This window comes from Xenopus laevis, chromosome 4S, assembly GCF_017654675.1.
Source record: "Xenopus laevis strain J_2021 chromosome 4S, Xenopus_laevis_v10.1, whole genome shotgun sequence".
Taxonomy (NCBI): domain Eukaryota; kingdom Metazoa; phylum Chordata; class Amphibia; order Anura; family Pipidae; genus Xenopus; species Xenopus laevis.
The window spans coordinates 60,531,854-60,676,032 of record NC_054378.1 but is presented as its reverse complement, the minus strand read 5'-3'; the positions used below and the strand labels follow the sequence as shown (position 1 = coordinate 60,676,032).

At 36.3% G+C, this 144,179-nt stretch overlaps 1 protein-coding gene across 1 annotated transcript; it reads right to left on the bottom strand.

The window, feature by feature from the left end:
• Nucleotides 1–43,264: 43,264 nt before the first annotated feature.
• On the bottom strand, nt 43,265–140,957 carry adgrl4.S (adhesion G protein-coupled receptor L4 S homeolog). The gene is made up of 16 exons (XM_018260717.2): nt 140,879–140,957; nt 140,343–140,486; nt 110,881–111,030; nt 102,494–102,640; nt 101,088–101,158; nt 99,460–99,630; nt 99,197–99,380; nt 97,862–97,978; nt 92,972–93,171; nt 69,075–69,254; nt 66,379–66,582; nt 52,729–52,949; nt 52,561–52,627; nt 48,939–49,030; nt 45,312–45,480; nt 43,265–44,728 (listed from the first exon to the last, which is right to left on the bottom strand). Exons 1-16 carry the CDS (start codon nt 140,898–140,900, stop codon nt 44,666–44,668), a joined length of 2,202 nt encoding a protein of 733 aa, XP_018116206.1. The 5' UTR covers nt 140,901–140,957; the 3' UTR covers nt 43,265–44,665.
• Between the last annotated feature and the right edge of the window lie 3,222 nt (nt 140,958–144,179).

Genomic DNA, 144,179 nt, shown 5'->3' with positions numbered 1-144,179 from the left:
CATGGTGCATTTCAGCTAATCAGCCACATTTAAATTCACAAAATAGTATATTGGCATAGAAATAGCTCAGGATTCAAAGAATGTACTATTCTGTTTTTCAGATTGATTCCAATCATATGAGTCACAATGATTCATAAGGAATTCAGTTTTTGACAGAATAATACAGACCCAATATACATCCCCGTGACACTGTACATTGCTTACAAAAGCCAGGAATGGAATGCATCCTCTAGTAGGCTTTTGTTATTCCTTTCAGTTTTGTTTCCCAGAATTAATATTTATTTTGAGAACAAGATAACAACAAGCTCAACAACTATTGCACCCTGTGGATATATGTATGTATGTATGTATATTTTTATTTGTAAAGTGCTCCTTGAGGGCAAAGCACTGTACAACAAAACAATAAATTAGTAGTAACAAACAGGAATAAAAAGTAACAATAAGTGGATTATTAGAATACAATTCACAAAAATATAAAATATAATTACAATGCAGATTAAGTGCTCAGTGTCAAGGAAACAAAAGGCTAGAGGACCCTACCCCGTAGGGCTTACAGTCTAAATGGGAGGGTAACATACAGACACAATTCAGAGGGGTATTAAGGTGCTGTGGGTTACAGTTTGTTACACTGTTCTATAAGTGCCAGTTCAGGTGATATATAAGAAAGGTTCAGATCATCATAATGCTAAAAAAGTGATTACACCAAGCCAAGCCCAAATTTAAATCCTTTTTAAATTCCTTATTTAAAATGATTATAGTTGTCACCCACACTTGAAGTTTATCCTGGACCTTTCTAACAATATACTTTTGGTTTTTGTTCAAGTTGGAAAATGCTAGTATATATAATATAGTTTGTCATTTCCTCTGGAGAAGAGGTTTCTACGGTAGTGAGCTGTTAAGTCAGGACAGGATCTAGGAGGTATATATATATATATATATATATATATATATATATATATATATATATATATATATATATATATATATATATATATATATATATATATATAGATTCAAGATGGACCAGCACTCCAAGTTTTTCAATCAAACAAGTGTTTATTTTAACATCACTCAAGTGTCCAACGTTTCGGCCCACATTAGGGCCTTGATAAAGGCCCTAATGTGGGCCGAAACGTTGGACACTTGAGTGATGTTAAAATAAACACTTGTTTGATTGAAAAACTTGGAGTGCTGGTCCATCTTGAATCTACATACCCTGACTGACCAGGCACCCACCCATACCGAAAGGAAGGAGTGCAGGTACTTTATGAACATTTATATATATATATATATATATATATATATATATATATATATATATATATATATATACATACACATTTCAATTTGCCGTGAGGCAATTTTTTATGTAGTATTAATTGATTTGATTCTGCCCTGTGGGTCTGTACCTAGTTGGCTGGACACTGACAATGGTGCTGAACACAGGAAAACAATAGATCAAGGCCATTTTTTTAGCATTAGTGTTCATTCAGACCCATAGGGGAGAATCATATAATTTAACACTTACTGTAGTGTGTAGCAGAAAACCTAAAAATAGACAGCACAGCAAACTCAAATTGAAATGCCTGTTGGTACATGACCTTAGGTAATGCAACGCACAGAAATGGGGCAGTTGCAGGAGGTCAGAGGTCTAAAAAGGTGTCAAAATTAAAGATCGGCATCCAGGAACAAAATATCAGCCACTGGAGGTGTTGTTACTGGAGGAACAATTACTGTATTTGTTTTGCTGGTGATGCAACAACCATGCCCACTTCATCTATGTTTCTGTACATTAAATATGATCACGTTTCACGGGTCGTATGATGTGAGTTGATTATGGATTGATTCATATGGTGAACTGTTCCCTTTGCTGCTACTCATGCAGAGCATGTCTGTGCATCAACTACATAAATATTTTATTTGCACACAGGAGCAGATGAAGCGGTTCATAGTGCATCCCTAACATTATCATACATGAGTAAACTAGCAGACTGAACTAGGTTTGTTTGTCTTAAACTCTGCCAAAAATTACATAACAGCTTGATGCATGATATTATACCCCAGCCTACTCTTTTAAAGTGATCCTAACAGTTGAAATAAACATGCATCATTTAACACACCTTCATGTCATGTTAACATGGTCCCTGTTAAATGTTCCTAAAAATGATTATCAGGCAAATAATGAACCAATACAGCACAGAAGCAGGGAGAAAACCATTCACTCCTCTTAAAGTACAAACATTGTGCTACCAATAAAAAACTGCTTTTAAAAAATAGATGGAAATTGTTTACTGAGCCTTGTTTTTAAGATTAATGACAGTTTTAGTTTAAAGACATAGATTTCATACCCTAGGCACCACAAAATCCTCTTCAATTCATTAGCAGAGTGTAGGCAATGCCTTTTCTTCAAGAGGGCTAAAGCTTTTATCAAGTAACTAGAAGTTATTTTTATAGCAGTGAATTCTCAGACCCCCTCATCCCAAAACTGGCTGACTTAGAGAGTGTGATTCTCCAGCTACCAACCTATCCAGCTGTTCCTACGCTTCAGTATATTAGAGACTGCAGTTAGGAATAAATACCAGGGATACAGTTAATATAATGGCAGTTTGTAATTTTAAATAGTAAAGTGTTATTTCAGCTATTTCCCTGTGGAAAAGATTGCCAAGTAGGAATTACAACAGAGACCATATCAGGAAGGAATGAATGACATCCAGAACCAGTTTATTGTTGAATTCTAAAGACTCCCATTTGGACAAAATCAAAAAGGGACAAAGACGCAGACTTAATATTCTTTATAACTACCTGAAGTAGACAATTAGTCAACATTACGAAAACAATTCAAAAGAGGGAAAGGGAGCACAATAGTTAGTTAAAAATAAAAGTTATAAGTGTGAGAAATATAGCTGTACAGTGTACAACTACAGTAAATGTCACACATACACAGGGCAGATTTATCAAGGGTCGAAGTGAATTCAAGGGAATTTTTGAAGTAAAAAAATTTGAAATTTGAAGTAATTTTTTTGGATACTTCGAATAGGATACTACGACTTCGAATTTACTTCGGATTAGATTTGAGGTAAAAATAGTTTGAATATTCGACCATTCAATAATCGAAGTACTTTGCTTTAAAAAAACTTCGACTTCAATACTTTGCCAAATTAAACCTGCCTAATTGCTATGTTAGCCTATGGGTACCTTCTGCAAACTTTTTCCAAGTCTTTACACATCGAATTAAAATCTTTCGATCGATCGCTGAAATCCTTCGAATCGTACAATTCGAAGGATTTATTTGTTCGATCAAACTATTTTAATTAGATCGAACGATTGCCAAATTCGCTGAAAAATCTTCGAATTCGATATTCAAATTCAAAGTATTTAAATTTGATGGTCGAATTTCGAAGTATTTTCAACTTTGAAATTCGACCCTTGATAAATCTGCCCCTAAATGTGTCAGCAGTGGGCAAACACAATATGCAAAAACATGTTGGCAACTATAATCAAGTTAGATTTCAGGGCATTAAAGTCATAAGATTGAGGCCCAGGTGAGGAGACATTCATCATAGGCTTAGAGATTGGCTGGACCACTTTAATAACCCAATCTCCCCAAGGGTTTAATAATGATTTGGAGGTGTACTATTTTGAAATATCACTATTTAGGAGGCTATATGATGTTTCAAATTATTTGTATAGAAAGCCATTATTTATCTTTTATGCTATAAAGTTGTGTGGTGAATTAGCATTTTATATCGATGCCTTTCATGTCTTCATGCTTCATGTTGGACTATAAAAGGTAAACGGTTACAAATGACTCCATCTCTGATGAAATGCCTAAGATAGTCATGAAATGTGTTATAGTGATCATGTAATGTTTTTCTATATGGTGTTTACTGCTGTGATCCTGAGGAGCTCTCCTTTTCTTTTATTTTGTACATACTGTGGATGGGCTGGAGTGGAAAACCTCCCTGAATGTGGGTACCCAGAGAACAATCAGTGGGGAGAGCATGGGAAGTGACATGTTTTATTTCTCCATGGTCAGATGTATACATTGTTACATAGTTACATAGTTAAATTGGGTGGAAAAAAGACATTGGGTGGAAAAAAGACAAAGTCCATCAAGTTCAACCCCTCCAAATGAAAACCCAGCATCTATACACACACCCCTCCCTACTTTTAATTAAATTCTATATACCCATATCTATACTAACTATAAAGCTTATTATCACAATAGCCATTTTCAGTTTGTCCCACAAAAACTGGTCTCTTTTCACCATATGAATAAAATGCCACAAAGTTTACCAAAGTTCAGAACTTTGATTTAAGCAGTAACCGGTATATGCTACCTGAAGATTTGCAGCAATAGACCTGTGGCAAACTTTGCTCCTTTTTTATTACATAAACCAATGTTTGCCTTGTTCTCCCTCAACTAGCATTTGCCCCTTATGTGTCTGCTGTTGTTTAAGTTTTCATGCAATTATATGTATGGGTGTGTTAAGTAAACAATCCAGACAGATAACATTGTGCCATGGATCATTTGGTCATTTATGAAAATGGACAGGAAGTTCCTTTATTATAGTGCGGGATACTGCAGAGATGGACATCCCCTTCCAATCTCCCCTGCCTAACATGATATCAGCAGTTAAGTATGTAGGGGTGTGGTGATGTGGATATAAAATAGAGAGAGAGGGGGAGAGAGAGAGAGAGTGAGAGAGAGAGAGAGAGAGAGAGAGAGAGAGAGAGAGAGAGAGAGAGGTGGCTTCTTTAAAGGGGCTAAATCACACGCTATTTTTTGATAGAAGTCATTATATAAAGTAGAACAAATCTTAGGTACTTGTAGAACTCACCAGTTATGAAGGGAGGTCCAGGTGCTGAACCCTAAGCTTTGGGAGCAGACCACTGTACAAAGAAAGGAATGCTCCTATGCAGAGAAGTAAAAGACTTTTTATACTATGACCAGAGGTAAACAAATTAGGGACCACTGCATGGGGTTTACCTTGACGTGGTATGGTGGCTTATCAACTTTATGATCATTACTTTGTAACTAAAAACCTCTGTTTTGTAAACACATGCACTTGCATTTATACTGAATTACTTATGAGAGAGGGGACCAGGGAATGTGCATTGAAAAGTAGCACTTCCATTATACTTAAATATACTTTTACTCAGCCTTTTGGGTGCTCCCACAACCTCCCTTTTTGTACTCAAAAAAAGGTGCCCAAAGAATACAGGATTTAAAGATTTTAAAGGAGAAGGAAAGGCTAAAACTAAGTAAGCTTTATCAGAAAGGTCTATATAAATACACCAGTAAACCCTCAGAGTAATGCTGCTCTGAGTTCTTCCTGTTTTAAGCTGAAACCTGCAGGGCAGAGCTTGAGCATGCTCAGTTTGCTCCTCTCCCCCTCCCTCCTCCCATCCCTGCTGTAATCTGAGCTCAGAGCTGTAAGTGAGCAGGGAGACACTCAGGCAGGAAGTGATGTCACACCAAGGTTATATGGCAGCTTCTATCCTAAACAAACAGAGACAGTGTCTATAGCTATTTACTCAGGTATGGTAAAGCATTCTGCAGAATAAATATAGCATTCTAGCTTGCACTATTGTGGCTAATATGTTGGCAATAAACTGTCTTTGAGCTTCCCTTCTCCTTTAAAGACAGTGCAAAAATAGCTTGATCTTAAAAATTTAGGATTGAAAAGCTGGTGAAATGGTAAAGAGGTCAATGGGATTTGTGATAAATTTAAGTGTTTCTAACGTTTCACATTTTTTAAAGTTGGTAGAGCCATTGAAAATGCTAAGTAGAATACTAGATTGCTGTTTTCAGTTTTTGTTTAACATTTTTACATTTTTAATCATGTTTTTTATATTTTATTTTTAATAAATAAGCACAAATTTGTGTTTGGTAATCTTTGAAAACTCTAAAATTGACAAATTCCAATTTTGATAAATAAGCACCTAGTTAGAAGAGTACAGTACCTATGTTCATGATATTGAATATTTCCACTGAGGTTCCTTCATTTTTCAAAACAAGCCACATGACTGAAATGACCAAAAGCCATGTAGTTATAGTGAAACAACTTTGTTTACCCTGCTGTGCCAGCTCTGTGTTTTTTCCAATATATTAACACTTATTAAAAAAGGTTTCACTGGCCCCACTATGCCTGACACTAGAGCAATCTCTCCTGCAATAAAACACTGATAGTTAATTACAATGTTCTCTTGGGCCTTTTAGGAACAAATGCTTCAGCTTATATATAATGCCCTTGTCACCTTCCAGTAGGAGACTCCTGAACATACCTCATAAGTTTTACTTATGGTACCAGTGAACATATTTGTTACACAAGGCAGCACTGTAATTCACTCGGCCAGAAATCTCCTGCTGAATATAACTGTACATCACAAGATATAGGCTTACAGGAACATTATTATTACAAGACATTATTGCTTTTAGAATTTTCTCTTTGTTGCCTTTTCTTTTTCTTTTTTTTCTTTTTTTATAATGTAACTATTTTTTTTATTCTGTAGATCGAGATGTGAAATATTGGCTAATCTATTGTCCTTAGAACTGAGTCTTGCAAAAGGCAATGTTTATTATGACATGATAAATGGAATATGCAAATGAATGCATATAGTGCCTGCGAAGCATCTCTTTAAGACACTGCATGACAATATGTATGGTGGCATTGATCTGTTGCAATTTTTGTTCAAAATTGTTATTGCTTTTGTACACTTTGTCTTGCCTAGTTTATTTACATACTTGCAGCAGTAAAAAAAAGAGTGTGGGGGGTTTTACAATTTAATACAGGGACTGTACTGAAATCAATTATTCATTTCTGGCAACAGGTTATATTTGAGTTATATATGGCTGGCATTTTTTACAGGCATGCATTAGCTTTTATTCCTTCCTTATAGCATTAAAACAGGGATCCCCAACCTTTTGAACCAGTGAGCAACATTCAGAAGAAAAAGGAGTTGGGGAGCAACACAAGCTTGAAAAATGTTCTTGGGGTGGCAAATAAGTGCTGTAATTGACCATTTGGTAGCCCCTATGTGGATGGTCAGCCTACACAGAGGCTCTGTTTGGCAGTACACCTGGTTTTTATACAACCAAAACTTGCCTCCAAGTCAGGAATTCAAAAATAATCACCTGCTTTGAAGCCACTGGGAGCAACATCCAAGGGGTTGGAGAGCAACATGTTGCTCACGAGCTACTGGTTGGGGATCGCTGCATTAAAACAACAAAAGATGAGTGCTCCAAGTGTAATTTTAAATTGCACTCAAAGTGAATAAATAAAAGACTCTGAAATCATCTGAAAAATCCCCTTCAGCCTCAACATGTTTCGAGCTCAAACTTGATTCCATAGGAGGTCAAGGGGAACTACACATATACAACACTTTGAATAGCAATCCATTTAGTTCTTAAAGGGGTGGTTCACCTTCAAGTTCACTTTTAGAGACAATTGCTCTTCATTATTTATTTTGTGTAGTTTTTAAATTATTTGCCATCTTCTTCTGACTCTTTCCAGCTTTCAAATGGGGGTCAATGACCACCATCTAAAAACAAATGCTCTGTAAGGCTACACATTTAGGGGCAGATATATCAAGGGTCGAAGTGAATTCGAGGGAATTTTCGAAGTTAAAAAATTCGAAAATCAAAGTAATTTTTTGAATACTTCGACCATCGAATAGGATACAACGACTTCAAATTTACTTCGATTCGAAGTAAAAATCGTTCGACTATTCGACCATTCAGTAATCGAAGTACTGTCTCTTTCAAAAAACTTTGATTTCAATACATCGCCAACTTAAACCTGCTGAAGTGCTATGTTAGCCTAAGGGGACCTGCCAGAGCAATTTTCAAAGTTTTTTATATTCGAAGAAAAATCGCACGATCGTACAATAAAATCGTTCGAAGTATGATCGTAGAATCGTAATACGATCGTAATATGATCGCACAATGAATAAAATCCTCAGACTTTGAATACAAATGTCGGAGGATTCTATTCGATGGTCGAATTTCAAAGTATTTTCCACTTCGAAATTCGACCCTTGATAAATCTGCCCCTTATTGTTATTGCTACTTTTTATTACTCAGCTTTCTATTCACACCCTCCCCTATTCATATTCCATATTCTCATTCAAATCAATGCATAGTCGATGGTAATCTGGATGCTAGCAACCAGTTTGCTGACATTGCAAACTGAAGAGCCGCTGAAAAAAAGCTAAATAACTCAAAAACCACAAATAATAAAAAATGAAAATCAATTGCAAATTGTCACAGAACATCAGTCTCTACATCATGCTAAAAGTTAACTCAAAGGTGAACAACCCCTTTGAAGGTGAGCAATTAACTCTTTCCCTATTGAAAGATTTTAACACACATCTTAAATAAATACAAAATTATAAAAATTGATTTCTCAATTTATAAAACATTTATTTGACTACACTTCTTTAAAAAAGTGCTAGTTCTATGGTTACAATAACCCCATAGGAAACTTTGTACCACCCTCGAAAATGCAATGCTCTTCCTTTGTAAAATTCTCAAATCTTGAGTTGCCTGGATGTACGTGGGTCAGTGGCCTAACACAAGCAGCATAGTCTACACATTATAATCCACACTGCTAAAGCACACTCAAGGTTGGGCTACATAAGAACCATCTAAAAAGGTTAAAGGGTTGCAGGTAAATCACCAAGACAACACCTATTGTATATTCTATTAAAATTTCTTATTTTGTCAAATTCATTTTTGGCTAATTGGGAGCAATAAATTTTGTATTTTTTTCTATTCAGGTTATACAAATTGTGACTTAAGTTGTAAAAGTATCATTAGTAGACTGTAATAACTGCAGCATACTAGTGATGGGCGAATTTGCGCCGTTTCAATTCACCAAGAAATTTGCGAAACGTCGAAAAATTTGCAAAACGACATTTTTTTTGCCTGCGAATTTTCACATCCATTTTGCGAATTTATTAGTCGGCGGCGAATCGTGAAAATTCACAGCGAATTCGCACCTACCCAATAAATTTGCCCATCACTACAGCATATATGTTAAACATTAATATATGTAACTGCTTTATAGTATGGAACATGTGCTGAGGAAAGTGGTCTACAGAAATTCTTGAATAGCAGTAAAACAAAACATTTTTCGATAAAGGTCACCTAAATAATAATTTTCCTTTTTTTTTTACAGAGGCTGTTTGGACAAGTCAGTGGGTACTCAGTACAGAAAATAATGGATTGCTAGTGCCACATCATTCAATTTTGTGCTTGGAAATGGAAGTTAAATTATATGTTATAAGTACAGACATACAAACTGTCATAAATGCATTGCTCAAAAATCACACCCAATGTCCTATAAGAGTTAAGATTAATTTTCTTCTTTGTCATAGACTTTATATTTGTAACTCCATTTCGTGCTGAAACATGTGACCTCATGATTCACTCAATTTAAATTCAATTCCTTAAACAGAGTTATATGAAAATCAAATGAACAGTTGCCTTATGCACAGAAAGAAAATCTTTATTATACCTGCTTTTCAAACTATTTTTCTTACATGCACTACAAATACAGAACTAGGTATAACAAATGATCAAGTACCTAGGTATTAGCAGCAAAAATATCTTCTATACCGTCCTGTAAGGATAACAAAGACTAATTTAATACTTTGTTTTTACTTTATGAATAATAGTTGATGACGTTCAGTAAAGGGAGTTTGTTATTTAAATGCAAATCTTTATTATTAGCCTCTATATCAGCATAGTGAGTATGTGTTATGATAAAGTGAAATTGTGACTATTTTGGCTTACACTTAGGGGGTTATTTACTAAACTCAGAATGCAAAAATCACGAAAACATTTTCAGAATTTATTAAACCCCAAGGATGGAAAAGTCTGAATCTGAAAATCCAGCATCTGAGACCTGTCGAGGTTGCATATAATTCAATGGGAGAAGTCTTAATGATTTTTTGATGTGTGCTGGGTTTCGTGCAATACCCCGAAGTTTTCAGGTGAAAATTCTGAAAAAATCTTGAAACTTTAAAAACAACTGGTCATTCTTTATGGTATGATGATGTGTGATCAATCACCCTTCATAAGACAGGCTTCTCTAAACAAGCAGGTCTTGTTTGGGACAAGTAGGGACCAGGGAATGTTAGAAGATTTTGGTGAGGCTTCACACATATAATTAATAACTACACTTGGATAGTTTTATTTTGGAATTTTTATAGTTTTAGGGGTCCATTTACTTAGTTCGAGTGAAGGAATAGAGGAAAAAAAGTTAAAATTTCGAATGGTCGAATATGGCTACTTCGACCATCGAATGGGCTACTTCGACCTTCGACTATGACCTTCGACTTCGAATCGAATGATTCAAACTAAAAATCGTTCGACTATTCGACCATTCGATAGTCGAAGTACTGTCTCTTTAAAAAATTATTCGACCCCCCTAGTTTGCCACCTAAAACCTACCGAGGCCAATGTTAGCCTATGGGGAAGGTCCCCATAGGCTTCCTAACAATTTCCTGATCAAAGGAATATCCTTCGATCGATGGATTAAAATCCTTTGAATCGTTCGATTCTAAGGATTTAATTGTTCGATCGAACGATTATTCCTTCGATCATTCGATCGTAGGAATAGCGGTAAATCCTTCGACTTCGATATTCGAAGTCGAAGGATTTTACTTCGACCCTAGGTAAATGTGCCCCTTAATATTAAGTTGCTCTTTGTACTAGATCTCATATGTGTTTGCTTGGTGGGTATAGGAATACTCTCCTTTAAAGAATCCTCAATGTCGTTATCAAAGAACAAAGAAGAATAAGGTCTCTAAAAATCCCCAAATGAATTGTATTCATTTAAATAACCAACATTTTTATTTTTAAGGGTATCCATACAAGAGATGACTTCAACTTCCTCTGGGAATCATGGCCTTATATGAGCCCAGAATGATCATATTACAAATGGATATCTGTAAAGTTCACACACCTGATTTGATTGTTGGCCAGATTTGGTCCACCAATTGAGTGGCCAAATGTTAAAACAATTTAAGCAAGTCGCTTGTTTATCTACATTAACATATTTGCTTTATACGTTTTAATCCCTGTCAACTTTATTGTTCTGAAATTCTAGCTTTGAATAGTAATAATTAGTATATTATTTAAGATGTATTCACCACTTGAGTGGCCAGTGGAAAGAACATGCTCATATATAAGCCTTCCAAATTTGCTATGGATTTCATAAGAAATCAGAGTTTTAGGGTGAAAAATCCGAAAAAATCGTGAAAATCTGTTTTTTTTCCGCAAACCAAATTTTTGGGAAAAAGTAATTATAAATAAGTGTAAAAAAACCCCGAGCGGATTTGATCAGAGTTTGTAGCAGAAAATGTTGAGCTAAAATCAGACTTTATTAAATAACCCCCTAAATATGTGTGTATGTTTGAACACTCTGGTGCATTTACATTTCCTTATTTAAAGGTTTACTGGGTACAATTGAATATTCGAGCTTTGACACTCGCCTCTTGTTTTATCTAACTTACATGTTTGCACTATTAGGCTGTATGCTCTTCCTTCTTAGATTATTTGTTCATTTGATCAGCAGTGAAGACCTCTTTTGGGGAAGCATCAAATAACATTCAAAATATCCTTGAATTGTTTTTTCAATAACATCTTTATAATACTTTTGTTAATCTTATCTCATGCAATTTAATTTTTTCATTTTAATTTTGCATTTCATTTTAAAGTTTCTAAAGAAAAAAATTGTATATTCTTATAGACAGGATGTAGTATAATTTATAACTGTATTATATAACTGGGTATAATAATAAAATTGCCATATACAATTTGCTTAACATTTAGGATGAATAGCATGATATGATAAAACAAACAAGAAAAAAAACATTAAATCCTTAAGACAATTACTTTAAACCGCAAAATAGACAGTTGTTGGAAACTCTAAAATTCTTCTACTTAAATTCTAAATACTTATCTCAAGTATCTTCAAGCATAATATTAAAACATATAAAAGATTGTTCATGATGTTTTATTTTTTCTCTTATCTGGTATGCAGTTTGATTCTCTATGTCAGCATATCTGAACAAATATGGTAGGAAAAAATCAAACTTCCATTTTCAGGTTAAGGTACTTGGGGCACTGGGAGTTTCTTACTAGCCAGGGATTTCAGGTGGCTCCCTAGTCTTTAAAGATCAGATACCTCATGGTTATTTCTCTTCAGAATCCACTTGTTGAAGGGGTGAAAGATGGGGCTAACAATCTAGGGGCAGGAAAACCCAGTAATATGAGAATCTCCAGCAAGTTGGATTAGCTAGTTGATGGTACATTTCTGTCACAGGTCTTTATTAAAGTCTTTATATAAATGAATGACAGAATGTCAGACTGCCGTCAGGTTATTATACTAGGTGTTTCTAGAACCACTGGTGCCCCAGTGTAGAAATCTAGAAAATGGGTCTTCATGCCTTAAGTCTACTAGAAATTCATTTAAACATTAAATAACCCCAATAGTTTGGTTTTGCTTCCAACAAGGATTAATTATATCTTAGTTGGGATCAAGTACAATGTACTGTTTTATTATTACAGAGAAAAAGGAAATCCTTTTTAAAAATTTGGATTATTTGGATAAAATGGAGTCTATAGGAGACAGACATTCCTTAATTCGGAGCTTTCTGGATATCGGGTTTCCGGATAAGGGATCCTATACCTGTACTGTGTAATATGCTCTACTGGGAAGTGCAGCAAGTTGTAACTTCCTAGACTGTAATAAGTAACAATTCAGCTGTGGGTTACATTTGAAGAAAAAGGCTGGTTCCTACATAATAACAATGGATAAATGAGGCTGACAAAGAGACACATGCATCAAATTCACCACTACTCTTATACTAATGATATTACTACACAGAAATTCAGGAGACATTCGGGCTTTCCAGCAGTCGTTTATCAAGTCTCGATAAAGGGCTGGTTTTGGCACCATAAAACCAAATTTTTTCGGTAACTCAGTTTGCATTTACTACACTGAATCATTTCCCTGGCAGTGGAATTTCAGCAATCATTTCCCTGCAACAACTGTGAAGTGCTTGCTGTGTAGCACTTTCTGCATTGCAGAGGCCGGAATAGAATCCATGAATAGGGATGTAGCGAACGTCGGAAAAAAAGTTCGCGAACATATTCGCGAACTTGCGCAAAAATGCGAGCGGTTCGCGAACGGTTCGCGAACCCCATAGACTTCAATGGGAAGGCGAACTTTAACATCTAGAAAAGACATTTCTGGCCAGAAAAATGATTTTAAAGTTGTTTAAAGGGTGCAACGACCTGGACAGTGGCATGCCAGAGGGGGATCAAGGGCAAAAATGTATCTGAAAAATCTGCCTGTGTGTGCTTGGAAGAGATAGTGTAGGGGGAGAGCTGTTAGTGATTTCAGGGACAGATGATAGTAAGCTTGCTGGCTAGTAATCTGCTTGATACTGCTCTGTATTGGAGGGACAGAAGTCTGCAGGGATTTGAGGGACATTTTAGCTTAGGTAGCTTTGCTGGCTAGTAATCTACTGTTCTCTTTAAACAACTGCCATACGTTGACCTTGTAGGCATTGTTTGCCCAGTTTTTTTGGACGCAGCCACTGAAGCACAGTTGCCAGAAAAAATATGCCATATAAATGCTGAAAATAGTAATTTTTCGCCATACGTTGACCTTGTAGACATTGTTTGCCCAGTTTTTTTGGACGCAGCCACTGAAGCACAGTTGCCAGAAAAATTATGCCATATAAATGCTGAAAATATAAATTTTTTTGGTTGCAGCCACTGAAGCACAGAGGCCAGAAAAATTATGCCATATAAATGCAGAAAATATGCATTTTTTTGGTCGCAGCCACTGAAGCACAGTTGCCAGAATAATTATGCCATATAAATGCTGAAAATATAAATTTTTTTGGTTGCAGCCACTGAAGCACAGAGGCCAGAAAAATTATGCCATATAAATGCAGAAAATATGCATTTTTTTGGTCGCAGCCACTGAAGCACAGTTGCCAGAAAAAATATGCCATATAAATGCTGAAAATAGTCATTTTTTGCCATATACGTTGAGTCAACGTATGGCAAAAAATTACTATTTTCAGCATTTATATGGCATATTTTTTTCTGGCCTCTGTGCTTCAGTGGCTGCGGCCAAAAAAACTGGGCAAACAATGCCTACAAGGTCAACGTCGTTGACCTTGTAGGCATTGTTTGCCCAGTTTTTTTGGCCGCAGCCACTGAAGCACAGAGGCCAGAAAAAATATGCCATATAAATGCTGAAAATAGTAATTTTTTTGGTCGCAGCCACTGAAGCACAGTTGCCAGAAAAATTATGCCATATAAATGCTGAAAATATAAATTTTTTTGGTTGCAGCCACTGAAGCACAGAGGCCAGAAAAATTATGCCATATAAATGCTGAAAATATAAATTTTTTTGGTTGCAGCCACTGAAGCACAGAGGCCAGAAAAATTATGCCATATAAATGCAGAAAATATGCATTTTTTTGGTCGCAGCCACTGAAGCACAGTTGCCAGAAAAATTATGCCATATAAATGCAGAAAATATGCATTTTTTTGGACGCAGCCACTGAAGCACAGTTGCCAGAAAAAATATGCCATATAAATGCTGAAAATAGTCATTTTTTGCCATACGTTGACCTTGTAGACATTGTTTGCCCAGTTTTTTTGGTTGCAGCCACTGAAGCACAGAGGCCAGAAAAAATTAAACCAGTAGGGTTTGCACCCTAGTTTGTAACGGTGGCGGAGGGAGGAGGAGGACGCTAAAGGACAGCTGTGTGTGGAGTCATGAGGCTTGAAGAGAAGGACAGCTGCATAGAAGTCAGAACAAGTCTTCCGGCGTGCAGTAACCCTCCGAGATCCACCCCTCATTCATTTTAATAAAGGTCAGGTAATCGACACTTTTGTGACCTAGGCGAGTTCTCTTCTCAGTTACAATCCCTCCTGCTGCACTGAAGGTCCTTTCTGAGAGCACACTTGAGGCTGGGCAAGACAAGAGGTTCATGGCAAATTGTGACAGCTCTGGCCACAGATCAAGCCTGCGCACCCAGTAGTCCAGGGGTTCATCGCTCCTCAGAGTGTCGATATCTGCAGTTAATGCCAGGTAGTCCGCTACCTGCCGGTCGAGGCGTTCTTTGAGGGTGGATCCAGAAGGGTTGTGGCGCTGCCTTGGACAGAAAAACATTTGCATGTCTGACGTTACAGACTGGCCAAAGGGCTTTGTCCTTGCAGGTGTGCTCGTGGCAGGATTACTGGCACCTCTGCCCCTGGAATGTTGATGAGTTCCTGAAGTGACATCACCCTTAAAAGCATTGTACAACATGTTTTGCAGGCTGGTTTGTAAATGCCGCATCTTTTCGGACTTGTGGTATGTTGGTAACATTTCTGACACTTTATGCTTGTACCGAGGGTCTAGTAGCGTTGCGACCCAGTACAGGTCCTTCTCCTTAAGCCTCTTGATACGGGGGTCCTTCAACAGGCATGACAGCATGAAAGACCCCATTCTCACAAGGTTGGATGCAGAGCTATCCATCTCCGCTTCCTCATTATCAAGGACTGCATCATCCACGGTCTCCTCCCCCCAGCCACGTACAAGACCAGGGGTCCCCAAAAGGTCACCACTAGCCCCCTGGGAAGCCTGCTCCTGTTGGTCCTCCTCCTCCTCCTCCACAAAGCCACCTTCCTCCTCTGACTCCACTTCTGGCACCTCTCCCTGCGTTGCAGCAGGTGCCTGGGTTCGTTCTGGTGATTCCGACCAGAAATCGTGCGCTTCCAGCTCCTCGTCACGCTGGTCTACAGCCTCATCTGTCACTCGTCGCACGGCACGCTCCAGGAAGAAAGCGAAGGGTATTAGGTCGCTGATGGTGCCTTCGGTGCGACTGACCATATTTGTCACCTCTTCAAAAGGTCGCATGAGCCTGCAGGCATCGCGCATAAGCACCCAGTAACGGGGGAAAAAAATCCCCAGCTGTGCAGATCCAGTCCTACCACCCAGTTCAAAAAGGTACTCGTTGACGGCCCTTTGTTGTTGCAGCAGACGTTCCAACATAAGGAGCGTTGAATTCCAGCGAGTCTGGCTGTCAGAAATCAAACGCCTGACTGGCATGTTGTAGCGCTGCTGAATGTCAGCAAGGCGTGCCATGGCTGTGTAGGAACGTCTGAAATGGGCCGACACCTTTCTGGACTGGGTGAGAACGTCCTGGAATCCTGGGTACTTGGAGACAAAACGTTGGACTATTAAATTTAACACATGTGCCATGCAGGGCACATGTGTTAAATTGCCTAGTCTCAACGCTGCCAACAGATTGCTTCCATTGTCACACACCACTTTTCCGATCTGCAGTTGGTGTGGGGTCAGCCACCGATCGGCCTGTGACTGCAGAGATGACAGGAGTACAGATCCGGTATGGTTTTTGCTTTCCAGGCACGTCATCCCCAAGACAGCGTGACAACGGCGTACCTGGCACGTCGAATAGCCTAGGGGGAGCTGGGGGTGCACAGGTGTGGAGGAGGAGAAGGAGGACCCAGCAGCAGAGTAAGAAGAAGAAGAAGACGAGGTAGAGAGCGATGGAGGAGTAGAGGTGGTGGCAGAACCGCGTGCAATCCGTGGCGGTGACACCAACTCCACTGTTGTTGTTGAGCTACCCATTCCCTGCTTCCCAGCCATTACCAAGTTCACCCAGTGGGCAGTGTAGGTGACATACCTGCCCTGACCATGCTTGGAGGACCATGCGTCAGTAGTCATATGGACCTTTGGCCCAACACTAAGTGACAGAGATGCGGTAACTTGGCTCTGCACATGTTGGTACAGGTGTGGTATTCCCTTTTTAGAAAAAAATTGCGGCTGGGTACCTTCCACTGCGGTGTCCCAATTGCTACAAATTTGCGGAAGGCCTCAGAGTCCACCAGCTGGTATGGTAAAAGCTGGCGGGCTAAGAGTGCAGACAAGCCAGCTGTCAGACGCCGGGCAAGGGGGTGACAGTCAGACATTGGCTTCTTACGCTCAAACATGGCCTTCACAGAAACTTGGCTGGTGGCAGATGACTGGGAATGGGAACAGGTGGTCAAGGTGGAAGGCGGAGTGGAGGGTGGTTCAGACGGGTCAAGGAGAGCAGAGGTAGAGCAGTAAGATGCTGGACCAGAAGGAGTGTGGCTTTTAGTTTGCCTGTTGCCTTTGAGGTGTTGCTCCCAAAGTGCTTTGTGCTTGCCGCTCATGTGCCTTCGCATAGAAGTTGTACCTATGTGGCTGTTGGGCTTACCAAGGCTCAGTTTCTGACTGCACTCATTGCAAATTACAATGCTTTTGTCAGAGGCACACACATTAAAAAAATCCCACACTGCTGACTTTTTGGAAGTGTGCGATCTGGCGGTAACAGTAGAAGTTGGCGGAGTTGGCGGTATTGGCGGCAATGGCGGGTGCGTTGGCCGGCTGAACACAGGTGCCGATACATGTTGTTGCCCTGCTGATCCCTGCGGGCTGTCCTCCCTGCTTCTTCTAAGTCTTATTCTCCTACTGCCTCTCTGACTCTCCGTCTCTCCATCTGAACTACCCTCCTCTTGCTCTCTTCTACTAGGCACCCACAAAACATCAATCTCCTCATCATCATTCTCCTCAGATGCATCAATTTCTTCTGACACATCACAGAAGGAAGCAGCAGCGGGGACCTCCTCCTCATCACTCATTATGTCCATCTCTATCGTGTTCTCTGCCAGAATTAAATCTGGTGTAAGGTCCTCATCTCCTTCATCTTCTTCTGGCAATAATGGTTGCGCATTACTCAGTTCAAGAAACTCATTGGAAAATAACTCCTCTGACCCCAGTGAAGAAGGGGCACCGGTGGTGGAGGAAGTGTTACGTGGGGTGGCCATAGCAGTGGAGGATGAGGAGGATGTTGTGGTAAAGTTAGAAACGGTAGAGGATGGGGTGTGCTGTGTAAGCCAGTCAACTACCTCTTCAGCATTTTGGGAGTTCAGGGTCATTGGCTTTTTAAAACTGGGAAATTTGCTAGGGCCACAGGATTGCATAGCAGCACGGCCCCTAGCACGGCCTCTGCGTGGCGGCCTGCCTTTGCCTGGCATTATTTTTAAAAAAACAACAACAACAACAAAAACTCAGTTGGTTTTTCTGGAAACGATAATACACACAGCTAGATGGCGGGTTGAAGAAAACACTGTGCAAATAATGCCTACAAAGTCAACGTATACACTACTACAGCGGTGGATACGGATTACGTAAAATATATGAATGCTGCTTGAAAAAAAGTAACTCAAGTGGTTTTTCTAGAGACGATAATATTATCAATATTTAGACAAAATGTGAACAAGCTCACACAGCTCGATGGCGGGTTGAAGAAAACAGTGTGCAAATAATGCCTACAAGGTCAACGTATACACTACTACAGCGGTGGATACGGATTACGTAAAATATATGAATGCTGCTTGAAAAAAAGTAACTCAAGTGGTTTTTCTAGAGACGATAATATTATCAATATTTAGACAAAATGTGAACAAGCTCACACAGCTCGATGGCGGGTTGAAGAAAACAGTGTGCAAATAATGCCTACAAGGTCAACGTATACACTACTACAGCGGTGGATACGGATTACGTAAAATATATGAATGCTGCTTGAAAAAAGTAACTCAAGTGGTTTTTCTAGAGACGATAATATTATCAATATTTAGACAAAATGTGAACAAGCTCACACAGCTCGATGGCGGGTTGAAGAAAACAGTGTGCAAATAATGCCTACAAGGTCAACGTATACACTACTACAGCGGTGGATACGGATTACGTAAAATATATTGAATGCTGCTTGAAAAAAGTAACTCAAGTGGTTTTTCTAGAGACGATAATATTATCAATATTTAGACAAAATGTGAACAAGCTCACACAGCTCGATGGCGGGTTGAAGAAAACACTGTGCAAATAATGCCTACAAGGCCAACGTATACACTACTACAGCGGTGGATACGGATTACGTAAAATATATGAATGCTGCTTGAAAAAAGTGACTCCGGTGTTTTTCTGGAGACGGTAATATTATGGATATTTAGACAGAATGGGAACAAGGTCACACAGCTCGATGGCGGGTTGAAGAAAACAGTGTGCAAATAATGCCTACAAGGCCAACGTATACACTACTACAGCGGTGGATACGGATTACGTAAAATATATGAATGCTGCTTGAAAAAAGTGACTCCGGTGTTTTTTCTGGAGACGGTAATATTATGGATATTTAGACAGAATGGGAACAAGGTCACACAGCTCGATGGCGGGTTGAAGAAAACAGTGTGCAAATAATGCCTACAAGGCCAACGTATACACTACTACAGCGGTGGATACGGATTACGTAAAATATATGAATGCTGCTTGAAAAAAGTGACTCCGGTGTTTTTTCTGGAGACGGTAATATTATGGATATTTAGACAGAATGGGAACAAGGTCACACAGCTCGATGGCGGGTTGAAGAAAACAGTGTGCAAATAATGCCTACAAGGCCAACGTATACACTACTACAGCGGTGGATACGGATTACGTAAAATATATTATGGCTGCTTGAAAAAAGTGACTCCGGTGTTTTTTCTGGAGACGGTAATATTATGGATATTTAGACAGAATGTGAACAAGGTCACACAGCTCGATGGCGGGTTGAAGAAAACAGTGTGCAAATAATGCCTACAGGGCAAATAATGCCTAAAAGGTCAACTTATACACTACTACAGCGGTAGTAAAATAAAAAAAGTAAAATAAAAAAAAAAAGAATATTAAAAAAAAAAAATTAAAGTTGGTGCTGCTGAACTACTAGGAGCAGCAGATTAGCACACCAGTCCCACTCCCCAACACTGCTAGACTAATAGCACTGGGCTCTTATAGTAGTAGTAGTAGTAGTAGTAGTAAAACAACAAAAAAATAAATAAAAGCAGTCCTTACAAGGACTACTGTTATTGCAGCAGTCAGCAGATGAGATCAGAAGCAGGACAGCTGCCCACTGCAGCTACATACAGAGCACTGCAGTAGAAGGTAGATTACTAGCCAGCAAAGCTACCTAAGCTTAAATGTCCCTCAAACCCCTGCAGACTTCTGTCCCTCCAATAACAGAGCAGTATCAAAACGATTACTAGCCAGCAAACTTTCAACTGTCCCTGAAATCACTAACAGGCAGCAGCTCTCTCCCTACACTATCTCTTCAGCACACACAGGCAGAGTGAAAAAACGCTGCAGGGCTTCGGTTTTTATAGGGAAGGGGAGTGGTCCAGGGGAGAGCTTCCTGATTGGCTGCCATGTACCTGCTGGTCTGGGGTGAGAGGGCAAAAAAAAGCGCCAACAATGGCGAACCCAAAATGGCGAACGTCGCGCGACGTTCGCGAACTTCCGGCGAGCGCGAACACCCGATGTTCGCGCGAACAAGTTCGCCGGCGAACAGTTCGCGACATCTCTATCCATGAAAAAACATTCTTACTCCCCTTGATAAATGAGCAATGGTTAGAGGGGCCTGCAACCTTTGAGGTATTTAAAAATCCTTTCTTTAGTTATATAATTTCTGAATGTTGATTTGAAGCAAATCCTTGTAAGGTTTCTGCCATCTAGAAATATCCTCTTGCCACCAGGGCTTCAATTAAGTTTGTTATCACCCATAGGGGGTTATTTATCAAAGTCCGATTTTATCTCAACATTTTCTGCCACAAACTCTGATCAAATCTGCTCAGGTCTTTTACACTTATTATTACATTTTCACATTTTTTTCAGGGTTTTAACCCGAAAACTCTGATTTCTTATGCTTTTTTGCCAAATCTCCAAAAACTTTGGGGTATGGTGCGAAACCCAGCGCACATCAAAAAATCATTGGGACTTTTTCCATTGGGGCACATTTACTTACCTCCGAAGTTGCGCCAGTGTTGACTTCGCCGCACTTCTCCAGGCGTAGATTCGCCAGGGCTGCGCAAATTCTCGAAGATCCGAAGTTGCACACAATTTACCGATCGTTTGTAAAGTTGCGCTAGCAATGTTATGATCAGGGGTTCAAAGTTATGATAGCGATCAAATGTAGGGGGGAAGGAGGGTATCCTAAAAAAAATTCGATCTTTTTCAGCCTATCACCCTATAAAAGTAAAAGACGCAAGGGTTTTTTTGGGACCATCCCTATCTACTCTATTGCACTTCGTCTGGTCTGAGGCTGCGAAGTAAGTCTAGCACAAGAGGTAACATTCATGAAAATCTGCAAGTTAGTGAATTAGCGTAGTTAAGTGGCTATTCGTCTTATGATATAAATATGACTATGAAGATTTTCATTCATTCAGGTCATGGTATATCTGATATAAATAATTCTAAAACAACTGGACTTGCTGAGTAATCATTGAAGATGTTTCACTACTCATCTGAGCAGCTTATTCAGTTCAATAACAGTTGAACTGAAGAAGCTGCTCGGATGAGTACGCAAACGTCTTCAATGATTACTCAGCAAGTCCAGTTGTTTTAGAATTACTTATATCAAATTCCATCCTGGATCCCAAAATTACCTTTCTTTTTAATAATAATGGGGTGCAGGTCAGCCTGCCCACTCACGTACATGTCTGGCTCAGAGGATAAGGTCAACCAACCACTTATACTTCTACAGTAGCCGCTCATCCACTCTGTAGAGTCCTCCCTCCAGCCGTACATGCCTGACTCAGCAGGTAAGGATGACCACCCACTTTGCCATGCTGTTCCTGTAGCCGCCACTTCTCTCTGTAGAGATCTCCCTCCAGCAGTACGTGCCTGGTTCAGAGGGTAACCATCCACTTTGCCATGTTGCTTCCTTTGCAGCCCATCCACCCTGTAGCAACACCCTCCAGCTGTACATGCCAAGCCCAGAGGGCGCAGATGAGTGGGTAGGGTTAACCAACCATTTTGCCATGCTGCTTCTGTAGCAGCCCATCCACTTTGTAGAGTGTATCCCTCCAGCCATACATGCCTGGCTCAGAAGGTAAGGTAAACCAATCACTTTGCCATGCTTTTCCCATAGTCACTCATCCAGCCTGTAGAGACCCCCTTCAGCCATACATGCCTGGCTCAGAGTGTAAGATCAACCAATTGCTTTGCCATGCTGCTCCCATAGCCATTCATCCACTCTGTAGAGACCTTCTCAGCTGTACATGCCTGGCTCAGAGGGTAAGGTCAACCAACCACTTTTCCTTAAGCTTAGATATCATAGATATCATGGTCACTGTAGTGACATCTATCTAGAGAAAGAAATAACTGATAATTTTTTCATGACTGGGATGGGGCTATTAGTTTCTCGCTTGCTAGTACCCTAACTCATTTTTCCCCCGCCCCCCTCTGTAACCCAAGCTTTCCCAGTAAACTATGAACTAAAAAACTATCTAGGATTCCATAACCAGAGTAGTAGTGACCCTAAATTCAAAAGCATTCCTGCTAGTTAGATGATAAGCTTAACAAGTTACACCTATGCATTAGCTGTACCTAAGGTGCAGTCCCTAAATGTGTTAAAGGAAAACTATAAGCCCGAACAATTTAGGTCTCTATAAAAATACAATGCATATGCATGCATGCAATGCAAAACAGCTCATATGTAAAACCCTGCTTCATGTAAATAAAACATTTTTGTAATAATATGCTTTTTTAGTAGTATGTGCCATTGGGATCCTATGATTCATGGTGCACACAAACAAACCATACATGTTAGGTCACCATACATGTTAATGCAGCTTGTAACCAGGATGGAAAGTTTAACTTTTTTTCTTCTCTTAAAGCAACAAAATTGATTAAAGACTCATAACCCTGGGTAATACACGTATCAGCAGGTGAGTGGTGACTGACAGTGTTTTTAGTTCACTGCTTAAAAGATGTCTCTGTATAAGCTAATTTTGCCAACAAAAATTAGGCAGTTTGCAAACAGAAAAATGCCCAAACCACAGAACCGTATGCTAGGCTGACTGACACCATTTATGCCCCAACTGCACCCAAAGTGTTTATTACTGTCAACTGACAGAAATACTTTATTACATAGATCGAGTTGCCATCCTGTTAAACTCAAGAAATCTTTCAAGTATCGCAATTCTGTCGTGTTTTACGAAATAACTCTAATAGTGATAGGAGTGAAATCCAGATTAAAGAAATGTGGGACAAATTCGGAGAGGGAGGATACGAAGCTAGAATACTACAGCAGACATTGAACGTAACTAGGCGAAGGACTAAAGATCATGGGGATGGCCCCAAAGGTAGAAGCAGGCAAATGACTTTTTTAAAAAGATACAATACTTCCTCTTATCGTGTAGATCATTTAGTGAAGGAGAATTGGCCGATCATTAAGGCAGACAAGGATTTGGGCAACTTGTGCCCCAATCCGCCGATTATGGCATACACCAGAGGACAAAACCTCAGAGATTTATTGGTGGCAACTGACCCGGTGGGATGTTACCAGAGGCCTCAATCTACTTGGCTTAATTCTCGGAAACCGGGATGCTACAGGTGTATTAATTGCACCTCGTGCAGATATATGTCCCCTGGTGAGGTATTCAATCATCCACACACGGGCAGAAAATAAAAATTAAGCACCGTATCACATGCACAACTACACATGTGATTTACATGATCACATACCCGTGTGGACTTTCCTATATCGGCAAAACTGATTTAACTTTGAGACTACAGATGGATGGACATAGGTCTGCCATTAGCACTGCCTTTAGGGACCAAAAATCTGTGAAGCCAGTTGCAAAACATTTTTTTGAGAAGGGACATAGGTTGCCTACTTTTAAATATATAGGTATAGATCATGTTTCAGAACCCAGGAGGGGTGGAGACAGATCAAGGTTATTGTTCAAAGAGAAACATATTGGATAAAAAGATTAGGTACCATGACTCCTAAAGGATTAAATGAACAATGTTTCTTTAACTGTTTCCTCAGCCAGAGATACAATAGCTACATTTATAATACAGTCTAACAAGGAATGATAATTAGGGATGTCGCGGACTGTTCGCCGGCGAACTTGTATCGGCTGTTCGCGTCCGCCGCAAGTTCGCGAACGTCGCGCGACGTTCGCCATTTTGGGTTCGCCTTACCTGGCGCTTTTTTTTGACCTCTCACCCCAGACCAGCAGATACATGGCAGCCAATCAGGAAGCTCTCCCTCCTGGACCACCCCCACACCCCCTGGACCACTCCCCTTCCATATATAAACTGAAGCCCTGCAGCGTTTTTTCATTCTGCCTGTGTGTGCTTGGAAGAGCTAGTGTAGGGAGAGAGCTGCTAGTGATTTCACTGATTTGAGGGACAGTTGATAGTAAGTTTGCTGGCTAGTAATCTACTTGATACTGCTCTGTATTGGAGGGACAGAAGTCTGCAGGGATTTGAGGGACATTTTAGGGTAGCTTTGCTGGCTAGTGATCTACCTTCTACTGCAGTGCTCTGTATGTAGCTGCCTGCTGTGGGCACTGATCTCTTCTGATCTCATCTGCTGACTGCTGTAATAACCCAATAGTCCTTGTAAGGACTGCTTTTATTTTCTTTTTTGTTGTTTTACTTTGCTACTTTAACAGCCAAGTGCTATTAGTCTAGCAGTGTTGGGGAGTGGGACTGGTGTGCTACTGTGCTGCTCCTAGTAGTTCAGCTGCACCAACCCGAGAATATTTTTTTTTTTTAATATACATATAATTTTTTTTTTATTTTACTTATCTTACTGTTCTTTAAGGTGTCCAGTGCTGTTTGCTGTTCTTCATAAAAGTGCACCAATAGTAGTGCACTTGCAGGCATTATTTGCCCAGTGGCCATCTAGCTGTGTGAGCTTGTTCACATTCTGTCTAAATATCAATAATAATACCGTCTCCAGAAACACCACCTGAGTGACGTTTTTCAAGCAGCAATAATATATTCCGTATCCACCACTGCTGTAGTGTATACGTTGACCTTGTAGGCATTATTTGCCCAGTGTGTTCTTCATTTTCAAACCACTGCCACTTAGCTGTGTGAGCTTTTTCACATTCTGTCTAAATATCAATAATAATACCGTCTCCAGAAACACCACCTGAGTGACGTTTTTCAAGCAGCAATAATATATTCCGTATCCACCACTGCTGTAGTGTATACGTTGACCTTGTAGGCATTATTTGCCCAGTGTGTTCTTCATTTTCAAACCACTGCCATCTAGCTCTGTGAGCTTGTTCACATTCTGTCTAAATATCAATAATAATACCGTCTCCAGAAACACCACCCGAGTGACGTTTTTCAGGCAGCAATAATATATTCCGTATCCACTGCTGTAGTAGTGTATACGTTGACCTTGTAGGCCTTGTTTCCCCAGTGTGTTCTTCTTCTTCTTCATTTTCAAACAACTCCCATCTAGCTGTGTGAGCTTGTTCACATTTTGTCTAAATATCAATAATAATACCGTCTCTAGAAACACCACCCGAGTGACGTTTTTCAAGCAGCAATAATATATTCCGTATCCACCACTGCTGTAGTGTATACGTTGACCTTGTAGGCATTATTTGCCCAGTGTGTTCTTCATTTTCAAACCACTGCCACTTAGCTGTGTGAGCTTGTTCACATTCTGTCTAAATATCAATAATAATACCGTCTCCAGAAACATCACCTGAGTGACGTTTTTCAAGCAGCAATAATATATTCCGTATCCACCACTGCTGTAGTGTATACGTTGACCTTGTAGGCATTATTTGCCCAGTGTGTTCTTCATTTTCAAACCACTGCCATCTAGCTGTGTGAGCTTGTTCACATTCTGTCTAAATATCAATAATAATACCGTCTCCAGAAACACCACCTGAGTTGTTGTTGTTTTTGTTTTAAAAATAATGCCAGGCAAAGGCAGGCCGCCACGCAGAGGCACTAGGGGCCGTGCTGTTATGCTATCCTGTGGCCCTAGGAAATTGCCCAGTTTTAAAAAGGCAATGACCCTGAACTCCCAAAATGCTGAAGAGGTAGTTGACTGGCTTACACAGCACACCCCATCCTCTACCGTTTCTAACTTTACCACAACATCCTCATCCTCCACTGCTATGGGCACCCCACGTAACACTTCCTCCACCACCGGCGCCCCTTCTTCACTGGAGTCAGAGGAGTTATTTTCACATGAGTTTCTTGAACTGAGTGATGCGCAACCATTATTGGCAGAAGAAGATGAAGGAGATGAGGACGTTACACCAGATTTAATTCTGGCAGAGAACACAACAGAGATGGACATAATGAGTGATGACGAGGAGGTCCCGCTGCTGCTTCCTTCTGTGAGCTGTTAGAAGAAATTGATGCATCTGAGGAGAATGATGATGAGGAGATTGATGTTTTTGGGTGCCCAGTAGAAGAGAGCAAGAGGAGGATAGTTCAGATGGAGAGACGGAGAGTCAGAGAGGCAGGAGGAGAATAAGACTTAGAAGAAGCAGGAGGACAGCTCGCAGGGAACAGTAGGGCAACAACATGTATCGGCACCTGTGGTCAGCCGGCCAACGCACCCGCCAACGCCGCCGACTTCTACTTTTACCCCCAGATTGCCAGCCTCAAAAAGGTCAGCAGTGTGGGATTTTTTTAATGTGTGTGCCTCTGACAAAAGCGTTGTAATTTGCAATGAGTGCAGTCAGAAACTGAGTCTTGGGAAGCCCAACAGCCACATAGGTACAACTTCTATGCGAAGGCACATGAACGGCAAGCACAAAGCACTTTGGGAGCAACACCTCAAAGGCAACAGGCAAACTAAAAGCCACCCTCCTTCTGGTCCAGCATCTTACTGCTCTACCTCTGCTGTCCTTGACCCGTCTGAACCACCCTCCACTCCGCCTTCCACCTTGACCACCAGTTCCCATTCCCAGTCATCTGCCCCCAGCCAAGTTTCTGTGAGGGCCATGTTTGAGCGTAAGAAGCCAATGTCTGCGAGTCACCCCCTTGCCCGGCGTCTGACAGCTGGCTTGTCTGCACTCTTAGCCCGCCAGCTTTTACCATACCAGCTGGTGGACTCTGAGGCCTTCCGCAAATTTGTAGCAATTGGGACCCCGCAGTGGAAGGTACCCAGCCGCAATATTTTCAGCATTTATATGGCATATTTTTTCTGGCCTCTGTGCTTCAGTGGCTGCGACTAAAAAAAACAGAATATTTTCAGCATTTATATGGCATATTTTTCCTGGCCTCTGTGCTTCAGTGGCTGCGACCAAAAAAATTGAATATTTTCAGCATTTATATGGCATATTTTTTCTGGCCTCTGTGCTTCAGTGGCTGCGACTAAAAAAAACAGAATATTTTCAGCATTTATATGGCATATTTTTCCTGGCCTCTGTGCTTCAGTGGCTGCGACCAAAAAAATTGAATATTTTCAGCATTTATATGGCATATTTTTTCTGGCCTCTGTGCTTCAGTGGCTGCGACAAAAATAAATGAATATTTTCAGCATTTATATGGCATATTTTTTCTGGCCTCTGTGCTTCAGTGGCTGTGACAAAAAAATGAATATTTTCAGCATTTATATGGCATATTTTTTCTGGCCTCTGTGCTTCAGTGGCTGCGACTAAAAAAAACAGAATATTTTCAGCATTTATATGGCATATTTTTCCTGGCCTCTGTGCTTCAGTGGCTGCGACCAAAAAAATTGAATATTTTCAGCATTTATATGGCATATTTTTCTGGCCTCTGTGCTTCAGTGGCTGCGACTAAAAAAACAAGAATATTTTCAGCATTTATATGGCATATTTTTCCTGGCCTCTGTGCTTCAGTGGCTGCGACCAAATAAATTGAATATTTTCAGCATTTATATGGCATATTTTTTCTGGCCTCTGTGCTTCAGTGGCTGCGACAAAAATAAATGAATATTTTCAGCATTTATATGGCATATTTTTTCTGGCCTCTGTGCTTCAGTGGCTGTGACAAAAAAATGAATATTTTCAGCATTTATATGGCATATTTTTTCTGGCCTCTGTGCTTCAGTGGCTGCGACTAAAAAAAACAGAATATTTTCAGCATTTATATGGCATATTTTTCTGGCCTCTGTGCTTCAGTGGCTGCGACAAAAAAACAGAATATTTTCAGCATTTATATGCATATTTTTCCTGCCTCTGTGCTTCAGTGGCTGCGACCAAAAAAAATTTATATTGTTAGCATTTACATGGCATATTTTCCTGGCCTCTGTGCTGCATGGCTGCAAAAAAAAAAATTAATATTGTTTGCATTTATTGGCATATTTTTCTGGCCTCTGTGCTGCAGTGGCTGCACAAAAAAAATTAATATTTTCAGCATTTATATGGCATATTTTTTCTGGCCTCTGTGCTTCAGTGCTGCGACTAAAAAAACAGAATATTTTCAGCATTTATATGGCATATTTTTCCTGGCCTCTGTGCTTCAGTGGCTGCGACCAAAAAATTGAATATTTTCAGCATTTATATGGCATATTTTTCTGGCCTCTGTGCTTCAGTGGCTGCGACAAAAATAAATGAATATTTTCAGCATTTATATGGCATATTTTTCTGGCCTCTGTGCTTCAGTGGCTGTGACAAAAAAATGAATATTTTCAGCATTTATATGGCATTTTTTCTGGCCTCTGTGCTTCAGTGGCTGCGACTAAAAAAAAACAGAATATTTTCAGCATTTATATGGCATATTTTTCCTGGCCTCTGTGCTTCAGTGGCTGCGACCAAAAAAATTAATATTTTCAGCATTTATATGGCATATTTTTTCTGGCCTCTGTGCTTCAGTGGCTGCGACTAAAAAATAGAATATTTTCAGCATTTATATGGCATATTTTTCTGGCCTCTGTGCTTCAGTGGCTGCGACCAAAAAATTGAATATTTTCAGCATTTATATGGCATATTTTTTCTGGCCTCTGTGCTTCAGTGGCTGCGACAAAAAAATGAATATTTTCAGCATTTATATGGCATATTTTTTCTGGCCTCTGTGCTTCAGTGGCTGTGACAAAAAAATGAATATTTTCAGCATTTATATGGCATATTTTTCTGGCCTCTGTGCTTCAGTGGCTGCGACAAAAAAATGAATATTTTCAGCATTTATATGGCAATATTTTTCTGGCCTCTGTGCTTCAGTGGCTGCGACAAAAAAACAGAATATTTTCAGCATTTATATGGCATATTTTTCCTGGCCTCTGTGCTTCAGTGGCTGCGACCAAAAAAAAGAATATTTTCAGCATTTATATGGCATATTTTTCTGGCCTCTGTGCTTCAGTGGCTGCGCGACAAAAAAATAATATTGTTAGCATTTAATGGCATATTTTCCTGGCCTCTGTGCTGCAGTGGCTGCGACAAAAAAAAATTAATATTGTTTGCATTTATATGGCATATTTTTTCTGGCCTCTGTGCTGCAGTGGCTGCACAAAAAAAAAATTATATTTTCAGCATTTATATGGCATATTTTTCTGGCTCTGTGCTTCAGTGCTGCGACAAAAAAAAAGAATATTTTCAGCATTTATATGGCATATTTTTCCTGGCCTCTGTGCTTCAGTGGCTGCGACAAAAAAAATGAATATTTTCAGCATTTATATGGCATATTTTTTTCTGGCCTCTGTGCTTCAGTGGCTGCGACAAAAAAAATGAATATTTTCAGCATTTATATGGCATATTTTTTCTGGCCTCTGTGCTTCAGTGGCTGGACAAAAAAATGAATATTTTCAGCATTTATATGGCATATTTTTTCTGGCCTCTGTGCTTCAGTGGCTGCGACTAAAAAACATAATATTTTCAGCATTTATATGGCATATTTTTCCTGGCTCTGTGCTTCAGGGCTGCGACCAAAAAAATTTAATATTTTCAGCATTTATATGGCATATTTTTCTGGCCTCTGTGCTTCAGTGGCTGCGACAAAAAAATGAATATTTTCAGCATTTATATGGCATATTTTTCTGGCCTCTGTGCTTCAGTGGCTGCGACAAAAAAATGAATATTTTCAGCATTTATATGGCATATTTTTCTGGCCTCTGTGCTTCAGTGGCTGCGACAAAAAAATTGAATATTTTCAGCATTTATATGGCATATTTTTTCTGGCCTCTGTGCTTCAGTGGCTGCGACAAAAAAATGAATATTTTCAGCATTTATATGGCATATTTTTTCTGGCCTCTGTGCTTCAGTGGCTGCGACAAAAAAAATGAATATTTTCAGCATTTATATGGCATATTTTTTCTGGCCTCTGTGCTTCAGTGGCTGCGACAAAAAAAACAGAATATTTTCAGCATTTATATGGCATATTTTTCCTGGCCTCTGTGCTTCAGTGGCTGCGACCAAAAAAATTGAATATTTTCAGCATTTATATGGCATATTTTTCCTGGCCTCTGTGCTTCAGTGGCTGCGACAAAAAAAAAATTAATATTTTTCAGCATTTATATGGCATATTTTTCTGGCCTCTGTGCTGCAGTGGCTGCGACAAAAAAAATTAATATTTTCAGCATTTATATGGCATATTTTTCTGGCCTCTGTGCTTCAGTGGCTGCGACAAAAAAACATGAATATTTTCAGCATTTATATGGCATATTTTTCTGGCCTCTGTGCTTCAGTGGCTGGCGACAAAAAAATATGATTTTTTCAGCATTTACATGGCATATTTTTTCTGGCCTCTGATGCTTCAGTGGCACTGCGACTAAAAAAAACAGAATATTTTCAGCATTTATATGGCATATTTTCCTGGCCTCTGTGCTTCAGTGTGCTGCACAAAAAAAACATGAATATTTTCGCATTTATATGGCATATTTTCTCTGGCCTCTGTGCTTCAGTGGCTGCAACTTAAAAAACAGAATATTTTCAGCATTTAATGGCATATTTTTCCTGGCCTCTGTGCTTCAGTGGCTGCGACAAAAAAAAATTAATATTTTCAGCATTTATATGGCATATTTTTTCTGGCCTCTGTGCTTCAGTGGCTGCACAAAAAAATTAATATTTTCAGCATTTATATGGCATATTTTTCTGGCCTCTGTGCTTCAGTGGCTGCGACTAAAAAAAAAGAATATTTTCAGCATTTATATGGCATATTTTTTCTGGCCTCTGTGCTTCAGTGGCTGCGACAAAAAAAATTGAATATTTTCAGCATTTATATGGCATATTTTTTCTGGCCTCTGTGCTTCAGTGGCTGCGACACAAAATAAATGAAATATTTCAGCATTTATATGGCATATTTTTTCTGGCCTCTGTGCTTCAGTGGCTGCGACAAAAAAAATGAATATTTTCAGCATTTATATGGCATATTTTTTCTGGCCTCTGTGCTTCAGTGGCTGCGACTAAAAAAACAGAATATTTTCAGCATTTATATGGCATATTTTTCCTGGCCTCTGTGCTTCAGTGGCTGCGACAAAAATAAATGAATATTTTCAGCATTTATATGGCATATTTTTTCTGGCCTCTGTGCTTCAGTGGCTGTGACAAAAAAATGAATATTTTCAGCATTTATATGGCATATTTTTTCTGGCCTCTGTGCTTCAGTGGCTGCGACTAAAAAAAACAGAATATTTTCAGCATTTATATGGCATATTTTTCCTGGCCTCTGTGCTTCAGTGGCTGCGACCAAAAAAACAGAATATTTTCAGCATTTATATGGCATATTTTTCCTGGCCTCTGTGCTTCAGTGGCCTGCGACCAAAAAAATTTATATTGTTAGCATTTACATGGCATATTTTTCCTGGCCTCTGTGCTGCAGTGGCTGCGACAAAAAAAAAATTAATATTGTTTGCATTTATATGGCATATTTTTTGGCCTCTGTGCTGCAGTGGCTGCCACAAAAAAAAATTAATATTTTCAGCATTTATATGGCATATTGTTTCTGGAATTCTGGTTCAGTGGCTGCGACAAAAAAAACATAATTTTTCAGGAAAGTACACATGCCTAATTTTTCAGGGTTCTGCAACAGTGGCAAAATCGCATCTTTTATGGTCACCGCAGGTGATCAATAAAGTAGACCAAAACTGGGCCCACACTGCAGAATCAGTGTTTTTTGGTTCGCTTCACTGTACATTGAATTACCTCTGCCTGACCGTGCACGTGCGCACAAGCACGGTGACTGCTAAACACACCACTACAGAAATATTGCCACCAACAGGACGAACATCCTGGAGGTGACAAGCAACTAGTAATTAAAAACTATTATTTGCTCACTTGACGGTATCATTCATTAAAGCTCTTTGCGTCTTTTTGCGTTGCAGTAAGCACCGCGTTTCGTCTTTGCATGTGAACAGGCTGTAACTTTTACACGACTTGATTGGCATGTAGACGCCGGACGTTTTAAAGCATTTTATTACACAGGTTTAGAAATGTAGTGTGATTTCTGCCCTTTACAGCACAAAACGCAGCGCTGTGTCAACAATGGATTTTTTAGAAACATTTTTGCCCTTGATCCCCCTCTGGCATGGCACTGTCCAGGTCGTTGCACCCTTTAAACAACTTTAAAATCATTTTTCTGGCCAGAAATGTCTTTTCTAGCTTTTAAAATTCGCCTTCCCATTGAAGTCTATGGGGTTTGCGACGTTCGCGAACCGTTCGCATTTTTGACGCAAGTTCGCGAATATGTTCGCGAACTTTTTTTCCGACGTTCGCTACATCCCTAATGATAATAGAATGACTTATGGAGTATTTATTTAATGTATTAGGTATTTATTAGATATTGTATTACATTGTGCGGACACTAGTTATATGATCCACAGATTATGTGATGATGGATTTGTAATGAATTTTGTGGATGAACCGTAAATGGGCATTAATTGGAGGTGAAATGAAATGGTGGTTAGAGATTGGTGATTAGTGTGACACTCGACACGCCCTATAGGGTTGTATGTATTTAACCACAATTGGGGTAATGGTTTGTAATCTTGACAAAGACTCTGGATATGAGCCGAAACATGATTGTTTTACCATGTTGAAATAAATATTATTACGTTTTAAAGAATCCCAGGAGTGCGCTACCATATTTGTGCATATTAAATACTTCCCAGGAGCAGCATCCGTGTATCTGAAAGACTTAACACCCTTGGGAGTGCGGATACTAGGACAATTAAATATATATATATATTAATGTATTTTATTCTGTTATGCTTAGGAATTACCAACTGTAAAAGTGGATGAAAATTATGTTTGTAAACTCTATTTGTAATATGTATATTTATCTATGTGTCTATGTCTGACGGTAATTATGTACTTCTGCCAGTGGTACATAAGTGGTAAATCTGTACACCTTCTGCCAGTGGGAACATAAGTAACCTAAAGTAGCAGATGTGCTTTCCAATACAATATAAGATATTGTTTCCATAAAATGCTAGATATCCCAAGCTGAATAGATATTTATTTTATTACATTTATGTAAACACATATATGTATAAATGTATATTTATATGTGTACATATCATGCTCAAAGTATCATTTGAAACATTTCCTTTTCAATACATGAATGCAAAAGGGCATAAGAAATCCTTTTCTCATGAATAGTGAATGTATCTTTCATCTGTGTCAGATGGGAGAACTTGCTGCATCTTTCTTTGCCAAAAAATGTCATAAAACTGTGACGTTTCACTATAAATACATTGTGGCCTAGACATTTTTGGCCGTGCAATAGCATATACAGTACATTGCTCTAATTTGATAGAGAAGCTTCTTTTCACTATGCTATAACTATTCGACATAGGAAATAAAGGGTTCCTAATTTCTTGCAAACCCAAACCTGGACAGCTTTTTATATAGACAGCGGCAGCATGGTGAAAAATAATTCTGTCTCCTTTGTTTTCTGGTGCTACGTTCCACATTTTTCCCAGTTTAACAGACCACATAACAAAAAACGATCCACAAAAATGTTCTCTATGCAAACTATGAATTTTATCGTGAATCTGTAACGAGTGAGAAAATTAAGCAAAAATCTACATTAGAAGAACAGTAACACCAAAAATTAAAGATCTTTAAACAAATTACTATAATAATTAATAAAATATAATCTATTGTTACTCTGCACTGGTAAACATTGTGGGTTTATTTACTAAAACTCAACTTTTTCTCATTTTATTTAAAAAAAAAATCTGACCAAACTCCCAAACCCAATGCCCTCAATTCATTAATAATTATTCTCTATAAAATCGGTGAGACAAAAAGTCGCAGCAGAATCGAGCATCAGTTGAATTGTGCAACTTTTTCGAATTGCCGCTCTGAAAACTCAAATTCATCAAGGTGTTGCCCAAAAAACTAGAAATATTCAGATTATCGAACAAAAAAACCCCCAGTGCAAACAGCCTAAAACTATTGAGAATCAATAGTGTTTCAAATGTTAAAGGGACCATCTGCCATTGACTTCTACTGTATATGATTTCAACAGGTTTCAGCTGGAGTATTTTCAGATTTGCATTTTTAGCAGCTTTGGAGCATAAAAATCTTGAAAAAGTGTTTTTTACCTCTCAGATTTTTTGCCCTTTGAAATTCGACCAGAAAAATTGAGGCTTGATAAAAACCTCTATGCATTGGCTTTAGAAAGACTACTATAGTTAATATAAATATGATTAGGGGTTATTTACTAAACTCTGAATGCCAAAATCCAGAAAAAATAATGTATTTTTACTATAAGATCTGAATTTTTAGTGAAAAAAAACCCTCAATTTTTTCGGGATTTATTATACCCCGAGGATGGAAAAAAACAGAATCCGAAAATCCGGCATATCAGACCTACCGAGGTTGCATATAAGTCAAAGGGAGTAGTCCCAAAGATATTTTAATCTGTATTGTGCAATAATCTTGTGGTTTTCAGGTTTTCACATGGAAAATACGAAAAATGTGTATGGTTTGTTTTTTCCACAATTTTTTCAGTTTTTTTCTCAGAAAACAAAATTGTTGGTAAAGTGTATAAATAAATAAGGAGAAAAAACCTGTGTGGATATTTTCAAAAAATATTGTAATAAATTTGGACTTTGATAAATGTGACTCGGTGTAGCCATGGGGACAGCCATTCAATAAGAAAAAGGACAAAAGGCACTGGTTACATAACAGATAAGCTGTGTAGAATTCAATGCTTGCCTGTTAACTGTGATTCATTCAAAGGATAGCAGCCTGAACAACATATTTTATGTTGTGGCTAAAATCAATACCTATTCTGATAAAACAGATGAAAAGTCTACTGAACAGAGACTTCTTATTTAACTTCAACAAGCAATATCCTTCCTGCCACTAATGTGTCTGACATCACAGGTCATCTACCATCTACTCTGTATGGTTATTCCATTGTGGTCTAGCACTGAATTTTTGCTACTAATGACATGTAGATATGAAGTTTATGTAGATAATTATAGAGGCACATTTACTAAGGGTCAAAGTGAATTTTCGAATTCAAAAACTTCAAATTTTGAAGTAATTTTTGGGTACTTCGACCATCAAATAGGCCAAATTCAACTTTGTTTCGAATTGAAAATACTTTGAATATTTGACCATTAGAAAATCTCTTTAAAAAAGTTCGACTTCGATACTTCGCCACCTTAAACCTGCGGAATTTCTATGTTAGCCTATGGGGACCTCCTAGAACCTATAGCCAAAATTTGGCTACGTTTTAAATAGTCAAAGTATTTTTTTTTAAAATCGTTCGATCAATCAATTAAATCGTTCGAATTGATCGATTCAATCGATTTCTACGATCAAACTAACGATTTAAATCTGACTGAAAACGGCCAAAAAAATTCAAAAAGAAAAGTTCAACTATTGAATTTTGCCTATTCGATAGTTGAATTTCGAAGTTTTTTAACTTCGAAATTCGACCCTTGATTAATGTGCCCCATAGTGTTATCTACATTATAATGTTTAAAAAATGTTTGCTTAGATTTTCCTGAAGTGATAATGACTGATAACCATTTCCCCTTGTTTATTTTTGTAGTGATCTAGCAGACAGAACATTTTTCTCATCAACCAGCATAACAGTTTGTCGCTATCCATTTTCTGACATCCAGTGTCTCCTAATAATGAATAATTTATAAGCAAATATCAAATACAATTAAATGCAGCATATTCCCTTTAAGGGGTAGTTTATCTTTAAGTACATTTTGAGTATGTTATAGAATGGCTTATTCCTAGAAACTTTCCAATTGCTCTTTATTTTTTATTTTGTATAGTTTTTGAATTATTTGTTTTTTTTCTTCTGCCTCTTTCCAGCTTTCAAATTGGGGTTACTGACTGTGTCAAAAAAGAAAAACTATTGCTTTGTGGCTACAATTTTATTGTTACTTTTTATTTTTCTATTCAGATTCAGACTTCCCTTTTAGATATTCTCGTCTTTTTCAAGCCTCTATAGTTTGGGCCCTTGCAGCCAGATAGCTGCTGGACAAAAAGCTATATAATAAAAAAAATACAACAAAAGACCAATTGCAAATTTTCCTAGAATAACACCCTCTTCATCACTAAAGTTAATTTGAAAGTGTGCAGGATCTTGCATAATATTTTTTCAATATTTATTTATCAATAAATGCACCCTTTATTCATCGTCTTATATACTCATATAGTCCTATATATAGTGTTTAAAGTACCCCCTCTTGTAAAATATAAGGATATTAGAAGTTACCGAGGAGTTTCATGACCATACAAAAACACGAGGCTGAATGGCTGCGTGTTTTTATACAGGTCATGGAACTTTTCCTCTAATATCCTCATATTTTGCAACTGGGGGTACTTTATTTATTATAATACACAAGTTTTAGTGAGTCATGACAGAAATTACATCAGAACGCACCGTTTATAAGGATATAATTTACAAGATATTCATGGCTTTTGTGTATTATAGTCCTATATAAGTGTCCTGATGGATACAAATAACAATTAAGAAACAATTAAGAGTGTGAAGGTCCTAGGGGTAGAGATTTCAGTTGGGCTCAAATTAAAACTATAACTTTAGAATAGAATGAATACTCAACCAACAATTTATTTCATAAATTGCCTAGCAGCGAATCTCACAGATGGAAAAGACTTCACATCTAGGTGGAGTTGTAATTATGAGTGGTGTCAATTATCTACATATTGATTGGAGTAATGATAGCCAAATTAAAAAAAACAGCTTTGTGGATAAGTTGAATTACCAATGAGATTACTAAAACTATTACGACAATGTTTTTGTTTATACTCTTTTCAGCCTTGACACATATTACTTTCTATATATCTATATTTATGCTTAATTTTGTTGACATTGTAAGCAAACTAATTGGACTAAGGGGCAGTGCTTCTACCGGTAGACGGTCCTTGATCCACTTCAAGGCTGGCTGTTTCTGGTCTTGTTTTTGTTCCTGTATCCTTTTTTTTCCCCCACCAACTTTTTCCTTTTCAACTCCTCTCTCCCCCCTCCCCTCTCTTCCACTTATATATGTACTATTCATGCTCCCCCTTTAAACTCACTTTCTACCTTTTTTGCCTCCTTCTTTTTTCACACTTAGGGGCTGATTTTTGGGTACTTCGACCATCGAATTGGTTAAATTCGTTCGAATTCGAACGAAATCTAACGAATCGAACGAAAAATCGTTCGACTATTCGACCATTCGATAGTCGAAGTACTTCCCCTTTAAAAAAAACTTCGACCCCCTACTTCGGCAGCTAAAAGCTACCGAAGTCAATGTTAGCCTATGGGGAAGGTCCCCATAGGCTTGCCTGTGATTTTTTGATCGAAGGATTTTCCTCGATCGTTGGATTAAAATCCTTCGAATCGTTCGATTCGAAGGATTTAATCGTTCGATCGAACGGAAAATCCTTCGATCGATCGATCGCAGGATTAGCGCTAAATCCTTCGACTTCGATATTCGAAGTCGAAGGATTTCAATCCGAGGGTCGAATTTCGAAGTATTTTTAACTTCGAAATTCGACCCTTAGTGAATCGGCCCCTTAGTTCATGAATCTGATGGAGCCTCAAGATTCACATTGCTTCTTACTATGACTTGTATCAATATTTGTTAATCCATGCAAATATCTTTCTGAACGGCTCATGACTACTGTATGTACCATTTTTCTCACTCACTAATAAAAATTATGTTACAAAAAAAAAAGTGCATTGACCTTAGGTATTCTTTATAGATGCCTGTGGTAAGGAGGGAGTTGCCTTGATTATACAGTGCAGTTTTAGGCACCAGTCTTTAAAAAAGATATTATGAACTTGAAAGAGAGCAGAGAGATACAACTAAACTGGTAAATGGAATATGAAATATTTAATCTATAAGCAAACTTAAAAAACAAAATCTGAAGTTGTTGTTCCTGGTGAAAAGGCAAGGAAAATTAGAGGACATTATAGTCAGATAGTAAGGTATCTTTTTTCACATAGAAAAGAAAAAGAGGCCACCCATAGACTTGAGGTTTTTTGCAGTGAAGACAACGAAGAGAAGAATTTGCAATCAGGCGATATTGTGATGGCAGGCAATATTGTGATGGTAGAGTCTTTTTTTTGCCTTGAAAGTTGGCTTGGATGACTTCCTGGACAAGCATTATAATAATCTAAAATTTTAGTTTTCTCAAGATCTACAGCTAGTTCAGCATATATATACAGCATTTTTAGGGGCATATTTATTATGCTGTGTAAAAAACAGTGGGATAATAAATCACACATCACCACACTTCATTGTGTAAAAAACAGCATAAAAAATGCTGTAAAATGTTTACACATTTTTTCTTAGAGTGACTTCTGCATGAAGCATTGTAAAATTACACACACTTTCATAAAAACGCCATTTATTTTAAGTTGGTTTTTACACCAATTTTTGGTGATTTTTGTTTTACACAGCATAATAAATATGCCCCATAATGTATATACACACATACATGCTTTATTCATCCGCCAAAAACAAGCAAGGTAAAACCATAATAATAATAATAATAATAATAATAATAATGATAATAGTAAAGATATACTGTATACATTTGCTTTATGTTACAGGTATGGGACCTATTATTCTGAATGCTTGAGGCCTGGGGTTTTCCAAATAATGGCTCTTTTAGTAATTTGACTCTCCATACCTTAAGAGGGTTATTTACTAAACTCCAAATGCAAAAATCATGAAAAATGTGTGATTTTTTAAATAAAATAGGACTTTTAAAAAACACAAATTTTTCAGAATTTCTTAAACCCCGAGGATCGAAAAGTCAGAATCAGAAAATCCGGCATATCAGATCTGTTGAGGTTGCATAAAGTCAATGGGAGAAGTCCCAATGATTTTTTGATGTACGCTGGGTTTTCAGGTGAAAAATAAAAAAAACCCTGAAAATTTGTTTTTTTTTTCCACAAAGCAAATTTTCAGGAAAATGTAATTATAAATAAGTGCAAAAAAACCCTAGAAAATCATGTAAACATTAAGGGGGTTATTTATCAAAGTCTGAAATTATCTCAATATTTTCTGCTACAAACTCTGATCAAATCCGCTCAGGTTTTTTGTGCTTATTTATTATTACATTTTCCCAAAAATTTGCTTTGCGGGGAAAAAAATCAAATTGACGATTCTTTCTGATTTTTCATCTGATTTTTCATCTGATTTTCACGTTTTTTTTGGATTTTTCATCTGAAAACTCAGAAAACGTCAGGGTATTGCAAAAAACATAGCGCACATCAAAAAATCATTGGGACTTCTCCCATTGACTTATATGCAACCTTGACAGGTCTGAGATGCCAGGTTTTCTGAAAAATCACGAATTTTTCGTGATTTTTGCTTTCAGAGTTTAGAAAGTAACCCTCTAAATAAACCCAATAGCCTGGTTTTGCCTGGCTTTCACAGCTGGGATCAAGTACAACATACTGTTTTATTATTACAGAAAAAAAGGAAATAATTTTTATAAATTTAGATTACTTGGATAAAACAGAGTCTATGGGAGAAAGCTTTTCTGTAATTAGGAGCTTTTGGATAACGGGCTTCTGGATAACGGATCCCATACCTGTACATATTACAACAAAAAAACTTTCCTAAAATTGTTTGACCTGTACTACACTGAATTATTTAATTTAACTTTTCCTATATCATTTTTAATTGTGCACATCAGTCTGCATAATAAATTTATATCTTAATTTTTTTAATTCTATTTCTTGCATGCTATTATAATCCTACTATTCTAAAAATGATTCTCCTTATACAGCGGGATCTGTTAAGCCTTGTTTTGGAATAAAATTATTAAATGAAAAATGTCTATTTTTTTAATTTGCTTAGCAGTCCAAAACAAAAAGTTATTATAAAGAGTTCACTGCTAAGTTTAAACGAGTTCCTGCTATAGCTGAAAGGTAGAGCTAAACATGATTAATTAATCTGTATCGCTCCTAAACATTACAATCTCTTCATGCAAAAGCTAACAAAACATACACTATGCTGTAATTCTCATGATAACAAGTACTTAATTGAAAGAATTAATAGCCACACAAGCAAATTGCCTTTCAGAAGAAAATTGAAGAATTGATAAAGTGGAAAGAGCTGTTGTAATTTTGTACCAGTGTTTGCTGAAGCAGCAGGGCTGTTTCCTCTCAGCAGGCAAACATTCCAGGGAGTCTGTCTTCTGCTTTCCTCTAACTGCCTGTAACATCCAATGTTTAGCTGACCTCAAACAGGGCTATTAAGAGCTTCTATAAAGTACAGCAAGTCCTTTAAAATGTTTTATTAACTATTTACACGAGACAGAAAATATGCCTCTTTTCCATCAGTATGATAAATTTATAATTCATGTATTTTTGTTCTATAAGGATATCAGAAAAATGGTATTCATTAACCAGTACCCTGCTGAGTTTTTTGTACACTCGTGTTTTTAAATGAATAATGTGTTACAATTAAAACCTTTGAAAGCCAGCATATAAAAGAGTTTGAAAAAGTCATAAAAATTTAGCTCATACATATTTCCTTATTAAGGAGGTTTAGAAAATTATTTATCTAGGAATATTTTAGCATTTCTCTTACTCAGACATTTTCTGAAGTTATAAAGTGTTGAAATTGTGTTACAAAGTTTTTGTTTTGCTGGTTATGTTTCATTTTAGCAAAATGATTGGTTTTGCAGCAAAATAATAATGACCTAGGTATAATAATTTTATTAAAACCATCCTAAATTAAGGAAATGCAACAAACCAAAAACATCTGTACAAGTCCATATTGTTCTGCTGCTTTGTAGCAGTTGTCTACAAAATGTACAGCAGATTATCGTCAACACAAATGGATTTAATCTACTACAATGAATAAAATAATTCAGAATAAAAAATTTTGTTAACCATTAAAATTGGAACATATCCAAAATATATTGATGAAAGGTTGGCAAAATATTTTTTTTTCTTTAAATGGATTATGGAATCTATTTGAAGAATATTAATAGGCTATATTGTTATGTCATGAACAAATTTATATAACATAATATAATCCTTAATTCTATAACAAGAAATACAATCCACATACATCCATACAAACCAAAAACTGAAATTCAGAAACCCACAAATTATCCCCAGCCAGCAATCAGGCTTTTAAAGGAGAGATATTCCCAAAACAAACGCCCAATTTTAAAAGCATAGGATCACCACTAGTTAAAAGGGGAGGTATGGGGTGCTACAACCACTGAAGCTATGCCACAGCTCCTGGCTAAATATACAATACCTATGCTTTTAAAATTGGGCGTTTGTTTTGGGAATATCTCTCCTTTAAAAGCCTGATTGCTGGCTGGGGAGGATTTAGCCCTCAGTGAAAAAACAGCGTTCAACGGACATTGTTTACAGGTAATGCTAAAATGCACATAAAATATAAAAGAAGTTAGGGACCGCCATTCGGGGTTTACCTTGACGTGGTATGGTGGCTTATCAATTTTATGATCATAATTTTGTAACAAAATAACCCCTGTTTTGGGTACATATGCAATAGCATTTATTATACTTATATATATATATATATACTTTAAAGCCTTTAGAGTGCTCCCACAACCCCCCTGTTTTGATATTGTATATTTAGCCAGGAGCTGTGGCATAGCTTCAGTGGTTGTAGCACCCCATACCCCCCTTTAAACTAGTGGTGATCCTATGCTTTTAAAATTGGGCGTTTGTTTTGGGAATATCTCTCCTTTAAAAGCCTGATTGCTGGCTGGGGAGGATTTAGCCCTCAGTGAAAAAACAGCGTTCAACGGACATTGTTTACAGGTAATGCTAAAATGCACATAAAATATAAAACAAGTTAGGGACCGCCATTCGGGGTTTACCTTGACGTGGTATGGTGGCTTATCAATTTTATGATCATAATTTTGTAATAAAATAACCCCTGTTTTGGGTACATATGCAATAGCATTTATTATACTTATATATATATACTTTAAAGCCTTTAGAGTGCTCCCACAACCCCCCTGTTTTGATATTATATCTATCTATCTATATATATATATATATATATATATATATATATATATATATATATATATATATATATATATATATATATATATATATATATATATATCTCTATCTCTATCTATCTATCTATCTATGAACCCCCCCCCCCCCTGTAGGGGGTTATTTACTAAACTCCGAATGCAAAAATCACAAAAAATTCTGAATTTTTTTAAACAAAATCTGACTTTTAAAAAATCACACATTTTTCAGAATTTATTAAACCCCGAGGATGGAAAAGTCTGAATCTGAAAATCTGGCATCTCAGACCTGTCGAGGTGGCATATAAGTCAATTGGAGAAGTCCCAATGATTTTTTGATGTGTGCTGGGTTTCGTGCAGTACCCCAAAGTTTTCTGAGTTTTCTGGTGAAAATCACGAAAAAAAAAGTGAAAATCGGATGAAAAAGTCAGAAAATTTGTGAAAATTGGATTTTTTCCCGCAATGCAAATTTCCGGGAAAATTTAATAATAAATAAGCTTTTGATCAGAGTTTGTAGCAGAAAATATTGAGATAAGTGTTACTGCAAGTATTAATAAATTACACCATGTAGAAAATAATTTACTTGTGTATTAAGATAAACAAATGAAAAAAAAAATCTAACGTGTATCACCATATCCAAACATACTGCACTATTTTGGTTTTCTGTTTTTCTTTTCTCTGTTGCCATAGGCGCTGATCTATTTACAAATTTTGAATGACAGGCATAACAGTGTAAAATCCAAAGGCTGTGTATTTCATTCAGGTGATCCTTGCCTTCTGTATTTTTTTTCGTTGGCTTGGGTTACATGTTTGAGGTGGTGCAAAATAATGGTGTAAACTACAGTGATCAGGTTGCTGGAAATAAACATCTTTATAAATACCATACTTTTTATATATTTCAGGGATCACAATGGACCACAATGGACACAATGGATCACAATGGACACAAGGCACGCATAAGGCAAAATATACAGCTTTATTATATTTGTATTCAATATATTTTACACTTTTACAAAAAATAGACAAAAATGTTCAGTATTATTACTTATTCCTCAAAGCATGAAAGTAAAAAACCATATTGACCAACACTACACAAAATATAATTTATAGTAATTTGTGCTAAATCTAGCTTTCTTTAATTGTATCCTGTAATATTAGTCTATGAACAATTAAATAGCATTCTTGCCTTGACAATATCATGTAAAATGCACTTTCTTTTGTAATTATTATATTTGAAAATTTAAAAAAATAACCAAATTTAACAATAACACCAGAAGATGGCTTAATATGGGGAACTTTGTCAATATAAAATTGAATATGTTTCAGATTCTCCAAGTCCTCTCAGTGCTATAATATGCCCAACAGTACATGTGCTTTCTCCATGTGTCCAACTTAACAAAAGCATCTTTTTATGAACTATCAGATAAGTAGATTTTCAGGTATCTGTCTCATTATATCATCTTAGGGATTCATTCAGAAAACAGTGTTTCTGTTGCCCAACTATTACTTTTCAATATGTTTTAATGCTCATCTCTTAAGTGAAGCAAACATACTGCATTTGTCTCATATGATAACTAAATCTAGTGTGTTATTCTATCCCAGGAATGATTTTGAAACAATCAATTTTGGAGAAATCCTGTAGATATAAATTCAAGTTAAATTGAACTCTTTCTAGAATTTCTTTCTGGATTTAGTGAAATTATTTATGTGCCATAAAAAACATCGCCCAGAAATACCTTATATTTTTTTATTATAATTTACTGTGTTAATTAACATAATTTGCCTCAAATGTGCATCTAAAACGTGTTATAAACAGCCTTCTAAAATGACGAATGTCGTGAGATTTAATAAAAAATCCAAATAAAAAGTACGAGCTGAAAATTAATTTTAAAACATGAAAACATAAAAATGCACAGCAAAAAAAAAAAAAGCCGGAATTGATTTAAGCGGTTAAAAAAGCTCCCATTGACCTCAACAACTTTTACCCGGCAAAGTTTTGTATTAATGGTTTTCGTGTATTTTATACTTAGGAGGTTATTTATCAAAGGTCAAATTTTGAAGTTATGTGAATTTTTTTTAACTCTAAGGAATTCGATTGTACTCACAATCTAATAGGAACGACCCAAAATCGAGTTTTGCTCCGAAAAAAACTGTCAGGAAGGCAATGAACATCTGCCATAGATCAACAACAGCTTTAGAATGTGATGTTGTCTATAACATTTATAATAATTATGTATTCATAATTTTACAATGGAAGACCAGTTTACTTCAATATACAACATTATTTTTTTTAGGACTTGAACAATGCTGATTTCTTTTCTTCAGTTAATAGAATCTTTTTGCTCCAGTATTCAAGAATTGTCTGTGTGCTTATCTTAGACATGTGAAACAGCATGGAACATTTTTGAATAACCTGTAATATTCTTCTTGTATCTAAAAAAGACAAAATTATGCTCAGCATATTTGCCACAGGGAAATCATTTATGAACATGCAAGATATGTGATCATTTCAGTCCAGAATATATGTAAAAATAAAGTTTACATCTCCCTAATGTGAAATCTCTACTTTTACTTTTAAAAAGGCTGATGGGATATCTAAAGATTCATAGCAGAGCAATATTTTAAGCATGCATTGAATGTAGTGTGCATTGACAAAACAGTTAACATTTATTGGGAGGGGGGGTGTCAAGCTGTAATGGACTTATTTCTTGCCAGGCATATAGACCGATTCAAATTCGCTAATTTTTCGGCGATGCAAAATTTGCCCATCACTAGTTATGTTATCAGTTGACTACCTAAATAATATAAAAATGTGAATCACCTGCAATGGACAATCTTCTTAAAAACAGAAACCATAAAAATCTATTTTGACAATGCCTCTAAACTTTATTGGTTTAAATTATGTTCAGTCCTATATATAAACATGAATAACAAAAAAATACAAACATAACTTTGCTAAATCCCAGTTAATTTCCTGTATATCCAAAATTATGAAAAATTACATTTCAGCACTTACTTTTTTGGATAAGACACAGAGAAATATAAAGATAAACATCCCTTGAAATGCATTGGAGATGGTGAAAAGATAGGCAGTGACCAATGAACCATTAACAACGTGGAGAACTCCAAACATCCAAGTAGCACCAAGAAGGAATAAAAGGGCTAGAGCTCCTCTTGCACATGACCTGTGTTATTATTGTTAAACAAAAGAGTTATTATTAACAAAAAATTTAAAATAAGGTATGCTTATGGAAACTGCAAAAAAACAAAGACAAAAAACGAGACAAATTTAGCAATTTTTAATGATTTGATTTACACTTGCGACAATGCAACTGATTTAGGGGCACATTTACAAAGCTCGAGTGAAGGATTCGAATTAAAAAAACTTCGAATTTCGAAGTGTTTTTTGGGCTACTTCGACCATCGAATGGGCTACTTCGACCTTCGAATCGAACGATTCGAACTAAAAATCGTTCGACTATTCGACCATTCGATAGTCGAAGTACTGTCTCTTTAAGAAAAACTTCGACCCCCTACTTCGGCAGCTAAAAGCTACCGAAGTCAATGTTAGCCTATGGGGAAGGTCCCCATAGGCTTGCCTGAGATTTTTTGATCGAAGGATATTCCTTCGATCGTTGGATTAAAATCCTTCGAATCGTTAGATTCGAAGGATTTAATCGTTCGATCGAACGAATAATCCTTCGATCGTTCGATCGCAGGATTTGCGCTAAATCGTTCGACTTCGATATTCGAAGTCGAACGATTTTATTTCCTAGTCCAATATCGAGGGTTAATTAACCCTCGATATTCGACCCTTCATACATCTGCCCCTAAGTGTCAGAGATTGCATGTTTATATATCAATATAAAAATAAATAAATGTCAAAATAATGTAATTCCCCTTGGGACTAGCATTGCTATATAATTTAATTTTAAATTTACAATGAGTTTTTCCCAGTTATAAGCATCTGTCTATAATATTAGTGGGGTTAATTACTAAAACTCAAAATTTTGACCAAACTCATAAACCCAAACCCCCTTAATTTACCAAAAAAACGGTGTAACAAAAAGTTGCAAGAAAATCGAGCGTCAATTCGAATCGTGCAACTTTATTGTATAGCTGCTCTGAAAACTCAAATTTATCAGATTATCAAACGTAAACCAACTAGCGCAAACAGCCCGAAACTATTGAGAATCCTCAAGGTAAAAAACATTGTTAAAGGGACTATCTGACCTCTACATGATTTCAACAGGTTTTAGCGGGTGTATTTTCAGATTCTGATTTTTATATTAAATCTCGAATTATTTGAGTTCTTTTTCCCCTTTAAAAACTCGAACAGAAAAAGGTTTAATAAACAGGCCCACAAGTGTTTGAAAGTTATAAAAATTATCTTTGTATAATTTATCTTTCTAGGATTTACCGCAAATAGTTCAATCAAATGAAAAATCATTTGATTGAAATCATTTGTAATCGAAGGAAAAACGTTCGATGGATTAAAATCCTTACGAATGTTGTGAGATTTAATAAAAATTCCAAATAAAAAAGTACGAGCTGAAAATTACTCTGAACTGTGTGCAAAAAAAAAATCAGAATACCTCGAAAACATGAAAATGCATACCAAAAAAAAAGCCGGAATTGATTTAAGCGGTTAAAAAAGCTCCCATTGACCTCCACAACTTTTACCAGGCAATGTTTTGTATTAGTGGTTTTCATGTATTTTACACTTAGGGGTTATTTATCAAAGGTCGAATTTTGAAGTTGTGTGAATTTTTTTTAACTCTAATGAATTCGATTGTACTCACAATCAAATAGGAACGACCCAAAATCGAGTTTTGCTCTGAAAAGAAAAACTGTTAGGAAGGCAATTAACATCTGCCATTGACTACTACATGAACATGAGCAGGTTTTAGGTTCTGAAGTGTCAATATATAACTGTTCCCAGGGTTGAGGTGTGATAAATCTGACATTCAAATTCATATTTGATTTGGTGATTTTGAATTTGTGAGTTTTAACCAAAAAAAAATCGAATTCGAACCTTAGTAAATCTGCCCCTTAATCAATCTCACATTTTTATAGCTTTTTAAAAAAAATGTGAAAATCACAAAAGTTTTGAGATTTGTGGAAAAATTTGAAATGCAATTGTTAGTAAATGACACCCTTAGTCTACTTAAAACATTTAAACATTAATTAAGCCCAATAAGATTGATTTGAAACCAATAATTAGGGGTATATTTATTAAGGGTCGAATTTTGAATTGAAAAAACCAACCGAAATTAAGTCAAAGTTTTTTTTTGGTCGAATAGGTCAGTTTTTGATCGAATAGGTCCATATTCAAATTGAAGGAATATCGCATTCATTCGAATTCGATTTGAAGTTTTTCCCAAAAAAAAACCTTAAATTTTTCATAGTCCACCAATTGACTCCAAATAGGTTCTAGGAGGTCCCCCATAGGCTAAAACAGCAATTCAGCAGGTTTTAGATAGCGAATGGTCGAAGTCGAATTTTTAGAGAGAATCAAATCGAATTTGGAATTTTCCCTAGTCGAAGTACACAAAAAATAGCTCGAAATTCGATTTTCTTTTTTATTTGAAAATTCACCTCGACCCTTGGTAAATCTGCCCCTTAGTATCACTTAATATGAAAATATAGTCCAAAACAGAAACAAAATAAGAATTCTTATTCTATATCTTACTATTTGGTAAAAATGTGTTATTTTGCCAATGAACCACACAAGTGCATTTACATCAACGTTGGGCTCCATACATACATTACTCCAAAGCTGTGAAACACTATTGCTATTGCACACAACATCTACACCTCATTGTAGTACAGGAGACACAGTTTTAAAAGTACATATTTCAAATGCTAACCCACTTTTAAAATTATTGCATCAAACGTCCTCTATTAACTATTAAAGTTGTTTCTTTTGCATTGTCTACAGCTACAAGATGTTAGTCTGTGCTTTCCATGCCTGGATTTCCTCTGGATACTCCTATTTCACCCACACTCAAAAAACATACAGAAAAACGATTTGGCTCCTGAGCAAATCAATAATAGCTTTGGCATTAAAGATGCCACCATAGTTACTATATTTGTTGACACATAGCTGGAGCTCACAAAAATGCACAACTAAATTGTGATTTCAGACATGGCAATTGTATGGATGGTTACATCACTTGAGGGGGTGGGATATAGGTGGCAAGATAACCAGGGGTGGGAGAGAATAAATCTGCTTGAAGTTTGGCTTGTGACACACCTGAAACAAAACCTGGAAAAAGTTTTGGGCCACAGGTTTGGGCCTGTATTTGGCATCATAACAATATAGCAGACAATGAATGATGAATAAAAGTTCAACAATCATTAAAAATTGACTCTTATAGATCAGTACTGATAAGGTCATTGTTTACGTGTCCTCTATTGGTTTCGCAACCATTCTTTTTAACACCCTTTCTTGCTTGATCCAAATATTGATCTTGATTTATGCCATGTAATGTCATTTAGCAACATGTGTTTGCAGATCTAATTGATTATCAGAAAAATGTATAGTCTTGGCAATTTAGTATGTTAATGCTGGTACCATAGATATGTTTGGTATGTGTTAAGAAATTTGTCTTGTTTTTATTTATGAAAAACCATTACTAACCTTATGTTTTCATAACATGTAACTTCAGGTTTTAACATTGCAGTATGCCGGAACACTTTGTAAATTATCACTCCAAATGCCATCAGATTGACCTAAAAGAAAAAATAAAATCAGTTTAGACATTTTTTGGTTTAGCAGTGTACAGTATATGTACACACAATTTTTGCACTATAAAAATCCACTACAAAAGAGCACACTTCTGTATACAGAAATCGGTATACCAAAAACAAATCCAGAATATCACTCTGACAAGAATCTTATTTTCCCGTGTAACAAACTTTTTTATTCCAAACTTTGTCTTCATACGCACTGCACACACTCAGTCTGAAAGAGTTGCCCTTGAAACCTCTCTTGAAAAGAGTTTAGATTATAACCACATTCTACTGGTGAGAAATGTATTTTAACTGTCATACTTGATCTTCCAGCTAAGGGGTACTCTTCACATACAAGACAAACAGATTTTGGCCAGAAATAAAATTTACTGTACCATTGGAAAAGGTGTGGCAAATTCACTAAGATTCATAGTTGCGCCAGGTGCAACTTCGCCGCACTTCACCACACTTCGCCAGGCGTAGTTTCGCCAGCGCTCCGCAAATTCACTAAAATCCAAAGTTGAGCACAGGGGTAGCGTAAGGTTGCAAAGTTGCGCTAGCGTTGATTCGCTAAGCGAAGCCAAGTTACGCTAGCGATGGTTAATTTGCATACGGCGCCAAATTCAAATTTCAATGGAGGAATACGTAGAATCACTACAAATGCCTGGGAAACATTCAAAACATCAAATAAAATTTTTTTTTTGCCCTACACATGTGCCCACTGTATAGTTAAGTTGCTAAGAGTTAGGAAATGTAGGGGGGAAGGAGGGGAGCCCCAAAAAATTTTTCGATCTTTTTCAGCCTATCACCCATAATATAGAAAAAACGCCAGCGTTTTTTGGGACTTAGAAAAAATTTGAACTTTTTTTGAAGCAATCCCTATCTACTCTATTGCGCTTCGCCTGGTCTGAGGTGGCAAAGGAAGTCTAGCGTAAAAGGTAGCGTTCAGTACACTGCGCGCGTTAGTGAATTTGCGTAGTTACGTCCGTAGCGAATATTCGCCAGGCGTAAGGGTGCGAAGTAACACTAGCGAATTTACGCCAGCATTCGTTAGTGAATTTGCGAAGTAACGAAAATGCCCAACGCTAGCGAATTGACGCTAGTGTTAGGCGATTCGGCGTTTAGTGAATTTGCCCCTTGGTCCTTATGTCTTCCAAAGAGAGGTACATGTATGTGTATGTGATATATATATTTTTTTTACATGGAAGAAAACTTTCAAATGGAAAATTATTTTACAACAAATAAAATTAAAAAGCTAGGAGCTAGGGATAGTTTTATTCTTTACACATTCACCATGGGTTGTTTATTACAGATGTCACAAGCAAAGTTTGGAAAGCATTGTCTATTTAAAAACATGGCAATATAATAGAGTTTTCTTGTAACACTTAGAAAACTCTATTTAGGGGAGTTTAGGGGAGTGTGAGAAAATAACACAGGCCTACTTTGGAAGTAAATGGACCAAGTTCCTATGATAACTCTCTGAGTTAACTCTAAAGCTGGCCACAGATGCAAAGATCAGATCGTTCAAATCAACGTACGACTTCCCCATCTCCCGACCTGCCACTAACCATTCAGATCAAATAAAGTACAAAAGAACAGATCAGCCGCTGTTCTGCCCCTGACAGCAATCATACGAAAGTTATGTCCGACAAAAGCTAGTGACAGTCTCCCACTGAAAATCATATGATTGGCAATACATGCAGATATATTACCCGCAGCCGACAGAAATCTTTTAACCTGTCCAATCGACCAAACGGCTGAACGAAAAATGTCAGGAATTTCCACACACGGTCCGAAAATCATATGAATCCTCGATTCGTACGATCAGATCTTTGAGTCTATGGCCAGCTTTAGTTAACCCTCTGAGGGCAAAAAACCATATAACAAAGATTTACCCCATATGTAATAAAAGGAACCCAGCTTGCCCAGTAGCAGTAATTCATAGCAACCAATTCGATATTGGCTTTTAAACAGGTTACCACCTACCAGTTCCTATAGGCTCACTGAGCCTGTGCAAACTTAGTGCCTTTTATGACATATCCCCACATGGTATATCTCCCCATGGTATTATATATATATTAAATGGGAATCTAAATTATCTTTATATAATATATATATATATATATAATTATATATATTATATATATATATTATTATATATATTATATGTAGTGATTTGGGAAAAATTTGGGAAAAATTAGCAAAACGCATTGAAGTCAATGGGCGTCTGTACAATTTTGACATGCGTACATTTTTATGTGTGCAACAATTTTTTTTTGTCGGAGAAAATTTTTCCACTGCCAATTTTCGCGAAAACATTCGTGGGCAACGAAGCGCAGACATTTGCATTGAATCCATGCCTGGGGAATAAAATCGCCCATCACTATTATATAGTTATCTAATTAAAGTGCTGCAATATTTGTGTAGCTATCTAACATTACAGGTCACACAGCTGTTTGATATGACAGGAAGGGTAAACGAAATAGAAAAACAAAACCACAGCTGCTTGAAATATCATCTACAAATGCAATATTTAATGTTTGTTCCATGTAAGGAAACAACAAACCAGACAAAAGACAAAAAAAAAACCTAGAATCTCTCTGTGATAACCCTAAGATATTCTTTTCCAATAACAATCTGTGCAGATCAAACTGAGTAAAAAAGTAAAAGAAAGCAGCAGCCCCATGCCGATGAAGAACAACACTTGCTAAATCATGTATCGTTCATTATAACGTTCATATCACTTTAAATGTAAACATGAGCTATCAGTGCCCGCTACATATTCAAAAGAACAAGCCAAGAGCAAGTGTTTATTATTTTTTTCCTGTGTTGTTTCAGTCTCAGTATTTGTAATATCTTTTATATTACATCTTTATCTGATAATTTGCTGATTGATTAAAATGCAAGAGCAGCTTGGGCCTGTGTTGATCTGGATTTTGTTCAAATATAATAATTCATCTCTCCCACTGTATGATTGTTTGGCAAATATAGTTTATGATGATTTCTATTAGGTCAGAAAAGTTTACTGGGAACGTTGCAGCCAAGTGCAACAACTTAGCAGACTTCATGTGGTTTTACACAAAAGCTTCTCCCCAAATGTGCCAAAGACACTTCATCTAAGAATGGCTGCTCAGGTGAAATAATGCATTTTTGTCTGATGCTACAATTTGGGTTAAAAATAAACTGTGATGACAGGTTACACAAGAATGTGTGAAACGTGGAGAAGATGACTGATCGCCAATAACAGACGATATAACAATGCTTTAAATATCAGATTAGCAGTCTGTTGACATACTTTCTTCTTCAGCCTCCTGCTGAGATTTTTCAAAGTAGAGCAAACTTTAGTCTGAATGTAACAAAAAAATCTCTAAAAAATGTCATCTATTTAAACAATAAAATAGAAATCTTATTTTGTCATATATGTGTCTGATACTACAGAGTCTAATCAACCCATATAATACAAAGACAAAGGCTATAAAATTTAGAAAATGTTCCAATTTTATATAGTTAGAAATGAAATTTGTACTTACAAGAATGATGAGACAGGCAGGTCCAATAAAACTCCATATAAAATTATTTTCTGTACTCAGCCAACATCTAAAGATGAATAAAATATTCAATATAAATCATTTATATTCTCGAGAAAATACAATAAACGACTTAAGTGGCTGTTTTTACCATATAAAATAATAACTTACACTTTATCAGTTCCATAATATTTATATCCCAAAATTGCAGAAATTCCAACAACTACAGCTGGGCTACAATATCCAAAGATATAAAAATTCTTGTGCAGAAATCCTCTATTGTAAATAACGCCAACCACAATGAGATAGAGATGAATTCCCTCGATGCACATCCAAGCAAAGGCGGCGAGGAAAAAGTAGTGCAGCAATCCAGCAACTACTGCACAGAATAGCTGAAAAATAAGAAAAACAGTAAGTCACCAAGCAGAGGTCACTGAAATAAAGTCTGTTGTATTGTAATATTTTCATACCATATTCCCTAAACAATGTATCCGATGGTAAAATAAATCCAGCCAGAGACCTTGTGCATGCTTCTATAGAGCTAATACATTATTAAGACAAATGAACCAAAATAACAGCAGCAACAACAATAATAATAATAATATTGTTGTTGGTGACTCAGGTTTGGGATCTATCTTTAGAATTGTTTATGACTTGATTAAGATGTCCTAATGAATTTTATAGTCATTCCTATAAAGGCATTTGAATGAAAGAATTGAGTTCCTAAAAACAGCACTATACCTAGTATTAGTATTAGTATATTACTGACAAGAGCTGCCTTTTTCCACCCTGATGACAACTATTTTGGGAACAAAACATGACTTTTTTGACCAAAAAAAAAGAGAGAATGTTATTTTTATTTACCCATAAAAGGATCCCTTCTTTTGAAATGCCAGCTTTGCATTGACAGTTAAGAGTAGTTTGTTGATTCTGGCTCTTCTTTTCCAGGGATCATTTTTGCTCTTTATGTTCGCTATCTAATATCTTAAGGCTAATGGCATAACCTTCTAGTGACTGGGAGTTATTAACAATACAGGACACAGCGTCAAAAATTTGTAAAGCAGATCAGCGCCTAAGGCAACAGAGAAGAAAGAACAAAAAATAGTGCAGTGTGTTTGGATACGGCACCCAGTGTCAAAATTCACTTTTATAAGGTGTACTTTCCCTTTAAATCTTCCGATGTTGTTGATAGCATGCATAAAAAGATCCCTTTATATCCAGTTAGTTGTATCCACCATTTGCCTAAAATGCCTACTTACAAGCCCACAGTATGGTAAATTGCCCGAATGTAAGCTGATCCTAGAGGGATCCTTCTATAGAGGGGCCCTGCAGGCGTGTGTAGCTCCCTCATTGCTCTCCCTGTGAGTCTGGTGTGATGTTATGTGACACCCGGCAGGCAGGAAGTGACATCACACCAGACTCACAGGGAGCGCAACGAGGGAGCTACACACGCCAACTGGGCCCCTCAATAGAAGATGCACAGCCTGTGTAACGCAGATGTCTATGTGTGATTTAACTTCAAACAAATGTGAGTGCCGGACCTGTCTTTACTGCCTGCCTTAAAGGAGAACTAAACCCTATAAATGAATGTGGATAAAAATGCCTTACTTTATATACTGAACTTATGACACAAACCTAAAGTTTTAGCTTCTCAATAGCAGCAATGATCTAGGACTTCAAACTTGTCACAAGGGGTCACCATCTTGGAAAGCATCTGCAACATACACATGCTCAGTGTGCCATGAGCAGCTGTTAAGAAGCTAAGCTTAGGGATCGTTGTAAATTATCAAGCAGAAAATGAGGTTTGTATATAAACAGATGCTACAGGATTATTATATTCTGATGCTAGTTGCACTGGTTTCTGTGCTGCCATATAGTAATTGTCTGTATTAATTACTAATCAGCTTTATCTTGTGACATTCTATGTTCTATGTGTACTGTATATTTTAAGTCGATCCCTAAGCTCAGTAAGTAGCAGCAGTAGAGAGCACGTGCAGTGAATCAGCAAATATGGAAAGCTATGGGGCATATTTGGGGGCACAGATCTTCATTGTTAGGGCTGTGGTTGCCTTGGGATGTTACAAAAGCCCAAAACATAATGTACAACATTTCTAGCCTACTTCTTTGGGTAAGCTTTACTTCTACTTTAAAACTGAGGATTTTTGATCCAGCGCTTTATGCAAAGAGCAGCATTCCCCAGAACTAAATTGCTTAGTAAGTGAGCACTAAGAGGTGCGCTATTGCATGCTTTAGCAATCTAGCACTTGCACACTGGAGAATATACAGTATCTCTACTGTCTTTGCAGGATGGCTATGTGGTGATGTTTAGATATTAGGTATAGTGATGGACGAATTCGCTGTGAATTCCAGCGCTGTTTTGCAATTTTTTCGCCGTTTCGCGAATTTCGCAGGAAATTCGAGAATTTTTCTGCAAAGCAAAACGCCACAAATTCGCCCATCGATAATCAGGTATCAATATTTCACAGTCTCCCTACAGAAATGGACACAGGATATGGGAAAACAATATGTTAAATATAAAATATACTAGAAACACAAAACAAAACACATCCCTCAAGGAATACAGTGAACACTTTTGCTTTTTAGGCTTATAGCTGCATAGGTATTAGAAAAACTAATATATGTAATAAAAACAATTATTAATTTTCAGTCACTTGTGTCGTCGTAAATCCAAAGTCCAAAATATAATTTGGCCGCATAAAGTTTATGTACTCAGTGCATAAATACAGTCACTGGTAGTTCTTCAACATATATCTTCACCACTGAGTTTTGTAGCCTTAGCAAAAACAAGGGGGAGAAGATTTGACCGTTAGTTTAATAAAATGTTTTTCCTGTTATGGCTTATTTGCTCCACATACACTGTACTGTACGTAAAAAGAAAACTGCAGTCTGATTCATTTATATTTTCTGTTAAGTACACCATCAACTGACACACTATAGTTGTAAATCAATACTGCAATGCAGTAAACCTTTGACAGTAAAATATACTTCTGTACTTTCCTTTATTCAAAAAAGCTTATTCTTTCAGCATATCAATCATTTCAACAACCTAAACTGGGATTTAAAATTCTCAATAGTTTTTATACACCTATAAATATATTATTATTGCAACACATGCTCCACAAATTATAGAAATGTATATTATTGGACATGCACACTGTCCAGAATATAAACAACTAAGGCCATAGATTTAAAGGTGTGTGAAATATTTTAGGCCTAAACTAATGGATTAAAGTTAGTGTTTAAAACTGTCTATTTATAAAGTTCCATATGAATACATTTACACCATGAATTGTGATCACAGAAATAATTTATTACACAGTAAATAGGCATATCTGTACATGCACCTTTTTATTCGAGCCTAATAAATACACTTATATAGTTTTTACACCACACTAATCGGGGTTTAACCCATTAAATTCATAAGAAAAATAATTTCTGCTAATACCTATTTATAAACTGGAATTTTACATACAATGTTGTGAAAATGCCAATATCTAGAGGCACATTTACTAAGGGTCGAAGTGAATTTTCGAATTCAAAAACTTCGAATTTCAAAGTAATTTTTGGGCACTTCGACCATCGAATAAGCCAAAATTCATTTTGAATTGAAAAAACTTTGACTTCGAAAATCGAGTCTCTTTAAAAAACTTCTACACTTCGCCACCTTAAACCTACCGAATTGCTGTTTAGCCTATGGGGGACCTCCTATAAGTTTTGGCTAAGTTTTGAGTAGTCGAAGTATTTTTTTGTAAAATCGTTCGAATCGTTCGATCGAAAGATTTTTACTTTGATTGAAAACACCCATTTTCGATCGAAAAAATACTTCGACTATCGAAGTATCAAATTCGATGGTCGAATTTTGAAGTGTTTTAACTTCCAAATCTGACCCTTAGTAAATGTGCCCCCTAGTGTATATCAGTGCTGTAAAGCCTTCATGAAACACACAGGCTGAATCATTTATAAAAGAAAAGACTTTTCAGATTTGTCGCCAAAAACTGCAACTTTTTCGGATTTGACGCCTGAAGCCTGCAACTTTTTTGGATTATCGCCTGAAAACCACAACATCTTCGGATTATTGAATGAAACCCAATTGCAGATGGGTTGTCTGCCAATGACTTCTACAAGACCTCGGCAGGTCTGAGATGGGTTAATATATCATGAAAAAAATTTTGTTTTTTTTCTATGAAAATCTTTTCTTCCGATCAAAAAAATTAGACTTTAGTAAATAACCCCTTACATTCTATATTTACTGTATATTTTGAGTCAGTCCCTAAGCTCAGTAACTGACAGCAGCACAGAGCATGTGCAGTGAATTAGCAGAAAATAAGATGTGGAACTATTGGGTGTATTTTGGAGGCCTTGCTAAAGGGCTGTGGTTGCTTTGGGCTGGTATAGAAGCCCAAAACATAATGTACAACATTACAGTATAAATAGTTCTCATTTAGGGATGGGCGAATTTGACCCGTTTCGTCAAAAATTTGCTGCCGGCGAAATGTCGATGATGCCCATTAAAGTCTATAGGCATAAAAAATGTTTTGTTGCGCAGCATTTTTTTTTATTCGAGTCCACCATACAAGTCTATGGGCATAATTTCTGCTGTGAAACAAGGTGAAAAGATTCGCCCATTCCTATTCTCCTTTAATAGTCCCCAATTCTAGTAATAAAACTAATGATGCCTGGTTCATGCAGGTGGAAATTCATAGTTTAGACCATAAGGAGGCCTATTTACTAAAACTCGACTTTCTCACACTATATTAAAAATTAAAAAAACAACCAAACTGCCAAACCCGAATACCTTAAAGGGATACTGTCATGGAAAAACATGTTTTTTTCAAAACACATCAGTTAATAGTGCTACTCCAGCAGACTTCTGCACTGAAATCCAGTTCTCAAAAGAGCCAACAGATTTATTTGTATTCAGTTTTTAAATCTGACATGGCACTAGACATATTGTCAGTTTCCCAGCTGCCCCCAGTCATGTGACTTGTGCCTGCACTTTAGGATAGAACTCCTTTCTGGCAGGCTGTTATTGCTCCTACTTAATGTAACTGAATCAGTCTCAGTGGCACTTGGCTTTTACTATTGAGTGTTGTTCCTAGATTTACCGGGGAGCTGTTATCTTGTGTCTTCCCATTGTTCTTTAGTTAGGCTGCTGGGGGGGGGGGGAGGGAGGAGAGTGATATCACTCCAATTTGCAGTACAGCAGTAAAGAATGACTGAAGTTTATCAGAGCACAAGTCACATTACTGGGAGCAGCTGGGAAACTGACAATATGTCTAGCCCCATGTCAGATTTCAAAATTGAATATAAAAAAAACTGTTTGCTCTTTTGAATTTCAGTGCAGAATTCTGCTGGAGCAGCACTATTAACTGATGCATTTTGGAAAAAAACATGTTTTCCCATGACAGTATCCCTTTAATTTACCAAAAATTAATCTTGGAAAAAATCAGTGCGAGAAAAAGGCTCGACAAAAACGTGACAATTTTAATTGTGCAGATTTTTTCAATTTGGAATGGAATCGTATTACTTTATATGTTGTCGCTGTGACAAATTGATCTGATTATCAAGCAAAAACAGAGCAAACATCTCAAAAATTATCACGAATCCTCAAGGTAAAAAACATGTTCCAATTGTTAAAGGGACCATCTGCCATTGACTTCTATATGGTTTAATTGGAGTATTTCAGATTCAAATTTTTAGTGACTTGAGAGCATAATAAATCTCGGAATAATAATTTCGGAAACAATTTTTTATTTTTTCTAAAAATTATAGTTTTAAAAACATGACCAGAAAAATATGAGGTTTAAAGGAGAAGCAAAGGCTCTATTTACTTGGGGGTGCCAAAAGTTAGGCCCCCCAAGTGATTGTATATACTTACCTGACACCCCAGGCCGGTGCACCTATCAGCACAACACTGCACCAGCCCAGGGTTCTTCCAGCAAACACCATGGAGTGATTGATTTCCTTCTTATTTCTTCACGAGGGCGTGCATGTGCAGTAGTACAAAAAAACCGAACTTTAATGAAGAAGTCGGCTATTTCGATCTACTGCGCATGCGTCTGCCCCAGGAAATTTGAAAAAAGAAGAAGAAGGAATATGATTGCTATGTGGTGCTCACTGGAAGAAACCCTGTACTGGTGCAGTTTTCTCCTGATAGGAGCACCGGCTCGGGGTGTGAGGTACAGTAAGTATGTATAATCACTTGGGGTGCCTAACTTTTGGCACCCCAAATTAAATAGGCCTTTCCTTCTCCTTTAATAAATAGGCCCCTTAAAGATAAACAAAGGTCTGGGACAGGATGGTATGAATCTCAGGGTACTATACGAGCTTAGCTCTGTTTTTGTCAAATCTCTTTACTTAATTTTTCAGAATTCATTGAGGTCTGGCATGATGCTGAGAGATTGCTAATGTGGTGCTGCTTTTCAAAAAATAGATCCTGTTCTCAGCCTCAAAACTATAGGCCAGTTGGTCTGACTGCAGTGGTAGCAAAGCTTTTGGAAGTGGTATTAAGGGATAAACGCTTGCAAATAATAATTGCATTGCAAATAATAATACTATGAAGCAGATTCACTAAAGGGCAAAGTGGTCGTCGTTAGCGAAAATTTGCCAGAATTCTCATCCACAGAGAACAATTCACTAGCGAACGAAACCATCGATAGCATTCATTCGCATTGTTTACTTCGCCACCTCTGACCAGGCAAATTAAAAAAACAAAGCTACATCTTCCTCAATCATGATGTCAGTGACATCATATCCTGTATGCGGGAAATGCATTAAAGGATTTCCTTCAAAAGTCTAAACTATTAACGATTTATGTGAGGACTTTGAGGGGCATGCCATATTTGTTTAAGAGTGGGCTCATGTCTAGGGCATTCGAGAATCTCCTCTTTCTTTATTATGGCTCATTGGACATAAAAAGTGGCCACTTCAAGCATTTGCACCAACATTACTATTAAAGACGTCCATAAGACTTTAAGGTACCGGCCCCTATTTAACTTAACCTAAGCGCAAGTGTTAGCGAAGTTTCGCTAGGCAGATATGAACGATAGCGAAAATTTGCTATGAAATGTTCGCCCAGCTGAAGTAACACTATAAAACTTCAGTCCAGTGCTGAGATGCAAATTCGCATATTAGTGAACTAGCATAGTGGTAGCGAATTTGCGCCTGGAGAAGTGTCACAATGTGTGAGTTTGCCCCTATGAGTTTTTGCCAGCATGGTTTCATGAGTAACAGATTTTGAAATACTAATTTAATTGCTTTTTATGAGAACATGAGCAGGAACCTTGATTCTGAGATGGCAGTGAATGTGATCTACTTAGACTTTGCTAAAGAATTTGATACAGTGCCACACAGAAGGTTACTGGTTAAATTAATACTTGCCTGGAACATAGTATTTGTATTTGGATAGAGAAAGATAGATTAGAGTGTTGGAAAACGTTTTCTAATTGGACTGGTGTTGTTAGTAGAGTACCACAGGGCTCTGTACTAGGTCCGTTGCTTTTCAACTTGTTTATTAATGACCTGGAGATGGGCATTGAAAGTACTGTTTCTATTTTTGCAGATGATACTAAATTGTGCTGAACTATAGGTTCCATGCAGGATGCTGTCACTTTGCAGAGTGATTTATCTAAGTTGTTAAACTGGGCAGCAAACTGGAAAATTAGGTTCAATGTTGATAAATGCAAGGTTATGCACTTTGGCAAAAATATTATAAATGCAAGTTATTCACTAAATGGCAGTGTGTTGGGAGTTTCCTTAAATGAGAAGGATTCTGTCTTGCATAAAAATGGCATTAACTCAAGGGATGAAAACAAAATGATGCCTCTTTATAGGTCCCTGGTAAGGCCTCATCTGTTTTGGACTCCAATCCTTAAGAGAGATATAAATGAGCTGGAAAGAATGCAGAGACGTGCAACTAAATTGGTTAGAGGGATGGATGACTTAAATTATGAGGGTAGACTGTCAAGGTTGGGGTTGTTTTCTCTGGAAAAAAAGGCGATTGCGGGGGGGACATTACACTTTACAAGTACATTAGAGGACATTATAGACAATAGCAGGGGACCTTTTTACCCATAAAGAGGATCACCGTACCAAGGGCCACCTCTTCAGACTAAAAGAAAAGAACTTTCATTTGAAGCAACAAGTGGTTCTTCACAGTGAGGACAGTGAGGTTGTGGAATACACTGCCGGGTGATGGCCAATTCTGTTAATGCCTTGGATGGCTTGGATGATTTCTTGGACAGACATAATATCAAAGGCTATTGTGATGCTAAATTCTATAGTTAGTATAGGTATGGGTATATATAATTTATGTGAGGGGTGTGTGTATAGATGCTGGGTTTTCATTTGGAGGGGTTGAACTTGATGGACTTTGTCTTTTTTTAACCCAATTTAACTATGTAATTATGTAACTATGTAACTTGTTAAGGGCCCACTTGGTGAGGGCCCATTTGAGTAAGAGAGCTTAGTATAACCAATGCTCTACTGTTCACAAGATTGGGAAAGCCTGGGAAAGTCTGTTTTAGTCAAGATATATTTTGGCAGATTGGATTGTTTGCATCTTATTATATATGGCCAAATGAATATATATTAATACAGAATATAAATATATTTTTATCTTTAAATTCTAAATGTGGAAAACTGCAGGCTAAAAAGTGAGAAAATGCAGTGCAAGATATAAAAAAGACCAATTGCATATTGTGTTACAACATAATTTTCCACAGCAAATTAAAAGTTAGTTTTAGTATGTCTGTAATATTTATCTCTAGTTTCAAGGACAAGTGATTATACACAGCAATGCCTGTTTACATACTTTTAGAATACTCGAGCACTCTGTGACCTTCTGCAGATCACACTGCGTCTCTTTCTCTAATAGCTAACACAAGAATAAAAGCTACAGTATATGAAGTATGGACAAACTGTCTAAGAAATGCTGCGTATGGTACTTCGCAAGATCCTCAGTTTTGTATAAGAATAGAGATGATGGCGATAAATAATCCATAGATTTCTATAATAAACAAGTCAATGCAGCACAGCATAAAGTTGACCTGCATGTTATCTGTCAACATTGCATAGCTTAGTATAATGTACATTTCTATTAAGCTGTCTGAGAAAGAAATACATTTTATCTAACATTTAAACCCAGACTGTGTTTGGGTGCATTCAAAGTTTAATTACTGTACTCAAAGAGAACATTAATAGACATTTTAATAAATTATGTTTTAGTACAGATAATTGCCGGAAGAAGGAATAGCCTAATTTTCCTTCAGTTTAAAAGAACCAGACACTCTAAAGTTAAAGTTAAAAGGCATAACAAACTACTAGTTATGTCATATCTTTCCCTCTGAGAGAATGAAAGCAAATTAAGATGCATGATGCATTTTGGTATTAAGGGCATTTTAATCACAAATTATTACATGGTATGAAAATAAGGAAAATATACATTTTAGAACAGACAAAAAAATGGGAATTACTAACAATATTTGATACTGGTCAAATGCAAAAAAAATGTTGATTTGATAAATGAAATAAATAAATGAAAACTAAAAATCGTTTGACTATCCGACCATTCGATAGTCGAAGTACTGTCTCTTTAAGAAAAAACTTCGACCCCCTAGTTCGCCACCTAAAAGCTACCAAACCCAATGTTAGCCTATTGGGAAGGTCCCCATAGGCTTGGCTACATTTTTTGGTCGAAGGGTAACCCTTCGATCGTTGGATTAAAATCCTTCGAATCGAGGAAGGATTTAACCGTTCCATCGATGGATTTATTCCTTCGATCGAACTTTTTGCGCAAAATCCTTCGACTTCGATATTCGAAGTCGATGGATTTTCATTCCCCAGTCGAATATCGAGGGTTAATTAACCCTCGATATTCGACCCTTGATGCATCGGCCCCTTAATGTTTAAGTGCTAAAAAACAAGGTATAGAGATACAAATTATGGACAGACCCCATACCAAAAACCCCCAGGTCCCAAGCATTCTGGATAAGAGGTCCCGTACCTGGTTGTGTTTTAACAACAACAATTGTGATTATAATGCTTTCTGCAAAAAAGTTTACTCAGCATAAACAGTTTAACTAAAAGTTAATGTAGGGAATTAATGCAAAACCCTTGCACGTATCCCTGTAAGGGCTTACACATAGAGCCTTTGGCTGTGTGCTGTAAGCTGTTACCTAGCAACCAGCTGTTCAGTGATCTCAGTGCAACAGGAAGTGGCACAGCAGCTAGTGAGTGGCTGGCAGGAAGAGGAAGTCACAGATCCTGGCAGAAGAGAAAAGCCTGGCAAAGAGTACCATGCAAACATAATCAGAGAGTTGCTGGTGGGCCAAGAGAGGTGAGAGGCTCCACCAAAAGCCTTCATTTGGATCAGGTTGGCACAGGGAAGCCAGATACTGTGCCTTGAGGTACAGAGTGTGTGAAAGGAATCCAGACTGGAGGAGCAACCAGCAGGAGATTCCCATCTAAGCATCCAAAGGGGCTGGTAGTTGCATTGTATGTCTGAATGTGTTGGACTCACCTGAAGAGACACTGTAAAGCATCCAAAAAGGATTTGGTGTGAGTATTGATATTTAAAGTGACAGGGTATTTAAGGAGTGCTCGAAGATTTCTACTGATTTGTATTACTTGGACTGTAAGGAGCCATCCATTACTTTAAAGGACTTAACCAGTTATGCAGTCAGACAGATTGTGCAAGCAAGTTAGTTAATGAGGCCCTATTGCCACTGGTTACGAGTGCTGCATGTATTAGTTGCCCATTTATTTTAGATAAACATTTATTCAGTTAAACCAATACTGTGTGCGTTATTATTGTGTTCCTAGTGGGGCCTCCCATAGGTGTATTCTTGGATCCCGCTAGGTGGAGGCATTGCACTAGTAAGTACAAGGTACCCAGTCTCTCCCAATACCACTGCGGAGTGGCTCAGGTTTGTCCTGTGCCATCAGGTAAGTACCACACGTGGAGTATAACATAGACAAACAGGTGTTTAAAGGTATATATTTACAACAAAGGAGCTTACAACATTTAGCTAAATATATCTCTATCAGTGTATGCATTGCTCTTCCCTTTCCTTTCTAGAAACCTCAAACAGATTCTACAAATAAAGATTTAAAAAAGAAAGTTTACAATTACCTGTATGAAACCAATCCTTTATACATATGCTTTATCTTTCCACCACTGAAATTGAATATTTATATTGTTTATTTTTTTGTCTATACTTGAAATGCATGTGTTATAGTTACGTTACAATGAGCTGCATTTTTTAGATAGACAGATAATTCTGTAAAAACACTATTTTACACCATCTCTGAGCTCACAGAAAGAAAATCAGAAAGCAAATAAACTCTATGGGCAAACTTTTTGGCCTGGTAGAATTTTGCAGAAAATTTTGCAGTTTTGCCATTGGCAAAAATGTTCACTATTCAGTGCTATTTTTTCCCATGCTTTCTGTTATGCTGGAAAAAATGCAGTCTTTTGAACAAAAAAAACCCAATACAAAATATTTATGCACCCCTTGCCTTACACAGCAACTAATGGGCTTGGGGCTGACCCCAGTTCACCCCATCTATCTATGTAGCTGTCTGAGCATAGTCTTTGGAAAAATAGTTGTAGCAAAATGGAGCTATACACTGCATATGCTATTGCATAGCTAAAAATACCCAGAATCACAAACTTTCTATTGTTTCTATTGTTTCCAATGCATTTATGCAAAACTTCATAAAATGAGCCAGATTTGCTCATCTCTACTAAGAAACCTTATATTTTCCTGCCTGAAGTCCCATTGTGCACCTTGATGCAAGATGCACAAGGTGAATACACTTCAACAAAAATTTGAAGCCTGAAAAGTGGAGTTGGGGACCGGTTAATAACATGTATCTATTACTCCATTGCACACACTAAACTAGGTACAGCTTAAAGAAGGCTGGACATGGCAGAGCTGGTAACAAACACTTTATAAAAATAACAAGATTTCAATGTTTTTTATACTAATGTTCTAGTAATAAAAACCTTTATTTGATGCAATGTATCTAGTAGGGTTAGGGTTATTTTGCTAATACAGTAACACATTTGCTTTGTATTTAACAGAGAAATAGTAACGTTGCAGTTCATGCAGATATTCCTATCCCCCTACTAAATATTTCAAATGTATTCCTTATTAAAGTACTTTTTTTTCTTTAAAGGAAATGTGATCCTATTCTCACACACTATGGTTAGTTTTCATCTACACACACACTATGGTTAGTTTTCATCTACACACACACTATGGTTAGTTTTCATCTACACACACACACTATGGTTAGTTTTCATCTACACACACACACTATGGTTAGTTCTCATCTACACACACACACTATGGTTAGTTTCCATACACATACACACACACTATGGTTAGTTTACACATACACACACACACACACACACACACACAATGATTTATTATTCATAATAATACATCAGTAAATATTAATTATTTTGATCCGTCAATGCTATTTTTTACTGTAATTCCTTGTGTATTGGAATTGGAATTTATTATTAAAAATATTTTTAAAATTATAGTCAGTCTGTCTCTCTTATTATTTGAGTAAAATGAGTTTACTTCATGAATGAATACTTATAATTATATGCTTATAATAATTATTTTATATTATGGGTAAAGAAGAATTAAACCCTACACTGGCTGAGGATGTGACTAAATTAGATGCTATAAATATGTATAGCATACTATGGGGATTTAATAAAAAGTTTATCACTTGAATTATATGTTTCTTACATATAAAGAGTGATTTTTTTCAGGCACAACATGTTAATAAACTGTAATGCTTATTACAATAGAGTTGAACTCTACAGAGATTTAACGTTGTGTTTGTTTCCATATACTGTCAATGTTAGTGGCAGAAGGATTCTGTGTGCAAAAATGTATTAGGGAAAATCATAGTGATTACAATTATAGTCAGTGTTGTCCTATCTCACTAGTGAGGTTCATGACACACAGGGTCACAGTTATAGTATAAAATGCCATAATGCTTGGAACATTGTTTATTCCTAAATTAGCAATTTCTTACAGGATCTAGAGTAGTCAGATCTGATCTGAGAATAAGAGGTTGAATGTTAACCAGTTAAATATACAGCAGGTCTATAAACATTTAAAGGAGAAGGAAAGCTACGGAGGCATTTTATTGCCAATAGATTAGCCGCAATAGTGCAAGCTAGAATGCTATATTTATTCTGTAGAATGTTTTACCATACCTGAGTAAAAAGCTCTAGAAACTCTCTGTTTGTTTAGGATAGGAGCTGCAGTATTAATGTGGTGTGACCTCACTTCCTGCCTGAGTCTCTCCCTGCTCTGGGCTCAGATTACAGTAGAGAAGGGAGGGGGGCATGGGAAGAGGAGCAAACTGAGCATGCTCTTGCCCAGGGCAATGAGGTTTAAGCTGAAGGCAGGAAGTCTGATACAGAAGCCCATATGTACACAATAGAAGAAAAGAAATGCAGTGTTTCTTTTGACAGGGGACTCAGAGCAGCACTACTTTGGGGGTTTACTGGTATATTTAGATGGACCTTTCTGATAAGGCTTACTTAGTTTTAACCTTTCCTTCTCCTTTAAAAGAAAAAACATTTGTTGTTTAGGTTTTCCTTCAAGTACAGAGGAGGCAAAAAACATAGTGGTACCAGAATACAGGAACTACCAGATAGGGGAATGTGTTTTGTTCTTACTGTGGTCAGTGGCAGTCTCATAATTGTTTAATGATATGTTTCATATAAAGCATAGTGGCAGTGAGTTAGGGAAGTTTTTTACCTACCTTATTCTTGGTCATGTTTATTCCAATAATAAATAGAAGTTCAGCCAAAAATAATGCACAGCAAAGGTTCTTGTGAATAGTTGTCCTTGTGCTTTGAATTTCACTGAAGAACAGAAATGTAAAAATGCACAGGGAGAGACAGATCAGTGAAATGATTATCCCAAGCTGAGTAATTCTTGTTAATACACTATGGTGAGAGGCCACCTGAAATGAGAATATATGCAATACAATTTGTAAAATTAAATCAAGAAATGTTTATACAGTGGTTTCTTAAATACAAAAAGGCTATAAAAACTGTTATAAATTGTGCTTAATTTAATTCAAACAATTTTATTTAAATGTTTAATAACACTTTATGCACTTAATTTAATTGTGCATGTACTAATAAAATTATTCAAATCTTTGTCGAAGTACTTTTGCAAATTAAGCTATTCTGAAATTAACATTGGCAGGAATGTATTATCCATAATCCACTTCACAAGGCTAATGGTGTACCCTGTGAACTTAGATTTTTTGCCCCTGCTTTTTCTCCCCACAATAACACCCAAATGACTGTATATATCAAATACTGCTATCTATGGGAGTCTGGTGAAATTCACCCAAGCTGGTGGTTTATGAAAAATACCTACTGACATCAGTGTAAATGTAAAAAACAAACACAGGAAGCAAAATGTTTTGGCATTTTCAAAGAAAAGGTAAGGGATATTTACAGATATACAAATAGTTCTGCACTGAAATTATGGGCATTTAAGAAAGAGTTTTATCTATTAATAGAAAATAAAACTCCTTACACAGAGGGAAAAAAAAATCTACTTTCACCACATGATTCAGCCTGAATGAATAATAATAACACATATTTATGACTTTCATAATAAAATAGGACCAGCAAGAAACAAGTAATTATTAGCATTGTTGCCAGAAATATACAGAAAGCACACAAGTAAAAGGAAACCTTGATACTTTTAAACTGTCATACAACTACTCATCAGATATTTAAACATAACTGTTCTGCGTTGACAGTATGGGCATTTCAGAAAAAGATTTATATAATAGTCAAAAATCTAACTTATTACAGGTTAAAATGTTTCAGAGATGTAAAATATGTTAGCACAACATTTAAATTTAAATTTTAAATGCTGGGCACAAAGGCATGTGTGCCTCTATATTGTCCTTGCAAATTAAGGCTTGCTACAATATGCTGGATTGGCCTGCATGTATGAATTGTATTCAAAGCATTGAAAGTGTTGTGCCTACACATATGATTGACTGACACAGAATTGCACACTAACTCCATTCCAACTGCAATACACATTGGGGCCAAAAAAAGGGCCATTTGCAAGCACACTGAAAATGGTGCCCAAACTTGTGGGGATTCTAATAGAGTGACTGCAAATGAGTCAAAGTCAATTTAGATTAACTTTACAGGAAGTAATAAAATTCATAAATAAGAATAAAAATGTGCATGTTGCAATATAATATTCTTCATTAGACTTGTAATGCATTGCAAACACATGCTTGAAGGTGTCATCAACTTTTGGAGCAAACGGAACAACTTTTTTCATTAAGAAGCTTTATTACATACAAACTATAAAATTCTCATTTGCTATTTACAGTTACAGATTTGATGCATGTTTGGCTTACAGTATTAAACGTCAGTCCCTAACTGTTACATTTATGCAGTGAATTACACAAAACATAAACCATAACTGCAGCCATTAAATGGGGAACTGTCACAAACTAAAACATTAATATATTGTGAGGAATGCAAACAAAAACTTTAATATTAATTGTTTTATTTAACAATTCTAAATCATTAAAAAGTTATAATAGCTCAGTACTTTAAGTTCTGAGTCTTGGCATTAGGGAAATGATCCCTCAGTAGGATGAAGTGACAGCACCCTGAACTGCATGTGTTTCTAGACAGATGTGAATGTTTCTAGTCATAACCTGAAATCAGGATTCTGTTATGGAGGGTTAACTTCCAACTAGCTGATAGCACTAAATGATGCCTAAGGGAAGGTGCTGACAGGAGGAGAGGCTGAGCTGTTCATTGAACTTGTGATAAGAGTGAAAATTGATGGAGTTGGCAGCTGAGATTTTTGTCATTCAGCAAACATCTCACCCATTCTGTCTCCACCTCCCCTCAGGCAGCTAGAAAAGATTTAACTGGCAGTTTGGAAAGCAAAAAAAAAAAAAAATGTTGGTGTTTAGGTGTTGTGTGTGAAAGTGCTTATTTCAAAAAGTATTAACATAATATAACTAAATTATAAATTCTCACTTCAATGAATTTTGATGTAGCATGTTAACATTTCTTTGCTTCGGCTAACTGTTGTCTTGACAAGCGCAAAGAAAATAACAAATCTCCATAAAGGAATGCACCATAACTGTTTACAAATATTTCTATAGCATCTTCAGTTGCTGGTGTGGTTTATTTAGTAACAAGTATCATTTGTATGTAATCAAACATCACTGATTATTCTAAATTCTTATCTGGCTAAGCAAATCGTTATAACTATTATAATCATAGTAGATTTCTTCAAATCATTTTAAGTTAAGGGATTGTTTAAAAAAAAATCAATTCAAGTTTTATATTTCATGTAATTAATAATTAGTCAATTTAAAGCTCTAGTTTATTGTAAATCTAAACATATAACATTATAAATGTAAATAAAAAAAATATACCATACAATACTCACTTGGTTGCGACTTGAGGAAGACATCAGAATAGCAAAATGTGTAAGATGGTTACACCTGCATGATGTGTGTGTCGAGTTGGAAGCCAATACTTCACAGCCATTAGTAGACCATTCCCCATTCATAGTTTCTTCTTTGTAACTCCAAAAGGCACATTTTGTGGCACCAACATCTGAAAATATCTGGAAAGTTACATTTTTAAAATGTATTTTATTCTGTTTTACTAACACAATGTACAGTAGATGTGCTGCTTTAAAAATGAATTTAACTCAGCAAAAAAAAAAAAATGCAAAGATATACATAAATTCCAGAAAGTTTAATTTTTGTTTTAAGAAAATACAATAATCTTTTCAGTAAGATTATTTGTGGAAAACGATTGCATTGGCAGACTTATGAATTATGTTTCATTGCTGGTATTTTTATACTTATCTAAATGAATAAATGGACCCAGATTTGTGAGAAGGCCACCTTGAGTTTGGGAGGCTGTAACTAAAAAACATTTTTTTTATCAGCGAATTTAATTAAGATATTTTGCTGTTTCAATGGTTAATGCAAATCTGAAATAGCAAAAAAAATATCTACCCATATATAACAATTTTACCCTGAAAGTCATTGTAATTCCAGGGTTTGGGCTGTGTCAATAGTCACAGCAGACGCAAAAATCATATGCACTTTGAGCACTGGAATAAAACAATCACCTCAATCCCAATTTGGACTTCAACTTGAGTACAATTCTTCAAAATTCACATGTGCAATTCTAGGGGGCACAAAACTATGTACACTTGCAATTATGCTGGAATCATAGCAAAAATGTATGGATTATGGGAGAAACATTACAAAATGCTTATGAAATTGCACCTTGCACAATGTTTTTGTGGTCTAAAAGACACTTTTTAAATCAATGTTTGATTACTACAAAAAGCTATGTAGCTGTGTAAATCAATCCAGGGTGTGTTATTTATGCAAGGGGACAGTATATGGACAGACTACCAAGGTGTCTATAATAGGGTCCCTAGGTTATAAAGTAAGTTGACTCAAGGACTGCTGTGAAGCTCGAGCAATGTCTATACAGGGCCGGAGCTAGGGGTAGGCAGAGTAGGCACGTGCCTAGGGCGCAAAGCTTAGGGGGCGCCCAGCACGTACCTTTAACTGCTGCCTACCCCCGTCCGGTCTTCATTACTGTTCTTTGTGCGCATATGCACACTCCTTTGAGACAGGAGCGTGACATGCGATGTGTGCGCACATGCGCATGCGCGCACCTAAGTGAGAGTGGCGTGCGCTGTGACGCTTTTGTCAGCGTGCCTGCGCGCGCTCAGTGTAGGGGGCGACGCGACAGGTCGGGTTGCCTGGGGCGCCTGCCCAGGCTGGCCCGGCCCTGTGTCTATACAGTGCTGTGGAATATATATTATATAATCAGAGGATAAGAATAATCTGAGTGGCCAAGTGTCAGATGAGATTGAATGTTGTTGTGTAAAGTTATGCACTTGGGATTTATACAAGTCACTGATACCCTAAATGGAATTGTTAGGGTTAAGAGCAAATCTTTCATAAAGAAGAATAGATGAGTACTTCGAGATATTTATTATCCTTTATTTATATAGCACTGACATGTTATGCTTTACAGATTTTAAATATTTTTTATCATCAGTGCATACCCCAGTGGAATTTAAAGACCTTATCACAATTACACAGATTATTCTTAATTTTTTTTGCAGGAGCCATTTAAATTCCTTTATATTGCTGTAATCGAGGATAAAAGGCAAAGTGCTTGCAGATAGCTGCCTAAACGAATGTGTCACCATGTTGCTTCTCTAGAAAGCAATGCCTTTTAGCAGTATAAAGGGTTAGTGAGATATTATCTTGCATTGAATAAAGCATTGGATAGGGTAAGTATTCCCTTTTACAAAGCACTGGTAGGTCCACATCCAGAATAATTTTACACTACTCAGCAAAGACATTATTAAACACAGAGAGACAAAAGTACAGTAATTCCCTCATATGTAATAAAAGGCACTAAGGTTGACAGTAGCAGTAACTCATAGCAACCAATATGTTGTTTACTTTAAATCACATGACCAGTAAATGCTACATGCCAATTGGTTGCTATTGGTTACTGCTCCTGGGCAAACTTAATGGTCCAAACTAATGATTGGTTTATGAATTTGAAATATTACAGTTGGAAGGTTGATCAGTCACTTTTTCAAATATTTATTTAGTGAACGTAATATGCTTAATGTTCAATATTTTTTAAATGTAATATGTCTTGTAGAAGCAGAATACATTTCAGACACAGCTGCATTTTTCAGTTGTGTCAGTTGTTTTTGGATTCTATTTAAGAGGTTAATAATTTCACAAATATTCACGCAGACCCATCCCGATCCATAATGGTACTAGACAGGGTTGTCCCCTTTCCCCCTTGCTCTATGCCCTTAGCATAGAACCTTTGGCAGCAGCTATACGTACTCATCCGGACATATGGGGAGTCTCAGTGGGCTCAGCACACTACAAAATTGCCCTTTTTGCAGATGATGTCCTGCTCACATTGACTAACCCCCTTATCTCCCTCCCAAACCTTCATCAGGTTCTTGACACCTACAGCAATATTTCAGGCTATAAACTGAACATTAACAAGACGGAGGCACTACCTCTTAATATGACTTCTGGGGTCTTGGAAGCTTTGAAGCCACAATTTAATTACAGGTGGAGGGTGGACTCCCTATCCTATCTGGGGACACAAATTGCAGCCTCTCATAACCAACTTTTCAATCTTAATTTTAAGCCGCTTATGCAACAGATGAAGACCTCTTTTTTGAAATGGACTAGATCCACTATTTCTTGGCTTGGGAGGATAGCAGTTATAAAAATGTCCATCCTACCAAAGTACCTCTACTTGTTTGAGACACTGCCAATCCCTATCTCCCCTAAAGCTCTTAGAGACATTCAAACTCTATTTCACAACTTTGTATGGTCCTATCGGGGTCACAGGGTCGCAAGATCAGTGATGATGACTGCACACTCGAGGGGTGGCCTAGAAGTCCCTAATATTCTGAAGTATTATGAAGCTGCACAGCTGAGACAACTTTTGCTGTGGTCGAGTCTCCTTCCGTATACTACTTGGGGCTGTATTGAAAGTTCTGTGGCGGATGAGTGTCACCTCAATGCTCTTATATGGGACTCTGCTGCTCTTACTCGGATCTCCCCAAAAGCCTTATCAGCCACGAGACTGACTTACTCCATATGGCTCAAGACCAGACACAAACACAAGTTGATTTCGGATAGATCTCTGTTGGTTACTTATCTGAATAATCCGGCATTTCAACCGGGGACTGATCCTTCATTTTATGCTAAATGGTCTCAACTCGGACTCTTCACGGTCAGAGACCTTCTCGACCCACTAACTCGCCAGATTTTGCCCTTTCAAGTACTCAGAGACAAACATCCCCAGACCGACATCAAGTGGTTTGAATACCTCCAAGTCCGCCACTTTCTCACGCCATACGTCTCACATGCCAAGGCAAACTCTCCCACTACATTCAAAATAATTGCAGCTAATGGACTTCCCCAGAAAGGCCTTATTTCCAAAATCTACAATTTATTGACAGTCTCTTCGGATGGTTCACAGCCCAGGCATAGCTATATGGATAAGTGGGACCAAGCTCTCCCACAACCGATACCGGCTGATGACTGGCCCCTGATATGGGACAATGCCAAACGGATGGTCGTGTGTGCCCGTCAAAAGGAACAGATATACAAGGTATTGACCTGCTGGTACTATACGCCTGTAAGGCTACACAAGTTATTCCCACAATCATCACCTCTATGCTGGAGGAACTGTGGCTCCCACGGGACTATGCTACATACTTTCTGGGACTGCCCAATAATTCAACCGCTTTGGAGTGAGGTGGCGCACCTTTTAAGCCAGTTGTTGAAGAGACCCATTGCAATGGACCCTGTGACCCTGCTTTTAGGCAAACCTTTACCCAGGCTACGTAAATGTGGGCAAGCTTTAGTCAATCAGATTCTGACGGCCACTCGTCTGGCGATATCAGCTAAATGGAAGAGCATCACGCCACCGAGTCTTAATGAGATACTTAATAGAGTGAATGCTAATCGAGCTTTTGAAATGGGCATAGCCCACATTACCGACAAAATGGATCGGTTTATGAGGACTTGGGACATTTGGATACTGAGTGGATTGGCCACTTCCACCCCGCAGGGTTTCCACCCTCCACCTGCCACTTAATCGGGGAAGATTAGGGTTGAACGTGTTACCTTTGTCTTTTGTCTTTATTTTTATTATGGTATTCATATCTTTATTTGTGCTATATTCTGCTGTTGGTTGTTTAGCGCTACGAATGTTATATGGATGTATAACTTATGTGAAGCGAATAAAGAATAAGTTACAAAAAAAAATAATTTCACAAATATAGCGTCACATATTTTTTGTTAGTGTTTTGCTGTTTTATGGTTTAGGCCAAATGGGAAAAGGTAATATAGGTCGCTAACGGAAAAATCGTTCACAATGTGTTACATTTTTGCATTGCGAACAATTTTCTCTTTGCCCCTCATGTGACAGTAGGAAGCAATTGCAAATTTTTGTGAATTTTGTAAACTTCTTAATGAAAAAGTAGTTACATTTTCTCCAAATGTTTATGCCACCTTCAAGCCTGTCTTAAAAGTTTGCAATATGAAATTTAGATTCACAATGTAATAAAAGCCTGAAGAATGTTACATTGTAACATGCAAATTTTTCTTTGCCAATTTCTTCTCTTTTCAAATTTTATTTCATTTCCCCCATAGTGACAACTTTGCCTTAGAAAGCAGCAAGATAATAGGGGCCAAAAACTTTAACTTTAATGGAACAGTAACACAAATATTTTGCATTAAAGTATCTGTTCTATGGGTGGAGCTAGGATGTGAAGCAGGACAGACATGTTGCGGCATATTTATCAAGGGTCAAATTTTGAATTGAAAAAACTTCGAAATTCGAATTCAAAAAGACCAACCGAAATGAAGTCAAAGTTTTTTTTTGGATGATTAGGTCCGTTTTCGATCGATTAGGTCCATATTAGGCTGAATTCGAATAGTACGAATTGAAGTAATAGCGCATTCGATTGAATTTGATTCGAAGTTTTTCCCAAAAAAAATTGATTTTTCACCAATTGACTCCAAATAGGTTCTAGGAGGTCTCCCATAGGCTAAAACAGCAATTTTGCAGGTTTTAGATGGTGAATGGTCGAAGTCGAATTTGTAAAGAGACAGTACATGATAAATTTCGATATTTGAATTTTCAAATTTTTTTCAATTTCGAAGCGAATTTGGACTATTCCCTAGTCGAAGTACACAAAAAATATCTTGAAAATCAAATTTTTTCATTCAAAAATTCACCTTGACCTTTGATAAATATGCCACATAGTGTTTAAGCTCCCTTTTCATCAGCTATGCTTTACTTTACTTTGATAATAACTACACAATTAGTAGTAGAGCGCGCCCACAGAGTTCTTGCCCACCGACCCCCTCCATTTGCCCCACTGCGGCCCGTGGTATTAAAACTGATACATTTCAAAGATACAGACACTGCTCTCAGGGCAGCGAGAAATATAGGCAAACTTATCAATGACAACGAAAAAGTGTCCCTGTACCCAGATTTCTCTACAATGTTACAAAAGAAGCGTGGTTCCTTCACAGAAGTTTGCTTAAACACTGTTTTCTGGAAATACAATATGCAATGTTATTCCCAGCAAAACTACACATCACTACTGAAGATTTAACTGTGTTTTCTATCAACCAGAATCCACCAAGCAGTGGATTGAAACACATCAAACTACGGTCTACAGCTCCAACAACTCTACACGAGACCCCACAGGTGAGTGGAAATCACAATGCCTACTACACTACCACCACTATGCACAGCTGATACCACTACACATCGGGATCTAACTGCATATCTGCCTTAGCAATTTATTCTCCACTGCACAACTCAAGCTACAGTAAGTCAAATTACTATCTGCAACAATTCTTCAAGAATTGACACTAATTGAACAGGTGAGCTGCCAATTCTCTGTGGACAGATATTACCGGTTTCCACTTATAGATATGTGTTTGTAACAGACAGGCAACAGCACCATGCTCAGTCCTTAGCTACACATGCTTCTCTGCCATTGGAAATTACCCTGACCATGCATCTGCCTTCAAGGATAGTTTCCTAAATTGACAAATACTCCACTGCTGGTGCTTTAAGGGAAATTTAAGGGATTTATTATTTTATCTTTATGTTCATGTTGTGTTTATGCTACGTATATGAAAATGCTTGTGGCAAGCAACCTATCTCACACATTCACACATCACTGAGGGTTACTGGCAAACTAAATCATTGGGTAAAATATCAACTATAACTGTATGCTCCTGGAATGCCAGGGGCTCAATTATAAGTTCAAAAAAGCACAACTATTTCAACATATGAAGTCTTATTCTCCCTCATTGTTTCTACAAGAAACTCAACCTGTAGGTGTCACTACCGGCTCCCTAAATCCAGAACAGGTGCTAGGCTCCCTGGTCTGCTTCTGTCTGTAGCAGCCACCTTTCACTTCGGGAGGAGCCCTCCGCTAATTGGATGTCACCAGGACTTAGGAGAGGAGCCAAGCAAGAGTTCTGGACTGGCAAAGCAGCACGGTTGTTATCAAGGTTTTGTATGGAAGGCACAGTTCTAGGAATAGACAAAGTGTAGTCAGACAGGCCAGGTCGGTGTGGACAGAGTTCAGGTAAGGTCAGACAGGCCAGATCAATACCGTTAGAATCGTCAGGCAGGCAGGAGTCAGGATTAGCAGAGTTCAGAATAGTCAGGCAGGTAAGGGTCAGTATTGGCAGAGTTCAGAATAATCAGACAGGCAGGGATCAAAACCAGGAAACAAACACAAGAAAATAACACCCAGGATACTAGCAAGTAGAACCTACAACGCCAATGAGGTAGCAAGTAGAACCTACAACGGCAATGAGTTTGAGCTAGAAGCCCCTTTAAATATTTGAATTTTCTGACCACAACCCCTTACTAGTGACATTAAAGCTTGGGAATCACCCAGCAGACAAAATGTGGAAACTCAGTCCCCTTTGGTTAAAAAATACAGAGGTTCAAGAAACTGTGACCCACGAATATGCAAAATATTGGGAAATTAAAGGAAAACTATACCCCCAAAATGAATACTTAAGCAACAGATAGTTTATATCAAATTGAATAACATATTAAAGAATCTTACCAAACTGGAATATATATTTACATAAATATTGCCCTTTTACATCTCTTGCCTTGAACCACCATTTCGTGACTTTGAGATCACCTGACCAGAAATACTACAACACTAAGGGGCTGATTCACTAAGCTCGAGTGAAGGATTCGACTGAAAAATACTTCGAATTTCGAAGTATTTTTTGGGTACTTCGACCATCGAATTGGTTAAATTCGTTCGAATTCGAACGAATCGAACGAATCGAACGAAAAATCGTTCGACTATTCGACCATTCGATAGTCGAAGTACTTCCCCTTTAAAAAAAACTTCGACCCCCTACTTCGGCAGCTAAAAGCTACCGAAGTCAATGTTAGCCTATGGGGAAGGTCCCCATAGGCTTGCCTGTGATTTTTTGATCGAAGGATTTTCCTTCGATCGTTGGATTAAAATCCTTCGAATCGTTCGATTCGAAGGATTTAATCGTTCGATCGAACGGAAAATCCTTCGATCGATCGATCGCAGGATTAGCGCTAAATCCTTCGACTTCGATATTCGAAGTCGAAGGATTTCAATCCGAGGGTCGAATTTCGAAGTATTTTTAACTTCGAAATTCGACCCTTAGTGAATCGGCCCCTAACTGTAACAGGAAGAAGTGAGAAAGCAAAAGGCAGAACTCTGTCTGTTAATTGGCTCATGTGACCTTACATGTGGTTTGTATGTGTGCACAGTGAATTTTACGATCTCAGGGGGCGGCCCTTATTTTTTAAAATGGCAATTTTCTATTTATGATTGCCCAATGGCACATACTACTAAAAAAGTATATTATTATGATAATGGTTCATTTACAATGAAGCAGGGTTTTACACATGAGCTGTTTTACTCAGTATCTTGTAATAGAAACCTACATTGTTTGGGGGGTATAGTTTTCCTTTAATAGGGGTTCAGCCTTAAAAGAAATATGCTGGGATGCTTCCAAAGCAGTTGCTCGAGGTTCTCTTATTAAGGCAAAAGCCAAGGCAAGAAGCAATACCAAGCAGTCAGTCACAAACACTGAGGCTGAACTCCAAAAAGCTAAGGAAGCTAAGGAAGCCGGCTCTAGTTATGGAGCCGAAACGTTGAAAATAAAGTTTGTATTTTGAAACTTTACATCAAGTCCTGTTTGGTGCGGTTCTTTGGCTAACATACTATAACTATATATATATATATATATATATATATATATATATATATATATATATATATATATATATATATATATATATATATATATATATATATATATATATATTATATATATATCTAGAAATATATATATATCTAGAAATATATATATATCTAGAAATATATATATATCTAGAAATATATATATATCTAGAAATATATATATATCTAGAAATATATATATATCTAGAAATATAGATATATATCTAGAAATATAGATATATATCTAGAAATATAGATATATATCTAGAAATATAGATATATATCTAGAAATATAGATATATATCTAGAAATATAGATATATCTAGAAATATAGATATATAGATATATAGATATATAGATATATAGATATATAGATATATAGATATATAGATATATAGATATATAGATATATAGATATATAGATATATAGATATATAGATAGATATATAGATAGATATATAGATAGATATATAGATAGATATATAGATAGATATATAGATAGATAGATATATATATATATATATATATATATATATATATATATATATATATATATATATATATATATATATATATATATATATATATATATAGTATGTCATACAGGAATTTCAAGATGATACTTTTTTTTTTAATCCACAACAGTACCATAGATGATTAACAGACTGCTCCTGTTCCTTTAAGAGGAACATTGTTAAACCAGAAATGTGTATTTTCCAGTGCTGGGAGCTCGGTTGAGCTTTCTTCAGCTCCCTCATCTCACTTTGAAGGCAGGAGATGTAAGAGGTGTGAGAGGGGGTGAATAAGTACTTTTCACTACATCTCTTCACTTTTCTCTCTGATTGTTCCTGGCCATCTCCTCAATTCCTCTTAGAGCCGCAATCTTTTTACACCATCCACTCCATCTGTTCTTTCGCATATTAAACCATTCTACTTTGATGCTCCTTACCTGTTGAATTCCATCCCTGAATTCCTCCTTAAAGGGAACATTTTTTTCAATTTCTGTGAAGGGATACGGCCATGGAAAAACAGGCTTTTTCCCCCCAATATGTATCATTTAATAGGGCAGCACCAGCAGATTTCTGCGCTGAATCCTTTTTTCGAAAGAGCAAACAGATTTTTTTATATTTAATTTTGAAATCTGACATGGGGCTAGACATAGTTCACTTTCCCAGGTATCCCCAGTCATGTGACTTGTGCTCTGATAAATTTCAGTCACTCTTTACTGCTGCACTGCAAGTTGGAGTGATATCCCCCCCAACCCATCAGCAGAACAATGAGAAGGTAACTAGATAACAGCTCCCTGGTAGATATAAGTATCAATAGTAAAAATCCATGTCCCACTGCGACTCCTTCAGTTATATTGAGTAGGAGAAACAATAGCCTGTCAGAAAGCAGTTCCATAGTGCAGCACTGGTTCTTTCTGAAAGCACATGACCAGAAAAAATGACCCGAGATGGCTGCCTACGCACCAATATTACAACTAAAAAAAATACACTTGTTGGGTTAGGAATGAAATTTACATTGTAGAGTGAATTATTTTCAGTGTAAACAGTGTCATTTAGAAAAACATTACACCATAAAAATCATAGGGACACAATTCCTTTAACAAAAAACTCATTTGGAACACTACAGCAATTTTGTTTGGTCTAGTCATGCACTTAAAGGCCATGCCCAAACCTTTTACACTTTTGTCCTCCAATTTGTGCCTGCATGTTGTCCACCTATTTACACTGTAAGCTCTATGTGGCAGGGATCCCCTTCCTATTGTGTCTCCTAGCATATGACATTTACTCTCTGTGTGAACTTATTTATTGCATTTATTATAATACTTGTCCTCCATGTGTGTATCCTTGGAGTGATACATAAATAAAGTTCTACATGCATACATATATAGGGCACTGGGTCTCATGCCTCACACAGCAGACAGAACAAGGTCAAAGCTTATGATAGTTTTCTGTTTCTATATTCCAAAATATATAAATTTCCTTGTCATTTAATTATGTTAAATTTGAAGTACATAATAGAAAAAAACACCTTTTATCATATTATAATCAGTTGTCTTAATGGTAATGCATTTCCTACAGAAATGTTCTAAATTTAATTTCAGCATTAGCTGTGCTAATCAGTACAACATGTGAGTTAAATGTATTCATTCATATTTGCTATATTTATATAATTTTACATTTCTCTTAGTGTAAAATGTTGATTAGGTGATGAGAATACTCTTTGCATAAAATAATGCTTAATTAAAAATATGCACCATTTACTGATTTGCACTGCATTTCTTTTATAAATCAGACTGCAGCTGCTTACTGGTCCATGACCTTTGGGGATTTTTTAAAGCAGACATAAAGTCAGTAAAGTAGAAAGTTTATTATTATTTTGTACATTTCTTTAATTGTACAGATGTTAAAAGGAATTATCTTCTTCAGTGATGCACAATACATACACACATACATAGTTACATAGTTAGTTACATAGTTAAATTGGGTTGAAAAAAGACAAAGTCCATCAAGTTCAACCCCTCTAAATGAAAACCCAGCATACATACACACACCCCTCCCTACTTTTAATTAAATTCTATATACCCATACCTATACTAACTATAGAGATTAGTATCACAATAGCCTTTGATATTATGTCTGTCCAAAAAATCATCCAAGCCATTCTTAAAGGCATTAACAGAATCAGCCATCACAACATCACCTGGCAGTGCATTCCACAACCTCACTGTCCTGACTGTGAAGAACCCCCTACGTTGCTTCAAATGAAAAGTCTTTTCTTCTAGTCTAAAGGGGTGGCCTCTGGTACGGTGATCCACTTTATGGGTAAAAAGGTCCCCTGCTATTTGTCTATAATGTCCTCTAATATACTTGTAAAGTGTAATCATGTCCCCTCGCAAGCGCCTTTTTTCTAGAGAAAACAACCCCAACCTTGACAGTCTACCCTCATAATTTAAGTCTTCCGTCCCTCTATCCAATTTAGTTGCACGTCTCTGCACTCTCTCCAGCTCATTTACTGTATATCCCTCTTAATGACTGGAGTCCAAAACTGCACTGCATACTCCAGATGAGGCCTTACCAGGGACCTATAAAGAGGCATAATTATGTTTTCATCCCTTGTGTTAATGCCCTTTTTTATGCAAGACAGAACTTTATTTGCTTTAGTAGCCACAGAATGACACTGCCCAGAATTAGACAACTTGTTATCTACAAAAACCACAAGATCCTTCTCATTTAAGGAAACTCCCAACACACTGCCATTTAGTGTATAACTTGCATTTATATTATTTTTGCCAAAGTGCATAACCTTGCATTTATCAACATTGAACCTCATTTTCCAGTTTGCTGCCCAGTTTTCCAGTTTAGACAAATCACTCTGCAAAGTGGCAGCATCCTGCATGGAACCTATAGTTCTGCACAATTTAGTATCATCTGCAAAAATAGAAACAGTACTTTCAATGCCCACCTCCAGGTCATTAATAAACAAGTTGAAAAGCAAGGGACCTAGTACAGAGCCCTGCGGTACTCCACTAACAACACTGGTCCAATTAGAAATGTTCCATTTACCACCACTCTTTGCAGTCTATCTTTTAGCCAGTTCTCTATCCAGGTACAAATAGTATGTTCCAGGCCAACATTCCTTCATTTAACCAGTAACCTTTTGTGTGGCACTGTATCAAATGCTTTAGCAAAGTCTAAGTAAATCACATCCACTGCCATCCCAGAATCGAGGTCTCTACTTACCTTCTCATAAAAATAAATTAAGTTAGTCTGGCAAGATCTATTACGCATAAAACCATGCTGGCACAAACTCATAGTATTATGATTTGCTATGAAGTCCAGTATCTTATCCTTTATTAACCCTTCGAAAAGCTTTCCTACCACTGACGTCAGACTAATTGGCCTATAGTTTTGAGGCTGAGAGCGGGAACCTTTTTTGAATAGAGGCACCACATTAGCCAGTCTCTCGGCACTATGCCAGATCTCAATGAATCCTGAAAAATTAAGTAAAGAGGTTTGGCAATCACAGAGCTAAGCTCGCTAATTACCCTGGGATGAATACCATCTGACCATGGACCTTTGTTAATCTTAACATGTTCTAGTCTCTTTTGAATTTCTTCATGTGTGAACCATGCATCATTAGTTGTATTACTAGAATTGGGACTGTTAAGAAATAAACCTTCACTTACTGGTTCCTCATTTGTGTAGACAGATGAAAAATATAAGTTCTGAATCTGCGGTTTTATTTTGTTTTCATCAACCAGCTGACCCCCCTCTGATAGTAAGGGTCCCACCCCTTCCTGCTTCATTTTTTTACTATTAACATATTTAAAAAATAATTTTGGATTTTTTTTACTGCTTGCTGCAATATCCCTTTCTATATCAATTTTAGCTTGCCTTATAGCTTCTTTGCATGATTTATTGGCCTCCTTGTACCTTATAAATGTTTCAGCTGTACCAGCTAACTTGAAAGCCTTAAAAGCACGTCTTTTCTTACCCACCTCAACACCAACGCTTCTATTGAACCAAAAAGGTTTTGCTTTGCATCGAAATTCCTTGCTTACAAGTGGAATATACTGACAAGTATATTTATTAAGCAGCATTTTAAAGACTTCCCATTTTTGTTCTGTGTTTAACCCTGTGGAACGCATTTCCCACTTAATATGTTGCAGAGATGCCCTTATACTGTCAAAGTTTGCACGTCTGAAATTTAGTGTTTTAGTTACTCCCTTATAGAATTGCTTCTGCAACAGAATCTCAAAGGAGACCATGTTATGATCACTATTCCCTAAATGCTAACCTACACAAATGTTAGAGATACATACCTATATGCTTCACTAAAGGTATTCAAAAATAAATTACCTACATGTTTTATATTATTTAATTATATATATTGCTTGTTTTAATTTTTCCTACCCCTGGCTACAGACTGAAAACATGGCAAGTGAAGCATCTACAACTTCTGTCCTTTCAACAAAAGAACACTTCATAAGGTCTATCGGTGGAGGACAGTAGCATAACCCTTTGACTACTGTTGTTGCATGTATTTTAACCACTCTGTAATGATATTCAATAATTATGTCAAGGCAATGGGGTCAAGGCAAAAGGGCAACGACTAAGAGACAAAGCAGCAGAAGAACTTGGATATCTCAAAGCAATTTGGCAGCTTTGTTAACTTTGAACCATAACTTTGTTGATTTAGAATTGAATCTTTTTGGTACAGATGCTATTGTTGCATTACAGCAATAAATGCTACAGTAGCGCTTCTAAAAACCACCTTCAAAAGTCAGGAGTTATTTAAAAACTTGTCAAATAGAGCACTTAATTGCCCAAATGTACTAACCAAATGTACTACCTGCAGAAAAAAAAAAATATTTTATTTATGATCACAAGTGCAAAATGTAAAATATGAGCCTCATTTAATTTAGCAGACATTCTAGGATTCCCTTGCAAAAATACTTCAGGGTTCCACTAGCAGATTGCATAAATAGTTACTACTACTGTTGTTGCCAAGCAACACCAGAATTGACATCATCCCTACTTCTAAAAGTCTGTAGCAACTTTCACACTAATTAGTGCTTGTAATGATGCATTGCATGCAAAACACAGTGGATGCAACTTTTGGCTCCCCTTTAACATTGGAATTCTTGGAAAAAGCACTACACTGTAAGTAGGAAACATGAAATCATATAGAGTAATATACCTGCAGATCTACCAATAATTAAAAAAGATTAATGTGTTAACCATAATGCTCAATTACTAAGCCCACACTTATCATCTAAGCATTATGGCAGCCTGGATGACTCTTTCTATCTGTGTTTGCATTCCTCCTTTCAAGGTCCTTTCAATTATGCTCCCTGCCTGTTCACACGCCACTCTTATTTTGATATATATATATAATAGTACTGTACTCAGTGCCTCAAATACAGAATAATATGAAAGCAAGAAAGTTTAGAGATGATTGTAGAGTTGTATTATAATGTGATTAACTGTAAGGGCAAACCATGAGAACTAGCTACCATAGTGAATTAGAAATAATATCTCTTATATCTCATTTACTTAGCTCGAGTGAAGGATTCGAAGTAAAAAAACTTTGAATTTCGAAGTTTTTTTTTTGGGTACTTCGACCATCGAATAGGCTACTTCGACCTTGAATCAAACGATTCGAACTAAACATCATTCGACTATTCGACCATTCGATAGTCTAAGTACTGTCTCTTTAAAAAAAACTTTGACTACCTACTTCGGCACTTACCGAGCATCATTGTTAGCCTATGGGGAACTTCCCCATAAGCTTTCTAAGCTTTTTTTGATCGAAGGAAAATCGTCCGATCGATGGATTAAAATCCTTCAAACCATTCGATTCGAAGGATTTAATCGTTCGATCGAAAAAATTTTCCTTTGAAAAATTTGGATTTGCGGTAAATCCTTCGACTTTTATCATCGAAGTCGAAGGATTTTACTTCGATGGTCGAATATCGAGGGTTAATTAACCCTCGATATTCGACCCTTAGTAAATGGGCCTCAAACTGTTAAAAAATGTAAACTTGCACAAAAGATTTTTTGTTGTTAGTGAATAAAAGTTATAATTTTAGGCTGATTTTTTATATATAATAATATCCAAATCTTAAGATGTGATGTTACTCCTGTCATACCATTTGCATCTCTCTTACCAACTTTCATGCTTAATAATATAACTTAGTGATCAAGAAGGGGAACTCTTTGGTCTACAGCCTGAGGTAGGTAGAAGTAAATATTAAAATTTGTGTCTGCTTTAAGGCATAATAAATAGCCATTTTATTGATAAGGAGCAGTAACAGTTTAGAATCATTTATTTCTAATGGGGTAAAATTGTTATGATTAGCACAAAGCAAAGCAAAAAAATCAACTAAGAATAAAAAAAAATTCAAAACTAGGCTGACCCTAACTCTCTTCGTTGATAATATCAAACTTAGAAGTTGCAGAAACTGGTAATAAACTTTTACAGAAGGTCTCCAGGGTTACTGAAACATCACTGTTAGAGTGCTGCAAAATCTTTAGTTTCTGAATGAAGTTTCCATAGAAACAGTCCAGTGTAAAAATACATCTCAACAGGCTAACATTAACTATAAACTGGTTTCCATATTTGCATTTAACTTTAAATATCTGTAATATATTTCTGTATGCCTGCTACAGAAATTGTTTAATTAAAAAAAAAAAAAGAAAATTATTCTAGCCTTTATATATAAGCTATTTATGGGGAATTATGGAACAGTAAAGGTAGAGCACAGTGAAGGGGGAGGATTGAGGTTAGAGTGGAGTAGAAGTGTTACTATACACCCTTCTAAGTGAAAAAGCAGGCAAGTCCATCCTAATCTACAGTATGTTGGTTAATTATATATATATATATATATATATATATATATATATATATATATATATATATATATATATATATATATATATATATATATATATATATATATATATATATATATATATATATACTGTGTATATATATATATATATATATATATATATATATATATATATATACACACACACACATACATACACACAAACCAAAAGGCGATGTGACTATATTTTTTCATAGCTTAGAGCTAGATTATTTTTAGAAAACGATCTATGACCACTTGGTAATACTTTGTGCCTATTTGCTATTATTGATGCATTCTTGATAAATTTGTAACAAAATTTGTTCCGTTCAAGATTAGGCAGGAGGAAGTGTAGGAAGAGTATTAGGAGAGCTTCATCTGTTTTTATTGATTTGGTTTTCTTTTTTTGTGTTTGTTTTTCAATTGTTTATTTATTTTTGTATAAATATTGAAGTTTTGTATTAATGTGTATCTAGGTAATCGATTGCCTGTTTAAAATTAATGGAAGCTATGAGATTCACAGTTTAAGTGACATTAGATACACCTGGCGCTTACATCTGACGACGGTTACACATCATCTCCATCGAAGCTGTTTTCCCGCCAGTATGTAGTTAAAAGGCATATTCAAATGTGTATGTTTTAATTTGAGAAAGAATTTAAGGGGGCTGAAATGTCAGTCAGTAGCTTGTATTAATAAAAAAGTTTTACTTTTAAGTCCTGAGAGTGCAGCCTCTATTGGAAGTTTGTATATATATATATATACACTTTGAGAAAGGCTGTTGTCTCAGCCGAAACGTCAGCATCTATTCACAATAAATTTTCTTTGTTTAAGAATAAGTCCTGCGGGTGCGATCTTTTCTATACCTATTTGATGCTACGGCTCCTGGACTGCACCCAGGCACGCTTGACCTCCATTTCGTGAGTGCCGGATCTCCTGCTCTATATATATATATATATATATATATATATATATATATATATATATATATATATATATATATATATATATATATATATATATATATATATATATATTTTTTTTTTTTTTTCAAAATGGACCAGCACACCGTTTATCTTCAATCAAAAATAGTGTTTATTCTTCATACACTGTGCATCCAACGTTTCGGCCTGCATTCAGGCCTTTATCAAGGATAAAGTGTTAGTGCTTGTGATCAACATTTATACCCACAATCCCCACATTAAGAGCGTCATGATGACCTCATCACAATGCTAATTTGTACTTTAAAATACATAAATAAAACACAGAAAAAATATATTATTGCATTTAGTGCTAATATGTTTCACCGATCTATTGTATGAAGCTTGTGCTTACAATCTTTTGAAGTGAAAAAACTTGTATAAAATTTAATAAATTTTCTTTGTTTAAGAATAAGTCCTGCGGGTGCGATCTTTTCTATACCTATTTGATGCTACGGCTCCTGGACTGCACCCAGGCACGCTTGACCTCCATTTCGTGAGTGCCGGATCTCCTGCTCTATATATATATATATATATATATATATATATATATATATATATATATATATATATATATATATATATATATATATATATATATATATATATATATAAAATATCAAAAGAGCGAGGTGCACACCAGGAACCTTTAAAGGGTTAAAAAAACTTTTCTTTATTTAATACATCTTTAAAAAAAGAGGTCAACGTTTCGGTCTTTGCCTAAGACCTTTCTCAAGACCATACATACACATACATATATATATATATATATAGACAGTATATTTAGTGTAGTGAGTTGCTCATTTAAAGAATAATAGAAATTGCACAGAAAGATAACTTTAAAGTAAAGTTTAGCAGTCCCATATTCATTTAAGAATCATAGGTACATAGTTACATAGTAAGTTAGGTTGAAAAAATAAACTCGTCCATCAAGTTTAACCTTTTTACTTTTTTTAACCTGCCTAACTGTCAGTTGATCCAGAGGAAGGCATATTAGAATATTGGGTATATAACAAGTCAAGAGCAGATTAGTAGTCAGCACAACTGCAACTCACTTCTTTGGCTGGGTGCACGTCCTCCAGTGGCCACCTTCCACTGGCAATATTAGTGAAGAAAGTTAGTCCAGCACCCACTGTTTCATGAATAAAACGGCCTTTATTGGACCAAGGGCATTACAGCAACGTTTCAGACCAACTGGTCTTTTATCAAGCTAACCAACATGTGATTCAATAGTGCTATTTATACACTCACACACCATCTAGTGGTCATTAGTGACAATTAATATATAGAGAAAATGGACTAATCATTAAATCATCATTTTGCATATAACAATATGTCATTATAGCAGTATACAAAATCAGTGCCAAATATAGATAGGAAGACGACCAAATGTGAAAAATATCTGTAAGACATAAAAGATAATACAAAAAATATAAACAACAGTATTAAAACAGATAAAAGTATCAATAAAATCATCGGAAGATAGGACTCAGATCATACTCTTTGTTTAGGCCCCCAGGTTCCAGAGTTTCCAATTTTCTGATCCAATAGGCCTCTTTATACAACAGCTCCTTTAGCCTATCTCCTCCCCGACGCTTAGGTTCAATAGTTTCCATAATCTATATGCAAATAAGGGGCACGGCAATGGGGTCCAATGTGGCCCCCTCATACGCAAACATTTTCATGAATCAATTTGAAATAAAATTTATATATGATAATGAACTGTTTAAAACACACTGTAAAAAATGGATACGCTATATAGATGACGTGTTTGCGCTGTGGGCGGGGCCATATTGGACCCTTGAGAGGTTTGTTCAGGAAATAAACAGTTCCCTACCCTTCATAAAATTTTCCCTAAATGCTCATCTGGAGGAGATCCCATTTTTGGACACTAGGGTGTACAAACAAGATGGGTGCTTAATGACGGATTTGTATGTTAAACCCACGGATCGAAATTTGTTACTACACTATCGGTCCTTCCACCCACCACAACTTAAGAGAGCACTGCCTAAATCTCAATTAAGTAGAGTAAAGCGAATAGTAACCTCTAGTGAGAAAGCAGAGAAAAGATTGTCGGAAATGTGTAACAAATTTCGTGAGAGGGAATATCCAGATAGCCTTCTAAATAGTCAACTAGAAGAAATAAAGAATCAGGAAAGAACAGAGATGCTAAAAGGGAAAGAGAAGCACAGGGAAAATCATGTCACATTTGTAACAGAATATAACACCCTGAGTAAACAGGTTGCAAATATTCTAAGACGACACTGGCCACTAGTCAAAGATAACTTACCCCAAGTAACGGCATTTGACAGACCCCCAGTTATAGCGTATAAGAAAGGGAGGTCACTTGGCTCAATGCTAGTACACTCAGATATTGGAAGTAATAGTAAACATAAAAATATAGAAATCAGGGGGAAAGTTGGTTCTTATCCCTGCCTTAACTGCAATTGTTGCTCAAATGTGCAAACAGGGGAAAATGTTTTTCACCCCAGAAGGGGTAACCCCATAAAAATAAGAGGTCGTTATTCTTGCAGCTCCACGTATGCAGTATATGTTATTAAATGTCCATGCGGACTAGCATACGTGGGACAAACCAAGAGAACGGTCCGTGAACGGATACGTGAGCATAAATCTGCAATTAGGACGGGGAAGAAAGATCAAGCAGTGGCTGGTCACTTTATTGAGCATGCTCATAGAGTTAATCAGTTAAAATTTCAGATTATGGAAACTATTGAACCTAAGCGTCGGGGAGGAGATAGGCTAAAGGAGCTGTTGTATAAAGAGGCCTATTGGATCAGAAAATTGGAAACTCTGGAACCTGGGGGCCTAAACAAAGAGTATGATCTGAGTCCTATCTTCCGATGATTTTATTGATACTTTTATCTGTTTTAATACTGTTGTTTATATTTTTTGTATTATCTTTTATGTCTTACAGATATTTTTCACATTTGGTCGTCTTCCTATTTATATTTGGCACTGATTTTGTATACTGCTATAATGACATATTGTTATATGCAAAATGATGATTTAATGATTAGTCCATTTTCTCTATATATTAATTGTCACTAATGACCACTAGATGGTGTGTGAGTGTATAAATAGCACTATTGAATCACATGTTGGTTAGCTTGATAAAAGAACAGTTGGTCTGAAACGTTGCTGTAATGCCCTTGGTCCAATAAAGGCCGTTTTATTCATGAAACAGTGGGTGCTGGACTAACTTTCTTCACATATAACAAGTCAAGAACATGTCAAATTTCCAACTTAGCAGACAGAAAAATGCTTGCAATAGCCTGTTCTTTGACCAAAACTGCAAACACCTGGACAATTATTACAACATACTGCTGTCGAAAGTGTAGGTAACACCTAGGGGGTTATTTATTAAACTCCGAATACTCGAAATCCGAAAAATTTGTGGTTTTTTTATTGTTAAAATCGACTTAAAAAAATCCTGAATTTTTCGGAATTTATTAAACCACGAGGGCTAAAAAGCCTGAATACAAAAACACGGCATCTCAAACCTGTCGATGTTGCATAAAAGTCAATGGGAACGGTCCCATTGATTTTTGGTTGTGTCGGGGGTTTTGGGCAATTCCACAATGTTTTCGGAGCTTTCAGATGTAAACTCTGAAAAATGTGAAGCTTTTGGGGAAAATTCCCGAAAAAAATCGGGAAAATCTGAGCTTTTCCGGCAAAGGATCTTTTTGATGAGCAGACATGAATGGGGAATATATTCCTGTCTGATGAGGAGAAGGAGGGCTATACACAGCCTACCACATCAGCCATCCTTATAGATAAAGGTAGCAAACGCAGTAATGCAGACAGAGGGCAACCTGCTGCATCATATCTTAAGGGAGCTCCAAGATATCAAGGACCTTGTCCTAAATTTGAGGGGAACCCCTCCTCCTAATCCTCCTCCAGCAGCCTTTTAAAGTTTTGGGCACTGTTGTGCTATTCTTTATTTTTTTATTAAAAAAAATGTGTTTAAACCTGTATATTTGTAGTTTGTTTTTCATTTAACTACTACTCCGATTGTACAGAAGTTGTTTGGATTCCATAACACAACTATGACTATTCACAATCTCAGTCATGTAATATTACGGTACATTACCTAGTATTTCCGATTCCTTACATTTTATTCCTTACAGTTTATTCATTTTAACTTGGAATTTGTGATGGGCGAATTTATTCGCCAGGCGCGAATTCGCAGCGAATTTGCATGATTCGCCGCTAGCAAATAAATTCGCAAAACGCCCGCGAAAATTCGCGTCAAAAACGGGCGCCGGCGTCAAAAACGGGCGCTGGCATCGAAAAACGGGCGCCGGCGTCACAAACGAGACGCCGGTGCTGTTTCACGATTTTTTCGCCGTTTCGCAAATTTTTCGGCGAAGCGAAACGGCGCAAATTCGCCCATCACTACTTGGAATACAAAGCACCCAGATATTATTTGTTCCGATTAATTATTATTTGTGCCTGTGTTAGTAAGCTATTTGTAATATATAAACTGTAGATGTTACTTTTTGGTTAAACAGCAATATAGACTAAGTGGTAGTATATACCATTACCAGTCGACCAGAGCTAATGTAAAAAAACACAGATGTTTTTAAGAAATTCGCAAAATGTGAGCAATTTTTTCTTTTGAAAAGATAGGAGTCCTCTAACAATGTAGGGCATGTGTGTAGCAGTATACTGAGTGAAAAATGCGTGTGAAATGGTCTTCCCTTTGACTCCAATGCAACACAAAGAAAAACATGCCATATTCATTTAACACAGTCTACAAAGCTTGGAAGTATGAATGAATTTTTCACAGTTTCACAAATTTTTTGCCACAGATTCGCCCATCACTAGTATTTGGAAATAAAAAATAGATAAATTATAAATGAGGATCAAACTGAATATTTTTGAACTGTCATTTGACTTGATTTTTTTTTAAACTACATGTTGAAAGAAAATATAAGCAGTTGTTTAGAAGGGAAAAGGCCTATAATAAATAAGTGTGAAATAAAACTAAATGCATTCATAAACAGGATATTTGTGTCTCTGCAGAGAAGAAGGTTAAAACCATGTGTATGAATAAATAGTCATTTTATACGATTTGCACTTGTCAAGGTAGGAATTTGAAATATAGAACCGCTAAGAATGTAGACAGATGCTGTAATTTTGCATTGCTTTTATAGCTGTGAAGCTTGGATCATATAAGCATTTTATCTCACAAGTCAGATATTTGAAAAGCACCCAATAGGGGAAATATATATATGTATATATATATATATATGTATATATATATATATATATATATATATATATATATATATATATATATATATATATATATATATATATATATATATATATATATATATATATATTATATACAGTACACACACAGGTATTTTAAATTGTACATATCTGAAATGTAATGTCAGTGTGTTCTTTACGATCAAAACATTTACAAACTACAAAGGTGCGGTAACACAAAAACCACAGCAAGCATCTTGCTAGTAAAAGGTGTTAAGAAATGATTAATGACGCTTAAAAGGTACATATGTTAAGAAGCGTCACAATATGGGTTTGCAGCAAAAACTAACAATCACACAGACTTACTTTTGTAACAGAAAGAAGTTGCCTACATTTTGCCTTCATTGCCCATACTGGTATGGATTTGGAATCTTGATATATTAACACAATGTGGTATAACTTTGATATGGTAACAAAAAATATATTATGACAGTAAAAAGGAGAATCAAAAGACTATTACAGGTAATCATTGAAACAATCTCATACATGTAAATAATGCTTTCCTGAGCATTAAACAATGTTTAAAATGCAATTTCTTACTTAGGAAACTTTCAATTAGGCAGAGATGACTGTTGGTGGGATTCAAAGGACAGATTCCAACTTGGACCCCTTTAAAAAGGTATTTGGCACTAAATCTGATACACCTGGTACACAGTGGGCAAAGAGACTTGGCAATGCACAAAGAAGAGGCATTGGCAGGCAAACTAGTAGTTCACTCATATTTAAGCAGTTTGCTGTTTACTGGAGATATTGTTATGACCACAAAAAGTAGCGTGTTCTTACATTCCAAAATCTTAAAGGAGAAGGAAAGCTCCAAGACAGTTTATTGCCAATAGATTAGCCATAATAGTGCAAGCTAGAATGCTGTATTTATTCTGCAGAATGTTTTACCATACCTGAGTAAACAGCTCTAGACAGTCTCGATTTGTTTAGGATAGCAGCTGCCATATAAGCTTGGTGTGACATCACTTCCTGCCTGACTCTCTCCCTGCTCACTTACAGCTCTGAGCTCAGATTACAGCAGGGAGGGGAGGAAGGAAGGGGGAGAGAGGAGCAAACTGAGCATGCTCAATCCCTAGCCCTGGAGTTTATGCTGTAAACAGGAAGTCTGATACAGAAGCCCACAATAGAAGGAAAGAAATGTGGTGTTTCTTTTGACAGAGGACTCAGAGCAGCATTACTTTGAGGGTTTACTGGTGTATTTACATAGACCTTTCTGATAAAGCTTACTTAATTTTAACCTTTCCTTCTCCTTTAATAATTTGGTGCATTTCCTCTCCAAATAAAATATATTAGTTGTAGAGTATTACAATGGAGTTCAAACCTTATGGTAATTGCACTGAAAAATGTGGAGATATTGAGAATATATATGTAAGTAATAAGTGATCACCACTGTCTTTGCTGAGTGGCACTTATAATATGTTTTTATTTTCTTTTTTAAATTGTGGTATATAATCTGGCTGACCCAATTTTGTTTCCCTTCTGATGCAAACATTTAAATGGCAGATTGCACATAATAGACATGGAAAATTAAGAAATGTGTACTTGAAAAGTAAATGTGTACTTGAAAGTAAGGATGATGAATTCACTCTTTTAAATTGCCTTGGAAAAAGCTTACCTTGCTGAGGGTAATTGTCTTTTAAACTTAGTCAGCTTATTTTCATTTGTTCAGAGTAATTATGCCAACATAATAGCCCAGATAAAACATTTTTTGACTGCCTAGTCTGTGGTAACATACATTTTGCTGTCTACATCACTAGATTACTATTCAGAAAATGCTTCTGAAAAGAGAAATACATATCACAGATGCACATACCTCTCTATGTTTAAGAATGAATGTTATCTTCTCAAGCTGATACAGTGTTGGGGGATTTGACTTGATAGCTGCAGCTATAACAGGGGAATTTACCAATGCCCTTTGATCCACAGAATCATGTTCCTTAATACTAGTATTGGCATTCGACCCAAGTAAAACACCTATGTTCTCATACCGCAAAAATACAATAGCTACTGTTCCTGGAAGAGGAGAGGAGAAAAGTAATAAGAATTAACAGACAAAAAAATTGATAACTGTTAATGATGTAAAATCCCTGCAGTCAAATCCCTGCAGTCAAGTTCTTAAAACAAACCCCAGAGGGGCATTTATGTTTTAGTGGCATATTTATTTTGCTGTGTAAAAACATTAGGTTAATAGACCAAACATTGCTAGGCTTCATTGTGTAAAAAATGTTGTGAAAAACAGTGTATATTTTTTACCCATTTTTTCTTAGGGGTATATTAATAATGTTGTGTAAAAGGTAGTAGGATAATACACCACACATTGGCCTGCTTCACAGTGTAAAAAATGGAATGGAATGGCAAAATTAAATTTTTACACATTTTTTCTTAGAGCGACTTCTGCCGGAAGCAATGTAAAATAACGGTGTCAAATCTGGCTTATGCAAGCCGTAAAATTACAGACACCTTGATAAACTCACCATCCAGTTTACACAGCTTTTTACACCGTTTTTTTCCCGGTGAATTATACACAACATAATAAACGTGCCCTTTAGTGTAACAGTTTGTGCATATGGATCTATTAACAAAAGTATCCGTTAGAAAATTGTGTTCTGGTTATGTTTTTGAATCAGTCTTTTAAAGGGAATGAAATGCTCTGCAAAAATGAAAGTAAACATGCAAAAACAATACTTCCCCAGCTCTCTGTAAATAAACTTCGTTATTTTTGGGAATTGTTTTTGCCAGCTTCTGCAATGATCCAAGCATCATTGCATGTCTGGCTGCTCAAAGATACAGAGGGCTTCACCAACCAGAAGCCTTATATACAGTACAACCGCCCCATACCAGTGCAGGGCAACTGCTAAGGGTGTCAGCACACTTTGCCAAATGTTGGGATGCTGCTCCATCAATGGACACATGACAGTGCCATCACGGGAGGGAGCAAACTAGACAAAGACAGTTTTTGAAAAAGGAATTATTGAACAGCCTCTCTAGAGCTCATTACAGTACCATGATGAGGGGACAGTGGAGGGCAACATGTGCTTAATTGAAGGAACCTCAGAACTGCCCATCTTGGAACCCAAAGAACTAAAGTTGATTAAATGAGTGATAACATTGACGCAAAATGTTATACTATATCTGAAGCTCAATTGTTGGTTACCAACATTTTTAACTCTGAACATCCAGATCGTATTGGATGTATACTTCCCAGATTTATCCAATGAGCTCTCCTAATAGATAATTCTGAGCAATGCCCATCCAATCTGATCTTATTGCTCAGCAATAAAAACTAGAGGGCGAATAATTTATTTTGGTCAGTAGGGGAGTGTAATAGCTGTCAGGCATATGGAGCATCATACTCCTCCTCCACAGCTCCCAACCTCCCAAGGATGGCAACAAGCAAATAGCAGGTTGTCAAGCTTGTCATTTAGTGACCACAGTTTGTGTGGAATATCAGTGGGGCTTTGTTATAATAGTTGTGGCCATGTCTTATCAGGAGTGGGCGAAGCAGCAAGTTATAGTATCGCCACTCTGCAAATATTGTCTAAAACTTGTAAGTACTTTTGTGGAAAGGCACTTGATTAATTAAATGATCCTTTTAGTGAATCATGCACAGTTGCATTGGACGCAACTTGACAAACGTCCATATTGATGATAGAATTCTCAGAAGTACAATACATTGGGTACTCAATATCAGCACTCTCCAGAATATCCCTTCCCCATGCTCCATCAAAAGTATCCTCTACAAAGCAGTTAAAAGCCAACCCATCCCCTCTATGGCGTCTTTGTTAGGAGCATCCAGACAACCATTGTAGAAGGAATGGGAATGTTCTGATATGGAGTATGACCAGGAAAGGAAAAGTATGATTCAATTTTCCCTTTTCCTTGGACGTACTCCAAATCAGCACTCTGCAAGAAATAGCAAGCTTAATGCCCAGTTGGGAGGGAACTAGGCTCTAACAGACGCCTGAATAATAACTTACTGTTGTAAAGTACAGCAAATTGTCATACTATCAGCTCCAGGTGCAGAACCAATTAATATACAGGACACTTCATATAGGATTAGCTATATCCAACCTAGAGGAAGAGAGCAATGAACAATGATACTAAGGGGAAGCAATCCTGCTAGGACCCAGTCCTACACAAAGGCACTCACACGGCGGATGACCCCAACCTGGCCATCTCACGTCCCTATTGTGAGTGGTGGACCTTGCCTGAGAGGTCATTGGCCCAACTTCCAGAATGTAACCATGAAGAACAGATGTAAATGAACACCTCCTAAGAGTGAAATGCATCACAATTGGATGATACATGTTAAATGATAACAGATCTTGGTCTCTATACCTATTCAACCCAGAAGTTATAAGCTAGGAATACCACATAAACTTAGAGAACAGAACCAAGCTGATAACATATCAAGTGGGCAGCAATATAGTTGCAGAAGAACCCAAAGGCAACATAAAAGATTGCCTCAAGGAGAAAATATATAGGCAGAACCATACAAGCCATGTCAGACCTTCAAGAGGCCTATATGTGCTTATGCTGGCCTCTTGACCACTCATAGTATATTATCCTGCCAGGTCCCCCTAAAATGTTTCTATCATGCCAAAATGTAGCCTTACTAGAATGCCAAAATGTCTGTGGGTAATCTATTTCCAGGAAGTTCCCTTATGCAGGCACCACAATATCTACTCAAACAGTCCCTAATTCAGGCTAATTACAGCAACTATGTCTCAAAGGATAAGTGCTATAAAATGAGACAAGCAGGGCAACCCATGCCTCATTACTACCTTGTTCTTTAGGCGAGCACCAAGACTAAGTGCCCCTGCCCAAAACAAATGAACCGAGAACAGGAAGATACATTACCAACTAACATAAGTACTAGGCATTACGTCCCAACTAGGACCAAGGTCACACCAGCTCAACATATCCAATGTTGATCCCTTATCCTGACTAAATGTGATGGAAGCCAAAAAAATCCTGTTCCAAGCTTCCCAGCTAGAGACATTCTGAATATAATTCAGGGCAAGTAATTGACTGTTGCCCAAGCAATAACCTGGACCAGCTGTGCCCTAGGCAGGAGGATATTAAGGACTATGATAGCAGATCATAACTAAAAAAAGCATATGTCATGCCCAACTACTGTGGATGTGACTCCCCTGTAAGGGACACCTCCCTTCCAGATGCCTTCAGGGAGACAAGGTCATAGTTAAACCAAAATAAAAATGTACCAAGACTTCTATGAGAAAACATTTATGTCTATATAGAAATAGCAACTTCTCCAACATATAACTAAAAACCCCACAGCTATTACAAATTAACAAGGGCCAGACCTCTGAACACAGCAGAAACGACAATACCTTAGCAAGGTTAAAGCTATCTACTTGTTGCTTGTGGGTAACAAGCACTCATAGATTATTACAAAGCTCTGCAGTAACTGCTATAACACAATGCAGAGCAACTGAAAAGTTTAATGCAATTCCCACTGTGTCTGTAAGTTCAGGTAGAGACAGGGTAGAACCATAAACTTAGTTGAATACCTAATTACATTCAGCTGAAGTTGCCCAAATATGAAAAATCAGGCAACTTACCTCTCTGTAGTGCACCACAACAGCACAAAGTTTTAATGACTATGGGGTGGGGTGCCAGGCCCATTTTTTATTTCTTGAATACCTCTTAATACACAACCTTAGGAAAGACTTTCTGAGGGAGGCAGTTGGCTCTGAACTCTGGCTCCATTTAAAAAATATCTCCGCACACAGGGAAACCAAACAAAAGGAATGGAGACCATCAGACTCAGGCCTAAATATATCTAAATATTTACTGAGGACTGCTAACTATCACCTCCCTTCCCCACCAGAACAACACTAAAGATCCCAGGATATGAGGTAATGTGGAGGGGAAAAGAAAGAATATGTGCCATTTCCGTTCACCTAATGCTTTCCCAAGGTTAAAAAACAAAAATATTGCTTCCAATGGAGCAAGTAAAGCAGAAGGAAAAAAAGATGCCATAGAAGGGGTGGGGTGACTTTTAAAGCTTTGGGGAGGGTCCTTCTGATGGGGCATGTGGGCAGGGATATCCAGGAGAGTGCTGATATGTCCAGGGAAAAAACATTTTCATTCTAGAAAGTGCACCACTTAAATTATAAGCGTAGTTTCAGTTTCTGTGTTTGCTCTGTTTAGCTCACATAATAACAAAATCAATACATTTCCTATTTTAAACTATAGGGAGAAACTTTAACATAAACCTCTTTCATTAAATTTATGTTGAAAAAGGGGGATACTGCCCCTTAAGCATAAAGTGTTTTTAATTAATGTTACAATTCATGTTGGCATTTTTGGGACTGTTCAAGTAATAACATGTAAATTTGGAAGCAGGTTTGTTAGATATAATTCTTTGTTTCCGACACAAGCAATTTGTGTTGGAAACCAGTTTCTAGTCTGCATGTGGTCTTTAATGATTTAGGATGTAACTTGTTTTCATTCACATGCAATGACCTGAACAGTTCTCACATTAAAATATACATTAATATTCAGCACACAAAATTTAACTATAAAATAAGACAGAATCAAAGTTTTTTTTTTTTTTATAAAAAATCATTTCATTGGGCGATACATTTTGCATTGTGAAAATGTGTTTTCCTTAAAAACTCCAGCAGTTTGCTGTGACCTTTAATGATGAAAATAAACAGGAAACACTGTTATTTACCGTTTGAGAGTGATGATTCCTTTTTCTTTGACGAAATCTTTATACTGTCACCTTCAATAAATACATGCGGGTGGGTATGTTTCATGTGGTTAGAGTCAAAGGTAAACAGTTTGAGAGCTGTGAAAATCAACACAGAAATAATACATTACATACTGCAGCACAGAAAATAGTAATCAAACTATTATTATAAATAGGCACAGTTACTATAACAAGTTTTTGTTAATTAACCCTTGTTCTTTTTCCATTTCAAAATGCATCTTCAGAATAATCACTTTACAAACTGGCAATTGTACATCTTCAAGGTTGGCCAGAGCAAGTAATTTTAGAAGTGAGTTGATATAATTCACAGAGATATTTTACTCTTTTTGTATATGTCAAGAGCAGCTTCTAATAAATGAATCATGAGTATCCCCAAATATAACTTTCATTCCAAAAGAGCCAACAGTTAGAGCATTTTAAATGTAAATGTATACCTCCAGCAGCATTGAACTTAACATGCATTCTAGCAGTGATTTCACAGTTTTTTTAGTTTTTAGTTAGAAGTTACAAAAAAAACATTATAGTACAATGAAAGATATGAACAGCACTCAATAAACCATATATAAACTGTATAAATGTATAAACTGTATAAAGGTATAAACTGTATAATCAATAAACCTGTCTTACCATTACTGACAAACTGACTAGTTGAGTGTAGGACTGACTTTGATGTAGTTGGCCATCTTAAATATATTGCAATATATGGACAAACAATCCCTGTTTTGTTTAAAGGCTAAGGCATTTTGTAGTAGCAGTATGCACAAATTGTCTCAATGTCTGTCTTAAAAATATTGATAATGGGTTGAGTGTAGAGGACTCTTGTATTTGTCTATATGTATTTTGTGGTCACACCCTCATTGCACCCCCGCCTAATGGTTTTAAAAATTAGTGGTTAGCACAACTTACCCTTGTTTGTTATAGTCAATAAATAGTGGTAAAACAAGTCAACCTCTATACATTTTGAGGGCCATAAAAATATCTAGTTACGCCGCTGTGTGTGTGTGTATATATATATATATATATATATATATATATATATATATATATATATATATATATATATATATATATATATATATATATATATATATATATATATATGTGTGTGTGTTTGTGTGTGTTTTGCAGGCCACTCTTTGGGCATTACAATACTGTATAGCATTTTAAATTTAAAAAATTACAAAATCTGTTGATTCTTCAAGACCGAAAATCAACAGATGGTATACCAATCAGCCAATCTATTTATATAGATAGGCAATATTCATTTTCAACAAAAATGCAATGGCATTGTCTTACCCATATCACTTGCATTGATACTGAGCTGTGTTGTCTTTTTAAAGTTCTGGGACATTTCCAGGGCTGTGTGCTCTGTTGTATGCATAAGTTTTGTTATGCTTTTTATTCTGCTATCATCTCGGAGATTTTTCCAAACTTTTATTTTATCCTTTTCAACAAAATTGTTCACTGTTTTAACAAATGTCTGCAAAGGATAAAACAATGTGCATGTTATTACATTTTTATTTCTCATAAGCAACACATTAGCAGCTAATATCACTTACTATGATAGTAGCATTCTCCTTGTTCAGTACACTGTTATTAACAGTACTCAATAATGATGAGCTTGCAGCCAGCACTTCAACAAATGAAATTACATCAATGGGCAGGAGTTCTCTTGCAGTATTTCTCTGAATTTCATTTAGAATAGCATTGGGTTCCTTAATTGTGGTCACCTAAATTAGAGACATACAATAATTCAGATTATGTATAGGAAAAGAAACACATAATGATATTAATTATATACATAACAAATTTCTATATGCATTAAAAAGTTAATAAAAAAAATGTTTTTAGTGTTGTAGAGTGGTTGGTTCACATTTAGGGGATTTATCAAATGTCAAGGTGAATTTTCGAATTAAAAAAATTAGATTTTCGAGCTATTTTTGTGTACCTCGACTAGGGAATAGTCCAAATTTGATTCAAATTTGAAAAAAAATTAGATAACTTAGATAATTTATTATGTACTGTCTCTTTAAAAAATCGACTTCGACCATTCACCATCTAAAACCTTCGAATTTCGAAGTTTTTCAAATTCGAAAAACGACTCTTTATAAATATGCCCTTTAAATTGACTTATAATTTGATATAAATTGCTATATTCTATGACCAATAATTTTTTATTTTTTTCAAACTATTTAGCTTTTTGTTCAACTGGATTCTAGTTTGGAATTTCAGCACCACTCTTGTGGTTAGTGTACAATATACCCTACAACCCGATTGTGGTGATTTGTATGAGAGACTGAAACATAAATATGTAGCAAAATATAAAATATAAAACTGAATCTGCGGGGTAATGATACTAAGAAATCAATATTAGAATACTGCATGCAAATATGCAGTTGGTACATATAAAAATGAATGATTGGTAGATATAGTTACTGTATTTGCAATTTTTAACTATGCCACTATTTTCACTCTTGCCCATTTAACTATCTTCTTTTAACCTTTGTCAGGTATGCCTGTTATCCAGAATGCTTGGGACCTAGGGCTCTTTGGATAACAGATCTTTCCAGAATTTGGATCTTCATACCTTAAGTCTACTAGAAAGTCATGTAAACATTAAATAAACTCAATAGACCGGATTTGCTTCCAATAAGGCTTAATTATATCTTAGTTTGGATCAAGTACAAGGTACTGTTTTCTTATTACAGAGAGTCTATGGGAGATGGCCTTTCCATAATTTGGAGCTTTCTGGACAATGGGTTTCTGGATAACGGATCCCATCCCTGTACTTCCTTGAGGTTCAGCACTGGGCAAAAGATGGCTGATGCAAGAACACATTATGGATGTAAATCTGTAGGTTGATTGGTCAGATCATGATTTCAGTGTGTGTGACCTTATTTTATAATATCAGACCTGCCATGGGTAACGCAAATAATCGATCCATGTGTGACCAACTTTAGTCATATAGTCTTTCATATACAAAAAAAACAACACATACAGTACATACCTTACATTCTGGAACTTTATTCTGGTAAATCAAAGGTAACCCAAAATAATATAAATGAATTGAACATACTTGTTATTTTATGGGAGTGAATGGATGAACCCATGTTCATGCAGCAGTTCTGCTCTTTACTGTGTTTGATTCTATCTTACTGTATAATTTAACCAATTAAACTATACTTACTTGACTAATGGTTTTATTAATACTAAAAGATATGCAGGAGTCATCCAAATGGCATCTGAGCTTGTAGCTTTCTGTAAAAAAACGTAAAACAAAATATTACAAATTGCAATTTGAAGGCGCCCAACTTATGAATCGGAATAGTTTGCATCTTAAGGGGCAGTAAGAGACATGTCCCTCATGAATACATCACTGCCAAATGCTCTGTTTTGCTGTGCAGAGCCCTGCAGCAATTAATCTATGTGAAGAGCAGAGTGCAAGGTGCAAATAACATGCACATAGTAAATAACCCCCATTGTATTCAAAAGAATGAAATAAATTCTACTATGGCTAACAGAGTTATCTCTTTTCTTTAAAGGGGCTACAACTGTCTAGTAATCCAAGATGAATACATTTACAAAAGCTGTTCAAAATGCTGAATTATAACTCCTAGAATTTCCAAAACAACCTTGAAGAATAATGGTACATGTAGTTCTAAAACACAGGAGAGCTACAGGAACAATATCAATAACTGAGCCATATACAGACAGTTTTGATCTGATCTACCACCAGCTTAGGTAAGTCGTCTTTTTATATGGATAAATATTATTCCTATAGACATACTAATGCTTTTTCAAAATGCAAAGCTTCTTCAAAAGCTATATATGGTATCATAAAGAAGCAAACATTCTATTCACATATTGCCATCAATTCCAACTACAAAAAAAATTAAATTTTTTTCAATGCCAATTCACTTAAAAAAGGATAATATGCCACCACTGTCAGACGTGTCAGAGTCAATAGCAACAGACTTTTCGAATCTAGAATCTCCTTCTTGCATAATCAAACTGATAATTAGTGATGGACGTCTTGTTTTTGACTCCGGCGCCCGTTTTTTTGACGCCGACGCCCGTTTTTTCTAAAATTTTTGCCGCGAATTTTCGCTGGCGTTTTGCGAATTTATTCGATGCCGGCGAATCGCGCAAATTCGCAGTGAATTCGCGCCTGGCGAATAAATTCGCCCATCACTACTGATAATTATCTCAGGATATGATCTATTTGGGAACTAAAAGGATATGCAACTCCATGAGTGCCCAATTATGTGCGTAAAGGACTATCTCTTCTAAGTTATCATTTCAGATGACTGTGCTTGGTACTTCTTTTAGTCTGGAACCCCTCATCCTTGATTGCTATTAGTGTTATTATATTATGTCATGATTCCCATATTATATACTGCATCAATATTGAATGCCTTTATTGTCATTCTATCAAGATGTGAATCCCATAATGTATATTGTATCCCAAGACAACCAACTGTCTAATTTATTTTCTTTCTTTTCTTATGTTTGCTATTATCCTATGTTGTTTTTCTTTTATATCTTTAATAAAAATATAAGTTAAAAAAAAAGGATAATATGTCTATTGCTTACCCTGGCAATAAGTACCATCATCTGCTTTAAACAGCAATCTTCCAGAGGATGGTTGATAACCTTCCTTGCAGAAACAATCGTATCCTCCAGCAGTGTTCTTGCACTCAGCATTGTATCCACAATTTTTTGCATTACATTCATCTTCATCTGAAAATATTATATACAACAAGAATTTAATACGTATAATAACATTTCAACTTTTTCCCCTTGTTAGTAAATGCCTTCCAGCAAAAGACAAAATTACAATTTTTCGAACAGATAAAAAGGGCACATTACTTACACCAACCATTTTATGTTTCTCATCCTGCCACTAAAGCAAAGGTTGGGAGAGAAAAATTATAGATTTCTTTCTACTTTAAATACAGTTTCAAATTGATAAAGAACATAATGAAACATTTTAGATATCTCAGAATGCAGCTGCTAACCCTATTGCGCCATGTAACATGAAAAGCATACATTTTCTTTGCTGTGGGAGTTACATCTCTAATTAGAACTATACACTGCTTAATTTATACTCAAGACAGCAAGGAGAACTTTTGTCATTTACAGTATGTGAACATATTTAAAGGACCAGTAATTCAAATAAACATTCAATTTAATACATATGGTGATTTTTTTTATATTGTACAACTATAAGCTGCAGTACAGGAATCAATTATCTTTAAGGACTTGTAACCACCACCCCCCTCCACACACACACATAAAATATAATCAGTGATAATATAAACAAAGATATAATCAGCCTCTTTACAATCTTCAAATACCTGCCACTCTAAAGGATAACTGCAAGGCTGCATCATCCAATTAATTACTTAGGATTCCTTCTCCTCCTCTGCCCCACTCAGCAATTGGCTTTGGCTGTTTCTAAACTCAGATTACTAAACACACGCTCCAGTCTAGCAGCCAATGAAGAGATGGCATTGCTGCTTCCCATAGAAACGTGGCTCTAGCTGTCTGCTCCTATTTTTTTTCCTAACCTCCTCTCCTGAGCTCAGTGTAACAATCACAGTGCTCAATCAAACCAGGACTTTTTATCAAAGTAAGTTCTGCCTGTGTAAGCCTGTGTTCTTAATTGTAGGCTTACACAACCTGCACACGTTTTATCACTAGTGATGTGTCAGATGGAAAATGGCAGCCGGGTGAAAGCTGCTTTTTGTTTTAAGAAAATGTGATGGTGCTGACAAACAGAGGCGCTATATGCAGTACAAATTATGTAGTTTGGGTTTAATACATGGTAGAAAAATATAGGGTTTACTTGTCTTTTAAAATTTGCTTTATACAGGTGTGTTCATAATCCTCTTGTGCAACATTATTATCTGGAGGATATGCTCTCGAACACCTCTCCATTTGGGATATGGAAGGTGGACAATTTGACTGTTCCGGGGACCTGACTTCACATCACTTTTACAATGATGAAGGTGAGTGATAGTTTAGCACTGAGATATACACAGACTGCATATACTGTTAAATTATGATGGACAATCTAAAGACTGAACAGCAGGTAAAACAGAACTAATTCTTAGTTTGCACTTTAGAAACCCACAATTAACCAATATGGACCCCATTTATTAACTATGAAAATTGTAGAGTCACTTAAGGGCAGAGGAAAAAACACGCTGACAAAATTTGTGCAACTTTTTTTCTCGAATGCTTGTTTATTTCAGAAAAAAACGCTAAAAAATATTCTGGCATGTGTTTTTTATGGAAAAAATTGGATTCATTTTCAATGAGGCTGAAAATCTCTAATGTTTTATTAAACTGGGACAATAAATAAATAAAGTTTTTAGAGAACATTCCCTCTGACATCTTTATAACCTGGCCAGCTTTTACATGCAGTGTTTGCTGGCGACTTTTTATGTGTTTTTTTCCTTTAATAAATTCTGACCATTCGATGTTGATAGCAACATGGCTCATGGTTTTGTCTGCACTGGATATACAAAATCTTTGTTTTTAAAATAATTTTTAAAAAAAATATTTTTTACAGTTTTCCAGGACAGGTTGTTGTTATTTTCTAAGGCAGTGCAATCTGGTATCTCCTTTGGGTGGGGTGCAACAGCAGCAGCTCAGAGAACAGTTAGCCAGTGTACTGAACCATGCAAAAAAGAGTCTAATAAATTCAGCAATCATGATCTGCTGTGGACAACATTGAAAGTAGGAATCATTATTATTGGGTTCCTGAACTTCAGTATTAAAAACAGCATTTCGGCACAAAAAGCTTTTTTAAGTCTTTTTAAAGTGTATTATAGTACAAGGCTTAATGAACTGATACTGGGAAAACATAAAAGAGTGGTGGGGCACAAAACTCATTTATTTGTAATATGTAAATTTTAAAACAATTTAAAAAATGTTAAGCAACTGAAAAAAGTCATTATTTATGGTATACTATTTGAAACATCTGAACTGTCTATTTAATATATGAAGCTTGAATTTTAAATTTAGTATTCATTTTGTACCCTGCTGACATAAACATATTACTACAGTCAGTTGCACATACACAGATTTATGGGATTTCTGACACTACATGGCATTTGCCTGAACTGTAAATAGGAGTAGCTCTTCTTGTTCTTTTAATCATGTTAAGGGATTATATTAGCAAGCAAAATGAGAATGACACATTGACTGTAATGAGCTTTGCTGACAAACCTAAATAATCTTTGTTGAAAACTACAGCAGCATGTATTGGCAATAAGAACGAGTTATTTATTAGACATACAGAGACACTGCATTTTTCTTTACCATGTTGAATTGCTTTTCTCGCATGTTTTCATGAGTATATATATTAAAAATGTAATATTGGATGAAGAATGTAGGAGGAGCGGAAATTTATCCATATAATGAATAAAAAAACAGAATGATACATAATACATAAATACTGTATACTGAATATTATATTTTTTTATGATAAAGCACAGAATTTCTAAACAAGATATTGCTTATGCAGATGGTGCGCATCGCTTCAATAGAATACAAATAAAACTGGTGTTCTAGAGCGCAAACAAAATCAGAAATGTTTTATGATAACATCAAGAAACAGCTATAGAAATATAATAAACAACATGGACAACAAAAAACAAAATACAAATTAAATTAACTACAAATGAAAGTAACTTTCTCAAACTTTTTACCTGACACAATAATATCAGCAATTAATGTGTAGTTAATTAACTCGAACATACCTAATTCCACAGACTCTAGAAAATTGTGACACTGTGAGTAATTTCCCATAATCCCTTAGACACACAGTAATAATTATGCAATACAACCCCAACCTCAACCTCTACCTTATTTAATTGTGAATTGTTGGATTCTGGGACTTCAAGCCCCTCTGTGCACCACCCACAGAAACAGGGATTTCAAATCCAAGAATCCAACACTTCACAATGGAACAAGGTAAGGGAGGGGCTGCATTATGTGTGCGGCTTAAGGGGGAAGGCAAGCTAGTCCTTGTGACCAAGATACAGTAGGCTATTGTGGTTTTCCTCTTCTAACTTAAGGCCCCCATATACCGGCCGATAAAAGCTTCCGACAGACCAAGTCGGCATCCGACTGGCTTCCCCGATCGGTTCCGCGTTCCAACTGACCATTTCGGATGCATTGTGATCCAATCATTAGGCCATATGTGGACATATAGGGGAGAGATCCACTCGTTTGGCGACATCGCCAAACAAGCGGATCTCTGCGTCTATGGCCACCTTTAGCCTCCCCCACCAAAAGAATCTTAAACATCAGCTTGCTTAAGTCCTTTTAATATAAACCCAATTAATGCTATATAATATCGATAAGTTTTAGGTTACAGTGTTTTTAATTTGAATTTAAGTTTACAAAACCTTAACCAAAATGTATTTGTAATCACAATTATTTTCCTGAATCATAAAAAATATATTTCAAATATTGATACATTTTGATAAATGTGCTCCTAAATTAATGATTAACTAATATAATAGATTAACTCTTAGGGGTCCATTTACTATCAATCAAATTCACAAATCTCAAAAAATGTCAATTCCTATATAGGTATGGGATCTGTTATCCGGAAACCCGTTAACCAGAAACCCTTGAATTATGGAAAGCTCGTCTCTCATAGACTCCATTATATCCAAATAATCCAAATTTTTAAAAATGAACTTTTTCTCTGTAATAATAAAACAGTACTTTGTACATAAATGATCCAAACTAAGATATAATTAATCCTTATTGGGTTTATTTATTTTCTAGTATACTTGAGGTATCAAGATCCAAATTATGGAAAGATTAGTTATCTGGAAAACCCAGGTCTCGAGCATTCTGGATAACAGGTTCCATACCTATGTTTCTAAAAAGTTCTAAAAATTGAGATTTGTTAAGTGAAAAATGATGAAAACCTCTAAGGAAAAAGAATTCAATGGGAGCTACACTGATCTGATTGAACCACTTTAAATCAACTTGGACTTTTAGAGGTTATCATATTTTTTTCTCAAATTTTTAGAAGTTTTGTATTTTTTAGAAAATCATTCAGGGGGCTTTTTGTTAGTACTTTTTAGAGTTTTAGGGTTTTTAGAAATTAGTCATGGCTTCAAAAACCTATAAAACCCACTAAAATCTGACCTTTAATTTATAAGCCTCTTAACTACAGTGGGGCCTCTGTGTTTTCTATTTAAAAAGTCTGTATTGTGAAATATAATACTGCCCTATGCCAACATTCCATTTCCCCCACACTGTTATTTGCTTGCTAAGGCCTTCTTAGTGAGAACCACATCAGTCAACAAAGCTTTACCCTACATTTCCCCTACATCACATTGTTTGAAAATGCTCTATCTATACCAGACGCTGGTGCTGTTAAAGTGGAGACTATTCGGGATATCTGAAGAGAGAGGTTCTGAGTACTTTCTGCAATATAGGATCAGTGTTGACATGGACAAATCCTGCAGTCTTTTAAATCATACCTGCCAAGTGCTATTAGGTGCATGGTTTGTGCATATCTTTTAACAATTAACATTATATATATATATATATATATATATATATATATATATATATATATATATATATATATATATATATATATATATATATATGTATTGTGACATGCCACTTTTTGGGGGAATTAGCGTTTGGTAGGCAGGTAGCGTAGGATTTTGGAGCTTAGAGACAGGGACACCAAGGTTTAGGACAAAAACACAGGTTTATTAAGCACTGGACATTCCCAACAAAAAGGCAACAGAAAAAATGTTCAGGTTACAGTTCAACTTCACTGTAGAACATGCAGGGTACAGTTCAGTAAATACACTGCAAAACATTCAGGGTTTTCCCCCCTCTGGTCGCTCACCATCAAGGGAAACTCTCACCCTCTTGCACCTTGAAGTATTTGGGCTTCACACTCAGCCCTGCTGGCTTCCCCTCCTGGGACTCAGACTCACTAGCCTCTGCCAGTCCTTTCCTCTTTCTTTCCCCACAAGGGATTTAGGCTCCAAGCTCTGGAACTCTCTTGGTGGCAGAAAAGCTCCTTCTGCCCAGCTCTGTCTCTCACAGCCCCTCACTTCCCTGGAGAGCCCTGAACTGTGCTCACACAGCCCTTTTACATGGTCAGGTAGATCCTCTCTCAGCTGCCACTTAATTACCTGGCTGAGAGGGAATATTAACCCTACCTGAGCCAAATATTCCTTTGCAGCACATACAATGCAGTTTAAATGCACTCTTTTATGTGCCTTTTGCTCTAAGACAGTGGTGTTTCCCAAACACCCTGTCACAATATATATATATATATATATATATATATATATATATATATATATATATATATATATATATATGTAACATTTTTAGCATTATACTTTCACAGATGGTTGTCTTTCCTAAAACTCTATCCTTACGACAACTTGTGGAAACACAAAAACATTTTACCATTAAAATCAAGACATCTGGTACACACATATATATATCATTTTTATGTATATGGAAAACAGCTGCTGTCTACGAGAGAACTGTGGCAATCAAAATACTGTACTTGGACTGGCAATAGCTTTAAACTGGTAAATGCACACATGAACAAAGTCACTGTTCTGAAATATATATACTTAAAATTTTCCATCATTCCGGAAATTCTTAGAAGACATGAAACAAACCCCAATTAGGTGTTCTGCTCTAAGTTTCCATACTTTCACCTCTTAACTTCATCTTTCCTGGATGAAGATTGCTAGAGTTTTGGGAATATTGATGACAGATACTATGGGGCAGATGTATTAATTAACCCTTGATATTCGACTGGCGAATTAAAATCCTTCGACTTCAAATATCGAAGTCGAAGGATTTTGCGCAATTCGTTCAATCGAACGATCGAAGGAATAATCGATCGAACAATTAAATCCTTCGAATCGAACAAATCTAACAAAAAAACGTGGAAAGCCTATGGGGACCTTCCCCATAGGCTAACATTGACTTCGGTAGCTTTTAGGTGGCGAACTAGGGGGTCGAAGTTTTTTCTTAAAGAGACAGTACTTCGACTATCGAATGGTCGAACGATTTTTAGTTCGAATCATTTGATTCAAAGTCAAAGGTCGTAGTCGAAGGTCGAAGTAGCCAATTTGATGGTCGAAGTAGCCAAAAAAAACATTAGAAAATCTAACTATTTTTCCTCTATTCCTGCACTCGAACTTAGTGAATGGGCCCCCTAGTGAATGGGCCCCTATATGTCAGGAGATAAAGGGGGCATACTTTGGTAAACATTATACTTCTTCACATACTATATCAGTTGCTAAATGCTTTGAGGATGAAAAACATGCCAGCTTCTTTTTTTAGAAGCAACTTCATTTAAAAACAAATCTAACCCAATAAATTAATTTCCTGATTTCACAGAAAGTTTAATGTTGTATTATGGTTAGTTGAGACTTATTTATTAAAGGTTGGATTTTAGAGATTTTTGAAACCACAAGTAAACTCTAAAACCAAGAATGTCATTCAGTTTATTAAAAGATCCAAATATAAAAAGTATAAACGAAAAAAGTGCTGAACGATATGAATACTTTGAAAATCTCTAAAAATTTCTGAATTGATTTAAAGAATTCCAATAAGATAAACAGAGCTTCAATTGACTTCTTTAGGACTTCGACAAGTTTTGCTTGGCAACGTTTTGCCTTGAGGTTTTCGTTGTTTTTACACTTACTAAATCTTGAATTTTTAGAGCTTTATAGAAATATAGGAAAACCACACATTTTTCGAGATTCGTGAAAAAAAAAACTTGTAAATGGGCCCCTTAGTATTAGGGGAGGCAAATCAGTATATGTATCAGTAGTTGTTGAATATTTTTTTTTTCTAAATCTTTCTAAATAAATATTACAGTTTAAAATATATAACAACACAAATACCTTTGAGATTATTGTTCCAAACTATTTGAAACAAGATTATTATATTTAGAACATTTCTGCAAATTACACATTTGTGGCCTAAAGGGTGGTTAGCTGAATATCTGCACAGTCACTGACTTTCTGGCTTTCTGCATGAAGCTGGGTTCATTATAGACTTCGAAGATGCTGTTTAAATAACAACCTTATATCCTAAGGATATAGTCTGAGCTTAAAAAGACCCACATCCCCTTCACAACATAGGATCAAATTCAGGACTACTTTCATTTTTGAATATTTTTACATCATTTTTAATTTTCATTACCGATTTTCCTTTGTTTTTATATTGTTTTTGAATGCCTAAAAAATTGCTGGATACTTGATAATTGCTTAGAGTGCTCCAAATCCCAGGGTGAGAGTTTTGATTCTACTGTTTATGATTTATTAGACATTACAGTGCAAGAGGCAAGAGCTCAACAGTGTGAAACATTGCAGATATTATTTGTTTTATTATCAGGGCTGATTATTATGTTGGTATTCACTGTATGCCTGCTACAGTGTGTTTAATTGTTTTGCAGCCTTAAATGTCATTCATTTTATTAAGTCTGTTAGAATAGCTTTGGTGTGCAGAGCCTCTTTGTCAACATTGGAGATATAATTTGACCAACTATAATTCAGCTACAGAACAAAATATTTTAGTTCATACCTCAAACATATAAATGCAGTATGTTAATAATCCTAGTTATATACAAAAGGTGTCATTTGTTAAGATTTCCCATGTGTAAGACTTGTAATTCAAAAAAAGAAACAGATTTGTCAAAGAAATAAATGGAACTCATGCTGAAATTCAATGTAATGAAACAGCATTGTGCCATATTTAGCAACAATGCTGCTGCTGGCAGAATGTGATTAATAGTTCCCGCCACATATATTTTTCTCCTAGTTCAAACATAAAATTGGATTTGATAATATTAATAATGTTATTAATTAAAATTAATATTTGATTAGATGAACTCTAGATTAGGAAAGACAAAAGTGTATTCGGCTTATGAAAAATACATTTTCACTTACCAGTACAGTAGGTTCCATCATTAGTCACAAATCTTTCAGCTCCACTTGAATAAAAACCAGGCACACATGTGCAGTAGTAGCCACCATCTGTATTTGTGCAGTTGGCATTCTCACCACAGATGTTTGTTGCATTTTGACATTCATTGTCATCTATAAAAATTAAAATGACAATTGTACTATACTGTATAACAGTAATGAACAGTAATAACAGTAATGAATAATGTACCCCGCTGCTAAAATTTATAATGGTATTAAAAGTCACCTCGGACCTGTATAAAATCACTCTGTCTTCGGCCTCATATTTTTTTATGGTCAAGTAACTTGAAAAAATGTGATATATCTGATTACGTGCACCAAATGTGGTGCACAGTATGTTGGGCAAACTTCGCGGTGCTTAAGGGAGAGGATCAGAGAACATGTTTCCGATATCAAGAATAAGAAACCCACAAACGTTTCTAAACATTTTTCTTTTTGTAGTGAAGGACATTTGGACCATTTCCAAATTCAAGGGATTGAGCGTGTTACGGCCCCTTACAGAGGCGGTGATATGCAACTTAAAATACTCAAACGCAAAGTGTTCTGGATATTCACCCTTGATACCAGAATGCCCAGGGGCATGAACTCTGAGTTTGATGTATCCTGCTATTATCACAAAGTATTCACATCTTTATGAGCATTTCATCTTCCTTTTCTCCTTTCTAAAAAAGTACACGTTCCTATGATGGGTCAATACATGTATGGGACCTGTTATCCAGAATGCTTGGGACCTGGGGTTTTCCGGATAACGGATCTTTTCCGTAATTTGGGTCTTCATGTCTACTAGAAATCCATTTAAACATTAAATAAACCCAACAGGCTGGTTTTGCTTCCAATAAGGATTAATTATATCTTAGTTGGGATCAAGTACAAACTACTGTTTTATTATTACACAGAAAAAGGAAATCATTTTTAAAAAATTTGGATTATTTGGATAAAATGGAGTCTATGGGAGACAACCATTCCGTAATTCGGAGCTTTCTGGATAAGGGATCCTATACCTGTATTATAATTGATGAATGATGAATTAATAAACAAATGACCATATGAAGTGATGTTTTTCAGCTATAACCCTAAACTTTCAAACAATATGCTTATTATGTTAATTTACTATTCCTTAAACATACAATGTTAATATAATGTCAATCTTTAGGATTAGATGTCTCATTAATTGTTTATTCATGCAGTTCGACTTTCTGCTTTATCCATATATTTTCTAACTTTTATACTTATTTATACGTATTTATTCATTCATTTATAAGCATTCATACTGACTACGTTTATATACATTTTCATTTATTTATTGACATATTTAATCAGATATATTTACATTATAATATCTAATTTGTAACGTCCATTGCATTTAGTATGAACACTCTTTGAAATGTTTCTGATTTTTACTATATGGATATGTATTTCTTGTATTTTTCGCAATTTTTTGTATTTTTGTAACCTTTGGCAGAATTTGTGCATACTAGTTGGTTTTATCTGTGCACTTTTTGTTACCAGATACGTGATCCCTTTAAATTGTGAACTCCAATATATGTTTCCCCTCCCCTCCTCTTTGTGATTGGTGGTTTGGTCCTTAACTAGATAAAGGGTTAAACACTTATTGGTGTTAGAATACCATAAAACATGTTGCAAGAGATATGATATTTATTTATGTAATAGATTGAAAGAGAAAAGCTATATAAACTTACGAATCATTTACTGTAAATTGGTATCACAGGAAAATTGTAAAAAATACTTAGGTGCTCGTGCATTTTGTAGCATATGTGTTTTATTCATGTGCACCAATAACTTTTAAATTCTAATATTCTCAAAAAATAAAACAAAGTAACAATGAACATATGCTCCATTTGACAGATGTCATGTGCAAACCATAATGGTAATAAATAAATGAAATCCACATACATTTTAATTAATTCTTAAAAATAAACCGTTTTAATTAACATTGCTGCTATAATGTAGTTTTTCTTTTAATCAAAACGCCATTTTGATAATTGTTGATTTAGAATGCCAAATCCCTTCAGCAAAGCAGAAGGTAATTATCCTATTAGTCTTTTAGATTTAAATCAAGCAACTACAATTTCAGTTCCAAAATGGACTTCTGAGAGGCCCTTTTAAATTGGGTTCAGTTAATAGTAATGTAAAAATGTTCCAATGTATGCAATCATATCTACTGTATATTTGTACAGGTGCACTTGGCTGAATAAACTTACAAAACATTTATAGAACAGACAAGAGAGTAAGGAGGGAATGTTATAAAAGTTGCAAAGAACAAAACAATTTGCACAAATAAGAATAAAAATTTGCATTTTGCAATGTAATATTCTTCCTTAAACTATTATTGCATTGTACATTTTAATTACACATTATGAATTTAAATTGCTGATTGCCCACTTTTAATAAGTGCTTAAAGGTGTTGTAATCTTTTGGAGCAAACATAACTTTTTCAATAAGAAGTTTTATAACATTCACTGCACACTGGAGCAAACTATACAATTGCAAACCTTCTTTCATTGTCGGAATTGGTCGCTAAACAGTTTCCAGGTTCGAAAAAAGCTATATTAAATTCACGCAAAGGAAAATCTATTCGCACAAAGTGACTATGAAGATTTTCATTCATCCAGGTCATAGTATATCTAGTATAGGTCAATCTAAAAACAACTGGACTTGCTGAGTAATCAATGAAGACGTTTCACTACTCATCCAAGCAGCTTCTTCAGTTCAACTGACTGGTGTGGGAAGTTCTCGGCATATAAACTCTTCCACTAACGATTTACAATGGCACATTGTAACTCTTCAAAGAGGTGACATCTGAAGAAACTCACAGAGGTGTTGATTCTGTATAGTTGTGATAGGATTATCCAATGTGTCATGCAACTCCTAGATACAGGTGTTACTTGTGAGAGTTGCATGAATGGATGTGTGAAGTGTTCTGAATCCGCCGGGGTACAGATGTTAGAACAGCATTGTATGTAGCAGACAAGAAAAAGGTGATCGGTTGCCTACAACAACTTGAAAAGGAGAAAGCCATTGATCGAATTTTATACCACCGTCTGTATCCCAGGGAAGCCACACCATGCTTATACGGACTCCCCAAGATACACAAGGAAGGAGCCCCACTAAGACCCATTGTCAGCAGCATAAATTCAGTGACATACAGCATTGCAAAATTCTTGGCTAACATCTTAGCCCCGTTGGTAGGCAATACAGTGCATCATATCCAGAATGCCAAAGAGTTTGTAACCAAGATTCACGGTGTTACACTAGAGGCAGAAGAAACAATGGTGTTCACATGTATACCTACTACAGAGGCGATTGAGACTGTAAGAAATCGACTGCAACATGGTAACACCCTCAGCAGCAGAACGAAGCTCAGTCCCAACCAAGTTTGTTTGTTGCTAGATTTGTGCCTTAACACCACATACTTCAAGTACAAGAACCTTTTTTATAGACAGAAACATGGCTGTGCAATGGGTTCTCCAGTCTCTCCTATTGTAGCAAACTTGTACATGGAGGAAGTGGAAAGGAGGGCCTTACTTACTTTCCAGGGAACTACACTGACTCACTGGTTCAGGTATGTGGATGATACTTGGGTTAAAATCAGATCCAATGAAGTGGCGACCTTTACAGAACACATTAACTCAGTGGACAATAACATCAAGTTCACAAGGGAAGATGTCCACGATAACAAACTTGCTTTTTTGGACTGTTTGATATGTATCCAAGAGGGGGGTAACTTGAAGACAGAAGTATACAGGAAACCCACTCATACGGATCAATATCTGTTGTTTGATTCCCACCATCCACTGGAACACAAACTGGGTGTCATTCGAACCCTGCACCACCGGGCGGAATGTGTGGCAACTGATACAGAGTCCAAAGACAAAGAGCAGAAACATCTCAGAGGAGCTTTGAAAGCGTGTGGCTACCCAGACTGGGCCTTTGTCAAAACAGCAGCAACCAAGCCCAACAGGAACACCAATAGAAATAACCGCCCGGAGACACATAGTAGGCGAAACATAGTCATCCCATATGTAGCTGGAGTGTCAGAGAAACTCTGGAGGATTTTCAACAAACACCATGTCCCTGTGTTTTTCAAACCTAGCAACACACTGAGACAAAAACTGGTACACCCAAAGGATCAAACACCAAAGGAAAAACAAAGCAATGTGGTATACGGAGTGCAGTGTAGCGAGGAGTGCACAGATCTATACATTGGGGAGACAAAACAACTGCTCTCCAAGCGAATGGCTCAGCACAGGAGGGAGAACTCTACAGGGCAAAACTCAGCTGTCTTTCTACACTTAAAAGACAAGGGACACTCCTTTGAAGACAGCAAGGTCCAAATCTTGGATAAAGAAGACCGCTGGTTTGAACGAGGCGTGAAAGAGGCGATTCATGTCAAGGTGGAGAGACCATCTCTGAACAGAGGCGGGGGCCTTCGACACCACCTGTCTGCTACATACAATGCTGTTCTAACATCTGTACCCCGGCGGATTCAGAACACTTCACACATCCATTCATGCAACTCTCACAAGTAACACCTGTATCTAGGAGTTGCATGACACATTGGATAATCCTATCACAACTACACAGAATCAACACCTCTGTGAGTTTCTTCAGATGTCACCTCTTTGAAGAGTTACAATGTGCCATTGTAAATGGATTAGTGGAAGAGTTTATATGCCGAGAATTTCCCACACCAGTCAGTTGAACCGAAGAAGCTGCTCGGATGAGTAGTGAAACGTCTTCATTGATTACTCAGCAAGTCTAGTTGTTTTTAGATTGACCTATACTAGATATTATTCGCACAAAGGCATAATTTTTCGCATTGCAATTTTTTTCTGTTACCGACATTTATTACAGTACATTCCCCCATTTGAGCTAAAAGCAGAGAATTAGTGCATCATAAACAACTGCTCATTGTCTGTAATAAAACTTCATGCTAAAAGTTATTCAGCAATAAAGAATATTATACAAATGTAGGTTCTTATTTTTTATATTACCACTTTTTTACCACAGTGTTGAATCATATTTAAACTAATGATCAATCCTCTTCTAATTTATAATGCAACTATGTAAAACAAAATCCTGCAGGACCCCCAGTATAATAATACCTTCGTCCGACAATTTGAAAAGATGATCTGTTCAACATTTATGCTGAAATGGTGCATTATTAAAAGCCCCCATTGGCTACCTAGTCAAGTGGATCTGAGTCTATTGTTTGTATTTGTTACACCCCTGTGAATTAGCTAAATGTTGATTTTTTTTTAATTAAGTTCTCACAATGCATTTATGTTTAAAACAATAAAGCCAGAGCAAAATAACTGGAACACTGAGAATTGGAAGGTAATGCTATGATAATAAGATGTGTAGTTTTATATTAGAATGTAATTTTGCAATTTCTGCTTGTGATTAAGCTATGAAAAAAACACCCCACTAATTCTTGTCTTCAGAGTTTAACAGGCACAGCACTCCATTAGACTCTGCTTAGAGAAGTGTAATGGGCCTACTAATAATGTCAACAACAGAATTAGGATCAAATGAACAGCGAGTGTGAATGTTAACACACCATCTGATTTACTGTAACTGCAAGTCTTAATCAAAATTATAATACTGAAATAACCTAAAAATAGTTATAGAAAGTTGAAGTTTAAATAATATATCCATTATATATACACCATGGATTCAGTTAAAACAAATAATTATAAAATAAATACACACCAACACATGTAATGATTAAAGGAGAAGGAAAGGTTAAAACTAAGTAAGCCTTATCAGAAAGGTCCATCTACATATACCAGTAAACCCCCAAAGTAATGCTGCTCTGAGTCCCCTGTCAAAAGAAACACTGCATTTCTTTCCTTCTATTGTGTACTCATGGGCTTCTGTATCAGACTTCCTGCCTTCAGCTTAAACCTCATTGCCCTGGACAAGAGCATGCTCAGTTTGCTCCTCTTCCCCCGCCCACTCCCTTCTCTGCTGTAATCTGAGCCCAGAGCAGGGAGAGACTCAGGCAGGAAGTGATGTCACACCACATTAATACTGCAGCTCCTATCCTAAACAAACAGAGAGTTTCTAGAGCTTTTTACTTAGGTATGGTAAAACATTCTACAGAATAAATATTGCATTCTAGCTTGCACTATTGCAGCTAATCTATTGGCAATAAAATGCCTCCATAGCATTCCTTCTCCTTTAAGAAATACTATAAAAGATATTGTTATATGACAAATAGCATTACTTTGTTCCAGGTGCAGTTCCAGCAATGGTAGGGGTTAAACTTTAATGCACCTTTCCTCCAATCAGCAACGGGAGGAGCCTTATTTCAATTTGCTTGTTGCCTCAGTAAACAGGTCTTTAAAAAAGATCAAGATAGTTTGTGTGATTAAATTTGGCCTGTCCGTCCCACATAAATCCTTTTTATGATTCTTCTTGTCCCCTGATTTTTATTCTAAAAATCGAATCCCTTTGTACCGTGTATATCTATTTGCCCCAGTAACCAGGAAGTGGTTTAAATGCCAGACTGTAAGATAAGGGGACCTTAACAAAAAATAATCAATAAAAGTAACAATAACCTTGCTTCCTCAAATAATTTTTTTTATTTTTCAGAGATCTCCAACAACTAAATAACATTTAACATGGTCCGGAGACACTTTTGTCAAGAATTGCAACTATGCGGGGAGGTGCCAGCTAATAAGAATTATGGCCAAAGATAAATAGGAACACATTACTGTCTTGAAAATGTTATGATCATAATTTAAACCCCCTGTTTTTATTAGATAGACAATTTTATGACATACTAAAAGTTAACTTTAAGCGAACTACCCCTTTTATAAACCATGCAGTTTAAGTGCATTTTACAAAAAAGTTGCAATAATTGTACCTGAGTGTTCTAAGGGTTGTATTTATCATGCTGTGTAAAAAGTGGAGTGAAGCAGAGATATTGCCCAGAGCAATCAATCAGCAATTAGTAACAAAAATAAAAGCATAGATCTGCTATGAGCAACATCACATGTAATGTTTCAGTCCACTTTTTACACAGAATGATAAATATACCCCTAAGGGGCATATTTATCAAGCGTCAAATTTTGAATTTGAAAAACTTCGAAATTCGAATTCAAAAAGACCAACTGAAATTAAGTTGAATTTTTTTTTTTTATCAAATAGGTCCATTTTCGATCGAATAGGTTAGTATTCGGCCAAATTCGAATCATACGAATCGAAGTAATAGCGCATTCGATTGAATTCAATTTGAAGGTTTTTCCCCCCAAAAAACTTAGATTTTTCAAAGTCCACCAATTTACTCCAAATAGGTTCTAGGAGGTCCCCCATAGGCTTAAACAGCAATTTGCCAGGGTTTAGATGGTGAATGGTCGAAGTCAAATTTTTAAAGAGACAGTACATGATAAATTTCGATATTCTAATTTTCAAATTTTTCTCAAATTCAAACAGAATTTTGACTATTCCCTAGTCGAAGTAAAATAGCTCGACCGTTGATAAATCTGCCCCTAAGTGTTAAGCTTTATTTACCACATCTAAAAGGTATAATGTACATACATAGTTTCATTCTTATAATATCTGAATTCTTTTTGTTGCTTGAACAGGCACTTTGTGATGGGCGAATAAATTTGCAGCAAATTTCCATGTTTTGCCACTGTCAAATACATTTGTGAAACTGCGGAAAAAAATTTACCACCGAAAAATGTGACGTGTTGAAAAAATTTGGGCACCCGTCAGCATAAAAAGTTATTCGCCCGCTATTGACTTTAATGCATTTGGACAAAATTGTCGTGAGCGTCAAAATAATTTTGACTTCCATTGACTTCAATGCATTTTTGCGAATTTTTCAGCGATGCGAAACGGGACAAATTTGTCCATTTCTATTTGTGATGTCCTGATAAAGGTCCTCTGTGCAGGACTGAAACATCGACTTGCACCATTAAAACTTTGCACATAAATTAAATCCCATGAGTGCTACATGTTCTTTATGCTATTACTTTTTGTAACTGCACCTGGGCTTTTTGTCTTTTTCCAACTAGCATGAATAAATAATTCCAGTCACTGCTGTACCAGTAGTTACAAATGAGGACCATTACATTTAGGGGCAGATTTTTCAAGGGTCGAATTTAGAGTTGTTGGGAGTTATTTAAAACTTCCACAAACTCCCATGAACTCGAAATTTGACCAGATTCAATTTATTAAAAAAAAAAATCTAATTTTACAAACTTGAATTAATAGGATCGACCCGCAAATTTGGATAGGATTCGAATCAAATTTGATTCTAGTTATTAAAACTCAATTTTAGTTTTTTTCTCTGAAACTTGAATGTCAGGAAGGCTGCAAACAACTCTAAATTGATCCCAGGACATCTTCAATGGGCTAAAACAGCAATTTGGCAGATTTAAGGTGGCGAATAGGCAAATTCAACTTCTTAAAGGGCCAGTGTATGATAAATTTAGAAAATCAAATTCGAATTTAAAAAAAAGCTTGAATAGTATTTTAAAAATTTCCTAGTTGAATTTGACAGTTTTGTCCACAAAAAACTCAAAAAATCTAATTAAAAATTTGAAAATTTTAATTTTCACTTCGACCCTTGATAAATCTGCCCCTTAATGATGGATTTAATGGAGAGTTTGATGAGTTTCTGTGTATGACATAAGCCTTAATCTTGTTAGTTTATCTATTTACTGTCATATAGATTGACTTTATACTAGTATGACCAGATAATCCATGAACAGCAATAGTACATGGAGCTAAACCATTTCATTCCCCACATCCTGTTTTGTGGGGCAACTTAATTCAATATTTTTGAACTCATATAATACAGGTTAGTCAAAACTGTGGAAACCACTAATACACATGTGGATGGCCAAGCCATCAGCAGAGAAAAAAACAATACTGTTCATGGAATCTATCAATGGAATCTATGAATAATCTGTTGTTTTTTGTTATTTTATTGTTATTTAATAACATTTGCTGTTACTGTTTTGTTAGCAGGAGTCTATTATGCTGGGGGGGGGTTAAATGTATTGTATTAGTCTAAGGGGCAAATTCACTAAGCGCCGAAGCGCCGAACGCTAGTGTTACTTCGCTAGCGTTTGGCATTTTCGTTACTGCGCAAATTCACTAACGAACGCTGGCGTAGTTTCGCTAGTGTTACGTCGCACCCTTACGCCTGGCGAAGTTTCGCTAGCGACGTAGCTACGCAAATTCACTAATGCGCGCAGTGTACTGAACGCTACCTTTTACGCTAGACTTCCTTTGCCACCTCAGACCAGGTGAAGCGCAATAGAGTAGATAGGGATTGCTTCAAAAAAAGTCAACATTTTTCTAAGTCCCAAAAAACGCTGGCGTGTTTTCCACATTATGGGTGATAGGCTGAAAAAGATTGAGAATTTTTTTGGGGCTCCCCTCCTTCCCCCCTACATTTCCTGACTCATGGCAACTTACCTAGACAGTGGGCACATGTGTAGGGCAAAATAAAATTTTTATTTGATGTTTTGAAGGTTTTCTAGACATTTGTAGTGCTGATACGTATTCCTCCATTGAAATTTGAATTTGGCGCCGTATGCAAATTAGCCTTCGCTAGCGTAACTTCGCTTTACTTAGCGAATCAACGCTAGCGCAACTTCGCAACCTTACGCTACCCCTGAGCGCAACTTCGGATTTTAGTGAATTTGCGAAGTGCTGGCGAAACTACACCTGGCGAAGTGTGGTGAAGTGCGGCGAAGTGCGGCGAAGTTACGCCTGGCGCAACTACGAATCTTAGTGAATTTGCCCCTAAGAATCTATTCCTGAGGGAGGGAAATGGAGGGGGGTGATATCACTCCAACTTGCAGTACAGCAGTAAAGAGTAATGGAAGTTTATCAGAGCACAAGTCACATGACTGGGGGCAGCTGGGAAACTGGCAATATGACTAGCCTCATGTCAGATTTCAAAATTAAATTTCAAAATTCTGCTGGAGCAGCACTATTAACTGATGTGTTTTGAAAAAAACATGTTTTCCCATGACAGTATCCCTTTAAATGAAAATGTGTGTTCTTGCTTCTGTAGAAGTTTAATAGTTACACTAAACTTGTTAGTAACTCATCATTTTTAAATAAACCATATATAAATAAATTAAAGCAAGAAAACATGCAGTCTACATATTAACTGGTTTGAATGAAAATAATGTCCTTACAAATGCTTAAAACTAAACATTGATGACAGCTGAGTCTGCATTCAACCAGCTATGCTTAAAAAAATACCGGCACAATAGGAGGAAGACGTGAATAATGCTCTGGCTATTTACAGGAAATTAGTAGTGGTCTTTAGTTCTGAGGTTAAATTCTTCATACTAAAGAAGTAAAAAAATGTAAAGTATGACATATGTTTCTTCATTTTAGCAAACAGAAACATGTATGTTTATTTTAAATACGATCTACACATTACCATTTTTCTGATTTGGGAAAAGAAATACAACAAATGTAAAACTATAATTAAAAAGAAAAACTGTGATAGAAAAACAGTTTACAATGTTCTGGACATCTATAAGCGTTTCTCTCCCAATATTTATCACTAGCGCTAATGCTGACATGCAATGCATTCTTTTTGTAGCATATATGTAAACCTAGTACATCTACATTGTTGGCAGACTGTTGCCTTCCCCTCAAACAGGCCAGAATCTATGACATTGGCAGGAATAGGTTTAAAGGAAATGTTCAGTGTGAAACTGCACTGTGTTATTTTAGATGTAAAGAGGTATCGCCTGTAAGACCAACGTCTGGGAAGGGCACCTCTCATAGAACCAGTTTGAAGCAAATCATTTTTTATTGCTTTTTTTTTCTCTGTAATAATAAAACAGTAGCTTGATGGTAATTAAGATAGCATAAAATAATATAAATGATTGAGTTTATTTAATGTTCATGTGTTTTTGTAGATTTAATGTATGATCATTCAAATTATGGAACGACCCCTAATTCAGAAAACCCCAGGTACTCCAAGCATACATGCCATACTTGCATAAAAGCAAGCCATTTTTGGCTACATTTTTTTACCCAAATTAGATTTTCCTGAACACTTGCTAGTCCCTTTTGAATACTGCATTTTGATATTCACCACCCAGCCAGTGCTGTACATCATCCAGATATACTGTACAGTACCTAGGAGCTTTATGTTGATATCTGCACAATATTGTAGAGACATGGAGATATCTATATGGTGCCCTTCTCCTAACCCTTTCCAAAGCTATCTACATCAGACCGAGATAGGTCTAGCAACCTAGTCACTTGTGCAGCCCCAACCGCACAACGCAGGAAGTAGTGTATGTGCTGATTGGTATTCAACATCACCTGAAAAACAGAGAATGATCAAAACATTCTATCGATTATATTGCCTTCCCAGGGACTTTGAGCACCCTGACCAGAAAATTATCTAAGATAACAGTAATATGGTAATTACTGGTCACATTAATATGCTTGACCCCAGAAAACCTGTGTTCCTTTTTATAGCTGCTTACACATTAAATCCATATATGGTATTCAAATTTAGCAATTCATTGGCAATCATGCTACATAGCTGTGTATTACATGACATTCAGATCAGAGGGAGGGCAAAAAGTCCCCTTATTATTAATATTATTAACATGTAACAATGTGTACAACAGATAATTTAACAGATTTACATACAAAAACAACCAGTAATTGTTATGAGCTGTAAAGAAGGCTCTTCCCAAAATGAACTTACAATATAAACTCTGAAGCTACCTTTAATTTCAGTCAGAAGGAAAAAAAAGTCCTTGAATTCAGCCCCCTGATCAACATTGTACATTGTGTATTAATATTAGAAATCCCATTTCTAATCAGACTGATCAACAATGGGCTTGTAGTGATACTATATCCACTATTTGGAAAATTTCTCATCTAAAGATATTTACAGTTCTTTAAAAATAATAGGCCTTCCGGACAAGTGCAGTGGAGGGAAGCTTTGATCTGGTTAGGCAGGCCATAAGAAACATAATGGGTTAAGGTACTGTGAGGAGAGTAAAGGGGAGGGCTTACCAGGCACTGAGTCAGAGAAAGACAGCAGTCTTCCTGAATCATAGGTGGGAGCAGCATCCAGCCCACCAGGGATGGACTGGGACTCAAAATAGGCCCTGGCATTTCAAGTACACAGAGGCCCAACCAGTCTCCCACCAGCCCATTCCACAGTGACTGTCTATGGGATCTTACAGCAGCCCCTCTGGCATTTGCCAGAACTCACAGATTGCCAGTTTGGGCCTGACGCCCACCTGCCCTTGGTATTGGAATTGTGACGGCTCTGGTAGATTGGGTTAATGGTATAATGTTATACTACAGTTACATGCTATTTATACATGTTATTTCCATTGATGTTGTTAATTAAGCTGCGGCCTTTAAACTCCATCCTGGAGTCCAGTGTCATCATTGGTAGCATAGCAGCAAATATAAGATTCATATGTATCGTATAGTCCTGGGGAGACCCAAATAGGTCCTATCAGGAACAGTGTGGACATTATGTAACAGCAATGGCACAACAACATTTTACACTGGTGTAATGTGATTGGAAGCTAACTGGAATTTACTGGATAACCGTGCTGTCTATAATTTAGATCCCATACATTAAGGGGCTTATTTACTAAAATCTGAAAAAAATTAATTATTTTAGTAAAACCACTTCGACCAAACTGCCATTCACATTTTTACCACATTTATCAATAAATTAACTTGAAAATCTGGTGCAGGAAAAGACTAGATAAAATTGTGATAAAAAAACGAATCATATGATTTTTCTGATTTGATGTCCCCTATTTTTTGGAATTTGTACAAAACCCAGTGCAGATCATAATATCTTTCAATTGTAAAAGGGACATCTGCCATTGACTTCTACATGACCTCTGTAGGTTTGAGATGGAGTACTTTTTTATTCTGAATTTTAGCAGACTTTGGGCTTAATAAATCACCGAAAAAAAATCACGTTTTTTTTTCACCACAACAAAAAGGTGTTTTTCCTTTAAAACTCTGACCAGATATATTTACTTTAGTAAATAACCCCCTAAGTCTGCTAAAAAAATATTTTAAACACTGAATAAACCCAAAAGGATTGTCTTGCTTCCAATAAGAATTAATTAAATTATAGTTAGAATCAAGTACAATGTACCGTTTTACTATTACTGTACAGAGAAAAGAAATCATTATTAAAAATTTGAATTTTATGGCTAAAACAGAGTCTCTGGGAGATCACCTTCTCGTAATTCAGAACTTTCTGGATAACGGATCTCTTATGTGTACTTTTTGTTTCTCTCAGTGTTATCATTCAATTGAACCAGTGTTTATGTGTGCAATATTGCCTCAAAACTGATTATGTACATTTCAATGGCAAGATTATTATAATCTTGGATGGATATGTTCTGGTATTAATTAGAGATCAGAGGCTGATATGCAAAGTTATTTGTTTTACCTGATTGAATTGGCTGCTAGAATCACAGCGTGCTCTAATTTCCATTTATTTATTTTATAAAAACCTGTAATACAATTTTTTTCACAAAGTTTAGTGTGTGCCCAAACTTGAGTACAGCACTGCAGACATCAGAAGATATTTAAGACATCTCCTCAAGACAGTCATTAACTCCAGGGCATATCTGCACCCTGCATGTTTCAACTGGCTTGCAATTGCCTTTAATTCATCAAAGCAGGCTAAACTAGTAGACTGATGCTAGCTGAAAGTTGCACTAAAATGTGTAGAATGATGCAGTTGTATTTGTAGATGAATTTTGTGTTGCTTAAAAATGCATCAAATATTATGAAGAAATTGCTGAATCTTCAAGATCATCCAGCTCCTGTTACACAAATGTTAAAAAGGTTACAGATTTCATTATGATCAACTCTTCCACAACATTTTTAGGAGGTGGAATAAACTTCTACAGAAGCCTTTATAAAGCTGAATCATTTGTATTTTTCAACAATGAAATTATTCGCAATGAATGTACAAGAGCCAAAATATTGTAGGCAATTGTTCTCATTTTTTAACCACATATTGTTTAATAATTTTAACAATTTCTTTATAATTATAATTTTTTTCTTAAATTGTACTCATCTATTCTGTAGCAAAGGTAATTTTACGTTTTTTAGACATAGGCAGGTGTAATGTAACCGACGCATTAAGTAAAAGTCTGATTCTGCCAGACCATTTCAAGTCTCAGCCAGAAAAAATCTGGAAAGTGATTAATTTACTCAGTTTGTTTTTCTAATCTAGATTACACATCTTGCACAACCCACCATTCATTTCAGTGGGAATAGCAGGTGTGGCATTGAAAGCCAGACTATTATGCATTTGCTTTGGGTGTGTTTGTCAAGTAAAAACAATGATATGTTGTCTAAAATTGGAGCAGGCAAATGTTCTAAATAATACATTTCCCTCATTATATGCAGTACAATAGAACAAGCAATGTCAGAGAAAATCCACAGTAGTATGAAAAAGGCTTGCCCCAAATACAAGTCTAAAAACACAGAGACAACAGTTATATGAACAAAGTACTTGGACAAAGACAATAGAGCTTGTGTTATTTTTAGACAGGAGTCTTGCTCTTTCTTGTCACTTATGTGCCATTAGATTGAGAAAAAGCATATATAATTCCATTACAAATAAATAGATAAATAAATACATTCCATAAATATATTTCAGAAAAAGAAAAAGAACAACTGCCTGAATATTAGTGTTAAGAGTTTAAATAAGTCAAGTAAAGATACACTGGCACACAGGGCAATTGCAGTGCAGGGTGACCCCTTGCTGTTTATTTGTGTGGACGTGCAACGTTTCGGGGCGAACCCCTTTCTCAAGCGCCCCAAAACGTCGCACGTCCGCACAAATAAACAGCAAGGGGTCACCCTGCACTGCAATTGCCCTGTGTGCCAGTGTATCTTTACTTGAAGTATCTGTTTGGGGGTTGCCGTACCCTCTACTCTGTGTGTGAATTATTTTCATATTTAATTCTTTCAAATCACAAAATTTATCTTTGGAGTGACTTCTGTGGTCAGTAGAGATTAAAAAATACAGATTTGTAATTTAACAAAAAATAATGTTTAGTAAAGCTTCTTATTCAAATTATTTTATAATTACAATTATGTATATTTTAATGAAATATCAATGAGAGGCAGACTTGATAATTTTAGATAGTTTCATTTAAACTATTGTTTTATTTGTTTATTTTATACATACTTGGAACAAAAATAATTACTGCAACTTTAATTTTTTCATGCAATTTAAATGAGTTAAAATGCATTCCATTGAAAAGGATATCCTTTGTTTCCTATTGGGAGGCAGAAATTCATTGTTGGAAATTTGTCACACTGCAGACTATGAAAAGAAAACACAATAAATTTGGCTGCCAGAGTTCTAATTACTCTTTGACTACATGTCCTAGAACATTTGTCTAATGTTAACCTAAGAAGTCACTAGAGATCAGCAGGGGTCAGAAACTGAAGAATAGGTTTCTAATTAAGATCTTACTCATATTTTATTATTATTATTATCTTCTTGATTATTACTTTAAGCTGCTGCATGTGGATTTACATTTTAAAACATCAGACAAATAGAGCTGGCCATCCACATACTGATAAAGTTGCACAAAACAAAATCTATTTTAGTAAATGTATGGTGGCTCAATGATCCCTGACAATATCCATATACTATAGACTATGGTTTGGAGATCAGGCCTGTTTTGAAATCTAGTCCGCCAATGCGCCATTTCTGCTAGTGATGGACCAATCACATGGCTAGCGTACCTTGCCAGTCTGTGTATGGCTACCTTAAGACTTTCCTATAAATGCATAAGTTCCAAATGTCCAGCCACTCATTCTAAGACTTTGTTAATAAACAATGGTACATTTTCTGTACTAATCACCATAAATATATTATTATCACATTGTTTATTTGAATAAAGTTTTTTTGGCCATATATAAATTCACATTAACATTACAAAAACAAAACATTTAAGAAAATGTTATGTACTAAACAAGCCACTTGATCTGAAAGCAGTAGTGGCGATAATGTTGGGTGTCTTTTCTACTCAATGAAGCACACAAAGAAGTTTTACTACCATGTCAGGACATTGGTTACTGGTAATGAACATATTTTTGTTGTAAGATATATTAGTATCACATTGTTTATTTGAAAAAATGTTTTTTTGGCCATATATAAATTCACATTAACATTACAAAAACAAAACATTTAAGAAAACAATGTTACTAGCTTATAAGCACTAATGACAGAGGACTTTATAGTCATCAGCACCCCAAATTTTTTTTTTAGCCATTTACCATAGTATCCACCATATTACATTTGCAACTGTGTCCCTTTAAAACAAACTTCTGAAATTTCTTATTGTACTTAGGTCTAAAAGTGTCCAGCAATTTAAACCAATAAGTCTATTTAATGTGACAACATAATTTCACAGACTGTCTCTAAAAAGGTGCTTTGTTAAAAGGATGGAATTGATTAATTGATCACTCTGTCCAATTCTTCTGTGCGTATGTCTATATTTATTTAAAAAATAGAATAGAATTTTTTAATTTTTGTTATCGCAACATTAAAATTATTCTTTCTTTAAACAGGGTCTTTCTCTAGCATGGAAATTTTGCGAAAGAATGCACAAGAAGGTCTTCTTTAAAAACCTTGAGGGTAGTAATGGGTTTTTTATTGTTAGGCTAGAACACATTCAATCATTACATAAGGAGAAAAGATTATTTCGACTTCCTGTGCCTTTGGAAAATAATCATTTCCACCCAACAACTGTTTATAGCGGTGATTCACAGGAAAATCAAAAAACAGTCTTACATTGGTTTGATGAGATTTAAAGGAATTGTTCAGTGTAAAAATAAAAAAAAACGAGGTAAATAGATAGGCTGTGCACATTAAAAATGTTTCTAACATAGTTAGTTAGCCAAAAATGTAGTTTATAACTTCAGTTTATAAGGAGTTTGTGCAGTGTTGGACTGGCCCACAGGGATACCAGGAAAACTCCCGGTGGGCCCAGGTGTCAGTGGGCCCTCATGCTGCTAAACATTTGGCCTTTTTTATGGACATTCCCTATTTTTATGAGAACAAAGAGACTAAATAGATGGAATAATAGATTACAGTATGTAAAGAATAGAGACTAGGAGAATAGAGGTTGAGTGAGGAGAGGAAGAATAATAGCACTAAGAGTGGGCCCCTGGTCTAAGATTAATTTGGTGGGCCCCTGGTCAAAGGTTTTTGTGTGGGCCCCTGGTGTCCCAGTCCGACACTGAGTTTGTGCTTGGAATAAACTGTTGCCTCTCTTCGTTTTACTGTCACTCACGTAGCCCCCTAGCTGAAGCAATAAATAGTGCTTGGACATCTAGTGTCTAGTGATGGGAGAATTTGTGCCGTTTCTCTTCGCCGAAAAATTTGCGAATTTCGCGCCGTTTTTTACGCCCGCGCCCGTTTTTGGCGCCGGCGTCCGTTTCGTGAATTTATTCGCTGGCGGCGAATCGCGCAAATTCGCCGCGAATTAGCGCCTGGCGAATAAATTTGCCCATCACTACTAGTGTCCAAAGCTAGTATTGCATTCATTTTAAAAAAGGAAACTGCTATAAACACGACAAGGCAGCTTTTAGACATCGCACTTGCTGCAGCTTATCTATCGTTACAGCACGTTAAATGGCTGCATCTGTATATTAGAAATATATGTTTTTTTTTACTTGCACAGCCTATTTATCCAGTTTTTATTTTTACAATGAATTGTTCCTTTAAACTCAGTTAAATCTACTACCTGATATATCAATTAATGTGCACAAATTCTATTTCTTATCAGTCCTTACACACAAACTGTAAATTACGTTTTAAAATCACAATCTTTAAATTGAATCAGTAAACTGAGAGAATAAAAACATACCATTTTCTTGTTTCATTCTCTAATACCATTTTCAGACACTATATTTTGCATTCTATATATGTATGAAAAACCGTGTTAGATCTCAGTCCAGACACATCTTTTCCTTATAGAGGTTTCACATATTAACTGATTTTGAATAAACAAACATTTTTATAATGGTTTAAATACATTAAAAAAATGAGTCAAAAATGTACCCTTGTATTCATTATAACTCTACTAGGAAAGATGTTATTTGGGTCTGGAAATCAACAATAATATCCAACTTATCTCCAGCAACAGTGTAGGTAAGCATTTAGGCAATAATGATCATAACATGGTCTCCTTTGAGAAAATATATTTAAAATGCTAACTGACATTTATACATCTCTAAATATTCTACCCTTAAATAGGGAAAGAAGTACCAAATCTTTAATGGTTTAATAGAAAGGTTAGTACTGAGAATGATGAGAAAAATTTGCTGGGTCAGCTGAAGTTTAGGCTAGCAGAGTCATAAAACTTAATCTGCGCACCTCAACCTTATTTTCAACTTTTCCATGGAGTAGGAAGTATCACTCACGTCCCTCCACCTTACACCTCATATTCTGACCTGGCAGACATGGTAGGCAGTGGACAGAATCTTTGCAAGCAGTATCCATCAACCAGAATCCAACACTTAAACTTGGAAAAAGGTGAAAAGGTTGAATGACTTTGCCAGCCTAAGGGGGTGGGGAGAATGATCCATTCAAGTCCATCATGGTTTACATCATGTGTGTTTGTGTAAGTTCAGATAGTGTTAAAAGGTGTAGGGACCCATAGGGTTAATAACTTTATCTACTAATTAATTTTGCTAGTTACTGGAAAGAAGCACATATTATTTCTCTGTTAATCTGCTAAACCAGGTGAATGTGTTCAGGAAGTCTGGTATGAACAAGGCTCATGAACAGAGCTAAGTGAGTGACAGGACAAGATACTGTTATAGCACATTCTAGAATAGAAACTTAAAATAGACAGGAATAGCTAGAAAAAGAAGCCTATGCTCCAACAAGGATTGATAGCTTAGGTAGAGCTCCTCCCTAGCTCTCCCCTAGGCTCTGGAACCAGAGTACAGAATATGGATTTAGGCTGGCTTCATTTAACGGATACATTTCTGCTGTAGGGGATCTAAGCCACATTGGCTAAAACCCCTAGAAGGCAAACCTAGGCAACTCCACTATGATGTCCCAGATCCTACCTGTGAATGTAACTGACATCTTTCACTGTCTACCTGAGGTGCAGGTAGATGGTAAGTAAAGCCTTTGTTCTGCTTTGTTTGGCGTCCTTCATCTTTATTCTTACCCAACAGCAAGAGAGGTGTAGTAAAGAACACCCTCACTTCATTATTCCACTTAGTAAAGACTCATTCTGTGTTATAGAGTCCAATTAAATTTTTGTCTGTTTAGCCAAGGGTTGCAATAGTGATAGTGTAGCCTTTTTCACAAAACCCAACTGAATAAACACATGTCAAAAATGGGATGTGTTTTGTTTTAAAATATTAGCACTTTATAACCAGGGTCTTAAATCAGACTAAATTGTTTTCACAAATGTGTTGTACTGTATAGGCAAAACACTTTTAGAGATCACTAGCTTCAGAATCCCATTAATCAACTATATAATTTGTTTCAAAGTCAAACACATTGAATGTAGTACTGTGGTTCATGAAGCAAAATTTGTAACATTAATTTTAATTTAATTAAACAAATGTAGAAAAATACTTCCACTTAATTATAAAGTGTTGTAAAATATTTGTTGTTAAATGATTTACAAATATAATTGGTTCAAAGGAACAGAATGCCACAGAAATGTAAAGGTAACTTTATCTAAGACAGTATAATGGAGTGAGACTTTATTCAGAAATAAATGTAAAGTACTTTAAAAATGTAGGTTTGCAGGAACAGCTTGCTGTCAGCTCCCGGATAGTCTGCTGCACCTGACATCAAATACCTGGCTGATGTTTCTGTACCAGCAAAGGTATTTTCTAAGTTTACCTAGTAGCAACTCATTCTCCTGGGAAATCTGCTAACAATGCCTGCAGCTTTTGAAAATAAAAAGTTGGATGCTTCTTCATATTGTTGTAGAAGTGTAGTAGTAGTAGTAATTCCCCTTATTATACCTATATTTGTGAAAAAAAATAATTTTACCATAATGTTATGTACTCGCATGGAATCATATATGTTAAAGATCATGGATTATTATGTATCTCATGATTCTGATCAGAGATATGTATACCTTGTAAATTTGTAATGTTAAGGTCATTGAAGAATTGATATGAAGTTGAGAAATAAATGGGGAGAATATAATATGGCTAAAAGAAAGAAACAACCTTCCCCTCATTACTGCTATCCATTGCAGCATCATTTTGTGTACTCATGCAATATGGGTTTGTATATGGGTATACAGTAGCAGCAGAAGGAGGAACAGAATTGCAAAGTCAAATCTAGTTGATAATGTTTGATAAAACACTTAATTCTGTTAACCCTATGAAGTAACTGGCAAGGCCAAAGTGAATATATATATATGTAAGAAGATTGTTTTTATCTGCTATGCAAACATCACCTCTATAACTCAATTTTAAAATGAATGGCTTTTCATTAACTGTAGTAATGTTTTTGAACACACAGTTTTTACCAACCAGAGTAATAATTCATTATATATAAAGGAACAAGTTGCTGGCAAAACACTTTGTCTATCTATTGGTGTATTTCCCCATACAATTGTAATGAGTAATAAAGCTGGCAAAGTAATATGAGATATTATCAAGTAGAATATGTAGCATGAATGTATAAAAGCATTTATCTTTACATGTATTTCTTTAAGGTCTTGGTTTAGACTGAATGGAATGAGGACCCTGTTCCAGAAGCTTACTCTGTATTTGAAAGAGACAGAGACAAAAAGAAATGCTAAACAAGTGCATAGGTCAAGAGTTTGTTGCTGCAGAGGAAGACTATGAAAGTCCTTCCTCTAGAATGTGATTTAGCTTTGAGAAAACGTTGGTGTAGAAGCTTTCCTGATATAAGGTTGTAGAACATTCCAGGCAAGGTGCAATCAGTGAAAAAGTATTTATGCATGACTCAACTCTTTAGTGGAACTCTATGGTCAAAATGAAATGACATACAGTAGGTAATAAGGCACCCTAAATTCAGAACCAATGCTAGGCTCCCTGGTCTCAGCTCTTGATTCTGCCTAAAACAGCCTCCTTTCACTTTGGGAGGAGCCCTCCTCTGATTGGATGCCGCCAGGTCTTAACAAGAGAGGAGCAAAGCAAAAGGTCCTGGATGAGGAAAGGGGCATGATCGTTTACCAAGGATACTGGATGGAAGAATACACAATTTGGAAGACAGGCCAGACAATATAGTGTGGACAGGCAGGCCAGGCCAGCACAAGCAGAGTAGAGAATAGTCAGACAGGCCGGGTCAATGCAGGCAGAGTTCAAGGAATGGTCAAACAGGCTAGGATCAGGATTGGAGAACTAGAATAGTCAGACAGGCAAGGGTCAGCTTGGAGAGGTCAGAGTAGTCAAAACAGGCAGGCAAGGTTCAAAACCAGGAATCGAAAACAATATAACACTCCAAGGAAACTAATAAATAGAACCTAACAATGAGCAATACTTGAAATACTTTTGAATTTTGCTCCATTGCGCGATGATGTGATTACGCAGGTGCGTAAAACCCGTAAGTGCACGCAGCGCGCGCCATAGGGGGGACTAGAGCAGAAGGAGCAACAACCACACGACAGGTGTCCCCACCGGAGGCACGACAGGTGTCCCTGCCGACCACTAGACCGCCAGGGTAAGCTTTATAAAGCTTGTGTACCAGCTTGGATCTGGAGAAATAATGCATAAACATACTTAATAAATCAGTGTGAATTTTATGTAAATTTTTGCGTTGCCTCACTACTCTGTTTTACATAACCATATGTGTCATGTGCATTTCAGTTAAACGGCTACAAAATAATAATGTTTAAATAGATGTTTATTCAAGAAAAGGAATTTATGAAATATATTACAAATAATAGAAAGCATGGGGGAGAATATTTCCTGAAATGAAAAAAATCCCTACCCTTCCTCCTTTTGCCTAGTTGCTGGGCAAAAGCCTATATATCTAGTTTAAGTATTCACCTATCTTATTATTGGCCAAGAGGTGTGATGACCACTTCCTACCACACTTCAATATAGTGTTGGGAAAGGGGAGGATCTTCCTCTTTGGCTGCTGGTGCCGTTACCTACTGGTTGTTCCCATTTAGCTTGGGTACACCAAGGCCCTGTAAAGCCATTGCCCTAAAGGGACCACTTCAAGGTACATCTGGCTGGGATTCCTTATTACTGCTTGATTACAATGCCTAATGTGAGTCACATTACTCAGCTGTGTCATCCAACCTATTCTAGCCATTGTTATGTACATCTGTCCATACCTCAACATATGTCAGTAAACCTGAGGTCATTTGTCTTGTACAAATAAACTACTGTTCTATTGTTTACTATAAGAACCTCCTGGAGCCCAATCATTCTATTTTTGCTATACAGTAGCCTGAGAGTTGTAGATCCACTACACCCTTATGGGAACCTCCAATTAGCGAAGGCCCTAATGTGTAAGTCACATAACCCATTGCCATCATACCACATAGATGTTTAACTTAATGGTTTCTGAAATGTATTATCTATTCTTACCTAACAGGCCTGTCCTATACTCTCACATGTACATGTAACTAGAAAGTTATACTGTCTAGAAACTGACAAGGTTTTCTTTTCTGAAAGCATTGCTCTGCTGTCTATTTATTAAGATACATTAATAATATATTTGAACTCAATATTTTATGCTCTACTGCCAACATGTTATACTTTCTTGCTATGAAACTATCAAATGTCAGCATGCTAGTATATCATATTAGGCATCTAAGGCACCACCCCTATGAATTCTTCAAGAATTAAATCAACATTTTATAATGCCATTGTTGTATGGAATCCTGTGGAAGAAAAGTAATTTTGGACATTGCTTTGATATTTTGTGTGTACATCAATATATTGAACCCCAACAAAGGCAAGTATGCCATGGTCTCCCATGAATAGGGAACAGGTTTGTTGTCTTTAGCAGACTATGGTTGTTATAAAGGTCATTTTATTTTAGCTTAAAAAAAAAAAATTCTGTTCTTATTTAAAAGTCAGCTGATATCTTGAGAATTAGTTCTGAAAATGACTCTTCACTGCGTCTCTGCTTGTTATACTATGAGCACTTATTTCATAATAAATAGAGATTAATCTTTAAAGAATGGCTATCATACTTTTGGCGTTTATCTTTATACTGATGGAGGGTTTATACTTAACAAATTCCATGAAAAGGGAAAGGTGATGAATGAAATGGACACTTGACTAAATATGATGTTTCTATCCGTTATCTACTCGTCTCTAACCTGAATGGATTGTAAAAACAAACCTGAATGGATTGTAAAAACAAATGTCATTTAGTTTCTATTTCACTCTTTTAATATCTTGGAAACACCTTGACTGAATGAAAAGGGGACCTGTCACCTGAAAAAAGAATTCCAAATCCTTGGCTATCATGTTAGTCAAGCAAAATAAACTTCAATAACACTATGTAACTTATTTGAATCTTGTCTCCTTTGGTCTGGGAACTCATAATTATAGCAAGCAGGCAGGAGCCATTTTGTGGACACTGTTATTAAGGCAATGGATTGTGAGCACTTTCTAATACACATGAAAGAAAAATGTCTCTGACTGTTATAAGAAGAATATAACAAATCAAGGTTAGATCAGCACCTCTGAAAAACAGAAGACATCAAAAATTCAGATCTAGAACAGCTCTGAAGAGTTTCTTAATTGCTTACTATCAAGATGTAAAATGTTAGTGTGTCATGTTAATCTGTAAAAAACATAATGGGTTCTTAGCTGTAACCTGGAAAAGTCATAACTGTATTTAAGTTTGCAAAGATACCAAACTGCTTGACAATGGCTCCTTCTTTTGTATTCCTCTATATGTAATTGTGCCTTTAGAGAAACCAAGTTAAAAGGATAATCCACCTTAAATCAACTATAAGAATTGTGCAAACTCAAGTATTTTAAGGCAATTTGTCATTATTTTGTATTTATATCTATATTTTGGTTCTGCAGCTTTGGTATAAAGCAGCTAGGGGTTAATTATGCTAGTAATTTGGAAGTTGAAAATTTACTTAAAGGAACAGTAATACTAAAATATTTTATGTGATAAATCCACTCTAAACTGCTTCAATAACAGCTCTATTGTGCATAGAGTTTATTATATTCAATGCTTTGTCCAAAAAACATATTAAGGGGCCGATTCACTAACTTCGAGTGAAGGATTCGAAGGTAAAAAACTTCGAATTTCGAAGTTTTTTTTGGGCTACTTCGACCATCGAATGGGCTACTTCAACCTTCGACTATGACTTCGAATCGAAGGATTCGAAGTAAAAATCGTTCGACTATTCGACCATTCGATAGTCGAAGTACTGTCTCTTTAAAAAAAACTTCGACCCCCTAGTTCGCCATCTAAAAGCTACCGAAGTCAATGTTAGCCTATGGGGAAGGGCTAACTTTTTTTGATCGAATGATATTCCTTCGATCGTTGGATTAAAATCCTTTGAATCGAACGATTCGAAGGATTTTATCTTTCGATCGAAGGAATTATCCTTCGATCGTTCGATTGAACTATCTGCGCTAAATCCTTCGACTTCAATATTCGAAGTCGAAGGATTTTAATTCCTAGTCGAATATCGAGGGTTAATTAACCCTCGATATTCGACCCTTAGTGAATCGTCCCCTAAATCTCTGCTCTCTGGATATATTCTGTAGAATGGCGAAAGGGCGATTCTGCAAAATCCGAGGTGCGGTGCTCCACATCTCTGCCTAGACTGCTGAACCGGAAGCTAGTGCTTGCTGTTGTACTGAGGATTTTACAGACCTCTGCAGGACTTACTTCTGTACTGCAAGCAGGGAAGGAATGTCCGCAGCGTAATTTACTTCTGTGAGTGCTGCGAGTGGAGAAGGAATGTCTGCAGCGGTAATTTACTGGGTCCTGTGTGTTCGATTTATGGCTGATCTACGTGCTACCTTTATCGTTCGCAGCATTGAACGAGCTAAAGCAAGCTTAGGAATAAACGCTGTGGACATTCCTTCTCCACTCGCAGCACTCAAGTAAGTCTTGTGAGTATATACCCGAAAGGGGGAATCTTGAAGAATATCATACTGGTGATATAGCTCTCCAGGCACCATTTTTAAACACTCTGTGGCTTTAGGGGCTTAATTGCTTATCTTAATTGAGACAATACTACTCTATGTGTGCACTTCCTTTTGCATTCTATTTCAGATCTACAACATCTAAATCAATCTACAAATGTCATCACCAGTATGAAGTTTATTTCTCTTGTTGACTCTCTGTTTTGCTTTGAGCTTTTACTTACCAAGTCTTTGTTAGCTTGCACATATGCACTTGCAGCTACACTCACTTGACATATAGCAATTAGTGATGGGTGAATTTGTCCCATGTCCGATGAAATTCGCAAAACGGTGTAAATTTCTCAAAACACATTGAAGTCAATGGGCATCAAAATAAATTTTATGCGCGTCAATTTCGACATATATGCGTGCCTATTTTGTCCAAATTTTTTTGAGGCAGGGTATTTTTCACTGGCAAATTTTCACCACAGTTTTGCAAATTTATTTGCCAGTGCGGAAAAGTGGAAATTCGATGGGAATTTATGCCTGCCGAATTTATTTGCCCATCACTAAAAGCAATCTTCCAATTACCCTGTTTTTACTTCATTCTATCTTGTACACAGTTGGCCTACTTCCAATTAATTATTTTCAAGGGGTATATGCATAAGGGTCAATCAATACCACTTCAATATCTATGCAACAGCAGTAGATTGAAACAGAATGGTCATTTTGAATATCTAGATCAGCAGGAGAATATGATCATCCTGATATTTATGTATGTAATACATTTTACTTACTTTAATTTATTTACAAGGCTCTACCAATGTACACAATATTGTGCATTTTTACAATACAGAAAAGTACTGGAAAGACAATCATTGCACAAAATTAATATACAGAGATAGTAACAAATAAAAATGTAAAATCTGTGCTATCCATAAAGGATTTGGGAATAGGCCTTAAATGCCATAAATTACCCACACCCTATATCAAATAAAGGGCACAAACTTTGCCCAAGTGCAGTAACCCGTAGTAATATGTTTACTGTGGAATAGGAATTCAATAGATGCTTTCTGACTGTTATAGGAGGCTAGAGCTATAGCAGACTTTGTAAGTTGATAAACATAGCCCCAACTCTTTTTTTGCCACATTCTTCATATAACGGAAACATATCTCATTAAATATAAAGTATTAAACATACACAAGATATGCCATTTAATAATTATCATATTCAAAGCCTCAATATAAAAAATACATAAATATTACATAAATATTAAGAGTTGTAATGGAATGTACATAAGAACCTCAATGTCATTATCCTGTCTGTTTAGGGAAACTTAAATGGATTATAAACCCTACCTAGAAACATAAATAAATACATAATGTAAGCCAAATGATTATATATCTGGAAGATGACATTTAATAAAATTGATACTGTAATGCCAGTGGGTGTAAGGTTAATGCATTTGTAGCACTATTTGGAAAGGTTAATGCTTCATACACAGGACTGAGTCAATCATTCTTAGAAATCAGCAGAAGCCTGTGATCATCTGACATGCACTGCATTGCCATTAAATATGTTTGCAACTAATCAGGTGTGTAAATATTTGTTTATTTTTAGTATTTCCTTAGGTAAATACTGTAGTATACAAACCACCCAGGTTCGGATAATGATCAAATGTTCAACAGCAGAATATATTTATTTTACATGTCTGTTTCTGTTTCTCTTACTCCATAACGAAGTATTCATAGCATTGTTGATAATATTAGAATTTCAATTTATACTTTAGTTATATACAAAAAAAAAAATACTGAAAAGCATATCTGAGTAGTTCCTATAAAAGTACTTTAATCACTGCAACATTTAGTCAGTTATTTTCAAGGCATGTGTGTTTCACCAGGCAACTTCTACAACTAGAAAAGAAAAAGTGACACTTTCCTTTTCGCTTGTAAAGCAAGTTTGTTGACTTTTATGTTCACCTTTCTGCTGTTCTTTTAGTCGGGAAAAGTCTATTCTATAATAGTTTCCCCTAATCATTTGTATTGCTGCATCATCTCAGTCTTGTCACTAATGTCATACTTTAGGCTACTCTGACTTGTCTAGTTCTGCTAATGTCAACACGCATTGTGAGATCTTTTCTATTTCTCTTTTTATATGCCAGTATTCTACATTATTCTCTCAATGGCTATAATTATCTCTGTTTTTTTTTCCAGAAGAAAGCTACTATGGGATTGTAAAATGAATCCTAAAATGCAAGGGGAATACAATGTGTGCAGATGGCAGACTCAAACACTGTACCTCTTTTCCTAAAGCTTAGTAATTTGGAAAATTGTTTCTGTAATTTTACATTGCCATCTGCCATTAAAGGCACACTATCCTCAAACATTTTGTTTAACTAACTGTTACTCCTACCGACTAAAGCATACATTAGACATTGATATATGTTCTTATACAGAATATGAGATGTGTCTGCATTTCCTTTTTCTGCTTGTCTCTATTAAGGGAGAAAGAGATTATTATTATTTTAATAGCCTATTTCAAGTAAGTGTTATTGCCTATTCTATATTACTGTGTCGGTGGCAACATTAAATAACAAACAGACTGTTTAAATAACAAACAGACATCTTTATTTCATAGATGTGCAAAATACACAAAACCATAGGCCTAACTTACAAATGCAGCCGCAAGTGCAGTCATTCTATAATGGACACAATTGCTGTGACTATTTATGCTATTCAGATACTTATGTCCAAACATGCTCCTTGTACTTCTGTATAGTTGTAACAAGCACCATTGCCAAATCAGGCTCTTCCATTGGATCACACACACACGTTTGCCTATTGACACAAGGGGACATTGAAGCTACCACTACCCTGAATGTGGCTTAGTTCCAGGATTCCCACAATGGGCTATGTCAATTGATACAACAGGCCTGTGCTGAAACTATCAAGCACAAGAAAATTGTGTAATATGGAAACTGCGTAAATGATGCCCAATTCACAGACATGCGTAGTTGCAATAGCATCTGTTTCGATGCAATGGGTGCAATTGCATCAGGGGCAAAACCATGGCCACGCTTACACTGGGATTGTGGGAAAAAAACTCTGCATTGTCAGTAAAAAAAAACATGGTGGATTGCATCCAAAATTGCACTTTGCACACTGCACTTGGCGTTCAGAAATTACCCCTTATATATTGACAGAACTCCCTGCACTTTATATATTTCATGGAGGTGCTGCTCTTGGACACATGACCACATTCCAATATTAAATAATAGTCTGATAAATTAAATAAGGCTCTATCCAAGGAGGGGTATATCACCCCAAAATTTAGTTCTTCAAACAGTGATTAAACGGCTAAATACATTCACCACTGCAGCAGTAGGTGGGTGTTTCACTTTTATTTTTACTTACTGGACGTTTATGCACAATATTGTTAGCCTTTAATAATATATTTCTAGCATATAACAGCAATTTTCAGGTAATGTTTCGTTTCTCACACAAGTGTTTAAATTAGTTTAAATTACATATGGCAATCACAAAGGATCATAAACACTAGTGTCAATTTAATCTGGAACCATTTAACCCACCTTTATGTTTTAAGATTGTTAAAAGAAACTCAGGCTAGCACAGGGAGAACATGCATTTCTATGCAGATAATGTTGTGAATAGAACTGAAAAATATACTAACCTACATACGGCAAAGACAAAGCATGGGAATATCTGTGACTTTCTACTTTTCCATTCCATTCTTGATAAGTATAGGACCTGTCTGAAATGTCTGATTCATTCTGTATAGTGATTCAACAGCACACAACTTTGGCAAATATTCCCTTTATAGTGTTTGAAATGCTTCATATTTTATCATTGTTCTCCTTCCAACTTTTCACCGAAACTACCAGCTGAGTGACTAAAGGTCTACTGACTTATTTTGTAGCTGGCCAGGAAGTAATTTGAGTTGTTTTTGAAAAGGCTATTACTTCAGGGAAATCATTGACTTACTAACCTAACAAAACAGTTGTCACTCAGGATCTCACAGCATGTATCTATCTATCTATCTATCTATCTATCTATCTGTCTGTCTGTCTATCATCTATCTATACTATTTCACTTCATCATATTTTGCCAGGATTCTGAGAATAACTTGTTATAAACATATTAAAGAGAACAAGCAATGAAGAAATGTTTTATACCATCATCAGTATTAAGCACAGCAGTAATGTAATCGTAAAAGTCCAACAAATATATATTTTAAGGTAAAGAAGAAGAAAGCTTAAACAAATTCTGTTAAATATTATGAAACTTACCTTGACAGAAATTGATGCCGTCCCCTGTGTATCCATTAGCGCAGTAGCAACCTACGGCTCCATTCTCAGTTTTACATTTTGCATTTACATGGCAGCTTATTGAGCATTGCTGATATCCCTGGCCCAGCAATGATATGATACACACTAAAAAAAACAATATATATATTGACAGTAAGCTATTTTCCAAGAAACAATCTCTGTGTCTACAGTGTTTACTGTTATATGCATTGTTAGTATGGTTATAGTACATTAAAAGTCTGCAATAGAACTTCCCTTAAACTAAATTACTTTGACTAAGTCTATTTTGAGATAAACAATGAACGTTTGAAAAGAAAATGCTTTAACTTGAAATGCTTTACTCTGCTTTGGCCAGACTTGTTGGTAACAATGTAATGTGTATTGCACTTTTCCCCTTTAACTTGCACTTCATCTACAAAAAGTTAAATGCTTAATGGTAAAACGTGACAAACTTAAACACAGACTGATGGAGGTTATCCACGACAAAGTATCACAACACACAATACAAAATTACTTACCTATTAAATATAATTGTTTCATTTGAGACGGCTGATTAAAGCTTTGTTCCAAAAGCAGTCGATGCAAGTCGTTCAGAAATTCTCAGCTCAGTGACGCAGCTGATTTCCTTTGGTGATTTTCCTGTTTCTTTGTTTGGTCAGGCTTCTGTTTCCTATACTTTCATCAACTTTAACAAGGAGTTGACTTTTGTACTATGCAATGCAGATTCCATGTTCTTTTCCATTGCTAGTGTTTGCCACTGAATATGCATTTACTTTGGCTCTACTTTGTCTTTATTGTGTTTTATTTAATTTATTCCTTCATCTCATTACTGTTTCATCAAAGATATAATAGGGAATTCTGCAGGAAACCTAGGCTTTCATAGAAATTTGAACTTTGCAAGCGTTGTCTAATAAATCAATAGACCAATATGATTGATCAAAATCATAATTGTATCATTATTCATAGGGTACAAGGTTTGATATAACGCCAAAAGGAATACTCATCCTAACTATGCAATCCTATGAAAGGCTATAAATAATGCTTTATTACAAGTGATACTGATGCTAAAAAACTACTTTTTAAAATATGAATGTACATTAAAGTTACCTATAGGTCATGTTGATCATTTTTTGCAGAGAGGTCTGTTTTTGTAAATAATTTTTAGTTGATGTTCCTAAACCTGACTATTTTGTCAACCTGACTGTCCCATCTCAGCCTGTCAATTAAAATTTCTAATGCCAACGGACTTCTGCTGCACAAATATGGCCGTCTCATAGACAAGCAGTGGGAGTTAGATTGGTAATGTAAAAGCTTTGAGCAAATACTTAATGGCAAAATTATAAGTATCAAACACAGCCAATACTATTAGGGATGTAGCGAACTGCCGATTTGGTGTTCGCGAACACCGGCAAAAAATGCGAACGTTCGCGAACAGTTTGCGAACTTCGAACACCCGCTAAAATCGTTCGATTCGAACGATCGAAGGATTTTAATCGTTCGATCGAAGGATTTTCATTCGAATCGAACGATCGAAGCCATTCGATCGAATGATTTTCATTCGATCGAATGCTTACAATCGTTCGAACGAATGGAAATCGTTCAATTTTTAGCGGTCGAAGGAATTCGAATGGTCGAATGGTCAAATGATCGAATGCGAACTCAAAATGCGAACGTTCCCAAACGTTCGCGAACATTCGGCGGACGCGAACGGTCGAAGTTCGCGCGAACTAGTTTGCTACATCCCTAAATACTATGATAGATGTAAAAAAATTTAATTTCTGTTGTCGGTATCTCGTTGTCGGTATCTCTTTAACTGTGGACGTACTTTCCTAGGGTATTGATATGTGAAACATGTATGTTTGTTTTCAAAAGGTTCTAACTACTTCTAATATTCTTTGTTTACTTTTTTGTGCATTTTTATTGTTTAAAGTACATTATGTCTTCTTAAACATGTACTTATATGCTGTAAGTGTTTGCTGCCTCCTTTATATACACTTACATATAATAATCCTATTCCTTATTCACAATGATAATTCTATATGCCTTTGAAATTCCTCCTTGACTTCTTGTCACTAGGGATGTAGCGAACGTCGGAAAAAAAGTTCGCGAACATATTCGCGAACTTGCGCAAAAATGCGAGCGGTTCGCGAACGGTTCGCGAACCCCATAGACTTCAATGGGAAGGCGAACTTTAACATCTAGAAAAGACATTTCTGGCCAGAAAAATGATTTTAAAGTTGTTTAAAGGGTGCAACGACCTGGACAGTGGCATGCCAGAGGGGGATCAAGGGCAAAAATGTATCTGAAAAATCTGCCTGTGTGTGCTTGGAAGAGATAGTGTAGGGGGAGAGCTGTTAGTGATTTCAGGGACAGATGATAGTAAGTTTGCTGGCTAGTAATCTGCTTGATACTGCTCTGTATTGGAGGGACAGAAGTCTGCAGGGATTTGAGGGACATTTTAGCTTAGGTAGCTTTGCTGGCTAGTAATCTACTGTTCTCTTTAAACAACTGCCATACGTTGACCTTGTAGGCATTGTTTGCCCAGTTTTTTTGGACGCAGCCACTGAAGCACAGTTGCCAGAAAAAATATGCCATATAAATGCTGAAAATAGTCATTTTTCGCCATACGTTGACCTTGTAGACATTGTTTGCCCAGTTTTTTTGGTTGCAGCCACTGAAGCACAGTTGCCAGAAAAAATATGCCATATAAATGCTGAAAATAGTCATTTTTTGCCATATACGTTGAGTCAACGTATGGCAAAAAATGACTATTTTCAGCATTTATATGGCATATTTTTTCTGGCCTCTGTGCTTCAGTGGCTGCGGCCAAAAAAACTGGGCAAACAATGCCTACAAGGTCAACGTATACACTACTACAGCGGTGGATACGGATTACGTAAAATATATTATGGCTGCTTGAAAAAAGTCACTCCGGTATTTTTTCTGGAGACGGTAATATTATGGATATTTAGACAGAATGTGAACAAGGTCACACAGCTAGATGGCGGGTTGAAGAAAACAGTGTGCAAATAATGCCTACAGGGCAAATAATGCCTAAAAGGTCAAAGTATACACTACTACAGCGGTGGATACGGATTACGTAAAATATATGAATGCTGCTTGAAAAAAGTGACTCCGGTGTTTTTTCTGGAGACGGTAATATTATGGATATTTAGACAGAATGGGAACAAGGTCACACAGCTCGATGGCGGGTTGAAGAAAACAGTGTGCAAATAATGCCTACAAGGCCAACGTATACACTACTACAGCGGTGGATACAGATTACGTAAAATATATGAATGCTGCTTGAAAAAAGTGACTCCGGTGTTTTTTCTGGAGACGGTAATATTATGGATATTTAGACAGAATGGGAACAAGGTCACACAGCTCGATGGCGGGTTGAAGAAAACAGTGTGCAAATAATGCCTACAAGGCCAACGTATACACTACTACAGCGGTGGATACGGATTACGTAAAATATATTATGGCTGCTTGAAAAAAGTGACTCCGGTGTTTTTTCTGGAGACGGTAATATTATGGATATTTAGACAGAATGTGAACAAGGTCACACAGCTCGATGGCGGGTTGAAGAAAACAGTGTGCAAATAATGCCTACAGGGCAAATAATGCCTAAAAGGTCAACTTATACACTACTACAGCGGTAGTAAAATAAAAAAAAGTAAAATAAAAAAAAAAATGAATATTAAAAAAAAAAAATTAAAGTTGGTGCTGCTGAACTACTAGGAGCAGCAGATTAGCACACCAGTCCCACTCCCCAACACTGCTAGACTAATAGCACTGGGCTCTTATAGTAGTAGT

Bases quoted from the DNA above. Each gene is read 5' to 3' on its own strand.
- adgrl4.S (XM_018260717.2), bottom strand. From the start codon at position 140,900: ATGAAACAATTATATTTAATAG. The intron at 99,631-101,087 runs GTAAGTATAGTT...TCTCTAATTTAG, and splicing joins TTAATAAAACCATTAGTCAA to GTGACCACAATTAAGGAACC. The intron at 97,979-99,196 runs GTAAGACAATGC...TGATTTTCACAG, and splicing joins TATCAATGCAAGTGATATGG to CTCTCAAACTGTTTACCTTT.